The sequence below is a fragment of the Lycorma delicatula genome, chromosome 13, assembly GCF_047948215.1.
Source record: "Lycorma delicatula isolate Av1 chromosome 13, ASM4794821v1, whole genome shotgun sequence".
NCBI lineage: Eukaryota > Metazoa > Arthropoda > Insecta > Hemiptera > Fulgoridae > Lycorma > Lycorma delicatula.
The window spans coordinates 19,370,233-19,475,500 of record NC_134467.1 but is presented as its reverse complement, the minus strand read 5'-3'; the positions used below and the strand labels follow the sequence as shown (position 1 = coordinate 19,475,500).

General features: G+C 31.1%; 2 protein-coding genes across 3 annotated transcripts; both read right to left on the bottom strand.

Moving 5' to 3' along the window:
• Positions 1–4,515: 4,515 nt before the first annotated feature.
• LOC142334105 (uncharacterized) lies at positions 4,516–19,073 on the bottom strand. 2 transcript variants are annotated; one of them, XM_075381804.1, is made up of 3 exons: positions 18,942–19,049; positions 17,571–17,644; positions 4,516–13,490 (listed from the first exon to the last, which is right to left on the bottom strand). In XM_075381804.1, exon 3 carries the CDS (start codon positions 13,427–13,429, stop codon positions 10,352–10,354), a length of 3,078 nt encoding a protein of 1,025 aa, XP_075237919.1. In that variant the 5' UTR covers positions 13,430–13,490; positions 17,571–17,644; positions 18,942–19,049; the 3' UTR covers positions 4,516–10,351. The 2 variants fall into 2 exon arrangements, with proteins under 2 accessions (XP_075237919.1, XP_075237918.1); XM_075381803.1 differs by lacking the exon at positions 17,571–17,644 and having other exon boundaries at positions 18,942–19,073.
• A 12,700-nt stretch (positions 19,074–31,773) lies between these two features.
• LOC142334028 (uncharacterized) lies at positions 31,774–94,320 on the bottom strand. The gene is made up of 4 exons (XM_075381696.1): positions 94,005–94,320; positions 61,372–64,517; positions 55,960–55,977; positions 31,774–38,975 (listed from the first exon to the last, which is right to left on the bottom strand). The coding sequence occupies exons 2-4, from the start codon at positions 64,446–64,448 to the stop codon at positions 35,885–35,887; spliced, it is 6,186 nt and encodes a 2,061-aa protein (XP_075237811.1). The 5' UTR covers positions 64,449–64,517; positions 94,005–94,320; the 3' UTR covers positions 31,774–35,884.
• Positions 94,321–105,268: the final 10,948 nt, after the last annotated feature.

Sequence of the window (105,268 nt, the reverse complement as noted above, 5' to 3'; positions counted from 1 at the left end):
GTGAGGGGGGAATTTGTGATCAATGGAGAAGGGTGTTATTTGTCTAATGGAAGTGAATATGTACAGGAATAGGGCTATTATGTCTCTTATTATAGTAAACATAAAGGATGATACTGATACAAGGGGTGTTCAGTTTAAAAGAGGCCCTATCACAGTTACTTCAGTCTATACATAATAGTTTATTGACAAATATATAATAATTTATAGGTGTTGAAAATAATGTTCATCCACTTCTATGTACTTGTCAACACATTTGACAATGTTCCTGTATAACATTGTTAGCTGTACCCTTACTTTTTCCTGGATGGCATCAGTTATTTTTGTCAATTACTGCAGGGTTTGTGGATTACTTCTATAAAAAATGTCTTTTAAGAATCCCAACAGAAAGAAATCTGGACTAGTCAGATTAGGCGATCTTGGTGGCCACAATCCTTTACAAATTATTCTTCCAGTGAAAAAATCCTGTAGCATCACTGTAGCAGAACAAGCTGTATAGCAAGTGGCGTCGTCCTCTTGCAACTAGCAATTACACTCATCCTCTGGCAGTAAGGCAATGAACAGTAGGTTAATTTCTTGGTAGATGGTAGCATCCAGTTTTTTAAAAAAACTAGGTTATCTTAAAACTGTACACATAGATCTATTTATTGTGGTATAGGGGAAATTCAAAGAAAATGTGCACATTTTAATTACCTTAGGTCTCGTAATTCTGACTATTAATATACCTATTTCTTTTTCCTGTTTAACCTCTGGTAATTACCTTTCAGATAATATTCAGAGGATGATATGCACGAGTGTAAATGAAGTGTAGTCTTGTAATCTCAGTTCGACTATTTCTGAGATGTGTGGTTAATTGAAACCCAACCACCAAAGAACACCGGTATCCACAACCTAGTATTCAAATCCGTATAAAAATAACTGACTTTACTATGACTTGAATGCTGGAACTCTCGACTTCCAAATCAGCTGATTTGGGAAGATGCATTCACCACTAGACCAACCTGGTGGGTTGACTATTAACATACCCACCCAGATGAAACCATACTTCATTTGTGAAAAACACTTGCTCTAAAATGCGTGATCAAATGATGATGATTTTGCATGTTTGAATATACCCTGAACAAATTTTTGGTTATTTAGACTTTTAGTGGTACCATATCATTCTCTCAAATTTTATATTAGCTCATAGACATTTTATCCCGTATCTGAAGAAATTCTATCAGGTTGAACTGTTATTCTTAAGAGAAATACAAAATATTACAAGCCTCCTTGTATAACTAATAATAACTTTAATTTTTTATATTCATTTTGAAATACGGGGTTATTTTTTTTTCAAGGTCCGATCGGTCACGAAATAAAAATCCGTGCAAAAATCGGATGAATCTTTACACTTATGTATTGCACAGCTTTTCTAGTATAGCCTTCAATCACGCCGCATCACTTCGTTTAGTTCTGAACACACAGCTAGCACCTAAACATGTCTACAACAATAGCATCTCCCGCCAAGTGTGAAGTGCGTGCGGTAATTCGATTCCTTCAGGCTAAGGGGTGTAATGTGGCTAAAATTCATAGACGAATAAGTAATGTGTACGGTGAAACTTTAATGAGTGACAGCAAAGTGCGACAATGGTGCAAGAACTTTAAAGCAGTACTTACAGATGTTCATGATGCAGGCGGTCAGGGAAGGAAATGAGTGTCAACCAATGATATCGTTGAGCGAGTGGATGAAGGGATTCAAGAAAATCGTCGGTTCACAATTTCTGTATTGATTGAGTGATTTGTTTCTTAAAATTTCAAGATCAGCTCTCTACACCATTGTGAGTGAAAGACTTCGCAAACTGTGTGCGAGATGGGTTCCCAAGATGCTGTCCGACCATCACAAAACAATAAGAATGGACGCTTATTGTTTTGACCCTAACATTTCTCCAGCACTACCGCAATGAAGGAGACGATTTTTTGAATAAAATTGTCACAGGGGACTAGACATGGGTCCATTTCAAAACTGAAGAAACAAAAGAATACTCCAAACAGTGGATGCATTCTCATTCTCCCAATAAACCAAAGATGTTCAAGCAAACGTTCTCCACCTTTCTGTTGGAGAATGCTACTGTGTTTTGGGACCGGAATAGAGTTCTCTTGGTGGAATTCACGGAACGTGTGACGACCATCACTGCAGCCTCATACTGCGTGACTCTTCAACGTCTACGGAAGGGCAATTCAGAATAAGCGGAGAGGAATGTTGTCATCAGTACAACCTGGATTGAAGATTGAAGATTGAACATCATCCAACAGAGAATAATAGATCAACATCCTCACTATTCTGTATTACCCCACCACAGTCATTCATTATACACAAATACCAAAAGATAAGTAGAATGAAATACTAAACATCAACTGACTATCCTTTTTAAACAGATTTGCTGTACCTTACAATAATAATAGTTTACATGATTTTCACAACAGATACAGAAAATTGAGGTTGTAAAATATATTTTCATGATAAAACAGAAAATACTATCATGAATGCTATTTTAATTTTGGTTTATAAATTATCGAGTATACAGATACATAAATTATATATCTGAAGAATAGGAGAAGCGATCTACTATCTTTTAGATTAAGTTACAAACATGACTGATAATCTTATAGTAATTTACATAAAAGAAATTGATATAAATTTAAGTAATAAACAAAGTTTTTGATGGTTACAGGGAATATAGAATTTCAATACTAATCTTGTCTTCTGACCAGGTGATTAATAAAAATCTGAAGTTGAATAAAGAAAGTTACTTGGATGTTATAATATTAAATTTTATAAAAAAATTTAATATGACAATTAAAATTTAGTAATATTACAAATAACTGTTATTAAATAATCTTTACCAGTCAATAATTAGCCTATTTATCATTAGTAATTTTTAGGTAATTAATTTTTAAAGTCCTTATATACATGGTTAATTTTGATTTTCATTACAAGAATAAACAAGAAAATTAATAGTGTATGTTGGTAAAATACAGCTTAACACACGTGCACAGACTAAGAGAATAAAATCTTTTTATAGAATATATTTCACTTTCCACAGTTTAATAACAAATATTTCTTTGACAACATTGAGATACTGAACAATAATAATAAAACTCTGATCATTATAAAATCTATTGAGATATAAACTTTCTTTCTTTTCCTGTTTAGCCTCCGGTAACTACCGTTTAGATAATTCTTCAGAGGATGATATGTATGAGTGTAGTCTTGTACATTCTCAGTTCGACCGTTCCTGAGATGTGTGGTTAATTGAAACCCAACCACCAAAGAACACCGGTATCAAAATCCGTGTAAAAATCAGTGGTAAAAATCAAAAATCAGTGTAAATCAGTGTAAAAATCAAAATCCGTGGTATCAAAAATCAGTATTAAAATCCGTGTAAAAATAACTGCCTTTACTAGGACTTGAACGCTGTAACTCTAGACTTCCAAATCAGCTGATTTGAGAAGACACGTTAACCACTAGACCAACCCGGTGGGTTATTGAGATATAAACTGATAAAATATACACCATCCCCTGCTCACCTTGAAGCCTTCCTCATTTTCTGTGGATGTACCTTCTTGCAGATGAAGTTCTCAGTTACAGTTTCACTTGCCAGTTGTTTGTTGTGTATCCACACAAGAAGCAACTTTACTACATCTTCCAGAATTCATGACTATGTGTTAACTCTAACAAATTTTGTGCTTGAATAAGCCCAAAATAATGTGGAATAAAATTTATAAGATTAAAAAATGATTGCTTCAAATTCAGTCAATGCATTTCAAAAAAGATTCTAAACAAACATGAATATACAAAATGCATAAGCAGTGAATTTAACAGAACCTTCCTTTACACTATCAATTATTATTCTGTTCATATCACATGAAGGTTGCAAATTAAATGTTTGATAATTACGATTACATCAAATTTACTCCAATTCTGGAATGGAAAACACAAAATACCATATACTTTTCAAGATTCTTCAAATGGGCACATATTTAGTGTCCCAATACATATATTAGATAGTACAACCAAACAGCTGCAAACGGAGAGAATTTACAGATCATTCATGTAAATGGGATAGCCATTGCAATGAACAAGAAAACTCATGCCGAACATATTAAGAGCGGTGAGGAGTAAAGCAGCTTCCTGTTATCTTCTTAACAGAATGGAAGGGAGTAGTTGTAAAAGAACCTGCTATGAAAAAGTAATCATTCTGATGAAAATGTTTTTAAAATAAGGTATAACCCAAAATTTAGGTATAAATAAAGATGATAAGAGGTAACATTGAGAATGTAATTTTTTACTATACAGTTCATAAAATATTGGTGCATGAACTAATTGTCACTGTGATCTTAAAACATAACTGAACACCAATAAAATCATCATTCTACAAGGAATATGTACACAGAAAATATTGTATGTTTGTTCTATCAAAAATTATTATCGATATGAAAATTATAATTGATATAGGTAATAAATAAAATATGTTATTCAAAATGAAAATAATCTTTATTAATTAATGAGTTTTAAAAACTTACAGCTGTTATAAAAATACATTCTTTTATAGGCAAGTATATAAATACATTTTACAGTTTTCATATAATACATTTTCTTAAGAAATATAAGCACAGCCAAGTCACTTACACCAACTTTACCAACCACACTTTATTTCTAATAGAAAAAGTACTACAATACTTTTTGCAGTATTTGATCTCTTGATGTGGGAAAAACTATTTGATCAGTTTAATCAACAATTATACATGCAACCTTGTAAACTTGTGATGCTTAGACAAACTAGCTTTTTCTCTGGTAAAGGATAGTAATTTTTATTCTAGCCAATAAATTATATATTTCATAATTATTTTAAAAATTAATAAAATACATTAAGTATACCGTTATGAAAAAAGTCCATAATCTATTATAACTCATGAAAATTCTCACATCAGAACATGTACACTGATAATTTATAAAAAATCATGGTACTTACGTATTAACGCCACCGCAGCTACAGCTTTATTTAAAAACAAAGTAGTCAATTGAATTTCAGGGGAAAATGGGCCGATATAGAGTTTAACATAGATTCAAAAAAACAGTCTCTTTATTAATTTTAATAAACGGTTATTTATATTTTATTTTATAAATATAATTTAACCAAACTTAACCTATGCTCGCTAACCTTGACTAATTAACAGGAGTGTTTTGATTATTTAAATAATAAATAATAGCAATAATTACTGAATTTATTAAATAAATACTAAAAAAATTATAGTGTTAATTAGTCAAGGTTAGTGAGCGAAGAGAGCATAGGTTAAGTTTGGTTAAATTATATTTATAAAATAAATAAATATAAATAACCATTTATTAAAATTAATAAAGAGACTGTTCATTTTCCACCGAAATCCGATTGACTACTTTGTTTTTAAATAAAGCTGTAGCTGCGGTGGCGTTAATACATAAGTACCAAAGTCATTTAATATTGTTAATGCAGCACCTATGATATGATTTTATACATTTTTTATAAAAAATAAATAACGAAAAGAAAAATTATCATTAGTAAAAATGAAACTCAAAAGATATAATTGTTAAGAAATATTTTCTATTTATTACAGAAGAAAATTCTACTGATAAGCAGAAACAGAATTTTTATTTTTACTATTACAAACAAACACTTCCACTATATAATAATATTTAATTTATTACATTTATCCATTACATAAATACAAACATTTACAATTATTTATAACAAGTGACATTAAAAAATAAGAAACATCAAAAATAATCTGAAAATATTGCACAAAGCTAGATAAAACATTGAATACAATCAGTACCGGTACACAAATATTTAGCTAGGACAGAGTATATAAAATAATGAAGCAAGTATATACTTCTTTCTGGGTTGACCTCTGAGTAGGCTGGTCATATGAAACACTTAACCCTTCCCCATCACAATGATCCGCGCTCCGCGAAAATATGTTGGTATCTGATTGCCTCCCTTCATAGTCTTATGCTATCCTCTTGAGAAAAAAATTTCAAAAACTTACAGTATATTAAAGAGATTTAACAGATTCTGACAAAAAAAAACGCTACGATTGGATATTTTTTATGCCTGTAACAAAATAATTGAAACAATACAAAAATTACGATAATTTAATTGCAGAATTTTTTTTGCGCATTTTTTATTAGTGAAATTTTTTTGCTTTATGTTAATGAAACATAATTTGCTGATTTTAAAAATAATACTTTCAATCAAATCGGTTGAAAATTGGGCAAAATATGATGAAAAACCCGTGTCATAAATCACAGATTAGTAACATAAGTTAGTATAAGTGAAAGTAGATTCAGAAAAATACGTTTTATAAAAATCCCCACCACTGAAATGGCTATTTAGATTGACAAAAAAACCATTTTTACTGTATACTGTTATTCATTATGAATTGATGTGTGTTACATGTTTACCGATATCATTTGTCACAAAAGATATTTATAGGCCTTAAGTAAAAGTGATGTATTTATGACCACAAATTCCTTCTTTTTTTTTTGTGTGCCGTATATCATAATTTATTATGAGTTTCAATACATCGATATGCTCCTAGTAAGATAAGATATTTTTGTAAATAATAAATAAATCTGTAATCCTCATAGCAATTATAATACACAAGTCACACACACACACACACACACATTTCTGAGAAAAAAATGGTCATAGTCTTTCTAAAATAAAACATTTTACATCGTATAAACATCGTTCAAATTGTGTAATAAAAGTGATTCCTTTGTGAATATAAAAAAAAAAATAACCGACTTAGATCCCATATAAAATGATTTTGTAACAGCATTTTAAAAACTGACACCGCTCATAACCAGTTCCAAGGCTACATGATCTGAAAAGGTTAATTTAATAAACCTTTAAGCCCTAGCCAATTTCGTCAACGTGAATTAAACCCGTACCTTATCGAGTCCTACTTGATAAGGGGATCTACTAGATATTAAGGGATGTGAATTAAGTGCGACCATTAAATATACATCACAAAACAAAAATCAATAAATCTGAAAAACAAACATTGGGGTCAGATTTAAATTTACAATAATTAATGATCAGAATGTTTAAGATAAATATCAAGCAATGATCTAAGACACATCATTGATGTTGTTTTATAAATACTTGGCGAGGTTATGCCATGTGTAGGGAGATGATGACTGTGAGATGTAATCAGTTAAGAGGGTTTATAAGACGAACTTCAGTACCTGGATGGCCGCAAACATGTTAATAATATAATAAACCTAAGCTCCTCATCAACGGCATTTAGAATCTTAATCTTAATAAAGGGTTGAGACACAATTAATGAATAAATAAGTTTAGAAAAGATATACTTAAAAATTAAATTAAGTTTCTGCTTTAGGGTTTGAAGCACAAACCCTAAACGGAACTAACAGTATCAAGTATCTTACTTATTTAATTGCTGTTCAGGAATAGCACCTTTCTTTAAAGAAGTATGTAAGTATGTAAGTAAAGAAGTATGCAGATATTTAAAAATTTTCAACACCCAACATATGAACTTGAAGTCCATTTAAATGAAAATCTTGAATTTAGATAAATATATGAGTATTAAATTTAAACCAATTTTATATCAAAACTCAAATGACCTTGGACATGAGAAGGTTCAATACTCAGTAAAACCAGATTGTCGGCAAAATTAATAGCACCAACAGAACCATAAGTTTCACTAGTTTTAAATTTAGAACAGCTTTCAAAAATGGGGTAAATTACAAATAAATAATAACAAAGGAGATAAAGGACAACCCTGCTTGATGTCTCTATGAATTCTGACAGAATATTTGCTATCTGCCAAAAGATGTTGACACGCCAGTGTACATAACTTTAACGAAATGTACAAAAGATGGTGGAAAACCACATGTTAATAAGCAAAAAAAAATATCAACATGAACTATATCAAAGGCTTTAGACAAATCATGCATGGTCATACCCAAACTCTCCTGTTTACTTGATCTGGCTGCACAGATTGCTTCATGTAAAATGAAAGAATTAGAAAATAAATCATTACCAGGGATAAATTCAACCTAACAATGACAGTTTTAGGCTTCCAAGAACTCTGATCCAAAAGATCCTTACCTGGTTTTGGTATAAAAACCGTATGATTCATGTAAAGACAATTTCAGAAAATGTTGGGTAAGGCTCAAAATGTTGGTAAATTAATGAAGTAAATAATTTTAAAAGAAAATACTTGATTCCCACAAGTATACTATAACAAAGAAAACTATCTAGGCCACGAGCCCCTTTAGTTTTCAAACATGAAATCCAAAATTTTATTTCTTTAATATTGAATGAGGGCATAATATATTCGGTCATTTTATCAAAAATTCGGTATTAAAATTTTGACCGACGTGACTCTCCCCATAATTTATTACACAGGGTCATTCACGGTAACCATATGTTTTTGAAGTGGGTTGTACTCGGGCGTTCGTGGTGGGAGGGCATGTGGCTGGTGTCTGACGTTTCCTTTGTTCATGGAATTTACATTTTAGTCGTTGAGATTGAGCCGTGGACGCTAGACCAACGCCTGTACGTGTATGACGGTTTTGTGCGAAATGACGAATCCGTAACTGCTGTTCAGCGAGATTTCCGCCGTCAGTTTAATATCCATTGTAATGCAAGCGTCCCTTCTCGTAACACAATATTGCGATGGGCAAACGACATTTGAACAAGCGGTTCAATATTGAAGAAAAAACCACCAGGTCCCCGACGAACTGCTAGCACTCCGGAGAACATCGAAATAGTAAGGGAAGCCATTGTCAGAAGCCCACGCCGCTCTATTCAGAGGCATTCAGCAGCGCTTCAAATGAGCACAAGTACGGTAATACGAATTCTGCATACAGACCTGCATTTCCATCCTTAGAAGATAGCCGTCGTGCAGCAGTTAAACGAGCAAGATTTCACGCAGCGATTACAATTTTGTCAGCAAATGCTTACCAATTTTGAAGAAAATGAAAATTTGTTACTGTTAATGAGTGACGAAGCCCATTTTCATCTGAATGGCTTCGTCAACAAACAGAATTGCTGGTATTGGGTAGAAAGAAACCCGCATCAGCTTCACGAGAGACCACTTCATAGCCCAAAGGTGACCGTCTGGTGTGCAATAGGAAAGGTCGGTGTTATTGGACCGTATTTTTTTTAAGAAAATGACACTGCCGTAACTGTAACAGCTGATCGTTACATTGCGATGTCGTATACGTTTTTCATCCCTGAGTTACGAAACCGGGGAATCGATTTTAAAAATGTGTTATTACAGCAGGATGGAGCTACAGCGCACACAGCGAGGGCAACGATGGCTGTTCTCCGTAACTTGTTTCCGGGACGGATCGTTTCCAGATTCGGCGACATTCCTTGGCCCCCTCGGTCTCCCCACTTGAGTAGTTGTGATTTTTTTCTGTGGGGATTTCTGAAATCGCGTGTGTACAGCAATAAACCGCGTACATTGGAGGACCTAAAGATCGCAATTCGTCATCACATCACCCAGATTGATGTAGACATGCTGCAAAGAATTGAGGCCAGTTACCGTGAAAGGCTACAACAATGTATTGCCCAAAATGGACATCACTTGCCGGACATAATTTTTCCTTCATGAGTAAGTAACAAATGCTTTAATTTAACAAGTGTTTCATTACCAATAAAACTTTTTAAAGTAAATATTCAATTTTTTATGATTATTTTAAAAACATCCAGTTCCCGTGAATTACTCTGTACATATCATTAAACTTTTCAAAGGGAGGTTTTATCTGATCTTTGGGATCTTTAAGATCAGAAAAGTTGCCTTGTACAACCATATCAGGAAGTTTAGAATACACCTTATAATAGAGCTCTTGTGTTCTTGCATATTTACGCCTTTTCATACTATCAAAAACGTTTTTATACTATTAAATTTATAGGAATGTTTATTTAATTTTGAAAATGTTTTATTTTTATTAAAATTACAATCAAAACATTGGTAAACTTAAATTACCCATTAGTCGTATCTACAACGTTAATACTCTCAATAAATCTGCCCAATATTAAATTAATGTCTTTAATAAACTCACTCAGTTTATCTGAGACTTCCTTAGAATTAAGTAGTTAAGCATTCTTTGCAAAATGCATAAAATATTACACTGGCAAATCCAAATGATGTCACCTGAGAAGGCTGAGTAAACTCATGGTAATATTGAAGAGCGTATCTCATGGTTAATCCTCATAAATCACAGGGTCGGTAGAATACAAAAAAGAATCTATCATTCATATTGTACCCATAACTTATCCAGTGTTTCATATCAAAACTAATATGAAGCAAGAAGTAAATTAACAATATGTCTATCACATAAATATTTAGAAATACAATATATTATGTCATAATTAAGGGAAACACATTCACATAACTGATCTAAATGTTCAACACTACTACAATAATTATTCGAATGAATTTTCTTAGGGTTATATGATTTAATGATTCTGTTTATTATAATTAACTTTTCCAAAGAATTTATTAACTGTCTTTTACTTAAATCAATCTTACATTTTTTTATTTTCATAATAATTATATCAAAATAAATTGGAAATAATCGTTCAATTTGTTCTTCACTGTAAACACAAAAATTATCAGATTCTGAAATTAGATTCATATCATGCTTCGATAATTTACAACAAAATTTAAAAAATGATAAATTATCGACTATATTTACAGATTTCATCTTATTTAATTCAATCCTACAATCTTTAAGAAAATCAGAATAAAAAGTTTTTACTGGGCCAAACATATCCAGCTCTTCAGGAAGAACTAAAAATACATGTTTTGTAAACGGTTTAATACACCTTGGATTAAAACTACCAAGATCACATAGGGTCCTTTTACATGTTATTTCACCGTAATCATTTCTAGCAGAAACATCAGCATTACCATACACAACTAACAAATTGAACGGTTCTGGTAAAACAGTGTAATGTAGCGCCGTATCTAAATAGCAATCTGCCAAATTTGGATTACCACCGTTTTCTAAAATTTCTTTGATCAATTTAACATCACAACATGCATATGAAGCATTAATTAGTAGTGTACGACGATTTTTATCTAACAAATTTATATCTAATCCACAACAAAATAATAATTTTCTAAGATAATTAATTGGAGTGTGTACAAAAACCTTTTCAATAAGTTCTGCATCATTCTTTAAAAAATCAATATGATCACAGATAAACAAAATTGCAAGTTCTACATGATAAGTAAAAAAAAAATTTAAATAGTTTGTACCGCATTTATCAACTTCACTGATATCTTCTACGCATTGTAAAAATTCAATCATAATTTTTACATCTCTAACAAAACAGACGCTATAAATTAAATGAGTTTTACCTTCACCAAGATACGCAATACATTTAGGAACACTGGCTCCACAATCTATTAGCAAATGCAAACACTTATTGATATTTTCACATGAAAGTGCGTAATATAAAGCTGTGTGGCCTTCCACATCACTAACATCTATAAAAGCACCATTTTTTATTAATAAAGTTGCTATTTCTACTTTATTACTTCCAGCACTATATAATATAGCATACATTAATGGCGTTAAACCTGCGTTATCACAAATATTAACATCAGCTCCTTTATGAATTACAAAACTGACAAGTTCTTTATTATTATTATTATTATTATGTTTCAGTATATACAATAAAACTGTATTATTATTTTCATCATGAGTGTTTATATTTACACCATTATCAAGAAGTATTTGTATTATTTCTTTAAATGTACTAGAATGGACAGCATGCTTTAAAGGTGTTAATCCATCATTATCGATTACGTTAACATCGGCTCCATGTTTTATAAGTTTATTAATTACTTCGATATCACACTCATACTTTATAGCGTAAATTAGAGGTGTATATCCTCTATTATCAGTTGCATTAATGTCGGCCCCATTACGTATGATATTAAAAATAATATTTTTGTTCATACTTAATTCTAATGCGTACATTAAAAATGTCTGACCAAATTCATCTTTTATATTTACATCGTTTCTATTAGGAATTAGTTCAGCAAAAAATTTGTCATCGCTTTCCTCCACAACTTCTATGCTAAACCAAAAACGATCATGACAATCATTTATTTCGCTAAAATTGGCTCCTTTTTTAATAAGTAAATTAATTAGATCATAGTCATTAAAATACACAACAGCGTAACACAAACTTGTTCTGCCAAACATGTCCACTGCATTTACATCAGCTTCAGCTTTAATCAACCTACTGATGACCTCAAAATCACCGTTTTTAATTGCATACATTAAAGGTGTAACTCTATCAAAATCACAGTTATTGACATCCGCTTCAAAATTTATCAGTTTATCGATTATTTCTACCTTATAATTGTTATTTATTGCACATAATAACGGTGTCACACCGAGTTCACCAATCGAATTAACATTTGCACCTTTATCAATAAGCACAGATATAATATCCTTACCTCTATTAAGCTGTAATGCCATTAATAATGGTGGAATAGAATAATCATTTTCGTCTTCATTAAGGTATTTCAATTCATTAACACTTGCACCATTATCAATGATTTCTGTAATACAATCAACACTACAATTATTTTTTAGTGCTAAATAAAGAAAACGATTACACACTTTATTCAGTTTATCTGGAATGAATCTTTTAATTATTATATCTATAAACTGTTTAATTCTACTTTTTTTAGATACTACAGTAGTTAAGAAATTGTCATACAACAAATGCATTTCGGTATATTTATCAATATCCGGTATTCTCTTTATAAGTTCTAGCCACAAATCTTCATCTACATTCAAAGGTAATTTTATTAAAGGTTTTTCCCAAGCAGAATTTGCAGCATTGATATCTGCGCCTGAATCTACCAACAACTTAATAATTTCAATATCATCACCGCTACAAAAATTACTTACAGCTAAATGTAATATCGTATTTTTATCCTTATCACAAATCTCATTGACATTTGCACCCATTTTTAAAATCTCTTTTACAAAATTTACATTTCTTTTACTTTTTATACATTGTAATAATGGTGAAACATGTCTTACATCTGTATTATTAATATTTCCACCTCTGTCAACCAATCGTTTAATCATTTCGATATCCATATCATGCATAATAGCAATATTAATAATCGATGTTAAAATTAGGGTAATATCAAATATATTTTTAACATCAAAATAGTCTAATAAAGCTACCACCATTTCTTTACTTTTTGTCTTATAAAATAAATAATATAATTTAAAATTTGTCATTATCCTTTTGATTTCATCCGTATTGTCTTCCAATATTTCAACAACCTTATCGATATCATTTTCAACAATTCCTTCAACGATATTATCATACCACATCTTTACGTTATGTTTTGAAGGATGTAGAAATATATAAACAGTTTTTTTCCAATTCCTTAATCTGAAAAAAAAAAATTTAATATAAATTCACTGGTACTAAAATTGTTATAGTTAATATTAAAAAAAAACTGCTTACCTAAAAACTGAATTTAAAGCATTCAAGTGCTTTCGAAACTAAATTCCATCTTCGGGAATGCTCATATTCATTCTATTTATAATATTAATTAAAACTTCACTTTTTTTTTATTTAATTTTATATGCAAAGTTTTAATTAATATTATAAATAGGATGAATATGAGAGTTCCTGAAGATGAAATTTAATTCTGAAAGCGCTTGAATGCTTCAAATTCAATTGTTGGTAAGCGGGTTTTTGTATAACTATAATTGTATACTTATACAAATAGACCATGCTTAACAAAATTATTATAAAATTATTAACTTTATGATGCCTATTTTATGATATTCATTCGTTTTTCATATGATTAAAATGAATTTTATGCATTTAAAAATTAATATAAATCGTTAAATAAATGTTTCTGCTGTTACTAAAATGTAAATATACACTTTCTATCCACATTAAGAAAATTATGCTGTTTTGTAAAAAAGAGTAATAATGAAATCAATATTAGATGAATATTTATGAGTATTATAAACACTTATTTCTTTTATAATAATTATTTTAACAGATGAGATTCTTTTTTCTGCTATTGAGATTTACAGACATTTCATTTTACCCATTGTACTTGTTTCAAAATAACAAAATACTATACAGACAGAGTCTGAGAGTTCGTAGTTCTTGATATTTGCAGTTTGAGTTCTGTGTGTGTGGTTCTTTTTATTATTTTTTAGCATGATTTTTGAGTTATTTATAAACATTATTTTGTTTAATATCTGCAAATCAATGCTCTAAATAAGTATATGTATATTTCTGATAAATCTACTGTATTATTATAAAATAATTGTTTTTTAATACAATTTTATAATAAATAAATTGAATTGAATATTCTTTCCAATTAAATTTAAAAGTATTATTTTTATTTTCATAATAAACATTTAAATATTACAAAAATTTTTTGAATTCTTTAAAAATTATCAGACCCGTGTCATTGGGTTTTTCCTCCAGCTATGTACATAAGTGGTAATGTGTTTAACTGTTATGTACTTTTGTTCTCTTCTGTAGTTTCCCAGATCCAACCAACATTTGGGCAGTAACAACTCCTTGGTCTGGAAATAACATAGGCAATCTTAAATTGCCTAAACCAAAGGGGGGCACTTTAAAATTAAAAATTACATTATTTTCAAATTTTAATGAGGTGTTCCATTAAAAAAAGGAAATTCTTAAATCAGCAGAAGAAAACTTAGGCAGAACAAAGAGAACTGGTAGAAAACATTGGATTTCAGACAATATATTGCAGCTGATGCATGAATATAGAAAATATAACAATGCTAGTGATGAAGAAAGTAAAAGAAACAATCGACAATTAAGAAATACTACAAACAGGACATGCAAACTAGCAAAAGAAGAGTGGATTAAAGAAGTGTTCAGAAGTGGAAAGAGAAATGATCATTGGTAAAATAGATGGAGCATACAGGAAAGAAAAGGAAAATTTTGTGGTACATAAATTAAAATCTAATAATGTGTTAAACAAAGATGGTACACCGATATACAATACGAAAGACAAAGTCGATAGGTGGATGTAATATATTGAAGAGTTATACATTGGAAATGAATTAGAAAATCGTGTTATAGAGGAAGAACAGGAAGTCGAAGAGGATGAAAGGGGAGAAACAATACTGAGATCTGAATTTAAGAGAGCATTAAAAGATTTGAATGGCAGAAAGACTCCTGGAATAGACAGAATACCTGTAGAATTACTGCGCAGTGCAGGTGAGGAAGCGATTGATAGATTATACAAACTGGCGTGTAATATTTATGAAAAAGGGGAAGTTCCATCAGACTTCAAAAAGAGTGTTATAATCATGATACCAAAGAAAGCAGGAGCAGATAAATGTGAAGAATACATAACAATTAGCTTAACTGATCTTACATCAAAAATCTTAACTAGAATTCTGTACGGAAGAATTGAGAGGAGAGTGCAAGAACTGTTAGGGAAAGACCAATTTGGTTTCAGGAAAAGTATAGGGACAAGGGAAGCAATTTTAGCTCTCAGATTAATAGTAGAAGGAAGAATTAAAGAAAAACAACCCAACATACTTAGCATTTATAGACCTAGAAAAGGCATTCGATAACGTACTGGAATAAAATGTTCAGTATTTTAAAAAAATTAGGGTTCAAATACAGAGACAGAAAAACAGTTGCTAACATTTACAGGAACCAAACAACAACAGTAATAATTGAAGAACATAAGAAAGAAGCCGTAATAAGAAAGGGAGTCCAACAAGGATGTTCCGTATCCCCATTACTTTAATCTTTACATAGAACTAGCAGTTAATGATGTTAAAGAACAATTTAGATCTGGAGTAACAGTACAAGGTGAAAAGATAAAGATGCTATGATTTCCTGATGATATAGTAATTCTAGCTGAGTGTAAAAAGGATTTAAAAGGAACAATGAACAGCATGGATGAAGTCCTACACAAGAACTACAGCATGAAAATAAACAAAAACAAAATTAAAGAAATGAAATGTAGTAGAAATAATGAAGATGGACCACTGAATGTGAAAACAGGAGGAGAAAAGATTATGGAGGTAGAAGAATTTTGTTAGTTGGGAAGTAGAATTACTAAAGACGGACGAAGCAGGAGCGATATAAAATGCCGAATAGCACAAGCTAAACGAGCCTTCAGTAAGAAATATAATTTTTTTACATCAAAAATTAATTTAAACATCAGGAAAAGATTTTTGAAAGTATATGTTTGGAGCGTAGCTTTATATGGAAATGAAACTTGGATGATCCGGAGTACCTGAGAAGAAAAGATTAGAAGTTCTTGAAATGTGGTGCTATAGAAGAATGTTAAAAATCGATAAATGTTGGATAAAGTGACAAACGAAGAGGTGTTACAGCAAATAGATGAAGAAAGAAGCATTTGAAAAATATAATTAAAAGAAAAGACAGACTTATAGGTCAAATATTAAGGCATTCTGGAATAGTTGCTTTAATATTGGAGGGGCAGATAGAAGGAAACAATTATGCAGGCAGGCAACATTTGGAGTATGTAAAACAAATTGTTAGGGATATAGGATGTAGGGGATATACCGAAATGAAATGATTAGCACTAGATAGGAAATCTTGGAGAGCTGCATCAAACCAGTCAAATGACTGAATACAAAAAAAACGTTTTGCTTCCTGTAATTAAAAAAAAAAATAATAATTAATTGTTTCTAGATATAAGTGAAAAATGTGCTCGGCAAGGAAGCAGAAATGCATAATTTCCAAATTTCAAACAATTTTTTTATTTATTTTAAGCTTCCTTACTCTGTAACAATTTAATAAAAATGTTTTTATAATAAAAGTGATCCTTAACAAACAAAAATTGCTTAAAAATATTGTAAACACAAATTTTAACTTTCATAATAGAAATGAAAAAAACTGTTTCTTATTTTGCATCTGGGTACATTGTAGAGATCAAAATTACTTAAATTTTAATTATCCTTAAAATGAGCAAAAATAAAAAAATTAATATTTTGTAATGTCATTCTCTCCATCCTTTATTCCAATGAACACCTATTTCTTACTCATCCCTTCACAATTTAACTTTCTTTTTGTAAATATCATCCATTTCACAGAGTTCACTTGGCTTCCAAAAACTAATCTAACAGTTTAGACACATATCTTGAATAAATAATTTTTCCAACTCGGTTCTGATTGAGACCAAGTTCTCTTTCACAGTGACTAATGGTTACCAGTTCAGAAAAAGTACAATTCATACACAGAGTATAATTAATGATAAAGTAAGCTATCTAATTCTGTTTTCCAGTTAAATATGTAACATTGTAATATTAAACACAAAATATTCATTACTAGTCTGATGTTGGTCCCTAAACAATTGTCTAACAATAGTGTTATACATCTAAGTAGTTTAAAACTTTTAACATAATAACATAAAATAGTTTATTTTAAAGCAATATGTAACTCATACAGAACAAATTCTCATGGTGGGCTGTACAGACAGAAAATTACCTTATTTTTCAACAATCAGATAACTGGTATACAAACAACACGACTCAAACACTCACCATCGTTGTTTCTAGTAACTACCAACAAATTAAGAAAAAAAAAAATTGTTAAAATATTTATAGACATAATACAGTAAAAATGTTCAAAAATTCTTTTGAAAACTTATGGTAAACAACCTATCAATTTGCAATGTACCACCTGATGTTTTACACAAATAAGAAACTTGAATTTTAAAATTTTTGTTAATAGTTACAATTGCAAATAAAGTATACATTTACCAATTATTAGATACTAAAAAAATTTATAAAAGTTTTAATTTCTTTTTTTTAATACTTATACACAAAAAAGGTTAACCAAATGAGCTTAAATTTTTATATGGAATGATTGAACACTTAACCGTTAGAATGATGTAATGTCGTGACATATTATCCAGCTCACATCCGTTTTTAATCATGATAATTAAAAACTTTTAAAATTTCTGTAAGTTTTTAATTCTAAGGACACTAAACATAACATTTTATAAATTTATAAACTACTAATTTATCCTGTTCATGGTAATCTTAAAATAATATCGACGGATGTATCTTAAATAATTACTAAATTCATGCCCCTGACAGATAGTTATTATTTATCTGTTTTCAGCTTTTGTAATTAACATAACACAATACTTGTGATTGTGTCAGTTTCTTAAAATATGTATGTACCGATTGGGAACTTGCAGTTATAATCATTTTTCCATTAACATGTTAAATTATATGTTTGTTTATATACAGTTACTGTTTGACTTAAAATAACATATATCTATCAATAAATTAATGTCAAAACACTGAATTAAAATTTGTAGCACCTTGGTTTTCGAATCGCAGGTCTCAGGTGGTTTCTAGCTGAGATGACATGAATTTATTCACCTACCTTAGGTGAATAAATACATGCAGTACAGTGTTCCAGTTTGTAATTTAAAAAGAAAGTAACATATATTAGAAGTTCAATCAAATTCGGAGGCGTGGCCAATGTTAATAATTCAATGTTTTCCTTATGTGGAAATTCTCAGAACCGTATATTCCGGTTTTGTTAAAAAATGTATGCTACTATTATTCAATTTTAATAATTTATATTTCAATCGAAATCGATGTTAAGATCTAAATTAAGTTACCGATTATTACCTTAACTTTCTTAAAACGTTTCCTAAAATAAAAATAATCTTGATGAAAATATAACTAATCCAATAAATAACTGCAGTTCACTAATTATTAGAATTCATTAAACATTATAATTTAATTCTTGAAATTCCTAATTAAAATCACTTTACATCTAACTATAGTTTATAATAAACTTCGAAAAACAATCGGAAACTATATTGAAAATCATAATTACCTTTCAAAACTGAATAAATAAGGTCTATTTTGCGTTTTAATAGCAAATTATATGATTTTAAGAAATAGCTGTTTCTTTTACCCATATAAAACAACGCATCCTCCACAGTACGAGTGCCACCTTCTACGTTCCGTTATTACACTGTCTTTTGACAGGACGGTGAGGAGCCACGAACTCAACCGAAATGAGCCGATCGCTTGCTAGAGTTCTCCTCACAGTTAAGCCACGCGCGTATTTCAAATTCAACTTCTAATAAAGAAATGACTTGAACGTGAATTAAATTGACGGCTTTTTGTTTATAATTTTAACATTTAAATAATTATTAATTATTCATAATTTTTAGTTATACTTATTTATGAAAAATTGTGTATGAACAAATTATTTACAATTATTTTTGAATAAAAAATAAATATTTGATTAATTATAAATATATTATCTACATGCATATATATATTATATACATTATATATACATATTACATATATACATACATTATATATATTATATACATACTATCTACTTCATGCAAGTGGTGGGGAAACGACAATAAAAAAATAAAATTTGACGATATTTCTTTCCATATACTCAGCAATTAATGTATGTAATCGAAACAATTTTTTTTTTCAAAAATCTTTTGTCAAATGTAATTGGTCTCTCAAAAATCAAATTTAATTTATAAAATAAAACTACTTAATGTTTCTCTCAATGTAGTACCTATTTTTATTTGTACAGATTATAGGTCTGTAAATAGAATCTTTTATCACCCTCAGTTTAATAGAAATGTCACTTTAAAGATCTATAAATCTTAATATAACTAATATTATGGATGTCATGTATTTGCATTAAAACTTCTAGAAGATGCTCTCCTTTTATAGTTACCATACGGTACACCTTGAATTAAAACCCAACAGTAATCAGCTAGCACATTAACAATCGATTTGCCTTTGTTATGGTTTTCCAACATTGGAAAGCTCGATTGGCTGCCAATGCTCGATGTCTGTGCCAAAATGTTGTTCTCCTAGCCAGTGTTTCATCAGCAGGAGCGATATAAAATGCCGAATAGCACAAGCTAAACGAGCCTTCAGTAAGAAATATAATTTTTTACATCAAAAATTAATTTAAATGTCAGGAAAAGATTTTTGAAAGTGTATGTTTGAAGTGTCCCTTTATATGGAAGTGAAACTTGGACAATCGGAGTATCTGAGAAGAAAAGATTAGAAGCTTTTGAAATGCGGTGCTATAGGAGAATGTTAAAAATCAGATGGGTGGATAAAGTGACAAATGAAGAGGTGTTGCGGCAAATAGATGAAGGAAGAAGCATTTGGAAAAATATAGTTAAAAGAAGAGACAGACTTATAGGCCACATACTAAGGCATCCTGGAATAGTCGCTTTAATATTGGAAGGATAGGTAGAAGGGAAAAATTGTGTAGGCAGGCCACGTTTGGAATATGTAAAACAAATTGTTAGGGATGTAGGATGTAGAGGGTATACTGAAATGAAACGACTAGCACTAGATAGGGAATCTTGGAGAGCTGCATCAAACCAGTCAAATGACTGAAGACAAAAAAAAAAATGTTATTTTATAGTGAATTCAACTCACACACATACAACAGAAACTGTCAGAATCATTTACACATTTATGAGGCGTTACAAGATTCACTGTTCACTCAATACAGTTATCACACCGACTGAAGAAATTATATTATTAAAAGTGTAGCTAAAAAAGCCAATAAGCTTTTTGTTATTTTGAATTGTACAAACAGATGATTCTTCTTCATAACATTTCAATAGAGAAGTGTGATGTCATGATGTGTACTTGTGTTCTGACTTAAATTGTTGTTTCATTGTTAATAGTTAATACAGTAAAAAATATTTTCTGAGAACATAAAAATAAAGTAATCACATAAAGTGAAATATATATGTGTAATCATGCATCATGTTTCAAAATTTTAATTTTGAAATTTTTCAAAAATTTAAGATGAAAAAATTCTGACTTCAGATTTGTTTTCAGCATTAAAAAACAGATTGGTTTCATGTATCACATGTTAAGAAATAAAAACTGCATTAATTAGAATAATTTTTTAATTTTTATGGATGGCTAACTTTCATCTCTTCTAGCTATGCCGGCCTCTATGAAAAAACCTAATCTACACAGAAAAACTGGGAAGATCTAGCTAATGGTAAAAAGACGTGCCGCAGAACAGTTGTGGTTTGCTGCACTAACCAATCAGCATATTTAGAACTGTCAAAGAAATTATATAAAATATTCCATAAATACAATCATACTCTAAATAGTATGAAATCGAAGAATACAAGTCTGCACTTGGTCAGAAGATAATATCTAGTAATAAGAGTACATCTTTATCTCACTAAAACTATGTTGAGTTGTTAAAAAAACTATTTTTAATAAAAAATTATCTACACTATATTAATATAAAAATAAATTATAAATTCTACTTAGCAGAAGCATCAAACTGAACATCAGCTAAATTCATTTAGTAGAAACAATATAAGTAAATATCTAAAATTATTCTTTAAAGAACTAAGATTCTCATTAAACACATCTCCACTTACATTAATAAAATTAAGGCTTTCAACATAACTGGCCTGTGGAGATAATGTATCGCTCTGATCATATTTAAATAATGTATGTCTTACTATGAACATAGAAATTCCAGTACCTATTCTACAGATGTAACATCAATTCATTATCTTATATAAAAACATTACATTTTTCATTTTTATCCTTGCTACCGAATTTGCAATGCCCAAAATATTATAATCCACTACGTATGAGTTTTTGATGCACAACGACCCTATTTGTCATAAATTCCTACGGAACTTCTACCCTGCTTCCATCTTCAAATTTGTAACCTCTCTATTGAGTACCAAATAACAGAGCAGTACTCCATTATCGATCTAACCAGTGTTTGGTAGAGGTACTGAATAGTGCTAATCTGCTAAAAGTATATACTCGTCCAAAAAATTAAACCAAGATTCCTTTGTGCTTTGGCTGTTATAATATATATGCATTGCAAATAAAACTTTAGCATCGAAGGTAACTTCTAAATCAAATAATGATTCTATTTTCTATATTTCTTGAGTAACTATCGTAAATTAATACTTCACTTGTAGCATCTTCCTAGTATAAGTCGTAACTACAGTCTTATCTAAACTACAGGCACATCATTATAAATAGACAACTCATGAATTAACACAGATCCCCTTGAGCAGCCAAAAAGTTACTAAGAATGAACTTTTTCACATAATTGACATTATCTACATATTTAATGATCTTAGACTTAATATCATTTCTGATGTCATTTATAAAAATAAATGAGGTCAAATTTGGGACCATTTTAATTTATTAAAATGGTTCTCTCCCAAGTTAATATGAGCCAAAAACATTTAGACACCAAGTTGTCACAACATTTCGTTTTAAAAGTAATATCATCTTTTTAAAATTCAATAAAATTAGCACCTTTTACTCTGTACACATTCATTTTGATATAAACTCATTGATTGGAAATTGCTGTGAGACTGTTGTGTATACAAGAGCATTGTCACATAAAATCTTTCTCATCCTATTAACAATTAGAAAATTAAATCCCTCATCAGTAATACCAAAACATTCCAGGTGGAATAATATTATTCACAAGTCATTGCATGGTAGATGCCTCTGCTTTCATAAAATTCTTTAACATTTATCATGCTTGAAATTAGATGAAGCCATCTTATAGAAACTAACTAACCTTACCAAAAAATTAAATTAAGACTTTCTACCATTAGTTAGCGCATCAGTTCTAAAAGAAAATATAGCTTATTAATGAAACCACAACTTTGCCCTAAAATGAGTATAAAAGGAGAACAAATGACTTCCCTGCTGACTTGCGACAAATCGAAAATTATCCAATCTCATGACGTACCTAACAGAACAGAACCAACAGGAAAGACGATAATATCCAAAATATGCAAAGGAAAAGCTATTCAAATCCAGTACGAATTGGTCATCCTGTGGAAAACTCCACTAAGCTAATCTCACTAGCAAAAACCACAATACAATGTTGCACCCCAGATCAGTGAACAATTCTATTACTTGAAACATCAGTGAAGTATGATACACAGACAGTTAGATGTCAAGTGGCCTAAAAAGCTGAAGATGTTCATAAAGAGAGCTGGAAACTTTGAAACTTAGAATATAGTTGAAAACAATGAACCGAGACCAAGAAGTGATCAATAGTAATAATATTAATAAAGATTGAAAGAAAAGCACTTCGTACCTGTTATATATATATACATCTATAACTGTAGTATAGTAGCATCCTTTTGCTTTTGGGTTATTTTTATACCAATAGTAATAAAAGTGAAAAAATAATTTATCACGAGTAGACTTATTACAAAGAATTTCATTTATACAATTAAGAGGCTGAAAATTATTTATCTTTAATACTGCTGTATAATACACACACATTTCTGATTTATTTACTACATCCATTAACAAGCTATCATCCTTTATCAATCTCAGAAGAGAGGTCGCATTATGCATATCCTGGCATCTTTCTTCCAAGAGGACCACTATGTTAATGCACGTTTCCCACTGAAATCCTCTCTCTTAACACATTTTTGCATATTAAAAGAAAATAACATGTATAAAATAATAAGAGATCCAAACAACAAAAATATAAATTAAATATACAGTTATCTCATTAAGAAAAATAATAATGCTGTTCAAAACAAGATTTTATTACACTACAACCAATTTTAAAGAGCTTTTTATTGGCAATTAAATATGTACAATCCGTTCACTCTGAACAATGAATAAATGTACTGAATGTTTATAACCGATTTGAAGGAGAGAAAGCCCAAGTGTAACTAACTCCTTTATATCCCATTTTATTTTGGCTGGTATCTTGTAACAGCTGCCATTGGTTGATAATGAAATCAATTTTTTGTAGCTTATGAAAAAATGGCATACTTGACTGATACTCTGACCCTAAACCTCCAGATGAAGGCTAGTGTGATACTATAATCTGCCGAGGATTACATATATACAGTAAAACTATTATTAATATTCAAAATAATTTGAAATTAATAATAACAAAGAAAGAGATATTTTGGTGATATAAATTACATATAAACAATTTTAAAGTAAATAAATAGATTTTATAATTGTCGGTAAATTTAATTGAATTTATTAATAACTGATATTTAAATTTATAAACAAAAAATTATTTCAATTTTTTATTTGTGGTTGGAAATGAAATCCAGCTGAAAATAATGTCATCAATTTTAATGACATAAGACTGATCTGTTAGCTGATTACGAATACAATGAATAGATTTGATTTCCTAAGCATTTGGCACCGTAGGTATTAATACAATTGTATAAATTGTATAAGTTTCCACCTACCAACAATTTTCAATATATATGTTCAAGTACTTTCAGAGCCACTACTCCATCAACAGGAATTTCTTATAAGATGATAATTCAAAATTCATATGTCATATGCATAATTATATTTTAAATTAAAATTGTTATGTTCGTAATAGTTGATCGTCAAGAAATAAAAAAAATAATTTATACGTCATTAAAAATATAACATCACGTCCGTAAGATGTTTACAACTATTATCTTTTATGACTAATATGTAATACATATTTATATGTATAAAAGATTTTAATTTAGTAATTATACAAATAGCTGTTATTTGATATTCTTTACCAGTCAATAATCAGCCTATTTATCTTTTTTTAAATTTTAGATAATTAATTAAAAGATTCCTTGTAAACATGATTACTTTCAATTTTCATTATAGCAAGAAAATTAAAAGTGTATATTGGTAAAATACACCCTAACATATGTACAAGAACTGAGAGAATAGAAACTTTCTGTAGAATATATTTCAATTTACACACTTCGATAACAAATTCTTTGACAACGTTGAGAGGTCTGGTATAGATGTGATACTAGAATAATAACAATAAAATTCCAATCATTATAAAATATTTTGAAACATATACCTATAAAAATAGATAAACCAATACTGTATATATATATATATATATATATATATATATATATATATATATATAGTGGATTAAATCAGTATACCCAACTCCATTAATAAAAAAGTGTTAGCAAAGAAAATTATAAAGAGGATTTATAAAATTGAATGCATTCTCTATATAGTTTTAGGTGAATTGGATTTGAAGAAAATACAATAACTTTGTTAACTACCTAGAACTGAAAAAACTCTAGACAGATAACAAACATTGCAGTACACTACTATTGACAGATAACACTACTGAATGACTCGACTGAGATTTTGGGTACTGCCATGTAAACATTTCTGTAAAAGGTTTTAATCTGAAAGGCTTTCAAAAATTGGTCTGATAACTTTTTGACTATACTGTTCACCTATGATTTTGGATTTATTGAATTTTTCCCAGTGGAACAGAAAAAGTTCTTTGATCTATGGATATTTTATGTAAAAATATTGCGCAAACATCTCTTCACATTTTTTCTATAATATCCGGGTTTCGTTGAATAGAAAAACCATAACAATTCTGCAAGCTATATATTTCCTTATCAGTTAACCTCCCAGGACCAGATTAGAACTTTCCATCAAGTTTTTTCCCCTTTGTAATCTTTATGCAACCATCTCAAACGTGACCACATTTGTTTTTGTATGTGCCCAAAGCATTCCAGCTTTTCAGTGAGAATATTATCACCATAAACCTTTCTTCTGAGTACCTCAGTGAGAAGGCTTTATTAACACCATTACCCAGGTACTTTGTAAACCTAAAGTTATTATTCACATATCTATCAAGCCTTCTGTATCAGCAACTTTCATACTGCCGCTAATATAGTTCATCCTGCAAGTACTCTTTCTTTATGTTTTTCCAGTGTTTCTTTACTATTTTTAAAATTTTTACATTCTTGGCAGTATTTGCTAAATATTTCAACATATATAGTCTTACCAATGTCAATGTTGTTAGTTGAAATGACACCATTCAAACTCTTGTAGCTTTGCTTTTGCCATATTTCAACTGTCAAGCTTTATATCTGTTCATTTATCATTTTCTTTTACAGCCTCCTGCAATGATGCCTTCATTGAGTTTTCAGCACACTGATTTATTTATCACAAATAAGATTATTATTACATTTATTAAACATAATGGGAGGTTTTGGAAGATTCATTCCACAGGAAACCTTTCTAGCATCATGACAAAACGTACATTCACTTGATAAACATTTATTGTTTTTACAAATTTTTTCCGTGAAGAACTAATGCTACATCACTTACTGAAGTTGTACTTACATTGTTTGGAGTACCTAGAAATGTTACCCGACCTTATATCCAGATAACACTTGGTTCAATATTAACACTTTTTTTTAACTATTCCTGAACCACCATGCATGCTTTTTAAATACATATTTGGACTGCAGGGACAGTTTTTGTAGTTAACCACAAAAAACAAAATAAAAGTGAAAGAACTATCAACTCAAAACAAACTGACATTAATAATGAAAATCTTTTGGAAGGCAAAGATATCAAATGTGATCCCAAATAAAAGCTATAACTCAGGTTGTTTTTTTTTCTGAAAATGTATACTTCAGATAAGTGGAAAATGTAAAAAATGAAAATAAAAAAAATATTACCAAACTTGGTGTACCACCTTCTCTTAAATGCTTCCTTTCAGAGCAAACACTCACATGCTCCTTTAATTGGTGCATTAATTTCTAAAGAACTTTGGAAAAAAACATTCAGACAATTTATTTAATGTGATTCATTTAACGATTTTAAAATCATACTATTTATGAAAGTAAGAAACAATATTTATGCCTTCACAATTATTATAGCTCAGTAATTTATACAAACAAAAAGCTAATGAATTAGTTTTAGGTGTTGGTAAGGTCTGCTGTAAATCAAAAGCAATTACTTGAACTGAAGCATCCTGTTACCAACTCACAGTACTTAAAAAGTTTTGATTTAATTGAAACTGTATATCAAAGGTGAAATTCTTTGTCTTTTGATGATTTTTTTTCAGTGCCATTTTCTATTTTCATTAGAAAAGAATCATAAATCTTATATGTCAGAAAAAGGAAACTTGGAATTATATTATTATACCCTTTTTTTTAAATTTTTTCTATATTTTAACCTCTGAAAAAATTGGAAGTTTTTCTATATCAAATTTCAAGTACTGTATACCACTTCTTAAACATACTCAGTTGTGTTGTTAGAGCCAACTATAGCGAGACTGATTCTTAGGGAATCTCCACATATGATCGTGAACCCCTGTTAATGGTTTCACTTGTAATGTGCTATATCTGTTTTCATACTTCTCCACTTTATTTAATGATAGTGTACTTGACTTTGATTCAATATTCTTTGTTATATTATTTACAAGTTCTCTGCAGTTTTACAGGTCATGAGTACTCTTTAATGTTTCAAAAAATTGGAAAAATTATTTAATTACTAACAGTAAATAAACAAAATTGTTGTGTTTTAATACAACTAAACGATTTAGTAATTGTTTAGCAGGAAAGATTAAAAAGCAATTCTGTTAATTTACTTTAATAGTTTATTCAACACCTTCCAGCTCATAACACAAATGAGCAGGTTTGCTTTTTTTTTAGTACAGTTGAAACTGTGTGGCAACGGTTTAGTGGATTTCTTGTTTCGTTAATTTTATTTTTAGAAATATGAGCACCTAGATGATCTGATTTATCATATGTTTATTATTTGATAACAATGTAGGGCATGTGAATCCTTGTTGAACAATAATATAAAACATAAAATACATGTTGATTACCGACAAATGATTACCTCCCTTGAACCATGATATAATTAAAGATTGTATTGTGATATTTATCTCTTGTTTCCAAAATCCAGAAATGAAAATGTGCTATTAACATTCTCTTTATAGAAAGATTTGTCGGGTATATAATCATTTGCTACTGTCATTTTCATCCAATTATGCACGATACAACATGCCTTAACAGTTAGCTATCAAAAAATTATAATGAATTGGTTTATTAAACACATGAAGTATACTTGTTAAAATGCCAAAACATTTTCAATTATCTTTTTTATTCTATTAACTTTGCAATAAACATTTTTTATTCTTTTGATTGTTGGAGAAACAATTGTTGTTAGATGTCAATTTTATAATAGCCTAATATTACTAAATAACAATACTTAAATCATTTATAATTTGGAAGAATTATTCATTTAACAAAAACATGATACTTATCGGTGATTGGTGATGATACTGTTACATTACGTTAATGTACAAAACAAACTAAAGTAAGGTTTGTTATGCATTTGAGATGATACTACTTGTTAAAAGGTCAATAGACATTGATAATATTAGTTGATTGATGATTTTTTTATTTTGTATTGTGTATGGATGATATATGCCTATTTGAATGTGAGTATGGGAGTTATTTTGTCTACATTTGGTATATGAGTGATGTATTTATTGGTGTGTGCAAAAAAAAGTATTTGTGGTGTTATGTATTATGCCGAGTCATTTTTACCAGCTAGGGATGTCCATTTTAAATTCTGCTATGATAATTAAGAAACGTTATAATACATTGTTGCACAAGTGTTAGTGATATAAACAATGGCTTCTTATTGAGTCTGAATAACCTAATGGTCATTCACTAAAATATTACGAATTTTGATATATTTTGTTATTGATAAGCACCTGGAAGATTAAACAAGATATTATCTTTCTACCTGAGATATGGCTAAAAAAAAACGTGAATATCTGGATCAATAATTCTACTAACATTAATAACAACAGCATTCATAGGATACGTACTAAGTCGGTTAGTTGATGTTTCTTTATATGGAATAGATGAATGTACATCATTTTGGGCATGTAGTGATTTTTCTAAAGCTACTGGGGTTACTGTGTTTGCTCTGTTGTGGAGGGGTGTCTTACTTGTGTGACAAATAGATTGATTGTAAGTTACTGGATGCAGATGTTATCCTTTTGAAATGTCAGTGATTAGTTTACTTTTCACATTCTTCGTGTTTATAGCAAGAATAAGCAAAATAAGACTTTTATTTTGATAGGCTCTGAAGATCTTCGGCTTCTTCCTATGACTCCAACATGTGATATTTTTTAAAGATATTTTAACTTAATATTAATGAAAGGTGAACAACCTAAATGGTAATTAAATGTATTAACGGTGAACAATATCTAGAAATATTTAGTATGTGGTACAGCTCCTTAGTTAATGTTGATGCTAGAGTTACTGAGAATGATAGGCCACCATATATTAATAAAATTTTTTATAAATCAATTTTATATGAACACAATGTTTCTAGTGCTGTCATTCTGAATTTAATGATCATATGATTGTTACCATAGCTATGTTTAAGGACAAAACTCAAAATAATTTATAAAGTATTTTAAAGAGGTTCTGCATTATGATATAATATTAAGGTCATATTTGTATGAACATGAGTGGAATGAAATTCTTAATAATGATGATTTGATTTTCAGTTAATTAACTTTTTAGATATTTTATTAGAATTTATTAATCAATCAAAATCTGTTGTAATCAATCAAATCTGCAACTTACCAGGGAATAACTCTGGTAAAAGGCATTTCCGACAAATAAAAAACTTTAATGAATAATGTAGTATCTAAATAAGTTTATATTCAAAATTTCATCAAAATTAGAGGCGAGTATGTAACTTAATATAATTACAAAAACAAGCAACTTTAATTTTATTTCAAAATATTTTGGGCAACTTTTCAATGTTTCAATATTTTTAAAATTTTTTTCCTATTTTACAGCAGAGGGTGCCAATAAGATTATGAGAAAATAACAATAAAAGCTAAAAAAATATTTATTTCTATGATTTCTAATATGAAAATTTCTTTAAACAGCACATATTTAGAGTCACTTTACATATAATAATACTCTAACAATATATAAAATAATAAATAATTTTACATATATACTGTTTGCTTAGTGCTTAGCGATATTGGCCAATTTTAATGGTATTGGCCAATTTAAATGTCAATAGTATGTTTTTGTGGACTACTTTAAGTTTACTTTTAGTGCAAAGTGTGAGGAATGCGTGGATGTAATGTTTTGCTTTGATCTGTCTGTTAATTTTTATTTTATTTAAGTTTGAAAACTTGAAATGAATGCCAAATGGAAGGCAGTAACCACGCTCTAAAAGAAAATCTTGCATTTATTTGAGTATAGGAGGATGTAGCAGTCACGGGTAACATTTGATAGTAGTAAAAGTAACTTTCTTCCTTTGGATAGGCGGTCACAGGAGGACTCGAAAAGTCGTTCTGACTTTCCCCCATCTTATGTCGCCGACAACGAGGTGGTGATTTTCATAGCAAGGATAATATAAAACTTTACAACTAAGACTGAATTCTTGGTGCAACAAATTGGTAGTTCGATAACACTACTGATGAAGATTTGTTAATAGCGAGGTATAAATTGTATATTTCATATACAATTTATATATAACTGTTAATGTTGAGGTAACTAAATTGTTAAGGGGGAGATGTTCAACTAGTAATTACAACTAAATCAAAAATTTCCACATCCTATGGCTAATCATTTTTAAGTTATGCGTGATACATACTTACGTATGGACAGATGTCACACCGTAACTAGTCAAAATAAAATCAGGAATGATCAGGTCTGAAAACCGAATTTTTTTGCGATCACAATACTTCCTTTATTTCGTTCAAGGAAGTAAAAAAATTTAGTCTTTAAATTAAAAAAATATTTCTTTAATTTCAAATGAATCTTTTGAAATTTTATTAAAATATTACTTTTTTTTTTTATTCATTAAGTTAATTTTATAATAAAATTCACAGGATTTTTTAGTCTTAACATGATTAAACACAGTAATTTATACAATTATGGACTGTATTAACCTCTGATTTTGATAAATTTGGAAATCCTTTCACCCGAGTTATGTCTTCATAACTTAAACAGTAACTGCACAAAAACGTGTCTATTATACACGGGTAAGTTTTCTGCTAACTAAATAATTTGGTTCCAGTTAAACTTAATTTAGAATAACATCAGTTTGCTTAAGGTTACTTGAGCAAAGTCCTGAATTGTGATGTCATCAGATAAATACCTTTTCTTCATTGAGATAGAAGAATCCTACTATGAACACTCGTAACAAGCATGTAACACTCACAAGAGCTTTTGAAACACAAGGGACTAGGTGTTACATAGAGCAAGTATGGTTGTGCACACCAACTAAACCTCCATCCCGCCATCCTAATACTCTCAATAGCCGTAAGGTATTATTTCAGGAAGTGGTTTAGTCTACTGTTATTGTAACTAAATGCAGTTGATACAGGCCCGTCCCATATTATTATTAGTGACTGCTTAGCGTCAAATCAAGTGTTGCAAATATATCCAGAAGCATCTTTACTCCTAGGATCATTCCTGCTGCAGCCTCATTCGATAACCCATACATTAAATTTGCCAATGTCTTTAATTAAATTTACACAATCTCTGTCTGCGTTAGGCGACACAACAGCTATAGTATGCGATCAATGCTCACCCAAACATATCTGTCAGTCCTGGCTATCCTGCACAATTGAGTACCAGCGCCGGCCCAGATAGTAATGTATATTACACATGCAATGCTGGATTCAGAAATTCTTGGTGTAAATACAATGTAACATATGAGGGATGTAGCTTGAATGAAAGGCTTATCTGAAGAATAATTTGAATTGTAACTAACTGTTTCAATACTTTTTGAAGTTTTTTCCTAATTTACAGCAGAGGGTGTTATTAAGATTATAAGAAAATAACAATAAATGCAAAAAGAAAATATTTATTTCTATGATTTCTGATTTAAATATTGTTGGAATCGGCACTCATTTAGCGCCACTTAACATATAATAATATAAACAATACATAACATAATAGTGATTCCCAAACTGTTCACCACGGCAACCCATGGAGCTGCAGTCTCTCCACAAGGGTGCCACGGAATATTGTAAAAGCTTCATAATTGAATAAAGACATTTATAATTTATTAATTTAATGTTAATAAATTTAAAAAAATAATGAAGGCACTAGAGTTTTATTTATTTTTATATCTAACTGATGAGTAATTATAATTTTAGTTAGGGTATGATGCCATGGAAAAATTTTAATTGAAAAAGGGCACCACGACTTGGAAAAGTTTGGGAACCACTGACATAATACATATACACCAATAATAAACATATAAATGTATATAATAATTACAATATAACTTATAACATAATAAATATACACCCATAACATAGATATATTTATATATATATAAACCAAATAAGTTAGAAAATTATCCAAATTAATAGAAAATTTTCTATTAATTTTCTAACTTATTTAGTTTTTTATATTTGTCTAATCAAAGAATAGAGTTTGGTTATTATGTTATATATATAGATATATATATAATAGTAATAATAACAATATAATATAAATTTACATAACACAACTTAGCTGAGAAACGATACAGTTCACGCATGAAATGGCACACTTATTTGAAAGAATAATAAATCTTATGAAAGACATGTTAAGAAAAGTGAGATGTACAATAGTTGCATGTTACTTTCTTAATGGAGCAAAATAAAAGTAGTTAGTGAAAAAGCAATTCTAAAATGTTATCCTTATACCTGGTGTAATAAATAAAATAAAATAAAAATAGACACGAAAATATTTAGGACAATTCATTAAGAAATACATATAAGATGTAACCGAATCACACTGCCTGTTTTACCCATAAAACATTATTTCTAACATAAAATAATGCTGCAATACTTTTTGCAGCATTTGTTTTTCTTAAGGTAGGACTTAACACTCAGCCAGTTTACCGCTATCAAACCATTTTAGGTGTAACACTGTAAACACTTTTGTCACTTGAATGTGATGTCTTTTTGTCTGGTTAAGGATATTTACTTTTGTACTTGAGCAATAAACTAAATTCTTGATAAATAAAAATCCTTGTTAACACACTTTTTTTTCGATTCCCTTGAGAAAACCAGCTTTACTCAAAAAAATAATCATGGATAACTTGAAAAAATTCTTTGGGAAATTGCACCTCCACAAAATGAAATGAAGTTAAAAAGGTTATGATCATTAATTGTTTTCAAACTTGTGATTTTTCTGCCAAAAAAAAAAAAACATAAATGAAGATGCATAGGAAGAAAATGAGGTGGAAGTTATGAAACCAGCAATTCCCGATATGAATCTAGAATGGAAGGCAGTAACCACGCTGTAAAAGAAAATCTTGCATTTATTTAAGTACAGGAAGATGTAGCAGTCACTTAGCATTAACTGTTGGTTACATTGTAATACATTAAATAATTATGGAAATGATGCTCCAGATATTGAAGACATTTTGGAAGAAAATATAAGTGAAGTTTGAAGACATAAAAGATCCTATACACACTGCGCATTTTCTTAGAAAAGAACATTCTGCTGTTGTTTCTATTGATAACATGATAAGACTCACATGTTGTCAGTAACAAAAAGAAGTAAATTAAAGTCATTTTTACAAGTCAGTAATGCACATTATGGGTTTATTGTTTATAATAAGTCAATACAACACTGTAGAGGTATTCATTTTAAAAGAGGTCCCATTACTTAGTAATTTATACTAAATGCATTTTTTGGAACGGAATGAAACGCAAAAGTGGCAGGAGTATCACAATTCTCCTGCCACTTCTCCTACCACAAGGCAGCAAGGGACAGCGTCCCTTGCTGCTGTATGATTCTGTAATCGGGCGTTTTTCATGGGTTTATTTTTAGAGTCGGTTATAAGTTTTGTTATATTTATGGATGGATTTGTGATTAGCATGCATTTTTTGTTAAATTGCATATATTGGTGTGACAGGTAAAATAATGTGGAAGATGGTAGTATGACTGGAGTTGGAGTGGGAAGGACTGTTTATTGCCTGCTCATTTGAGTATTACCAGCCTGTGTTGAGCATTCACTTTTGAACAAGGTTGCTTAATCGTGTATTTTTGTTTGTTAAAATGCAATTAACTGTTGAAGAATATGTATTCATGATGTAAACTTATTTACAGACAATATCTCATGTTGTGTGTCAGCAAAAATTCAAGGGAAATGTAAAAAGGAAGCATTAGAAAGTGCTATTCAGGAATTAGTTAAAAAAATCTGGTGAAACTGGTTTGGTGTTAGACCAGAAACGTGTTTGATACAGATCGGTTCTAATGACATAGGTTGTACTGGAAATTAAAGTAGCAGTTATAAGATCTCCTTAAAAATCTTTGCAGAGAGCAAGCCGAGAAAATAAAATTTCAATAGCTTCAGCCCACACTGCAGCGTGAATGCTGAAATTTTATCCGAATCAAATGCAACTAACTAATATTGATTATACTAAAAGGGTTCACTGCTATCAATGGTTCAAAAACTTTACTACCGGCAATACTGGCATTTTAAAAGTTAAGTATTTTTTACAGATGAAGTTTGATTTCATCTTGGTGGGTATGTTAATAATCAGAACTACTAGACCTGGGGTACTGAAAACCAGCACATTTTCTTTGAATCTCTCCTAAAGTGACAAAAAATAGGCATATGGTATGCGGTTTCAAGGTCAAAAATAACAGGACCCTTGTTCTTTGAAAAACCTGTAGATGCTGCAGTCTACTAAAATATTATCCAACAGTTCATAGTCTTACTGCAAGAGGATGAGTGTGAATGCTGGACCAACAGCACAGTGCCACTTTCAATACAGCTCGCTCTATTATGGAGATGTTAAAGGATTTTTTCAGGGAAAGAATCATTTCTAAAGGATTGTGGTAACCAAGATCACCTGATCTGACTAGTTCGACTTCTTCTAGCTGGGTTACTTAAAATAAATTATTTATAAGACAACCCGTACACCCCGCAGAAACTGAAGACAAATATTACCAATGCCATCCAGGAAATAAACAGGGCACAGATGACAAGAGTTAAATATGTTGACAAGTGCATAGAAATGGATGGATTAAATGATGGAACTGCTGACCTCCGTGACGCAAATGGTAGCATCCGGTTATGGGTTAAAATCTCAGACAGGCATGGCATTTTCACACACTAAAAAATTGCCATTTCATTCCATCTTAAGAAGCAGTATATGATCCCAGATGCTTAAAAATAAAAAAAAAATGTGATGGAGCCTCCTTTCAAGTTGAATACCTGTATATTACCTACAACATCATTGTACAACATAGTTAGCGTAGATTACCCAGATCTTAAAATTAACTTCTACATCTCAAACTGTACACAAGTCAAAAATTAATTTCTTTTTCTCTTGGGATTTGAGTATTGAAAGTCAAACGAACTTCTTAACATACTTTCCTCAATTAATAAATTTGCTGAATATGATTAGCTGATAATAAAAAATGGTCCAATATCCATTATAAATTCATGAAAAATATAAATGGCACATATTACGATATAGTTTAAAAATCAGTACATTTATATGTGAAATATCAAGTTAGTTTCACATGAGATTAAAATATCTTTAATTACAGCATTTATTGATAATTTTTTTTTACGATTAAAAGGAATTCTACTATTAATGTTATGAAGTAATGTAATAACTCGCAACTACATTTATGAAGGAAAATCAATGTATTTAATTCAATGTATCATGTAAGTTAAAAGATAAATTACTGAAAAAAAGTAATTGTTAAGAAACATATTACTATTTACTCTAAAAGCTGTCTTTTATCTATTAAAAACAGGATGTTACATCAAGTTAGACAAGACAAAATATAAGCATTAATTATAGTGGGTACAATAAAATCTAACTATATTTCTTATCGATCAATCCTCATAAATCACAAGCCCAGAAAAATACAAAAAAAAATATATTATACGAATCATTCATATTGTACTCGTAACATAACAGATTGTTTCATGTCAAAACTATAGTGAAGCAAGTAATAAATTAACAATATGTCTATCACATAAATAATTAGAAATACAATATATTATGTCATAATTAAGAAAAACACATTCACAAAACTGACCTGAATGCTTGAAAATACAACAATTATTCAAATCTGCTTTACATTTCTTACGGTCATACGATTTACTGACTCTATTTTTTATAATTAATTTCTCTAAAGCATTTATTAACTGTCTTTTACTTAAATCTATCTTACATTTCTTTATCTTCATAACAATTATATCAAAATAAATAGGAAATAGTTCTTTAATTTGCTCATCACTGTAAACACAAAAATTATCAGATTCTGAAATTAGATTCATTTCACGCTTAGATAATTTACAACAAAATTTAAAAAATGATAGATTATTAACTATATTTGTGGATAGCATCTTTTTTAATTCAACTTTACAACCCCTAATAAAACCCAAATAATAAGTTTCTACAGAATCATATACAATTATTTCCTCAGGAGAAACTAAAAGTAAATGTTTTAAAAACAGTTTTACTGTTTTTCGAAAGTGATATGCACAACGATCTAATGTCTTGCAACAAGTTATTTCATTATGATTATTTCTAGCAGTAATATCAGCATTACCATACACAATCAATAAATTGATAACTTCTGGAGAAGTACAATAATGAAGTGGTGTATTCAACTCTCGATCTGCCAATTTTACATTACCACCGTTTTCTAAAATTTCTTTTATAAATACCACACTTCTATTTCCACCTACAATGTAGCTCAATGGTGTTCGGAAGTCATTATTTGAAATATTCACATCCAAACCACAACAGAATAATACTCTTTTAATGTAAACATCTGAAGCATTGCTAAAAATAGTTTGAAATAGTAGTGTATCATTCTTTAAGATGTAATTATGATCAGAAATAAGCAAAAGTGACAATTCTTTATGAAAAGCATATACACCGAATAAAAATGAGGAACCAGATTTACAAACCTCATTGATATCTTCTTTGCAATTTAAAAGTTCAATTAAAATTTTTACATCTCTATCATGACGGAGTGCATTATTTAAAGGTGTTTCACCTTCACCAAGATATTCCACACTTTTACGAACACTTGCTCCATAATCTAACAGTAATGTCAAAGTTTTATCGTTACTATAATCTTCACATGAGAATGCATAATATAATGCCGTATGGCCATCTACATCAACAGCATCTATATAGGCCCCACTTTCGATTAACATAGCTACAATTTCTGTTTTAATAGTTGTCACACAATACAATACTGTATACATTAATGGCGTTAAACCTTTATTATCGCAAATATTAACATCGGCTCCTTTCTGAATTACAAAACTGACAAGTTCTTTATTATTATTAAAATGTTTCAATAAATACAATAAAACTGTATTATTATTTTCATCATGAGTGTTTATATTCACACCATTATCAAGAAGTATTTGTATTATTTCTTTAAATGTACTAGAATGGACAGCATGCTTTAAAGGTGTTAATCCATCATTATCGATTACGTTAACATCGGCTCCATGTTTTATAAGTTTATTAATTACTTCGATATCACACTCATACTTTATAGCGTAAATTAGAGGTGTATATCCTCTATTATCAGTTGCGTTAATGTCGGCCCCATTACGTATGATATTAAAAATAATATTTTTGTTCATACTTAATTCTAATGCGTACATTAAAAATGTCTGACCAAATTCATCTTTTATATTTACATCGTTTCTATTAGGTATAAGTTCAGCAAAAAATTTGTCACCGCTTTCCTCCACAACTTCTATGCTAAACCAAAACCGATCATGACAATCATTTATTTTGCTAAAATTGGCTCCTTTTTTAATAAGTAAATTAATTACATTGTGGTCATTAAAATACACAACGGCGTAATATAAACTCGTTCTGCCAAACATGTCCATTGCATTTACATCAGCTTCTGCATTAATCAATCTATTGGTAATCTCTTTATCCTTATTTTTTATCGCACACATTAGAGGTGTAACTCCATCAAAATTGCATTTATTAATATCTGCTCCCAAACTTATCAATTTACTGATTACTTCTACCTTATAGTTGTTACTTATTGCACATAATAACGGTGTAACTCCATGTTCATCAATCGCATTAACATCTGCACGACTATTAAGAAGCGCAAATATAATTTCCTTATCTCTTTTAAGTTGCAAAGCCAATAATAATGGTGTAGTACTATAATCATTATCGTACTTGTTAAGGTACTTCATTTCATTAACATTTGCACCTTTATCAATGATTTCTATAATATAATCTACACTACAATTATTTTTCAGTGCTAAATATAGAAGACGATTACACACTTTATTCAGTGCATCTACACTAAATCTGTTATAAATAAGCAAATCTATAAATTGATCAATTCTTCTTTTTTTAGCTAATACAGTAGTTAAAAAGGTGTCCCGCACCGAATACTTTGCATCATCTTCATCAATAAATAGTCTTTTCTTTATGAGTTCTAGCCACAAATTTTCATCCGCATTCAACGATAATTTCATTAAAGGGTTATGAGAACCTGCAGCATTGATATCTGCTCCTGAATCTATCAACAATTTGATAATTTCAATATCATCACCGTTATAAAAATTACTTATGGCTATATCTAATATTGTATCTCTATATATACCACATTTTTCATTGACATCTGCACCCATTTTTAAAATTTCTTTTACAAAATTTATATTTCTTTTACTTTTTATACACTGTAATAACGGTGAAACATTTCTTACATCTGTATTGTTAATACTTCCACCTCTGTCAATCAATCGTTTAATCATTTTGATATCCATACCATGCATAATAGCAATATTAATAATCGATGTTAAAATGAGGGTGATATCATACATATTTTTAACATCAAAATAATCTAATAAAGCTATTACCATTTCTTTACTTTTTGTCTTATAAAATAAAAAATATAATTTAAAATTTGTCATTATATGCTTGATTTCATTTGTATTCCTTTCCAATAACTCAACAACACTATCAACATCATCATCAATAATTCCTTTAACAATATTATCGTAACACATATTTAAGTTACGTTTTCACAAACACAGATATGTGGCTTCAAGTTTGATTTTACATGATTTGTTGAATCTGAAAAACGAAATTAAAAACAGTTTTACTAAAGATCAATTTTGTGTACGTTTGTAAACGTCAATGATGATATAAACACTATTTTAGTAGGAAATACTTAATTAAAGAAATAATAATAATACAATGTAATTTTAAGAAGTTAAAATAATAAAAACACTTGCATATTTTTACAGACATTTAACTCCTACTAAAAACAAGTCACAGTTAGGTACAATACAAAATGATGATTACTTGTTTACTATTTTTATAACAAAAAAGAATAGCCCATTAGAAAGTCTCATGGAAAATTTGAGTGAAACCTTAACTTATAATTAAAATTTTTTTAATAAATTCAACTAGAAATGAGAAAAATGGAAAAATGCATTGGCATGTGTTGTATCGAAAAATTTTATAAAAACTAGTCGTTTCTATTTAGTTAAAAAAGGTGAAAATGGTTCTCTTATTACAAAAATGCCAATAAAGTTTCTTTAATGCCCGAAAAATTGAAGAAAGTTTTAAATTTTAAAGTTCAATAGTACAAAATGTCAATAGTCTAACAAATAGACTGAACACCAAGTATAAATAGTTAGAAATATCAGCGCACTAACACAACAACTCATGCAACAGAAAGTGACACCCAGCATTTAGCAGATTATTCATAATTGCTTAAATAATTTAGATGACTGATTTAGTATGCTTCACCTGTAGTTTTCATTCAGAATTTTAACAAAATTATATTTTTCTTTCTGGTAATACTGTGAAAAAAAAATTATAGTTAATGGTAATCATTTTCGACCAAAACAGATTAACCAAGATACACAAACCAATTTTTTAATCAAATATATGTCATTCCATTACAATGTAAACTTTTTCACATGAAGTTTTTACAAATCTTTTTTTTTGTAAAAAGAGCATTTCAATGGACTAACTGGTGCAATTGAAATACATATCTTATAAATATTAAAAGTTATAAGAAATTTAAAACAGTAAAACATACACAATAAAATTTTTATTTATGTTACTTGCCGTAACTATAACAAGTCACGATCTGACATGAATCAAGATCACCCTCAAAAATTATACAACAGTCATTAAGAATAACAAACATACAATGCCAGGCTTCCAAATGAAAAAAAAAATGGATTTCCCTCTTTCTTCAGTTGAGAATATATCTGCTTCAGATCTGCAAATATATGTTAAAATATTGGCATGCCAAGCCCGCAAAAAAGCAAGGAATGTTCAGCCCTGCAACACCTCAAATTTAAATTAATCAAAATGAATGACAGTATAGTTAACATCATTATTTTCAAAGAAAACAATTCTCAACTGGTGTCTCTTATACTTGCTTTACATCTGTCACAACCATAATCAAGGTTGTATCAAACAGTGTAAAACAACAAATTAATTACCTGTTTGTAGCTCTCTAATTCCCCTTCTCTCTCTACACACAGACATATATATATATATATACATACAAACACTGCTTCCAATTAAATGCGAAATATTTTTTATTTAAGAATGGTATTTATATTGAAACGTATGGCATTTTAGTACTGCACTTATTCTATCACTCTGGCATTAGATAATGATCAAATTCGAAATTTTTAGTACACAATTTTTTCGCATAAAGAATTATAGGTATAACTACCATTTCCTCAAAATCATTTTTAATTGAAATTCATATCGAGAGATCTAATAAAAATGCACGAACAGATTTCAGAAAAGAAAAAATATATTTCTAAATAAAATATGTCTTTTGAGATAATGAGTATACAAAAAAATGTTTCTATTAGCTCAAAATAAGAAAATAATTTTATACAAACATAAGCCTGAAAATATTCCATTTTATGAATGCGAGTCCTGAAAACATTTTTTTTACGTGTTACAAGAAATGTAAATTATACCTTAATGCATCTCTGCAGACAAAAATAGAAATATGATATTTTATGGTTTTATTTGCAATTATCTGAATATAAAAAAAAAATCCCAAATCTTCAATTACATTTACAGTAACTGCAAAGCAATGGAAAGATTGGAGTGGCAATTATTTCTACTCAACTTAAGTTGCATCATGTTTATGTTGCTAAGAGTTGACTAATCATGGTGTGCCAATGCTTCAATGTAACAATGATGTGCGGGTTGATCATCCAAGCTTGCCGTTACGAGGCAGCTACTGTACAAAATTATCTGATGACTAGTATATAAAACTATATCAAAGAACAATTTTTTTTATGTTCAGAGTTATTAAATTTTTAAAAATGCTTAAACAACCTATATGGAATTTAACTTGAGCAAATTAACAGCAGAATAAAAATATTTATAAATCAATTTTTATTGAAAGTGAAACACAAAAGTGTAAAAAATACTGTAATTCTTCATAATTATGGATATTTATAAAAATCCAAAATTATGAGTAGTTCAAAGCTACCACTTAAAATATTCAGTTTCTAGGTAGATTTCATAAAAAAAGCTATCTATTGTAATGGGTACCATGATTCGACTTCCAGAAAATTTCAACATATCTTCGTATTTCACATTCCCCAGACCCCAAAACAACCATCAGCTCAAAATTTTATATATATATTTCACTTTCTTGTGGACACAATAACTACAGGTGGAAAAAATGCGGTTTCGAAGACAAAAAAAAATCATACCTCCCTTAATAGGCACAGTATCAAATCAGTTTAAAGTGGTGGTTAGTCCTCTAAACATTACGTAAAACTTTTGTCTGAAACAATTTTTTATATGACCAATCCTTATGGCAAGGGATGACCAAAATGTTATTGGATTGTAAGATGAGGCTTGTCGTATGCTAAACATGTGAAACATTTTTCACACGCAACCACTGTCGTATTGAGTAAATTTTAAGTTTTTCTTAACTTTAAGGTAGAAATCATTTTTATCTCCTATTTAGCAATGGTGAAATCCACCTCCACCTTTTGGCATGCCACAGGGATTTTTTTATTTTAACATCCTGCTTGTTCTGATAACATGATATTTTAACATACAACTTTGAAACTGAATGCATCACAACAAATTAAAGATTAAGAAATCTATCAAGATCTAGGATGTACATAGAAATATCTAAAAAAGTAATATTAACAAAAGCATGGACAAACATGAGGCAGAGTGTCTGTGAAACAAAATTAACCACACATCTCAGTAATGGTTGAACTGAGACTGTACAAGACTCACTTGCACTCATACATATCATCCTCATTCATCTGAAGTATTATCTGAACGGTAATTACAAGAAGCTAAACAGAAAAAGAAAGACTGCTTTTGCCAGAATGTTTTTAAATCAAATAGAAACAATCAGACACATAGAAATGGGGCCAATTGTTACATAATAAGATTTTGGAAAAGTCTTTCACTGCTGGTTTAGTGAATATATAATCAATCATTACAGGTAAAAGAAATTAATAACTACTTATACTTTATCATTAAGAGTGCCACACTTTTATTATTTTTAAACTGAAATTGAAAATTATTATTTTTAAGAAAATTATTTATTAATTTCTTGTTTCCATGAATTTGGATGTTTTCTTCATTTTTCTATTTTATTTTATTTTTTTAAAGCAAATAATTTCACACATAGTTTTAATTAGCAGAGATGAGTTTTATTACAAAAAATTATTCCATATTATATGTTTCTATTAAATTTAAATGACAAATAAATTTTTTTTGATTTTAGTACATACATTTTAAATAAAAGCATATTTAGTATTTTTTTTACATTTATCAACTTATCTGTTAAAATGAATTTTATGAAATTTGTTATATTTGTAATATCAAAACTGATAATTAATTTTGTGGATATTTTAAAGAAAATTAATATTTATAAATAAATACATAACTTACATGATATTTGGGTTTTCAAGTTGTTTCAATGGTCTCAATTCTGGCTAAACTGAACAACTTATGTTCTGCTCTTTCATTTAGATATCAATAGTCAAATCCAGATTAAGGATATTTGGGCTTAATGCAAAAAGGACCTTAACTGCAACTCTTTCTCCTCACAACTGTTTAAAAATTATATTGTTTTTAATTACAATTCATAGTAATAAAAATATAAAATACATCTATTCATCGGATTTATTTTAATTTATAAAAATGTTTTAGTGTGACAAATGCATGGTATCTGCTTAAGAATGAAAAAGATTTATACATAATCTCTTTGTATTTATATACTGAAAAGCTTAATTTCTTTATATTAATATAAAATAAAATTTCAACGAATATGTTACATTTTTTAATAAGTGATAACTAAACACTTGTAATTGGAATAACATAATATTATTATATCAATCTGTTAATCTTAGTTACATGCAATATATTACAATAATACGAATAATTATAAAATTTTAAAATTGCAGTAATTGTTTTTTAATTCTAAGAATACTAAAAATATTTTATTATTTAGAAATAAATAATTTATGCTAATCAAAGGAATTGTAAAATACCATGGATATTCAGATAACATTAATACGGTAATTTACTAAGTGCAAGCCATTGACAGGTACCTTTTACCTGCTTTTATTTTTATCATTAATATAATACTTATGTCAATTTCTAACCACAAATAGCGCATGGGTTAAGAACACACAATTAGGATCATTATTACATGCTAAAATATGTTCAGTTTTATATATATGATTACTGTGTTCCAACTTTAAAAAACTTAATTTATTTTTTAATTAATAAATTTTAAAACACTGAATTTAAATTTTGTCCCTGCTGGCATTTGATTCAATACCAGCCACGGATGTGATTATTTTCACCTATTGTTTTATCAATCTCATTTCCACAAAATGTATGAGTACAATCATATTCAAAGTTGAAATTTAACATGTATTTATTAGAATAAAATTCAGAGGCCTAGCTGACCAATGATGACATAAATGTGCAATTTCCCATCAGCTTCCACAACAATTTATTATGCTAATATTGTTAAATTTTAGTTTTAAAAAACGAAAGATATATTAAAATCTAAAGGTATATAAACCAACCTAAAACTAACGATTAGCATGCAACTTTTGAAGAGTTGTATTTATATTTACTATTTATCTTTAACATAACATTTTTAAGATTATAGTCTTGCTTACATTATTCTATTATCAATTTAAAATAATTTATATCTCAAGTTAAATAAGATCATTATAACAACGTAGTTAAGGCTACATGAAATTAATTTTCGTGATTATTAATTACATATATAATATAAAATATATTATTTTAGATTATTAATTTTAGTGTTACTTTTTATTTGTTAAAAACCCTGTAACCTTAAGGCAGTATTATTCTAACAATTTAGATTAATTTTCTACAAATATTTCAAATAAAATGATTTAATCATTCATAAAAATTAACTTCTGGTATTTCATGCAAAATGATGCAATCTTTATTTCTTTTTTTTAAGTTTAAAGTAATTACATAGAACGTATTTGAAGACCCTTCCACCACAGATAAAACAACTACTAGTTGTGGGGTTAAGCATGCCAACAGTTCTTACTTGATAACGAAAAAAATCTTACAATGCGAAATTAATGATACTGTATTATTACCTGATATAAAATTATCACACACTACTCAAATAGATAAATGCAATAGATAAATGTTCTCAAGTAATTGCAATTTTTATTTTCGAATTGCTTAAATCACTGTTCGCATCAAACTATAGGTTATAATAAACTTCTAAACCATACACAACTGGAGCCTAAATAAAAACTAACTTTCTAAACTGGATTAAAAAGTTCCATTAAAAGTTTGAATAGTATTATTTTAAGAAATAATAAATATTTTTTTTATATAGCAAATAAAACATTACTAAATCTTAACAACTCTACTACGCAACACAGTCACAGTTATGAAGCTAACAACAGGTTGTAGTAGCGCAAATTAGTCTTTGACGAACGATACTAGTGCATGAAGTGGTCAGCAAACTAAACTATAATTTTTACATGAGTTTTATTCTTATGAAATAGTTTTTTGTTAATGAATTTTCGAAACTCCGAAGAACATTATGAAACGCCCTGTAAGTCTCAAGGTCTTTGAAATATGCAATTTTAAAGTTGAAAAAAAAATTTTTTTTTCACACAATTAATAGTTGCAAGTAAAGTTAAAGTCAAATATGAAATTTCAACTCGGTTATAAATCACAAAACATTAATTTCAGCACCTTATAGTACACAGGAACAAAAATTAATAACAAAGAATAAACAGAAAAACAAGACTAAAAAGAAAGAGAAGTAACAAAGAAATTAGATACGACACAGCTAAAGTTGACGGTGTTAGATTCCAAACTGTTACGCAGACCTAAGTAGAGTACGAGTACATGGGCACATCTTAACCGTCGGACGTCCCTGCTGTTATCGAGTAGATTACTTGAAAAGAGATTTACTTGATTCTCAAGCCTCTGCAGGAATCTGACAATGCGCTGTTGTGCAATTTCACGAACCGACAGGAGCTCCAGATAATCGTGAATCTCATCATTCCGCGTGAACCATGCCGCTTCGGAAATTACCCTCGCACTTTGTTCTGGAATCGTTGTATAATTTCCACATTACTAATACTAGCCGTTCTCCATAATTCTATACCGTACGTCCAGATTGGGCGCAGGATAGCCGTATAAATTAAGATCTTGTTGGATAACGCGAAGCCTGAGTTCCTCCGTAGCAGCCAATGAAGTTTCCTGTACCTTGCGTTCAGCTGTTTCCTCTTCATCCTCACGTGACACTTCAAGGTCAAACGCCGATCCAGGTACCGCACAGTCCGTTTGCGGGATCAAGAAGCCATCGAAGTAGACACCAGGACAGTCAGTCATCCCTCGGCATGGCAAACGTGACGTACCTCGACTTACCTTGATTCACCTTAATCCTCCACTTTTTCTGCCACACGCAGACACAGTCTAGCGACATTTGTAGGTCCTGCGAGGCTAGACCAGGGTCTTCGTTAACGGCCAGGATAGCAGTGTAATCGGCGAACATGGCGACGATGCAATCATCCAGGGCCGGAATGTCCGCAGCGAATATGGAATACAAAATACATGGAATACAGGGTCCAGCACAGAGTAGCCATCCTATAGCTTGGTTCGTAGTCTTCCATAAGGAAGACTATTCAGGTGAGAAAATTTCCTACGTACTTCTTGAATGTCTCGTCCCTGATAATCCTCAACAACCTCCTCTAGCCACCAGGCCGTTCTATTAAGAAGAGTCCTGTCTTCTGGCTTTCTGAAACGCTGCCAATTCCGCCGAAGACAATTAGTTCATTCACTTACCTCGGATAGGTATTTTCTAAGGCTGAGTCCAAATCTTCTGGTGTAGACTGCCATGCTCCCTCCTGCCTGACCGACGTCAAAAGGTACGTTGTGTAATCAATATCCCCAGGGGTATCGAGTGGAAACGGATCAGTCAGTTTCTCCTCGATCCAGTTCTGGTAAGAAACTCAATCCGTTCGTCTCGTATGAAGAACAGACCTCTCTTTCCACCTCAGCGCCGTCGTGCTCAATGTATGTAGAACGGGCGAGTGGTCCGATGATGAATAATCGTTGTTCTCCACCAGAGTGTATGCAGATTATATACTCGAAGTGAAAAAAAGTCAAGCAAATCAAGGATCTTCGTCAGGTCCGTAGGCCAGTATGTCGGCTGGAATCTCGATACCACGTCCAGGCGCAGATTTTTAACACACCTCCTCAACGATCTACCCCTGCTGGTTGTCAACCGGGAACCCCACAATGGGTGTTTCGTGTTCCAGTCTCCTCTGGCAATAAATGTAGAACCCTGAGTCGCAAAGTAATCGGAAAACAACTCCTCGGTTACAGTATAGCGCGGAGGGCAGTACACCGCGGACAGCCTAATAGGCCCCAACCAGCCTGTAATTTCAACCGTGGTTGCCTGAATCTGGTCGTGCAGAAGCCCGGAAATTGGTGATGCCGCAGAGAACTCAGAATTAGAGTCACGGTTCCTCCATGGGCTCTCCCATCTGGATGATTCGTCACATACACAGAATAACCTTGAAGCCTGAGGTAGTTTCGGTCAGTAAAGTGCGTTTCCGATATCAAAATTACGACCAGGGTACTGGAAACTTCCATAACCCCTAGCTACACACGCCTAGAAAGTTGGCCGTTAATGTTTCATGCAGCGATTCGTAGAAATCTGGACATCAACAGATTTTGGACAGCACCAGGGTAAGCAAGGCTGTCAAACTCCCAATCTGTTGAACCAGTAAGTCTGTATTTGATGAAAGCCTGTCCAACTTATCCCCACTGCCCTCACTAGCACGCCCAGCTACCGCAGCATATGTTTTACGGAGGTTCAGGCTTCGCGTCGTCTGTCCTCGCCATCCCACGACCCAAAGAAGGGAAGTTTTTATCATCAAGCACGGAGCCCGCCACCTTGAGGCTAGAGGGTTCAACTCTTGCAGCAAACTGCGAGTTCAAATTCGCCTACGCTTCCTCTCTAATATCTCTTGATATACTCTGCAGCCTCAGTAGTTTGCCGGATAGTCGGACTGACACAAAACGCAGGTTGCAGGAGTGCTCCTATCCTTCCTGGAACAGTAGTAAGCTGTCCGATGACGCTCTTCACATTTCACGCAGCGAAAAGGCCTCATACGATTGCTCTTAGTGTGCCCATATTGCTGACACCTCATGCACTGCACGAGGACTGTAGGCTTCCGTGGCGTCTCGAATGACACTGCAATCGGCAACGTACTCCAATTCAAAGATGGTCTTATTGTTTACCTGTGGCTCCAGGTTCACGAAGAAAAACGATGTGGGCTCCTTAGTTATCCTGTGCCTTGCATTTATCAAGTCTTTCACCCGAAGCCCGTGGCCTTCGATTTCCACCTTTATCATCCCCAGTGGAATAGAGTGGAGCAGGTTTCTGATTACAACACGAAAGACTCGTTGATCCTTCCTTGTGAAAGTAGACCAATCAGATCGTGGTCCCGAACAACATGAACAATCTTCTTGAACGCCTTGATTTCCTTAGAAATTATTCTCAGATGCTCACCTCCAACCAGTGGCATGCTGTAATCAGTCTTGCACACGGCCGCTTCCAGCATCTCGTACAACTTCAGCATGTCCTTTATTCCGTAAAGAACAATCGGAAAAGGCTTGACTGGCTCAGGCTGGTCCACAACATCCGTATCCTCTAGTGGAAGGCCGTTAAACCTATTCGTCATTGCTAGGACCACGATTCATTGCTTGCCTCCTCGACAATGGTGTCGTCCTCCACTGACTAGTAGTAGGCTGGGATTCCAGGGTTATACTCTCCATCTAATATGCTTCCTGCGCGCAGCCCTCCTCGGGTCCCTATTCATCGACAGCAGCGACCAATTTTCCTGGACGGTACATCAACACCTACAATATTAGATGGCATCTCGTCTACCATTTCTGCCGAAGGCAGCTGATCTATATCTTGCAATAAGTAAAGGCATAAACGAAACTAGAAACCATAAAAAATAAACAAAAAAAGAACACTCCTTAACAACGGAGCGGTGGAATGAAAAGATCCTCCAAGATTACAATTGGAAATAAAGTGTTTCTGTTTTGTGTGTGTGTGGTTTTTTGTGTTGTATGTGTAAGGTGTTGTGGTCCTGTAAAGGACTGTTTGTGAAAAACGGAGAGGTAGCTAGTTAAAATAAATTTTTACATAACCAGTCACTAATCGTCTACATAATGGACATGGATCGTTGTTTTGAACTAAGTACGGGTGTATTCCATACGGAATGTGTGACCACATAGTAGTAGCGCTGCTACTCGTTCGTCTAGACATATTACATAGCACACGAGTCAATTATTATAATATAATATAATGTTCCAACAGTGATCTTAGAAAATCTTTGCAGCACAAGCTTATAAGAAATAACATTGTAGACAATATCACTGATGTTTTCAACGACATAAGTAACAATTCTGGAAGTTGGGAGGATATTATATATTCGCGGAGAAATTCCTTTTCAGGCAAACTATTCCAGTTCTATGCAAACTTATCATATTACATGCTTCCATTATAATGAACTGACTGAAACGATCTTTTTGTGCACCTTTAAAAAATGGAGGAAAGTACCAGACAAACTGACCATACTAAGGTTGCTAGGACGCTAATAATCCTTTATGGACTAACTGACGTATTAAAGCTCTATGATTTGTCTGCGATGAATGTAAACAAATCTGACAACTGTTTGCGAATAATAAACAGTAAACAGCATCAGGTAATTTCCGAAGATATAGATATAAGAAAGTTATTGACCTGGTGCAAGGAAAGAGCCTAATAGGGTACACCTTCACAAGGACCGCTCCTTGTTTGAATAACACTCTGAACACCGGCCATATGACAATTCTGATTGCCACATCACCCCCACCATACCTAGACCTGATATGCTTTCCCAGAGGCCATATTCTGAACCCACAGATTGAATAACATCTCTATGTTAATAGCTTGGCATCCATCATGATATCACCGATATAAAGGTCACAAATGATATTTGCATTGGTGTAAGAACACCAATCATATCAATAAACACAAAACAAAATATTTAAATTTTGGTCTATATCCTGACCAACGAAATAAAACCAAACAAAAACAAAAAAAACTAAAGAGTACCTATCTTGGCGACAAGAAAACGCCCAATAGGTACTTAACCAGCCGGATAACTCGAATTCCCAATCCTACACACCCCTCCACAACTCACTGAAGAATCAAATATTACAAAAAGTTCTCCACAACTGACCATTTCTTCCAGCTTTTACAGTTAATGGTTAAATCTAAAGTACACCCAAAATCATCGAGCTGCCTCACTATCGCTAATCATATTTCATCATACCGATGACAGACATATAAAACATTAAAGGCACTACTTAATATGCCACACCATGAACACAGATCCGAATAAGCCAGGCCAAAACGAGCCAACCTATGCCTAAAAGCACCATGGCCTAAAACAGAGATATATTTGTTAGGAGACACTCAAGAGGTGCCCCGCAGACTCCTCACCTCAGGGGACCATGTGTGTAATGCCATCAGCCATCTCATCCCACTCAGTCTGCCACAACTGAAATCCATCATAATCTTTTTAATTCTAGCGGAAGTTAGTTGACCCAACTTCTTTCCAAAATAGTGTTGATGCTCAAGCGTAAGCAATCACCAGAGCAACTTCATGAGAAATCAATGAATACATGATCCAGAGTATTGTTTATGGCATAGCTATGTGACGAAAGAGCCTCTGTCAACCTTGAATTGCAAGGTAACAACAGGGAGATCTTCGACCTAAAATAAACTGTGAACTCTAGGGTACGCAAAGTCTCCCAGTATAGCGTAATGCACACAATGTCAACAAAATGGGCACACTAAGCATAATTGCATGCGGCCATACAGATGCATAAACAAGTGGATGAATATAGGTGGACATGGAAGCGCCGACTGCGCCAGAAAGGATAATATTACTTCATCAGCAAGATGTGCACTTTACCACTGGTAATTCTGCAAATTATAAGGCATGCAGGGTGTACAATGAATTTTGGAATGGAAGGAGGCAAAGAGCATATTATTCGAAGAAAGGTTCTCCGACAAGAGGATCACAAGTCGGACCATTTGAAAGTAGTAAAAGTAACTCCCTTTATAAGTAAGTTCTTCCTTTGGATAGGCAGTCTCAAGAGGACTCGAAAAGTCGTTCTGATTTTCCCCGATTTTATGCAGCAGTTGTAGACTACAAGGTGGTGGTTTTGGTAGCAAGTATATAATATAAACAACTTTACAACTAAGACTGAATTCTTGGTGCAACAAATTGGTAGTTTGAAATTTATATACAACTTATATATAATTGTTAATGTTGAGGTAACTAAATTGTTAAAGGGGAGGTGTACAACTAGTTATTACAAGCAAATCAAAAATTTCCACATCCTATGGCCAATCATTTTTGAGTTATGAGTATGAACAGATATCACGCCGTAACTTGTCAAAATAAAATCAGGAATGGTAAAAATGGAGATTTCCGTTGAAATTTGAAAACAAAAATTTTTTGCAATCACACTACTTCCTTTATTTCGTACAACGAAGTAAAAAAATTTAGTCTTTAAACTAAAAGAATTTTATATGTTTAATATCTAATGAATCTTTTGAAACTTTATCAAAATATTCTTTTTTTTTATTCGTTAAATTAATTTTACAATAAAATTCACAGGATGTTTTAGTCTTAAACCTTATTAAAAACGGTAATTTATACAATTACGGACCATATTAACCTCTTATTTTGATGAAGTTTGGAAACTCTTTCACCCGAGTTATGTCTTCATACTTAAACAGTAACTGCACAAAAACGTGTCTATTATACACAGGTACATTATCTGCTGGCTAACTAATTTGGTTTCAGTTAAATTTAGTTTAGAATAACATTAGTTTGCTTAAGGTTACTTGAGCAAAAGCCTGAATTGTGATGTCATCAGATAAATACCTTTTCTTCATTGAGATAGAAGAATACTACTACCAACACTCGTAACAAGCATGTAACACAAGGGACTAGGTGTTACATAGAGCAAATATAGTTGTGCACACCGACTAAACCTCCATTCCGCCTAATACTCTCAATAGCCGTAATGTATTATTTCAAGAAGTGGTTTAGTCTTCTGTTATTGTAACTAAATGCAGTTGATACAGGCCCGTCCCACGTTACTATTAGTGACTGCTTAGCATCAAATCAAGTGTTGCAAATATATCCAGGAGCATCCTTACTCCTAGGATCAATCCTGCTGCAGCCTCATTCGATGACCCATCCATTAAATTTTCCAGCGTCTTAAGTTAAATTTACATAGTCTCTGTCTGTGTTAGGCGACACAACAGCTATAGTATGTCATCAATACTCACCCAAACATATCCGTCGGTCCTGGCTATCCTGCACAATTGAGTACCAGCGCCGGCCCAGATAGTAACGTATATTACACATGCAATGCTAAATTCAGAAAGTCTTGGTGTGAATACAATGTAACATATGAGGGATGTAACTCAAAGGAAAGTCTTATCTGGGTAGTAATTTCAACTATTAATGAATAACTTAAGTAAATCCTAATAAGGTATATTCAAATTCCATCAAAATCAAACACGAGTACGTAACTGAATATAATACAAAAAAAAGGAGTTCTCTTCAAAATACTTCGTACAACTTTTAACTGTTTCAATACGTTTTGAAGTTTTTTCCTAATTTACAGCAGAGGATGTTATTAAGATTATAAGAAAATAACAATAAATGCAAAAAGAAAATATTTATTTCTATGATTTCTGATTTAAATATTGTTGGAATCGGCACTCATTTAGCGCCACTTAACATATAATAATATAAACAATACATAACATAATAGTGATTCCCAAACTGTTCACCACGGCAACCCATGGAGCTGCAGTCTCTCCACAAGGGTGCCACGGATTATTGTAAATGCTTCATAACTGAATAAAGACAATTATAATTATTAATTTAATGTTAATAAATTTAAAAAAATAATGAAGGCACTAGAGTTTTATTTATTTTTATCTCTAACTGATGAGTAGTCATACTTTTACTTAGCCGTATATCCTTGCACGGAAGACGTTGGCTCAAGACTCAGCCGTGTAAGTTGTTGGCGTCAAGATACATAAGGTATTTGTGCGGTTGATGGAGATTATAGAATTATATCCGTCTGAGATGTACGGGTTATTTGTTCCAGCATGTATTTTAACACATACCGAAATACCGCCGCGGATACCTTTTTCTAAGAACATGTAGATGTAGTCTGTGATCAGTTCGAGTTGGATGTTCGTTTTGAAAATCGCATCGAACAAGAACCCAGGCAGGGTGAAGTAATGCGCACAGTCTAGACCATACTCCCTAAGGTATAGGGATCTGAAATTTTCGAAAAAGTCAGACAGGAGCAACACGTCGCATTTAAGGTAAAAATCGCTATATAGACCTAGTGTGTTTATTTTGAAATGGTCCCCCACTCTTATCGCATGTTCATAGTCATCTTCGGATATACTCGATCTCGTGAGACTGCTGTAGAATTTTTCTATCGGAGGAAGAGAAGTTCTTCTAGGGTTTCCCACAAGGTGGTGTACTCGTATGGGTAGAATCCTTTTCTGGTTACAAGAGGCATATCCGATTGGTTGAAAAACCTTCTGGTATGGTTGAATTTATCGGTGGGGATGAGTTGTACAAGGTAACCCTAAGCTGGAGGCCATGAATCGGTAGGTATCGATGAAGCGAACGGAAATACGGTCGTTGATCCTCTTCGAAAAGAAGATGTATTTTTCGGTAGAGTTCGGGAGCACAGTGGTTTGTTTTTCGTCATAGCATAGTTCTCTGACGATAAAACGGGAATCAGTTTGAACTGTAATGTATGAAATCGGGGATGAAGTTCTGATTAATCCTTTTCACGTTGCATTTGGAACAGAGCTGCGCGGTAGTTTCCTATGATGTAAGTGGTCCTCACCTGGGGTGAATTTCACATTACACATCTGACAATTTGTGGCTGAATCGAAGGAAAGTCTGTCTTCTTCGATAAATCCCATAACTTTGTACACTCCTAGAACTTCACCGACACGAAAGGCTACGTCATGGAGGAGTTCCATGAACGACCGCGGGGCTTCTTTTCCTCTGTAAAGGAGCGGATCTGTTGGAATCACGTTTCGAACGGTTTCTAGCGTAGGATGAACTACGAAATACGCGCAATAGCTTATGGTAATGTGCTGCTCCGTAGAAACGGTGTATGAACTTTTTGGGTTGGGATAGCATGTTGCGACCAGTTTTAAGATACACTCAAAATCAGCGTAACATACTACAGGAACTGGAAACATATGATGGAAATTATTGAATTGCAGTACGGGTTGAGACCCGTCTTCCTGACTGTGAGAAATTAAAATTTCTAACAGGCGTCTAAGTCGTCTGGATGACATTTATATATAGGCTTACGTATCTTCTCTTTTGAAACGATAGTAGGACGGTGAGCTAGAGAGTGGGGAAGATGGTTGTGACGTTTTGTTCTCATGTTTATTTCCTGGTTATAAGGGAAAAATAATTATTTATCCTGTCGGTTCTTGGAATTATTTTTTAATTTTTTCCCTGCTTATCAGGAAAAAATAGTTAGATTTACTATCAGATTTATATAAAAGTAACTGCCTTTACTAGGATTTGAACCTTAGAACACTAGACTTCAAAATCAGCTGATTTGCGAAGATGCGATCACCACTAGACTAACCCGGTGGGTATAATTTTAGCCTGGATACTGAATAAACAACTCTGTAGTAGGCTATGCCCCAATAAAAAGTTATTGTTAATAAATTAAACTTACTGGTTGTTAATAGTCACCACCCGATTCATAATAATCACAAGAATTCAAAAGATATCATAGACATTGCACCCCACATAAAAATACAAATAAACTTTTTTTTTGGTGGACAAACTGACCATACAAAGGTTGCTAGGCCGCTAATAATCCTATATGGAATAACTGCCGTATTAAAGCTCTATGATTTGTCTGCGATGAATGTAGACAAATCTGACAACTGTTTGCGAATAATAAACAGTAAACAGCATCAGGTAATTTCCGAAGATATAGATATAAGAAAGTTATTGACCTGGTGCAAGGAAAGAGCCTAATAGGGTACACCTTCACAAGGACCGCTCCTTGTTTGAATAACACTCTGAACACCGGCCATGTGACAATTCTGATTGCCACACCACCCCCACCATACCTAGACCTGATATGCTTTCCCAGAGGCCATATTCTGAACCCACAGATTGAATAACATCTCTATGTTAATAGCTTGGCATCCATCATGATACCACCGATATAAAGGTCACAAATGATATTTGCATTGGTGTAAGAACACCAATCATATCAATAAACACAAAACAAAATATTTAAATTTTGGTCTATATCCTGACCAACGAAATAAAACCAAACAAAAACAAAAAAAACTAAAGAGTACCTATCTTGGCGACAAGAAAACACCCAATAGGTACTTAACCAGCCGGATAACTCGAATTCCCAATCCTACACACCCCTCCACAACTCACTGAAGAATCAAATATTACAAAAAGTTCTCCACAACTGACCATTTCTTCCAGCTTTTACAGTTAATGGTTAAAGTACACCCAAAATCATCGAGCTGCCTCACTATCGCTAATCATATTTCATCATACCGATGACAGACATATAAAACATTAAAGGCATTACTTAATATGCCACACCATGAACACAGATCCGAATAAGCCAGGCCAAAACGAGCCAACCTATGCCTAAAAGCACCATGGCCTGAAACAGAGATATATTTGTTAGGAGACACTCAAGAGGTGCCCCGCAGACTCCTCACCTCAGGGGACCATGTGTATAATAAAGAGCCTCTGTCAACCTTGAATTGCAAGGTAACAGGGAGATCTTCGACCTAAAATAAACTGTGAACTGTAGGGCACGCAAAGTCTCCCAGAATAGCGTAATGCACACAATGTCAACAATATGGGCACACTAAGCATAATTGCATGCGGCCATACAGATGCATAAACAAGTGGATGAATACAGGTGGACATGGAAGAGCAGACTGCGCCAGGAAGGATAATATTATTCCAGCAAGATGTGTAATCTACCACTGGTCATTCTGCAAATTATAAGGCATGCAGGGTGTACAACGAATCTTGGAAAGGAAGGAAGCAAAGAGCATACAGGAGGACTCGAACAGTCGTTCTGATTTTTCCCGATCTTATGACGCAGTTGTAGACAACAAGGTGGTGATTTTGGTAGCAAGGATATAATAAAAACAACTTTACAACTAAGACTGAATTCTTGGTGCAACAAATTGGTAGTTTGAATTTTATACAATTAATAGATAATTGTAATTATATATATTTATACTAGTTATTACAAGTAAATCAAAAATTTCCACATCCTATGGCCAATCATTTTTGAGTTAAGCGTGATATATACTTACGTATGGACAGATGTCACACTGTAACAAGTCAAAATAAAATAAGGAATGGTCAAAATGGAGATTTCCGTTGAAATCTGAAAACCAAAGTTTTTTGCGATCACACTAATTCCTTTATTTCGTACAAGGAAATAAAAAAATTTAGTCTTTAAACTAAAAGAATAATACATCTTTAGTTTCTAATGAATCTTTTGAAACTTTATCAAAATATTTTTTTTTAATCATTAAATTAATTTTATAATAAAATTCACTTAATGCTTTAATCTTAAACCTGATTAAAAACAGTAATTTATACGATTACAGACCGTATTAACCTCTGATTTTGATGAAGTTTGGAAACCCTTTCACCCGAGTTATGTCTTCATAACTTAAACAGTAACTGCACAAAAACGTGTCTATTATACACAGGTACATTATCTGCTGACTAAATAATTTGGTTTCAGTTAAATTTAGTTTAGAATAACATTAGTTTGCTTAAGGTTACTTGAGCAAAGTACTGAATTGTGATGTCATCAGAAAAATACCTTTTCTTCATTGAGATAGAAGAATCCTACTACCAACACTCGTAACAAGCATGTAACACTCACAAGAGCTTTTGAAACACAAGGGACTAGTTACATAGAGCAAGTATGGTTGTGCACACCAACTAAACCTCCATCCAGCCATCCTAATACTTTTAATAGCCGTAAGGTATTATTTCAGGAAGAAGAGGTTTAGTCTTCTGTTATTGTAACTAAATGCAATTGATACAGGCCCGTCCCACATTATTATTAGCGACTGCTTAGCGTCAAATCAAGTGTTGCAAATATATCCAGGAGCATTCATATTCCTAGGATCAGTCCTGCTGTAGCCTCATTCAATAACCCATGCATTAAATTTGCCAATGTCTTTAATTAAATTTACACAATCTCTGTCTGCATTAGGTGACACAACAGCTATAGTATGCGATCAATGCTCACCCAAACATATCTGTCGGTCCTGGCTATCCTGCACAATTGAGTACAATGTAACATATGAGGGATGTAGCTTGATGAAAGGCTTATCTGAAGAATAATTTGAATTGTAACTAACTGTTTCAATACTTTTTGAAGTTTTTTTCTAAGTTACAGCAGAGGGTGTTATTAAGATTATAAGAAAATAACAATAAATGCAAAAAGAAAATATTTATTTCTATGATTTCTGATTTAAATATTTTTGGAATCGGTATACATTTAGCGTCACTTAACATATAATAATATAAACAATACATAACATAATAGTGATTCCCAAACTGTTCACCACGGCAACCCATGGAGCTGCAGTCTCTCCACAAGGGTGCCACGGAATATTGTAAATGCTTCATAATTGAATAAAGACATTTATAATTATTAATTTAATGTTAATAAATTTAAAAAAATAATGAAGGCACTAGAGTTTTATTTATTTTTATATCTAACTGATGAGTAATCATAATTTTACTTAGGGTATGATGCCATGGAAAAATTTTAATTGAAAAAGGGCACCACGACTCGGAAAAGTTTGGTAACCACTGACATAATACATATACACCAATAATAAAATAAACATATAAATATATATAATAATTACAATATAACTTATAACATAATAAATATACACCCATAACATATATATATATAAACCAAATAAGTTAGAAAATTATCCAAATTAATAGAGAATTTTCTATTAATTTTCTAACTTATTTAGTTTTTTATATTTGTCTAATCAAAGAATATAGTTTAGTTATTATGTGATATATATATATAGATATATATAATAGTAATAATAACAATATAATATAAATTTACATAACACAACTTAGCTGAGAAACGATACAGTTCACTCATGAAATGGCACACTTATTTGAAAGAATAATAAATCTTATGAAAGACATGTTAAGAAATGTGAGACGTACAATAGGTGCATGTTACTTTCTTAATTGAGCAAAATAAAAGTAGTTAGTGAAAAAGCAATTCTAAAATTTTATCCTTATACCTGGTGTAATAAATAAAATAAAATAAAAATAGACACGAAAATATTTAGGACAATTCATTAAGAAATACATGTAAGATGTAACCGAGTCACACTGCCTGTTTTACCCATAAAACATTATTTCTAACATAAAATAATGCTGCAATACTTTTCGCAGCATTTGTTTTCTTAAGGTAGGACTTAACACTCAGCCAGTTTACCGCTATAAAACCATTTTAGGTGAAACACTGTAAACGCTTTTGTCACTTGAATGTGATGTCTTTTTTCTGGTTAAGGATATTTACTTTTGTACTTGAGCAATAAACTAAATTCTTGATAAATAAAAATCCTTGTTAACACAATTTTTTTTCGATTCCCTTGAGAAAACCAGCTTTACTCAAAAAAATAATCATGGATAACTTGAAAAAATTCTTTGGGAAATTGCACCTCCACAAAATGAAATGAAGTTAAAAAGGATATGATCATTAATTGTTTTCAAACTTGTGATTTTTCTGCCAAAAAAAAAAAACATAAATGAAGATGCATAGGAAGAAAATGAGGTGGAAGTTATGAAACCAGCAATTCCCGATATGAATCTAGAATGGAAGGCAGTAACCACGCAGTAAAAGAAAATCTTGCATTTATTTGAGTACAGGAAGATGTAGCAGTCACTGGTAACATTAACTGTTGGTTACATTGTAATACATTAAATAATTATGGAAATGATGCTCCAGATATTGAAGACATTTTGGAAGAAAATATAAGTGAAGTTTGAAGACAATAAAAGATCCTATAAACACTGCCCATTTTCTTAGAAAAGAACATTCTGCTGTTGTTTCTATTGATAACATGATAAGACTCACATGTTGTCAGTAACAAAATAAGTAAATTACAGTCATTTTTACAAGTCAGTAATGCACATTATGAGTTTATTGTTTATAATAAGTCAATACAACACTGTAGAGGTATTCATTTTAAAAGAGGTCCCATTACTTAGTAATTTATACTAAATGCATTTTTTGGAACGGAACGGAACGCAAAAGTGGCAGGAGTATCACAATTCTCCTGCCACTTCTCCTACCACAAGGCAGCAAGGAACAGTGTCCCTTGCTGCTGTATGATTCTGTAATCGGGCGTTTTTCATGGGTTTATTTTTAGAGTCGGTTATAAGTTTTGTTATATTTATGGATGGATTTGTGATTAGCATGCATTTTTTGTTAAATTGCATATATTGGTGTGACAGGTAAAATAATGTGGAAGATGTTGGTATGACTGGAGTTGGAGTGGGAAGGGCTGTTTATTGCCAGCTTATTTGAGTATTACCAGCCTGTGTTGAGCATTCACTTTTGAACAAGGTTGCTTAATCGTGTATCTTTGTTTGTTAAAATGCAATTAACTGTTGAAGAATATGTATTCATGATGGAAACTTATTTACAAACAAAATCTCATGTTGTGTGTCAGCAAAAGTTCAAGGGAAATTTAAAAAGGAAGCATTAGAATGTGCTATTCAGGAATTAGTTAAAAAAATCTGGTGAAACTGGTTTGGTGTTAGACCAGAAACGTGTTTGATACAGATTGGTTCTAATGACATAGGTTGTACTGGAAATTAAAGTAGCAGTTATAAGATCTCCTTAAAAATCTTTGCAGAGAGCAAGCCGAGAAAATAAAATTTCAATAGCTTCAGCCCACACTGCAGCGTGAATGCTGAAATTTTATCCGAATCAAATGCAACTAACTAATATTGATTATACTAAAAGGGTTCACTGCTTTCAATGGTTCAAAAACTTTACTACCGGCAATACTGGCATTTTAAGTTAAGTATTTTTTACAGATGAAGTTTGATTTCATCTTGGTGGGTATGTTAATAATCAGAACTACTAGACCTGGGGTACTGAAAACCAGCACATTTTCTTTGAATCTCACCTAAAGTGACAAAAAATAGGCATATGGTATGCGGTTTCAAGGTGAAAAATAACAGGACTCTTGTTCTTTGAAAAACCTGTAGATGCTGCTGTCTACTAAAATATTATCCAACAGTTCATAGTCTTACTGCAAGAGGATGAGTGTGAATGCTGGAGCAACAGCACAGCGCCACTTTCAATACAGCTTGCTCTATTATAGAGATGTTACAGGATTTTTTCAGGGGAAGAATCATTTCTAAAGGATTATGGTAACCAAGATCACCTGATCTGACTAGTTTGACTTCTACTAGCTGGATTATTTAAAAGAAATTATTTATAGGAGCAATCCGTACACCCCGCAGGAACTGAAGACAAATATTACCAATGCCATCCAGGAAATAAACAGGGCACAGATGACAAGAGTTAAATATGTTGTATAAGTGCATAGAAATGGATGGATTAAATGATGGAACTGCTGACCTCCGTGGCACAAGTGGTAGCATCAAGACCTTTCATCCAGTTATGAGTTAGAATCTCAGACAGGCATGGCATTTTCACAAGCTAAAAAATTGCCATTTCATTCCATCCTATGAAGCAATATATGATCCTGGATGCTTAAAAATAAAAAAAAAAATGTGATAGAGCCTCCTTTCAAGTTGAATACCTGTATATTAACTATAACATCATTGTACAACATAGTTCTCTTAGATTAACCCAGATCTTAAAATTAACTTCTACATCTCAAACTGTAGTCAACTCAAAAAATAATTTCTTTTTCTCTTGGGATTTGAGTATTGAAAGTCAAATGTACTTAACATACTTTCCTCAATTAATAAATTTGCTGAATATGATTAGATGAAAATAAAAAATGATCCAATAACCATTATAAATTCATGAAAAATATAAATGGCATATATTACGATATAGTTTAAAAATCAGTACATTTAAATGTGAAATATCAAGTTAGTTTCACATGAGATTAAAATAACTTTAATTACAGCATTTATTGATAATTTTTTTTTACGATTAAAAGGAATTCTACTGTTAATGTTATGAAGTAATGTAATAACTCGCAATTGCATTTATGAAGCAAAATCAATGTATTTAATTCAATGTATCATATAAGTTAAAAGATAAATTACTGAAAAAAAGCAATTGTTAAGAAACACATTACTATTTACTCTAAAAGCTGTCTTTTATCTATTAAAAACAGGATGTTGCATCAAGTTAGACGAGACAAAATATAAGCATTAATTATAGTGGGTACAATAAAATCTTAAAAGATAAATTACTGAAAAAAAGCAATTGTTAAGAAACACATTACCATTTACTCTAAAAGCTGTCTTTTATCTATTAAAAACACGATGTTGCATCAAGTTAGACAAGACAAAATATAAGCATTAATTATAGTGGGTACAATAAAATCTAGCTAAATTTCTTATCGATCAATCCTCATAAATCACAAGCCCAGAAAAAAAAAAATATATATATTATACGAATCATTCATATTGTACTCGTAACATAACAGATTGTTTCATGTCAAAACTATAGTGAAGCAAGTAATAAATTAACAATATGTCTATCACATAAATAATTAGAAATACAATATATTATGTCATAATTAAGAAAAACACATTCACAAAACTGATCTGAATGCTTGACAATACAACAATTATTCAAATCTGCTTTACATTTCTTACGGTCATACGATTTACTGACTCTATTTTTTATAATTAATTTCTCTAAAGCATTTATTAACTGTCTTTTACTTAAATCTATCTTACATTTCTTTATCTTCATAACAATTATATCAAAATAAATAGGAAATAGTTTTTTAATTTGCTCATCACTGAAAACACAAAAATTATCAGATTCTGAAATTAGATTCATTTCACGCTTAGATAATTTACAACAAAATTTAAAAAATGATAGATTATTAACTATATTTGTGGATGCCATCTTTTTTAATTCAACAATACAACCCTTAATAAAACCCAAATAATAAGTTTCTACAGAATCATATACAATTATTTCCTCAGGAGAAACTAAAAGTAAATGTTTTATAAACAGTTTAACTGTTTTTTGAAAGTGATATACACAACGATCTAATGTCTTGCAACAGGTTATTTCATTATGATTATTTCTAGCAGTAATATCAGCAATACCATACACAATCAATAAATTGATAACTTCTGCAGAAGTACAATAATGAAGCGGTGTATTCAACTCTCGATCTGCCAATTTTACGTTACCACCGTTTTCTAAAATTTCTTTTATAAGTACCACACTTCTATTTCCACCAACAATGTAGCTCAATGGTGTTCGGAAGTCATTATTTGAAATATTCACATCCAAACCACAACAGAATAATACTTTTTTAATGTAAATATCTGAAGCATTGCTAAAAATTGTTTGAAATAGTAGTGTATCATTCTTTAAGATGTAATTATGATCAGAAATAAGCAAAAGTGACAATTCTTTATGAAAAGCATATACACCGAATAAAAATGAGGAACCAGATTTACAAACCCCATTGATATCTTCTTTGCAATTTAAAAGTTCAATTAAAATTTTTACATCTCTCTCATGATGGAGTGCATTATTTAAAGGTGTTTCACCTTCACCAAGATATTCCACACTTTTACGAACACTTGCTCCATAATCTAACAGTAATGTCAAAGTTTTATCGTTACTATAATCTTCACATGAGAATGCATAATATAATGCCGTATGGCCATCTACATCAACAGCATCTATATAGGCCCCACTTTCGATTAACATAGCTACAATTTCTGTTTTAATAGTTGCCATACAATACAATACTGTATACATTAATGGCGTTAAACCTTTATTATCGCAAATATTAACATCAGCTCCTTTCTGAATTACAAAACTGACAAGTTCTTTATTATTATTAAAATGTTTCAATATATACAATAAAACTGTATTATTATTTTCATCATGAGTGTTTATATTTACACCATTATCAAGAAGTATTTGTATTATTTCTTTAAATGTACTAGAATGGACAGCATGCTTTAAAGGTGTTAATCCATCATTATCGCTTACGTTAACATCAGCTCCATGTTTTATAAGTTTATTAATTACTTCGATATCACACTCATACTTTATAGCATAAATTAGAGGTGTATATCCTCTATTATCAGTTGCGTTAATGTCGACCCCATTACGTATGATATTAAAAATAATATTTTTGTTCATACTTAATTCTAATGCGTACATTAAAAATGTCTGACCAAATTCATCTTTTATATTTACATCGTTTCTATTCGGTATAAGTTCAGCAAAAAATTTGTCATCGCTTTCCTCCACAACTTCTATGCTAAACCAAAACCGATCATGACAATCATTTATTTCGCTAAAATTAGCTCCTTTTTTAATAAGTGAACTAATTACATTGTGGTCATTAAAATATACAACGGCGTAACATAAACTCATTCTGCCAAACATGTCCATTGCATTTACATCAGCTTCTGCATTAATCAATCTATTGGTAATTTCTTTATCCTTATTTTTTATCGCACACATTAGAGGTGTAACTCCATCAAAATTGCATTTATTAATATCTGCTCCCAAACTTATCAATTTATTGATTACTTCTACCTTATAGTTGTTACTTATTGCACATAATAATGGTGTAACTCCATGTTCATCAATCGCATTAACATCTGCACGACTATTAAGAAGCGCAAATATAATTTCCTTATCTCTTTTAAGTTGCAAACCCAATAATAATGGTGTAGTACTATAATCATTATCGTACTTGTTAAGGTACTTCATTTCATTAACATTTGCACCTTTATCAATGATTTCTATAATATAATCCACACTACAATTATTTTTCAGTGCTAAATATAGAAGACGATTACACACTTTATTCAGTGCATCTACACTAAATCTGTTATAAATAAGCAAATCTATAAATTGATCTATTCTTCTTTTTTTAGCTAATACAGTAGTTAAAAAGGTGTCCCGCACCGAATACTTTGCATTATCTTCATCAATATATAGTCTTTTCTTTATGAGTTCTAGCCACAAATTTTCATCCGCATTCAACGATAATTTCATTAAAGGGTTATGAGAACCTGCAGCATTGATATCCGCTCCTGAATCTATCAACAATTTGATAATTTCGATATCATCACCGTTATAAAAATTACTTATAGCTATATCTAATATTGTATCTCTATATCTACCACATTTTTCATTGACATCTGCACCCATTTTTAAAATTTCTTTTACAAAATTTATATTTCTTTTACTTTTTATACACTGTAATAACGGTGAAACATTTCTTACATCTGTATTGTTAATACTGCCACCTCTGTCAATCAATCGTTTAATCATTTTGATATCCATACCATGCATAATAGCAATATTAATAATCGATGTTAAAATGAGGGTGATATCATACATATTTTTAACATCAAAATAATCTAATAAAGCTATCACCATTTCTTTACTTTTTGTCTTATAAAATAAAAAATATAATTTAAAATTTGTCATTATATGCTTGATTTCATTCGTATTCCTTTCCAATAATTCAACAACCCTATCGACATCATCATCAATAATTCCTTTAACAATATTATCATAACACATATTTAAGTTATGTTTTCACAAAGACAGACATATGTGGCTTCAAGTTTGATTTTACATGATTTGTTGAATCTGAAAAACGAAATTAAAAACAGTTTTACTAAAGGTCAATTTTGTGTACGTTTGTAAACGTTAATGATGACATAAACAGTATTTTAGTAGGAAATACTTAATTAAAGAAATAATAATAATACAATGTAATTTTAAGAAGTTAAAATAATAAAAACACTTGCATATTTTTACAGACATTTAACTCCTACTAAAAACAAGTCAATGCACATCCTGAATAAATATTCAAGAAGTTTTGATCACTAGATAAATTTACTTTAATCTTGTATATGAGAAATATACTTTTTTTTCTCTTTTCTCATCAAAAATAGGACATTAGGTACAATACAAAATGATGATTACTTGTTTACTATTTTTATAACAAAAAAGAATAGCCCATTAGAAAGTCTCATGGAAAATTTGAGTGAAACCTTAACTTATAATTAAAATTGTTTTAATAAATTTAACTAGAAATGAGAAAAATGGAAAAATGCATTGGCATGTGTTGTATCGAAAAATTTTATAAAAACTAGTCGTTTCTATTTAGTTAAAAAAGGTGAAAATGGTTCTCTTATTACAAAAATGCCAATAAAGTTTCTTTAATGCCCGAAAAATTGAAGAAAGTTTTAAATTTTAAAGTTCAATAGTACAAAATTTCAATAGTCTAACAAATAGACTGAACACCAAGTATAAATAGTTAGAAATATCAGCCCACTAACACAACAACTCATGCAACAGAAAGTGACACCCAGCATTTAGCAGATTATTCATAATTGCTTAAATAATTTAGATGACTGATTTAGTATGCTTCACCTGTAGTTTTCATTCAGAATTTTAACAAAATTATATTTTTCTTTCTGGTAATACTGTGAAAAAAAAATTATAGTTAATGGTAATCATTTTCGACCAAAACAGATTAACCAAGATACACAAACCAATTTTTTAATCAAATATATGTCATTCCATTACAATGTAAACTTTTTCACATGAAGTTTTTACAAATCTTTTTTTTTGTAAAAAGAACATTTCAATGGACTGACTGGTGCAATTGAAATACATATCTTATAAATATTAAAAGTTATAAGAAATTTAAAACAGTAAAACATACACAATAAAATTTTTATTTATGTTACTTGCCGTAACTATAACAAGTCACGATCTGACATGAATCAAGATCACCCTCAAAAATTATACAACAGTCATTAAGAATAACAAACATACAATGCCAGGCTTCCTAATGAAAAAAAAAAATGGATTTCCCTCTTTCTTCAGTTGAGAATATATCTGCTTCAGATCTGCAAATATATGTTAAAATATTGGCATGCCAAGCCCGCAAAAAAGCAAGGAATGTTCAGTCCTGCAACAGCTCAAATTTAAATTAATCAAAATGAATGACAGTATAGTTAACATCATTATTTTCAAAGAAAACAATTCTCAACTGGTGTCTCTTATGCTTGCTTTACATCTGTCACAACCATAATCAAGGTTGTATCAAACAGTGTAAAACAACAAATTAATTACTCCTGTTTGTAGCTCTCTAATTCCCCTTCTCTCTCTACACACAGACATATATATATATATATATATATATATATATACATACAAACACTGCTTCCAATTAAATGCGAAATATTTTTTATTTAAAAATAGTGTTTATATTGAAACGTATGGCATTTTGGTACTGCACTTATTCTATCACACTGGCATTAGAAAATGATCAAATTTGAAATTTTTAGTACATAATTTTTTCACATAAAGAATTATAGGTATAACTAACATTTCCTCAAAATCATTTTTAATTGAAATTCATATCGAGAGATCTAATAAAAATGCACGATAAGATTTTAGAAAAGAAAAAATATATTTCTAAATAAAACATGTCTTTTGAGATAATGAGTATACAAAAAAATGTTTCTATTAGCTCAAAATAAGAAAATAATTTTATACAAACATAAGCCTGAAAATATTCCATTTTATGAATGCGAGTCCTGAAAACATTTTTTTTACATGTTACAAGAAATGTAAATTATACCTTAATGCATCTCTGCAGACAAAAATAGAAATATGATATTTTATGGTTTTATTTGCAATTATCTGAATATAAAAAAAATCCCAAATCTTCAATTACATTTACAGTAACTGCAAAGCAATGGAAAGATTGGAGTGGCAATTATTTCTACTCAACTTAAGTTGCATCATGTTTATGTTGCTAGGAGTTGACTAATCATGGTGTGCCAATGCTTCAATGTAACAATGATGTGCGGGTTGATCATCCAAGCTTGCCGTTACGAGGCAGCTACTGTACAAAATTATCTGATGACTAGTATATAAAACTATATCAAAGAACAATTTTTTTTTATGTTCAGAGTTATTAAATTTTTAAAAAATGCTTAAACAACCTATATGGAATTTAACTTGAGCAAATTAACAGCAGAATAAAAATATTTATAAATCAATTTTTAATGAAAGTGAAACACAAAAGTGTAAAAAATACTGTAATTCTTCATAATTATGGATATTTATAAAAATCCAAAATTATGAGTAGTTCAAAGCTACCACTTAAAATATTCAGTTTCTAGGTAGATTTCATAAAAAAAGCTATCTATTGTAATGGGTACCATGATTCGACTTCCAGAAAATTTCAACATATCTTCGTATTTCACATTCCCCAGACCCCAAAACAACCATCAGCTCAAAATTTTATATATATATTTCACTTTCTTGTGGACACAATAACTACAGGTGGAAAAAATGCGGTTTCGAAGACAAAAAAAAATCATACCTCCCTTAATAGGCACAGCATCGAATCAGTTTAAAGTGGTGGTTAGTCCTCTAAACATTACGTAAAACTTTTGTCTGAAACAATTTTTTATATGACCAATCCTTATGGCAAGGGATGACCAAAATGTTATTGAATTGTAAGATGAGGCTTGTCGTATGCTAAACATGTGAAACATTTTTCACACGCAACCACTGTCGTATTGAGTAAATTTTAAGTTTTTCTTAACTTTAAGGTAGAAATCATTTTTATCTCCTATTTAGCAATGGTGAAATCCACCTCCACCTTTTGGCATGCCACAGGGATTTTTTTATTTTAACATCCTGCTTGTTCTGATAACATGATATTGTAACATACAACTTTGAAACTGAATGCATCACAACAAATTAAAGATTAAGAAATCTATCAAGATCTAGGATGTACATAGAAATATCTAAAAAAAGTAATATTAAGAAAAGCATGGACAAACATGAGGCAGAGTGTCTGTGAAACAAAATTCAACAGTCATATCAGTCTTTATAAAATTTAAAATGACATCATATTGAATTCCAAAAATTTAATTATTATGTATAAAGACTTTTTAGTCACTGTTCACTCACTTTCTATCCAACCGTTTACATAAAGCCAATTTAGCTTACATTGAAAGCTTATAAAATAAATTTAAAAAAAAACCAAGCAACATATTTATCGGATTTTTTACGTATTTAAAAGTTTTTTTTACTGCAACTATAAAGAAAACATTTCAATGGACTGGTGCGATAGAAATTAAAATCTGATAAATATTAACAGTTACAAGAAACTTAAATCAGTAAAAGATAAACAGCACATTTTATAAATAAGTACATTATGTGCCATAACCATAACATAAGTGACGACCAGACATGAATCAAAGATCACTCTCAAAAATTATAACGAATCTTAAGAATAACAACCGCCATCAGGCTTCCTAATGAAAAATAGGAAGATGTAAACAGATTTCTGTCCGTCTTCAGTTGAGAAGAAGCATATACATATACATATATGTATATGCTTCAGATATGTAAACATTTTTGTTACATATAAAATTGCAAAGCTTGCCAAAATGCATGAATGTTCAGCCTACAAGTAATGCCTCCAAAAAACCTCCAGCGGTGGTTTGAATTCACTTTAAAAAATTTAAATCAAAAGTGAAAGTAAATTAATGGTCTTCCTACCGTTTTGGGAAACATTCAAGTAGCCGAGTTAATCTCTCATTATATTTACTTCAATGTATTAAAAATGTATAAAATTTTGCCATCAATTTTTAACATACTTCTCGATAATCTAGACATTTCAAAACTGGCATGTACATTGATCGTGGTGAAAATGCAATGTGGTGTACAACCTTTTCGTGAATAAATTATTTTCAACAGAAAACTGGCAGTTTCAAACATAAACAATTTAAAAAGTATATGCTCAAAGTTTTAATATTAATTATAATTCTTAAAATCACCGATTACGGTACTAAACTAATATTTAACCCAAATTAATTTTCATCCATAATAATGTTTCTTTGATTCCTTTCATTAAAAAAACACTCACTCAAACTTAGTTTTGTCAATCCACCGGGTTGGTCTAGTGGTAAACACGGGTTCCCAAATCAGCTGATTTGGAGGTTAGAATTCCCGTGTTCAAGTCTTAGTAAGGTCAGTTATTTTTACACCAATTTGAATACAAGATCGTGGATTCCGGTGTTCTTTGGTGGTTGGGTTTCAATACCAGATGGCCTCTCGTCTACCATATCTGCCAAGGAAGCTGATTTATATCGTGCAAGAAGTAAAAGCATAAATGAAACTAGATACCATAAAAAGTAAACAAAAAAAGAACACTCCTTAACAACGGAGCGGTGGAATGAAAAGATCCTCCAAGATTACAATTGGAAATAAAGTGTTTCTGTTTTGTGTGTGTGTATGGTTTTTTGTGTTGTATGTGTAAGGTGTTGTGGTCCTGTAAAGTACTATTTGTGAAAAACGGAGAGGTAGCTAGTTAAAATAAATTGTTACATAACCAGTCACTAATCGTCTACATAACGGACATGGATCATTGTTTTGAATTAAGTACGGGTATATTTCATACGGAATGTGTGACCACATAGTAGTAGCGCTGCTACTCGTTCGTCTAGACATATTACATAGCACACGAGTCAATTATTTCATCCCGTATAAAACCTCGTTCTATTGCGCGCTTTAGATTCCATAATGCCTCGCTCACTGAATTTCAATAGGTTGCGACCACTACCCTCAAACCGGTAATAGAGCACACTAAGTTCCTAATACCGTTACTCACTTTTAATTTAGCAAGTTCGAATGATGTTCTCTCGCTCGTGTCCGTTATAAAACATTAGTGTTGTGAAATGAATCTCGTAGCGAGTAGTGTGACAAATATATATTTTATCAAAGCGGTTGATATCGGCTCTGTAACGGATGTAATTCCCGTTATGATTACACTACGAGTTACTTATTTTCAATATTAAATCTGATATTTCTTGAGCGTAACTCTGCACAAGTTAAACCATCACATCCTACAATGTGGTCGCTTCGGTCCTATCGTTAAATACTCTAATCAATTTCTGCGGTATGTCGACTTGTTCGCACGGAAGAGTATATCTATAGAAGTACGTTTATCGTCAAAATTGTAGCGAGTAATTGCGACAAATACATATATTTTATATATTTTATAAATGCAGTTGATATCGGATCTGCAACGGAAGATGTAATTCTCGTTATGATTTCACTTCGAGATATTTATTTACAAAATTAAAGCTAATAATTATTAAAATATTATGTTTTTTTTTAACACATTATTTCCCACTTGTTTTTACACAATTAAAGAAAAACAATGGTTGCGTTTCCACACCACCCTGGAGGTAACAACCGAGTTGCGTTGAGTTTTTTTACATGAGTGAAATCTCTCCCCAAGGCCTACTATAAAACACTCGAAATTTTTTTTATATCTTTTTCTTTTTTGTATTTTATGTTTTAATATTTTTTTCCTTTTTTATTTATATATTTTCAAATATCTTTTTTTTTATATACTTTCTTAAATCTGCAACCAGACACCCAGTAGCCCGTACTCCTGGGCGTGTGGGGTTTCCCACGGACGCAGGAACCCATTAAAAACCTTCCACCCTCCCTCTCTCGCGAAACGGGGACGGAAGAACCTTATCGTCTCCGCGCATGCCAGCGGACTCTTCATGTGCTCCCCTTCCGTGAGGGATTCCAGCGCCCCGTGGGGGCATCCAGCGACGGCGATCCTGTTGGACCCCCGCCACCAATCCCCGGGAGCTGGCCCCTTCAATCTCCACTTCCGAAAAATGTTTCATCACATCTCCGATGTGGTCAACTCGGTTTTACCGTTAAATACTTGATTCAATTCCAGTGGGATACCGACATGACCCCATGGCAGAGTATTTAATTTGTCTATAGCGACACGTTTATCGTTAAAATTACTGAGAGCCAGTTCGTTACGATTGTGTCTTTTAGATCTAAATATCTTCATGGTCCTGTAGATAACGGTATTACTGTCGAACACACTTTTTATAATCTTCAAATTCAATTTCGTTTTTAACTATTCTTTTTGATTCCTTTAGCTTTTTTGATAATTTTTCCACAACCAGTTCTGAACTATACAGTTTCGCTCTCAAGCCCATGAACTCTCGGATCGGTATTCCGCTGCACTCATCCTTGACTTTCCTTATCACGTTTTTATTCTTCAGAGAGTGACAGGGATGAGCTACCAGGTAGTCGGACGTGCCGAAGTAATTCGCGAACGTACTTTCTTGTAGGTCTTGGTAAAAGTCGTGCGTTTTCACTTCGTAGAAAAAACTGTCCGTATCCATGTACAGTAGGGAGATTTTCGATCCGTACTTTTTTTTCATGACATCGTAGTGAAAGTCGTACATAAGAGTCTTGCTCAACTCGAGCACGGACAGGGCCACGTATATAGGTTTGTCGAAATATATCTTTTCCTTGGCGCGCTGAACGTATATGATCCTATCCTGAAAGGTAGATTTACTGATAAGCTTCATCAGCCTTTTTTCAGACGAAACCAATTCAATATTGACCCTCTTTCTGACATTCTCCATAAATTTTCCGAAAATTATATTGTTTATCAGTTTAAAGAGGTCTTTTTCGAATTCGTTTCGAGCTGCTCAGCGATTAAGCGTATTGAGTTCGATGTAACTCTTCAACCACGCGGACTGTAACATTTTGTGGACTTTGGTAACCCGAAATCCGTTTCTAATCGCCTGTTTTAGGGTGGAGAAGTGACAGATAATTTTGTCTTGTTCCGTAACGATGGTATGAGTTTGGGGTAATTAGAGATCGGAGGGGTTTCGATCGCAGGCAAAAAGGGAAAGTCACCGTGCGCATCGTGGAGGTGTGAGGGATACTAGACATCTACTTCGAGTATATATCCGACTGGAACGTCGTCCGGTATGGCCATGAAATTTGACAACAGAATCTTGTTCTTCAGGCTTCACCCACCGTATATCCTTGCACGGAAGACGTTGGCTCTAGACTCAGCCGTGTAAGTTGTTGGCGTCAAGATACATAAGGTATTTGTGCGGTTGATGGAGATTATAGAATTATATCCGTCTGAGATGTACGGGTTATTTGTTCCAGCATGTATTTTAACACATACCGAAATACCGCCGCGGATACCTTTTTCTAAGAACATGTAGATGTAGTCTGTGATCAGTTCGAGTTGGATGTTCGTTTTGAAAATCGCATCGAACAAGAACCCAGGCAGGGTGAAGTAATGCGCACAGTCTAGACCATACTCCCTAAGGTATAGGGATCTGAAATTTTCGAAAATTCAGACAGGAGCAACACGTCGCATTTAAGGTAAAAATCGCTATATAGACCTAGTGTGTTTATTTTGAAATGGTCCCCCACTCTTATCGCATGTTCATAGTCATCTTCGGATATACTCGATCTCGTGAGACTGCTGTAGAATTTTTCTATCGGAGGAAGAGAAGTTCTTCTAGGGTTTCCCACAAGGTGGTGTACTCGTATGGGTAGAATCCTTTTCTGGTTACAAGAGGCATATCCGATTGGTTGAAAAACCTTCTGGTATGGTTGAATTTATCGGTGGGGATGAGTTGTACAAGGTAACCTAAGCTGGAAGCCATGAATCGGTAGGTATCGATGAAGCGAACGGAAATACGGTCGTTGATTCTCTTCGAAAAGAAGATGTATTTTTCGGTAGAGTTCGGGAGTACAGTGGTTTGTTTTTCGTCATAGCATAGTTCTCTGACGATAAAACGGGAATCAGTTTGAACTGTAATGTATGAAATCGGGGATGAAGTTCTGATTAATCCTTTTCACGTTGCATTTGGAACAGAGCTGCGCTACCGCGCAGCTCTGTTCATCATAGGAATCAATCATAGGAAACTACCGTTTCCTATGATGTAAGTGGTCCTCACCTGGGGTGAATTTCACATTACACATCTGACAATTTGTGGCTGAATCGAAGGAAAGTCTGTCTTCTTCGATAAATCCCATAACTTTGTACACTCCTAGAACTTCACCGACACGAAAGGCTACGTCATGGAGGAGTTCCATGAACGACCGCGGGGCTTCTTTTCCTCTGTAAAGGAGCGGATCTGTTGGAATCACGTTTCGAACGGTTTCTGGCGTAGGATGAACTACGAAATACGCGCAATAGCTTATGGTAATGTGCTGCTCCGTAGAAACGTTGTATGAACTTTTTGGGTTGGGATAGCATGTTGCGACCAGTTTTAAGATACACTCAAAATCAGCGTAACATACTACAGGAACTGGAAACATATGATGGAAATTATTGAATTGCAGTACGGGTTGAGACCCGTCTTCCTGACTGTGAGAAATTAAAATTTCTCACAGGCGTCTAAGTCGTCTGGATGACATTTATATATAGGCTTACGTATCTTCTCTTTTGAAACGATAGTAGGACGGTGGGCTAGAGAGTGGGGAAGATGGTTGTGACGTTTTGTTCTCATGTTTATTTCCTGGTTATAAGGGAAAAATAATTATTTATCCTGTCGGTTCTTGGAATTATTTTTTAATTTTTTCCCTGCTTATCAGGAAAAAATAGTTAGATTTACTATCAGATTTATATAAAAGTAACTGCCTTTACTAGGATTTGAACCTTAGAACACTAGACTTCAAAATCAGCTGATTTGCGAAGATGCGATCACCACTAGACTAACCCGGTGGGTATAATTTTAGCCTGGATACTGAATAAACAACTCTGTAGTAGGCTATGCCCCAATAAAAAGTTATTGTTAATAAATTAAACTTACTGGTTGTTAATAGTCACCACCCGATTCATAATAATCACAAGAATTCAAAAGATATCATAGACATTGCACCCCACATAAAAATACAAATAATTTTTTTTTTTTGGTGGACAAACTGACCATACAAAGGTTGCTAGGCCGCTAATAATCCTATATGGAATAACTGCCGTATTAAAGCTCTATGATTTGTCTGCGATGAATGTAGACAAATCTGACAACTGTTTGCGAATAATAAACAGTAAACAGCATCAGGTAATTTCCGAAGATATAGATATAAGAAAGTTATTGACCTGGTGCAAGGAAAGAGCCTAATAGGGTACACCTTCACAAGGACCGCTCCTTGTTTGAATAACACTCTGAACACCGGCCATGTGACAATTCTGATTGCCACACCACCCCCACCATACCTAGACCTGATATGCTTTCCCAGAGGCCATATTCTGAACCCACAGATTGAATAACATCTCTATGTTAATAGCTTGGCATCCATCATGATACCACCGATATAAAGGTCACAAATGATATTTGCATTGGTGTAAGAACACCAATCATATCAATAAACACAAAACAAAATATTTAAATTTTGGTCTATATCCTGACCAACGAAATAAAACCAAACAAAAACAAAAAAAACTAAAGAGTACCTATCTTGGCGACAAGAAAACACCCAATAGGTACTTAACCAGCCGGATAACTCGAATTCCCAATCCTACACACCCCTCCACAACTCACTGAAGAATCAAATATTACAAAAAGTTCTCCACAACTGACCATTTCTTCCAGCTTTTACAGTTAATGGTTAAAGTACACCCAAAATCATCGAGCTGCCTCACTATCGCTAATCATATTTCATCATACCGATGACAGACATATAAAACATTAAAGGCATTACTTAATATGCCACACCATGAACACAGATCCGAATAAGCCAGGCCAAAACGAGCCAACCTATGCCTAAAAGCACCATGGCCTGAAACAGAGATATATTTGTTAGGAGACACTCAAGAGGTGCCCCGCAGACTCCTCACCTCAGGGGACCATGTGTATAATGCCATAAGCCATCTCATCCCACTCAGTCTGCCACAACTGAAATCCATCATTCTCAATCTTTCTAATTCTAGCGGAAGTTAGTTGACCCAACTTCTTTCCAAAATAGCGTTGATGCTCAAGCGTAAGCAATCACTAAGGCAACGTCATGAGAAATCAATGGATACATGATCCAGAGTATTGTTTATGCCATAGCTACGTGACGAAAGAGCCTCTGTCAACCTTGAATTGCAAGGTAACACGGAGATCTTCGACCTAAAATAAACTGTGAACTGTAGGGCACGCAAAGTCTCCCAGAATAGCGTAATGCACACAATGTCAACAATATGGGCACACTAAGCATAATTGCATGCGGCCATACAGATGCATAAACAAGTGGATGAATACAGGTGGACATGGAAGAGCAGACTGCGTCAGGAAGGATAATATTATTCCAGCAAGATGTGTAATCTACCACTGGTCATTCTGCAAATTATAAGGCATGCAGGGTGTACAACGAATCTTGGAAAGGAAGGAAGCAAAGAGCATACAGGAGGACTCGAACAGTCGTTCTGATTTTTCCCGATCTTATGACGCAGTTGTAGACAACAAGGTGGTGATTTTGGTAGCAAGGATATAATAAAAACAACTTTACAACTAAGACTGAATTCTTGGTGCAACAAATTGGTAGTTTGAATTTTATACAATTAATATATAATTGTAATTATATATATTTATACTAGTTATTACAAGTAAATCAAAAATTTCCACATCCTATGGCCAATCATTTTTGAGTTAAGCGTGATATATACTTACGTATGGACAGATGTCACACTGTAACAAGTCAAAATAAAATAAGGAATGGTCAAAATGGAGATTTCCGTTGAAATCTGAAAACCAAAGTTTTTTGCGATCACACTAATTCCTTTATTTCGTACAAGGAAATAAAAAAATTTAGTCTTTAAACTAAAAGAATAATACCTCTTTAGTTTCTAATGAATCTTTTGAAACTTTATCAAAATATTTTTTTTTAATCATTAAATTAATTTTATAATAAAATTCACGGAATGCTTTAATCTTAAACCTGATTAAAAACAGTAATTTATACGATTACAGACCGTATTAACCTCTGATTTTGATGAAGTTTGGAAACCCTTTCACCCGAGTTATGTCTTCATAACTTAAACAGTAACTGCACAAAAACGTGTCTATTATACACAGGTACATTATCTGCTGACTAAATAATTTGGTTTCAGTTAAATTTAGTTTAGAATAACATTAGTTTGCTTAAGGTTACTTGAGCAAAGTACTGAATTGTGATGTCATCAGAAAAATACCTTTTCTTCATTGAGATAGAAGAATCCTACTACCAACACTCGTAACAAGCATGTAACACTCACAAGAGCTTTTGAAACACAAGGGACTAGTTACATAGAGCAAGTATGGTTGTGCACACCAACTAAACCTCCATCCAGCCATTCTAATACTTTTAATAGCCGTAAGGTATTATTTCAGGAAGAAGAGGTTTAGTCTTCTGTTATTGTAACTAAATGCAATTGATACAGGCCCGTCCCACATTATTATTAGCGACTGCTTAGCGTCAAATCAAGTGTTGCAAATATATCCAGGAGCATTCATATTCCTAGGATCAGTCCTGCTGTAGCCTCATTCAATAACCCATGCATTAAATTTGCCAATGTCTTTAATTAAATTTACACAATCTCTGTCTGCATTAGGTGACACAACAGCTATAGTATGCGATCAATGCTCACCCAAACATATCTGTCGGTCCTGGCTATCCTGCACAATTGAGTACAATGTAACATATGAGGGATGTAGCTTGATGAAAGGCAAATCTGAAGAATAATTTGAATTGTAACTAACTGTTTCAATACTTTTTGAAGTTTTTTCCTAAGTTACAGCAGAGGGTGTTATTAAGATTATAAGAAAATAACAATAAATGCAAAAAGAAAATATTTATTTCTATGATTTCTGATTTAAATATTTTTGGAATCGGTATACATTTAGCGTCACTTAACATATAATAATATAAACAATACATAACATAATAGTGATTCCCAAACTGTTCACCACGGCAACCCATGGAGCTGCAGTCTCTCCACAAGGGTGCCACGGATTATTGTAAATGCTTCATAACTGAATAAAGACAATTATAATTATTAATTTAATGTTAATAAATTTAAAAAAATAATGAAGGCACTAGAGTTTTATTTATTTTTATCTCTAACTGATGAGTAGTCATACTTTTACTTAGGGTATGGTGCCATGGTAAAATTTTAATTGAAAAAGGGCACCACGACTCGGAAATGTTTGCTAACCACTGACATAATACATATACACCAATAATAAACATATAAATATATATAATAATTACAATATAACTTATAACATAATAAATATACACCCATAACATAGATATATATAAAAACCAAATAAGTTAGAAAATTAGCCAAATTAATAGAACATTTTCTAACTTATTTAGTTTTTTATATTTGTTTAATCAAAGAATAGAGTTTAGTTATGTTACATATATATATATATATATATATATATATATATATATGTATATAATAGTAATAATAACAATATAATATAAATTTACATAACACAACTTAGCTGAGAAACGATACAGTTCACTCATGAAATGGCACACTTATTTGAAAGAATAATAAATCTTATGAAAGACATGTTAAGAAAAGGGAGATGTATAATAGTTGCATGTTACTTTCTTAATGGAGCGAAATAAAAGTAGTTAGTGAAAAAGCAATTCTAAAATGTTATCCTTATACCTGGTGTAAAATAAAAATAAAATAAAAATAGACACGAAAATATTTAGGACAATTCATTAAGAAATACATGTAAGATGTAACAGAGTCACACTGCCTGTTTTACCCATAAAACATTATTTCTAACATAAAATAATGCTGCAATACTTTTCGCAGCATTTGTTTTCTTAAGGTAGGACTTAACACTCTGCCAGTTTACCGCTATCAAACCATTTTAGGTGAAACTTTGTAAACACTTTTGTCACTTGAATGTGATGTCTTTTTGTCTGGTTAAGGATATTTACTTTTGTACTTGAGCAATAAACTAAATTCTTGATAACTCAAAATCCTTGTTAACACAATTTTTTTTCGATTCCCTTGAGAAAACCAGCTTTACTCAAAAAAATAATGATTCTGTAATCGGGTGTTTTTCAAGGATTTATTTTTAGAGTCGGTTATAAGTTTTGTTATATTTATGGATGGATTTGTGATTAGCATGCATTTTTTGTTAAATTGCATATATTGGTGTAACAGGTAAAATAATGTGGAAGATGTTGGTATGACTGGATTGAAGTGGGAAGGGCTGTTTATTGCCTGCTCATTTGAGTATTACCAGCCTGTGTTGAGCATTCACTTTTGAATCGTGTATTTTTGTTTGTTAAAATGCAATTAACTGTTGAAGAATATGTATTCATGATGGAAACTTATTTACAGACAAAATCTCATGTTGTGTGTCAGCATAAGTTCAAGGGAAATTTAAAAAGGAAGCATTAGAAAGTGTTATTCAGGAATTAGTTAAAAAAATCTGGTGAAACTGGTTTGGTGTTGATTATACTAATATTGATTATACTAAAAGGGTTCACTGCTATCAATGGTTCAAAAACTTCACTAGAGGCAATACTGGCATTTTAAGTTAAGTATTTTTTACAGATGAAGTTTGTTTTCATCTTGGTGAGTATGTTAATAATTAGATCTACTGGACCTGGAGTACTGAAAACCTGCACATTTTCTTTGAATCTCTCCTAAAGTAACAAAAAATAGGCATATGGTATGCGGTTTCAAGGTGAAAAATAACAAGACTCTTGTTCTTTGAAAAACCTGTAGATGCTGCTGTCTACTAAAAAATTATCCAACAGTTCATAGTCTTACTGCAAGAGGATGAGTGTGAATGCTGAAGCAACAGGACAGCGCCACTTTCAATACAGCTTGCTCTATTATAGAGATGTTAATGGATTTTTTCAGGGGAAGAATCATTTCTAAAGGATTGTGGTAACCAAGATCACCAGATCTGACTAGTTCGACTTCTTCTAGCTGGATTACCTAAATTAAGTGCATAGAAATGGATAGATTAAATGATGGAACTGCTGACCTCCGTGACGCAAATGGTAGCATCCGGTTATGGGTTAAAATCTCAGACAGGCATGGCATTTTCACACACTAAAAAATTGCCATTTCATTCCATCTTAAGAAGCAATATATGAACCCAGATGCTTAAAAATAAAAAAAAAAATGTGATGGAGCCTCCTTTCAAGTTGAATACCTGTATATTAACTATAACATCATTGTACAACATAGTTCTCTTAGATTAACCCAGATCTTAAAATTAACTGCTACATCTCAAACTGTACACAACTCAAAAAATAATTTCTTTTTCTCTTGGGATTTGAATATTGAAAGTCAAATGTACTTCTTAACATACTTTCCTCAATTAATAAATTTGCTGAATATGATTAGATGAAAATAAAAAATGATCCAATTTCCATTATAAATTCATGAAAAATATAAATGGCATATATTACGATATAGTTTAAAAATCAGTACATTTTAATGTGAAATATCAGTTAGTTTAACATGAGATTAAAATAACTTTAATTACAGCATTTATTGATAATTTTTTTTTACAATTAAAAGAAATTCTACTATTAATGTTATGAAGTAATGTAATAACTCGCAACTACATTTATGAAGGAAAATCAATGTATTTAATTCAATGTATCACGTAAGTTAAAAGATAAATTACTGAAAAAAAGTAATTGTTAAGAAACACATTACTATTTACTCTAAAAGCTGTCTTTTATCTATTAAAAACAGGATGTTGCATCAAGTTACACGAGACAAAATATAAGCATTAATTATAGTGGGTACAATAAAATCTAGCTATATTTCTTATCGATCAATCCTCATAAATCACAAGCCCAGAAAAATACAAAAAAAATCTATTATACGAATCATTCATATTGTACTCGTAACATAACAGATTGTTTCATGTCAAAACTATAGTGAAGCAAGTAATAAATTAACAATATGTCTATCACATAAATAATTAGAAATACAATATATTATGTCATAATTAAGAAAAACACATTCACAAAACTGACCTGAATGCTTGAAAATACAACAATTATTCAAATCTGCTTTACATTTCTTACGGTCATACGATTTACTGACTCTATTTTTTATAATTAATTTCTCTAAAGCATTTATTAACTGTCTTTTACTTAAATCTATCTTACATTTCTTTATCTTCATAACAATTATATCAAAATAAATAGGAAATAGTTCTTTAATTTGCTCATCACTGTAAACACAAAAATTATCAGATTCTGAAATTAGATTCATTTCACGCGTAGATAATTTACAACAAAATTTAAAAAATGATAGATTATTAACTATATTTGTGGATAGCATCTTTTTTAATTCAACTTTACAACCCCTAATAAAATCCAAATAATAAGTTCCTATCGAATCATATTGATTTATTTCCTCAGGAGAAACTAAAACTAAATGTTTTATAAATGGTTGATATCTTTTTCTAAAATAAATTTCATTATCACGTAATATCCTGTAACACGTTATTTCATTATAATTATTTCTAGCAGTAATATCAGCATTACCATACACAATCAATAAATTGATAACTTCTGGAGAAGTACAATAATGAAGTGGTGTATTCAACTCTCGATCTGCCAATTTTACATTACCACCGTTTTCTAAAATTTCTTTTATAAATACCACACTTCTATTTCCCCCTACAATGTAGCTCAATGGTGTTCGGAAATCGTTATCTGAAATATTCACATCCAAACCACAACAGAATAATACTCTTTTAATGTAAATATCTGAAGCATTGCTAAAAATAGTTTGAAATAGTAGTGTATCATTCTTTAAGATGTAATTATGATCAGAAATAAGCAAAAGTGCCAATTCTTTATGAAAATTATATACACCGAATAAAAATGAGTAACCGTATCTACTAACCTCATTGATATCTTCTTTGCAATTTAAAAGTTCAATTAAAATTTTTACATCTCTCTCATGATGGAGTGCATTATTTAAAGGTGTTTCAGCTTCACCAAGATATTCCACACTTTTACGAACACTTGCTCCATAATCTAACAGTAATGTCAAAGTTTTATCGTTACTATAATCTTCACATGAGAATGCATAATATAATGCCGTATGGCCATCTACATCAACAGCATCTATATAGGCCCCACTTTCGATTAACATAGCTACAATTTCTGTTTTAATAGTTGCCATACAATACAATACTGTATACATTAATGGCGTTAAACCTTTATTATCGCAAATATTAACATCGACTCCTTTCTGAATTACAAAACTGACAAGTTCTTTATTATTATTAAAATGTTTCAATAAATACAATAAAACTGTATTATTATTTTCAACATGAGTGTTTATATTTACACCATTATCAAGAAGTATTTGTATTATTTCTTTAAATGTACTAGAATGGACAGCATGCTTTAAAGGTGTTAATCCATCATTATCGATTACGTTAACATCAGCTCCATGTTTTATAAGTTTATTAATTACTTCGATATCACACTCATACTTTATAGCGTAAATTAGAGGTGTATATCCTCTATTATCAGTTGCGTTAATGTCGGCCCCATTACGTATGATATTAAAAATAATATTTTTGTTCATACTTAATTCTAATGCGTACATTAAAAATGTCTGACCAAATTCATCTTTTATATTTACATCGTTTCTATTAGGTATAAGTTCAGCAAAAAATTTGCCATCGCTTTCCTCCACAACTTCTATGCTAAACCAAAACCGATCATGACAATCATTTATTTCGCTAAAATTAGCTCCTTTTTTAATAAGTGAATTAATTACATTGTGGTTATTAAAATATACAACGGCGTAACATAAACTAATTCTGCCAAACTTGTCCATTGCATTTACATCAGCTTCTGCATTGATCAATCTATTGGTAATTTCTTTATCCTTATTTTTTATCGCACACATTAGAGGTGTAACTCCATCAAAATTGCATTTATTAATATCTGCTCCCAAACTTATCAATTTATTGATTACTTCTACCTTATAGTTGTTACTTATTGCACATAATAATGGTGTAACTCCATGTTCATCAATCGCATTAACATCTGCACGACTATTAAGAAGCGCAAATATAATTTCCTTATCTCTTTTAAGTTGCAAAGCCAATAATAATGGTGTAGTACTATAATCATTATCGTACTTGTTAAGGTACTTCATTTCATTAACATTTGCACCTTTATCAATGATTTCTATAATATAATCCACACTACAATTATTTTTCAGTGCTAAATATAGAAGACGATTACACACTTTATTCAGTGCATCTACACTAAATCTGTTATAAATAAGCAAATCTATAAATTGATGTATTCTTCTTTTTTTAGCTAATACAGTAGTTAAAAAGGTGTCCCGCACCGAATACTTTGCATTATCTTCATCAATATATAGTCTTTTCTTTACGAGTTCTAGCCACAAATTTTCATCCGCATTCAACGATAATTTCATTAAAGGGTTATGAGAACCTGCAACATTGATACCTGCACCTGAATCTATCAACAATTTGATAATTTCGATATCATCACCGTTATAAAAATTACTTATGGCTATATCTAATATTGTATCTCTATATCTATCACATTTTTCTTTGACATTTGCACCCATTTTTAAAATTTCTTTTACAAAATTTATATTTCTTTTACTTTTTATACACTGTAGTAATGGTGAAACATTTCTTACATCTGTATCGTTAATACTTCCACCTCTGTCAATCAATCTTTTAATCATTTTGATATCCATACCATTCATAATAGCAATATTAATAATCGATGTTAAAATGAGGGTGATATCATGCATATTTTTAACATCAAAATAATCTAATAAAGCTATCACCATTTCTTTACTTTTTGTCTTATAAAATAAAAAATATAATTTAAAATTTGTCATTATATGCTTGATTTCATTCGTATTCCTTTCCAATAACTCAACAACACTATCAACATCATCATCAATAATTCCTTTAACAATATTATCGTAACACATATTTACGTTACGCTTTTACAAACATAGATATGTGACTTTTCTTCAAGGTTGATTTTACAAGATTTTTTAAATCTGAAAAATGAAATTAAAAACATTTTTACTAAAGATCAATTTTGTGAATGTTTGTAAACATTAATGATGACATAAATACTATTTTAGTAGGAAATATTTAATTAAAGAAATAATGATAATAATAATAGAACAATGTAATTTTAAGAAGTTATAATAATAAAAACACTTTCATATTTTTACAGGCATTTAACTTCTACTAAAAACAAGTCAATACACATCCTGAATAAAAATTCAAGAAGTTTTGATCACTAGATAAATCTACTTAATTTAATTTTGTATTTGATAAATATACATTTTTTTCTCTTTTCTCCTTTAATTATTAATCAAAAATGATTCCGGAGCTCAAAAAGAAGATAGTATGTACAATAAAAAATTATCATAATTTGTTTACTATTTTTTATATAAAAAAAGAATAGCCTCTTAGAAAGTCTCATGGAAACTTGGGTGAAACCTTATCAACTTATAAGTTAATTTTTTTAATAAATTTAACTAGAAATGAGATTGTGTTCATGGAAAAATATCATGGAATGCGTTGTACCCAAAAATGTTATAAAAGCTAGGAGTTTCAATTTAGTTAAAAAATGAAGTTGGCCCTCACATTACAAAAATGCAATGTCAATAAAATTTCTTTAATACCTGAAAAATTGAAGAAAGTTCCCCATTTTAAAGTTCTATGTACAAAATTTCAATAATGGGAAAAATAAAATGATAGTTAGTATGAATAGTTAGAAATATTAACCCACTAATACAACTCGTGCAACAGAAAATGCAACCCAGCATTGAATAGATTTTTCAGAATCATTTCAATAAATTGGACAACCCGAATTAGCATGCCACACCTGTAGTTTTCATTCAAGAATTTAAAAGAAATTATATTGTTCCATCTGGTAATAGTGTGCAAAAATAAATCGGCTAATGGTAGTCATTTTCGACCAAAACAAATTAAATTTTTTAAACATGGCACTGTTTGTATATAATATTATTTATATATAAATAAAACAGATTAACCAAAATATGGAAATCAATTTCCAATTGGATGCGATTGAAATGTACATCTGATAAATATTAAAAATTACAAAAAATTAAATCTGTAAAACGTACACAGTAAAAGTTTTATTTGCATGTTAATTGCCATAACCATAACAAGTGACAATCTGACATGAGTCATAGATCGCTCTCAAAAATTATATAATGGACCTTAAGAATAACAAACATACAATGCCAGGCTTCCTAATTATAAATAGTAATAAATGTTAACGTATCAGCATGCCAAGCCTGCAGAAATGCAAGAAATGATCAACCCTGCAACTAACACCTCAAATTTAAATTAACGACAAGGAATGACAGTAGAGGCAAGTCATATAGACCGACTCCCAGTGGGAATTCCCTCATTAGATGCAAGACACCTAATAGACAGAGTCCCGGCCATCTGCCATTAACTTTGTTCCCGATGAGGTAGTTAGAGGCTATGGCACCCCTGGAGCCGAGTTTATGTTGAGTTGCGGATCCAGCTCCGGTGGACAGGGGGAAAAAGGAATGACAGTATAGTCAACATCATTATTTTCAGAGAAAACAATTCTCAACTGGTGTCTCTTATACCTGCTCTACATGTGTCACAACCATAATTAAGGTTGTAAAAATCCAATTTTTGTAAAAATACAAATTAATTACCCCTTTTTGTCGCTCTCTCACTCCCTCTCCTCCAAACACACACTCTCTCTTCTTCTAATCAAAATTGGAATTTATATAAAAATGATGTTTATTTTTAAGCATATGACATTTTAGTACTGCACTTATTCTATCACTCTAGCATTACAAAATGATAAAATTTGAAATTTTTAGAACAGTTATATTTTTAGTACAATGTATATTTTTTCACATAGAAAATAATAATTATAATTAACAATCTTCAAAATAATTTTTAAATGAAATCGTATCGAGAAATTTAATAAGAATGCATGAACAGATTTCAGAAAAGAATAAAAATGTATTTGTAAATAAAACATGTCTTGTGAGACAATGAGCATACAAAAAAATTTTTATTATCTCAAAATAAGGAAATAATTTCATACAAGCATAACTTTGAAAAAATTCCATTTTATGATTGTGTCCTGAAAGTTTTTTTTTAACACCTTACAATAAATGTAGATTATACCTTATTGCATTTTTGTGAACACAAATGGCAATATGAAATTTTATAGTTTTATTTGCAATTGATCTGAACATATAAAAAAAACTTTATCCCAAATTTTTAACTACATCTACAGTCACTGCCAAGTAACAGAAAGACTGGAGTAGTGATGATTACTACTCATCTTATGTTGCATTATGTTTATGTTACTAAGAGATGACTAATCATGGTGTGCCAATGTTTCAATGTAGCAGTGATGTGTGGGCTGATCATCCAAGCTTGCTGTTACATGGCAGCCACGTACAAAATTATCTGATAACCAGTATGTAAAATCTATAAAACTATATCAAAGAACAATCTTTTTTACGATCACAGTTAGTGAACTTAAAAAAACTTAATCTGTGGGGAATATAATTTGAGGAAATTTCATCTAAACAGAATAAAAAAATGTATAAATCAATTTTTAATGGAAGTGAAATACAAGAGTGTAAAAATTACTTTAATTCTACATAATACAAAGTCTGTAAATAAGTAATGAGACTAGTTTTTTTTTTGGCAGGCAAAGTGGCAACACTGTAAAGTTACTAGTAAAAATATAGTTACATGAACAGCTGATTTATATTAGGTATTAACATTTTTAGTTTATTGTTGCCATTTAAACAAAACAAAAAAAGATTTTTCATGAAATGAGTTTTTGTTGTACATTACAAAAATGAGCGATACTAATAATAAGCAACGTTGTGCAATCAAGTTTTGTGTTAAAACTGTGTAAGAATGGTACTGAAACTTTTTCAAAATTGAAAAGGGCATATGGAGATGATGCTCTGTCACGAGCCCGATTTTTTAGGTGGTTTAAAGCATTTTTAAATGGCTGGGAATCAGTTGCAGCGATCCACATTCTGGAAGATCGTTAAATGTCAAAATGTGACGACAATGTTGTGCAAATTAGTGACTTGTACTACAGTAGTAGTGTCGTACTACAGTACGACTGGCGATTAACTGTCAGAATGATTGCAGAAAAAATGAATTTGAACTGTACCACAGTCCATCAAATTTTGATAAACAAATCGGGCATGAGAAATTTTTGTGCAAAATTGGTCCCAAAAAACCTCATTGTTGAACAGAAAAAACAACAGGGTGGAAGTGTGCCACAATGTTCCAGGGCAAAATGAAACTAATCCTGATTTCCTAAAAAAATGTTATTACTGGTGATGAATCTTGGATATTTGAATACGAGCCAGAAACAAAATGCTGGAGCAAGAAGTGGCATACTTCAAACTCTCCACATCCCCAAAAAAGCAAAAATGAGCAAATAAAAAATCAAAACCACACTAATTTGTTTTTTTGATAGTAATGGCATTATCCACAAGGAGTTTTTGCCTACAGGAAAGACTGCAAATCAATATGTTTATTGAGAAATTCTTGAAAGATTGTTGAAAACAGTTGCCCGTGTGAGACCAGCCATCAAAGAAAATTGGATGTTGCATCATGACAATGCATCTTGTCACATTGCACTCAATTAATGAGTTTTTGGCAAAGAAAAACATTCCTGTAGTTCCTCAACCAGCTTATTCACCTGACTTGAGTCCCTACAACTTTTTCCTGTTCCCGACTTTAAAAAAACACCTCAAAGGACACCATTTTCGAACAGCAGAAAACATAAAAAAATGTATCCGACCATCTGAAAGATATTTCTGTTTCTGAGTTCCAACACTGTTATGAAGAGTGGAAAAACCATTTGTAGCATTGCGTGGTTTCCCTGAAGGGAACTATTTTGGAGTCCATGTAATGGCATTGTAAAAAGATCTTCTGAACCAGTCTCATTACTTTATTTGCAGACCTTGTAACATCATAATTAAGGATATTTATCAAAATTCAAAATTATATAATTTAGAGTACCTAAATCTACCACTTTAAAATGTTCTTAATTTTAAATCAATTAAATGTGGTTTCAGTTTGGTGGAAATTATGACTCTATCTTTGATGTAGAAAATGGTGAACAACATTCTGATTGTTCTTAAAACATGGTATTTTAACGTACAACTTTGATACTGAATGCATCACAACAAATTAAAGATGAAGAAATCTATCAAGATCTATGAAGTACACAGAAATATCTTAAAATGTAATATTAACATAAGCACGCACAAACATGAGGCAGAGTGACTGCAAAACAAAATTGAACAGTCATATCAGTCTTTATAAAATTTAAAACGACAATCATAATGGATTCAAAAAATTTAGTTATTATGTATAAAGACTTTTTAATCACACTGTTCACTCACTTTCTACCCAACCATTTACATGAAGCCAATCTAACTTACATTTAAAGCTTATAAAATAAAATAAAAAAAAAAAAAAAGCAAAACATTTATCAGATTTTTAATGTATTTTAAAATTTTTTTTTTTTTTTTTTTTACTACAAATATACAGAAAACATTTCAATGGACTGGTGCGATAGAAATCAAAATTTGAAAATTATTAACAGTTACAAGAAACTTAAATCAGTAAAAAATAAACAGTTTTTATTTATAAGTATGTTATATGCCATAACCATAACGTAAGTTATAACCCGACATGAATCAAAGATCACTCTCAAAAATTACATAATGATTCTTAAGAATAACAACCACCATCCGGCTTCCTAATGAAAAATAGGTTCAAGTAAACTGAGTTTTGTCCTTCTTCAGTTGAGAACATATCTGTTGCATATAAAAATGCTAAGCCCGCCAAAATGCATGGCATGTTCAGCCTTCTACTAGCTAAGTAACAGCTAGTTTCTCTCATTATTATTATTATTAATGTACAGAAATCGTAATGTTAAGCTTAATAAACAATGGTTCACGGTATTCTCTTTGATTGGTTACAATGTTTTTGCTATTTTAAATGGGTCGACTGTATATGAATTGCCCACATATGAACAGAATACAAATTGAGGTAATAATGAGAGACAAAAGCCAGGCCTAAATTGGTTTAGCATTAGATGTATGTTTTTCTTAAACTACCTTAACATAAAAGGACTGGGAAGATGTTAAAACATAAATTTTGTGAATTTACAAGCCACATAGGCTTGGTTTACAATAAACCTTAACGCCCAAATATCTTCTTCGTCATTCTTTATTTCTATCGACCAAAAGCAATTTACCAGAGTTTTACTTACATTAATTAGTAAGCATTCATAGAAATGTAAACGCAGCCCTTTCTAAAGCTCTCCAACAAACAAATGAGATCAAATTTGTATTACAGGAAATACAAGATTAGGAAAGTTGTCACACTCGAATAAGCAAGTCATTTCACAAGCAAATTAAACAGGACTAGAGTAGATCCTCGGGGAATATCATGGATAACCTTATTTCAATTCTTAGGTGATTCAATTCATAGATTACAAACATTACAATACGTATGACCTATATAGTACAAAGCATTATTGACAGTGCCATCATAATACAGACTTATTTAATACTTTGTCACGAGTCAATGCCTAATGTTTTTTTTCAAACCCTGTAACTTTATTTTTAGAAACAAATTACCACAAAATTTAATATTACCACCAAACATATTCCAAAATTAAGACTGTCATACAGATTAATGAATGGAAATATTTAATTCTGAAAAAACATAATAATCATAAAGATAGACAGGAGAAATTTTTTAAAGTAACAGGATATAAGAAAGGAAAAAATAACGATGTGAATTTTTTTTAATGTAATATTAAACTGTTGATCCAGTCAAATTGATTCATTTAAAATAGTTAAAAAAATAACTTAAATATTTAAAACTACAGTGATTTTTTCGTCCTCTTACCCAATTTTAAATGTAATTTAAGAAAGGGAAATTTAGGTGGAATAAGAAAATGTATTTGTTACAAGAGATTTAATAAAAAGCTATTACTTATATAATTGTTAAAGAATATGCTCAAAATGCCAACCCCTTGCGGTTATACACACACAGACTCTTTTCAGCATATTAGCAGAAACCTTTTTAAGAGTTACATTGGAAATCTTGGTGATTAAATCTGTAATATTGACTTTAAGTTCATCAATAGTGTGAGGATTGTTTTTGAAGGTCTGAGACTTAATAAAACCCCACAAAACGTAGTCAGCAGATGTGAGGTCTGGGAACCTTGGAGGCCATAAGCCCTTGCTTATTATTCGATCATCAAAAGAACTCTTGCACAAAATCCACGGTTTCTCGAGATGTGTGGCATGTAGCACCATCTTGCTGAAACCAGCAATACCGTTCTTGAGGTTCCAGGAGGGACACAAATTGGCACACAATATTCCTGTATACTTTACCATTTACTGTCTGTTCGAAGAATATGGGTTCGACTATACGATGATGAGATATCGCACACCACACACCAATTTTTTCAGGATGCAAAGATTTGTCTTGTAAAGCGTTAGGATTTTCAACCGCCCAAATTCGACAGTTTTGACTGTTCACATAACCATCTAGATGGATCCAAGCTTCATCGCTAAAGAACACTGTGTTTAAAAATTCTATTCCGTTATCGTTTACGAGAGACCTAAACTGACGGCAATATTGCAATCGCTTGTTTAAATCTGGAGGCTGAAGCTCTTGGACTAATCGTACACGATACAGATACAATTTCAATTTTTTAGCGGTTTTCTGAACACTTGAATATGACAAACTGACTTGCGTGGAAAGTTTTCGTAAACTTTTCCGTGGAGAATTGAGCGATCTTGTTTTCACATTCTCTAAAATGTCACAATAAACAATACACTCACAATACATTCACTTTCAATTAACTGACACAATGTTTTAAAATGATACATGTGAATATAATGTACTCCTTACATGCAACATGTTTAGTTAACCTTTACCTAAAAAATTTATTCTTTAATTTCAGACACGTATTAACTATACTAAATTTAAATACATAATAAATGTAATACTATCATTACTTCTACAATGTATTCAACTGTATTATTTTTTTAATATTTATATTTACTGTTTATATATGATTCCATAACGTAATTCTTATGACAATTTATCAAATAAAAATAAAACTGACAATTTATGGATATGTTCATTTTCACCGTAATGCTTTTATTGTATACAATTTTTTACTTAAGTATGAAAATGATACAATTTAAATGTTATATAGAATGTAAAATAAAATTCCTAGTTTTTTAGAAATTACCCCGTAGAATTTCTCATTTATTTTGTGAAACTATTGATGAAATATTACAAAAAGATTTAGAATTTTATCTTTAATTTGGTATGTTAAATGGTATTATAAGATGAAGATTGAATTTTTTGTGATTTTTTTTTTTTAAAGAATATTCAAACAACCCTAAAAAAAATGGCCAATTCTATGTAATACCATTAATACAAATAGCAATAACAATATCAGTTTTTAGAGTTCGGCACATAAAGTTTTAAAAATTTAGTTTAATAGCAATCTTAAGACATCAATACAACAAATACCTGCATTACCTTTGTTTCAACTTTTTAATAAAAACACAACAGCAAACATTTTATGATGCCGCGTAAAAAAAAAAATGCAAGGATGAATCCATAAAGTTATGATTGAACAACCAACTCTAATCAATAATTAGAATAAAATATGGGTTATGGTAAAAATTACAAAAGCTATCTTGCCAGCATAGTGACAGTGAGTGCAGTATGTTTTTGTTTTACACCCCTCTCTTTTTCACATAAAAATTACTTAATATAGCATCATATTTTATAATAATTGATAAATAAAACTTTAGAGAAAATATACTAACATGTTGCTTTATACTGGTAATTTTAAACATTAGTGAGCGGAGCAAGCATACGTCAAGTGAAGCAATAACAGATTGGAAAATGTACCTCAGAGGTGTGTGTGCTGATCATTTATTAAAAACCCAAAAAAGGTAGGTGGTCCAGGAATAATGGTAAAAATAGACATCTCCTCATTATCAAAAAGAAAGTACATTAGAGGCAGAATTCTCCAAATCAGTGAGTATTTGCAGAGAAATTATAAATATAATCTAACCAAACTTAATTGTAATAATTACTGGATTTATTATTTAAACAATCAAAACGTTACTGTTAATTAATTAAGGTTGGTGAGCAAAGTGAGCGTAGGTTAAGTTTTGTTTCAGGGTGTGAGAGGGTCGCGAGTGGCAATGCATATCCAGAGCCAGGCAGGTTAGGGACGGGGAGGGTAGCCCTCCAGCTGAGGAGCGCGTCGCGGCTATAAGAGGAGGTTGGCATACTCTGATAAGGCTCTAGGGACCCGGAGACCCCGATGAAGGGGCAGATAGGGTGAGCAGAGATTGTGCCACAACACTCTGAGGTGATTATGCTTGTGTCTTAGCAGATGGAGGCTAGTTACCTTGAGGGTATTTAAGAATGATAGTAAAAAAAAAGGTTAAGTATGGTTAAATTATATATATATATATATATATATATATATACACATTTATATAATTATATTTATATTTATTTAATAATTGCAATAATGCTTATATTTTTAATATGTTAATATGGAGAATGTTTAAGATGATAGGTATAAAACAACACAGCACGTTGGTGTGTTTTCTCTAATGTATCACTGGGTTATTTTTATTGAATTAGGGTTACTATGGTATTTATTTTATTATTATAAAAGAAAACATTATATCTAATGTTTTATTCTTTTATTATTATAAAACATACCATATTAAGTAATCTTTATGTGAAAAACATGGGGGGGCGTAAAATGAAAAAGTACTGAGAGTGCTACTAGAAAAATAGCTCACTGAAATTATTTAAATAAAATAATCCAGGATAGGCATAAACAAAGCAATAAAAATAAATCATTTTGATCTTATATTATATTATATATATATATATATATATATATATATATATATATATATAAAAAAATATAATATAATTATTTTCTACAAATTAATTTATTTTATATTAACTTTTATTCAATTCTATCTAACTTAATCTTCATGTCTGTCACTTCAGTTGGCAGTGGTTCAGGAAAAAAATTTTGCTATCAATTTTTAACACACTTCTCATCAATAATTTAGTGTTCAAAATTGGCATACACATTCATTGTGGTGAAAATGCAATGTGGTGAAAAACCTTTTCACAAAAATTAGTTGTTTCAGAGATACATAATTTCAAAAGATATACTCAAAAGTTTTAATATTAATTAATAAATAAGTATTAAATTAATTGATTACAGTATTAAAATAATATTTAGCGCTTCTTGATTTTCATCCATAATAATGTCTCATTAAAAATACACTCACCCAGACTTACTTTTATCAGAATGTTTTTAAATCAATCATATAATAGAAACAATTGGACACATAGGAATGGTCAATTGTTACATAATAAGATTTTGGAAAAGTTTTTCACTGCTGGTTTAGTGAATATGAAATCAATCATTACAGGTAAAAGAAATTAATAACTACTTGTACTTTATCATTAAAGAGTGCCACACACTTTTATTATTTTTAAATTGAAATTAAAGTTTAATATTTTGAAGAAAATTATTTATTAATTTCTTGTTTCCATGAACCTGGATGTTTTCTTCTTTATTTTTTTGTAAAGCAAGTAATTTCACACATAGTTTTAATTAGCAGAGATGAATTCTACTACAAAAAATATTCCATTTTTTGTTTCTATTAAATTTAATTGACAAATTAGTTTTTTGTTTTTAGTACATACATTTTAAATAAAAGCAAATTAATTTTTTTTTTTAATTTATCAACTTCTGTTAAAATGAATTTTATAAAATTTGTTAAAATTTTAACTCATAATTACTATTTTGTGGATTAAGAAACTCTTAACATTTATAAATAATAGAAATACAAGTTACACGATATTTGGACTTGTGAGTTGTTTCAATGGCCTCAGAATTCTGGCTAAACTAAATAACTTACGTTCTGCTCTTTCATTTAGATATCAATAGTCAAATCTAGCTTAAGGATATTTGTGCTCAATGCAAAAAGGACCTTAACTGCAACTCTTTCTTCCTCACCACTGTTTAACAATTATATTGTTTTTAATTACAATTCATAGTAATAAAAATATAAAATACATCTATTCATCGGATTTATTTTAATTTATAAAAATGTTTTATTGTGATAAATGCATGGTATCTGCTTAAGAATGAAAAAGATTTATAAATAATCTTTTTGTATTTATATACTGAAAAGCCTAATTTCTTTATATTAATATAAAATAAAATTTCAATGAATATGTAAAATTTTTTAATAAGTGACTAAACACTTGTAATTGGAATAATATAATATTACGTTAAACTGTTAATCTTAGTTACATGCTATATATTACAATAATACGGGTAATTATAAAATTTTAAAATTGCACTAATTTTTTTAACTATAAGGATACTATAAATAACATTTTATTATTTAGAAATAACTAATTTATGCCAATCACAGGAACTGCAAAATACCATGCATATTCAGATAACATTAATAAGGTCATTTACTAAGTACATGCCATGGACAGGTTACGTTTTACCTGCTTTTATTTTTATCATTAATATAATACTTATGTCAATATTTCTAACCACGGGTTAAGAACATACAATTAGGATTTTTATTACACGCATTCAATCACTCTGTTCATAATAAATGACATATTTATTTATTTTAATTAATAAATAACCTAAAATGAACGACTAGCATACAACTTCCGAAGAGTTGTATTTATATTTACATTTTTTATTTACATCTTTGAAATAATACTTTTATGATTACAGTCTTGCTTCCACTATTCTATTATGAATTTAAAATAATTTATATCTCAAGTTACATGAAGATCGTTATAACAATTTAATTAAGGCTACATGCAATTAATTTTAGTGATTATTAATTATATCATTCGTAAAAATTAATTTATGGTATTTTATGCAAAATGATGCAATTATTTCTTTTTTTTAAGCAAAATAATTAGGCAGAACGTATTTGAACACCCTTCCTCAACATTAGTAACTACTACTAGTTTTGGGGTTAAGCACTAAAAACTTTTTCTTGATTACAAAAATATCTCACAATACGATGTAAAATTAAAGATACTATATAATTACCTGATATAAAATTATCATACACTATTCAACTAGATAACAACTGCAGTTCACTAGTAATTACAATTCATAAAATTGTATTTATTTTCGAATTGCTTAAAATCACTCTTCGCATCAAACTATAGGTTATAAATTATAAGTTTGAATAGTCTTATTTTAAGAAATAATTTTTAGATAGAAAACAAAACAATACTAAATATTCACAACTGTACTAAGCATCACAATCAAAGATGTAACGGAAAGAACAGGTTGTAAAAGTACAAATTATTCTTTGACGAACGATACTAGTACATGAAGTGGTCGACAAACTAAACTATAACTTCTAAGTTTCAAGTTCTTTGAAATATGTATTAACTTTCATCTCATTACATATCTATTACCTGTAAAACAATTATTATTGTTGGTAAAATAAAACATAAATATTAAAAATAAATCCAATATATAATAATATAATTCATATTCAACGTGACTCACAACTTTTCCTGAGACTAACTTTTAAAAATGCTATTTAATGAAGTTTAATAATTAACTCTAGGCTCAATAGATGATAAGTAGCAAGTTTTCTTTTATGTGATTTGAATTTTTCCACATTTTAGAAATGAATATTAGCTAATACTTACAAAAATATAAAAAGTGGGTGAATGATTAATATCTTAGCAGCATTAAGCAACACCGAAAGGAATTATTTCGGACGATGAATGAGATTGATATGTATAAATGTAAATGAAGTGAGTGGTCTTGCAGTCTCAGGTCGACCATTCCTGAGATGTGTTGTTAATTGAAACCCAACCACCAAAGAAAACCGGCATTCACGATCTAGTATTTCCTGTTACATCTGCAGATCTAACTGAAACAATAGCTATGATCGGTTGATCTTCGTAGTTTCAACGTGTAGTTGAAACTACGGAGTAGTACATACCGTGACTTTCTGACGGAAGTTTATATGTACTATTAATAATAAAAGCATTCTATTCTGTTATCGGCAGTTCATCACACCATCGTCGAAGTTAGCAATATAGTTTCAACAACTATTTTTTTTTCGTAACTCATAAACGGCAATTTTCAAAAGGTTAACAAATTTCAGTCATTTGAAATGAAATAAATAAATTAAACTATCTGAAATATTGTCAAATAATTTATGCAAGTCTAGAGCTTAGATTAACAGTGAAGTAACGTTTAACTTATTGCGAACTTATCTGATTCTTTTTCCATTTAGATTTAATTAATTAATTTTCGAAAAAAACCTTCCGAGTGGCTGTATTAATACAGGATATTAATTTTTTTTTCACTTTTCGCCTATTTATATTTCAATTTCACACAAACATTATATACACCTTTATACATTTACAGAATAAACTTAAATATTTACTGTCCACCAAATTTTTATTTTAATCCCTGAACACTCACTATCTGTATTACCACTGTCATGACTTCCAGACTCTTCGTTGTTCAGGTGAACTATTACCGGTTCTATATTGTCTTGAAGGTTCTGTGCTTGTCACATTATATTTTCTACTTTTTTCACGTGATCACAGTAATTTTTCCATTGAAATACTGTAGCAAATGCCCCGATTATTAGTGCTTGTACATCACCCATTTTAAATGTGTTATATTTAACCACAAATATTTTAATCTAACACCATATGAGCTCAATAGGATTAAGTTCACAGTGATATGGTGGTAAACAAAGAATGATCTTTTTTTTCTTCTTGGCTGTTTCTTCAATGAAATTTATGTTTCACTTTGTTTACTTCAATAAGAAGTTCTTTTTTGTGGAGCGATAGGGTTTCAATTAACCACTCATCTCAGGCGTGGTTGACCTTGAGTCTCATGAGTGCAAGGCTACACTTCATTTACATTCATACATGTCTTCCTCATTAATCCTCTGAAGTACCTTACAGTACTGTAAGGTATTAAACAGAAAAAAAGAGAACCACCAAAGAACACTGGTATCCATGATCAATTATCATATTTGTATAAAAGTAACTGCCTTTATTAGGATTTGAACCTTAGAACTCTCAACTTCAAAATCAGCTGATCTGCGATGACGACTTCACTACTAGACCTGGTGGATTTTCTTACTCAGTTTATCAAAATAAATGGCCCAGCTTTTTTTTATTTTTAAAAATAACCATTTGTGACAAAAGTATAATTACAATATAAAAAAAGTAGTCAAAAACTAAAAAACTGTTTTCAAAAATGCCCAAATTATATGAAAACAATGTGTTGGGAATGGAACTACTTTGCTTAGCTTTTTTTCTGAAGGCAAATTATAGTAATTAAATTGCAGATTAACAAAACAGTGATGTGAATGATAAAACAAAACTACTCTTGATTTTACTTTTATTATGAAACAAATTAAAAATATACAGTTGATTTAAAAACATTTATTAATTTTATTACTTTATTTTTTCATTGACTTTGGGATAATAGTAATTAAAATATTCATTTTGATTCCATTGATGTACATATTTTTCTTATTAGATAAAAGCAAGTGAAAGATAAAATATAATCTTAAATAGTAAAGATATTTTTTTTTATTTTGCTTTTTCTTTTAAACAACTCAAAGATTATTTCTAATTATTAATGTCACATTACAAGCAATTTTCATCTAAAACATCTGTCTGAGTTTCATCCAAATCCAAGCTAAATAATAAATAAATAAATCATATTATTAATTATCACACACGTGCAGCAACATAAATTACTATTGTATATTTATAAGATATTAATTAATTTCTTATCCATGGAGGATAAGATACATAAGATGAGATTGATAAGGATAGAAAATAAGATATACTTCTTATCCATGGAGGTATTTTGATAAAATAGATGGAACAAGGAAATGTATCAATTACCATGGAATAAGTAGGTTAATTGAAATAGATTACATTAATTTACAGAAGTGTCAGTATCAGCAGCAGGAACTTCCCAGTTTAATGATGTCAAAGAATTATTTTTAATTTTAAGAAAAGTAGGATTGAAATGTATAGAAAGAACTTTTATACAAAATTAGTGCAATAATAAAGTAGCTTGAATGAGTACAAATGGCAAGAAAAATATATCCTGTTTTCTTTATTTTTAAATTTATATATGAAAGAAGCAATAAAAGAAATAAAAAACATTTAAGAGCAAAGTATTATTCAAAGATGGTAAAATTCATGAACAATATTTTTAATTCAACTGAAACTAAAATGAAAAATAATAAATGAGATATGAATTCACAGCTGTTTTTTCATAAACAAAAATTTCAGACCATACATCTTTTCTGAGGAAATGGTGCAGAAGAAATTGACTTTTTCTCATGCCTCATTGCATGTAGCTGCTCTGATCCCTACATATTTAAACTGTGGCAGTCCACCTTCCACTTAAATGAAACATGACCAAATCACTTACTTAGCATATGGCACCAAGACAAAACACCAATTACAGTCAAAAATTACAAACAAACATCTAAAAAATTAATATAAGCTATTGATTCTGGAGTTGCCATCAGGAAGTCTTCAGGAGTCCCTTCATAAGCTGTCCTAGGGCAAACTTACAAACTTACAGTTTGATCTTCACCACACTTGCAAAGGGGTGTCGGTATTTTACCCATTTATACAGGAAATAGGCACACCTACCATGCTGAGTTCATATTTTGTTTAACGTTGACCATGTCTTACATGGCAAGTCAAAACCCGCCGGCTTTTGAGTAATACATGGAATTTAGTTGCTCTGCTTTGTGGTCCATTCTTGATGCCAGGCGTCATGTATGGTTGAATCCTTCCTCTGTGGCAGTAATTGTTGTTTTGATAGATGGCTTTCTAGATCAAAGGCAACCATGACTGGCATCCTCAATTACTGGTAGGTTTCAATTGTCCATAATCTTCTTGTACACTCTTATAACAGCGTTCATATGGTGCAGATTTGGGGGTGGTATGTGGCTCAATACTGGGAGCCATTCCACAGGAGTAGACCTGATAACCCCGGAAATCAATGTTATAGTGTTATTAAGTTGAGTATCAATTCTATAAATATAAGGAAGGACTGTTAAGCACACTAGCGCACAATATTCTGCAGCCGAGAAGACAAGGTTCAGAGCCGATGTGCGCAAAGTGGAAGCCGATGCTCTCCACATTGTTCCACAGAGCTTATGTATAATGTTGTTTCTCGCTTTCAATTTCTCTGCAGTTTTCATTAGGTGCTCCTTAAATAAAAGCGTTCTATCAAGTGTCACGCCTAGGTATTTTGGTGTCTTATAGTGAAAGAGTCATGTATTCTTGAATAGAATTTTAAGCTCCCTATTAGCAAACTTGTTAGACAGACATCTCAATTATCCTTGCACAACACCTCAGTTTTACTAGCATTTGGTTGGAGGTGCCATCTTCGAAAGTATCTTCCCAGTTTCTCCAGGTCGGCCATCAGGACCTCCTCTGACTCTTCAAATGATCTATATTTTGTTGTTAGCACCCACTCATCGGCATAGCAATGTTTTTTAGATCTTGTCCCTTGCATGTCTGCAACATAGAGGCTGAAAAAGAGAGGTGAAAGTGCCGACCCTTGTGGCATGCCATTCTTGAGTTTCCTTGGTGAGCTTATATCGGATACCATGATAACTTGGAACATTCTGTCGTTCAACATGTTATTAAGGAGGCGAGCTGTTAATTTTCATGGGATTACACAGAGGACCTTACAAATCATGCCTTCTCTCCAGACAGTGTTGTAAGCAGCTGATAAATCAATGAATGCAGCAAAGTTTTTAAGATTTCTTTGGAACCCCGCTTCAATGTACGTTGTTAGCGTTGTGTGGTACAACTTCATTTTGGCCTAAAGCCTGCTTGTTAAATCGATATAACATCAAATATTCTCTGACAGATTCTGTTGTATATAAGCCTTTCTAGTAATTCATATGTCACTGATAGCAATGCTATAGGCCTGTAGCTCTTAGGTAAGTTAGTTGATTTCCCTGGTTTTAAGATAGAAACTACCTTTGATTGTTTGAACTCTCTGAATATACTACCGGTCTGCATTATGTCAGTGAAGAACCTGGCCAGCCAAAGTTTTGCGTATTTTCTGCAGTTTTGTAAGAATTCTGGATTGATGCCATCGAATCCTGATGCGTTTCCTGGAGCGATGACTCAATCTCTTCAAGTGTAAAAGGATGAGCATACTCAGTCACCCCCACCTCTCTCCTCAAGTTTCTTAGTTCATGTTTTATCTCAATTGTGTGCAGCCTGTCTCTTGGTGCTCTGGACATTGCCACTATGTGGGGCACAACAGTGTTTGGGGAGACATTTGCTTTTTCTCTGAATAGGAGCTGTGCTTCCTAATTTTCTTAGCAGAGTCCAAGCATGACGATTCGAAGTCTGAAAGTTCAGGCTTCCCACTGTTTCTGACCATTTCTGTGATCTTGCAGCAATGAGATTATGGAGAAGCTTGTCTGCCACCTCTTTATCACCCATCTCAAGGAAACTTTGGTAGAGAACTTTGCCGTTTTGGGACTACCCTGGGATATACTCTCTACGAAACCCTCTAGGGATGCACTTCTTAGCGGTACTTGTTACTGCTCCAATAAATCTGCTATAGTTTTTGCTGATTGGTGGTATCCAGCCTGGGCATTTATCCAGATCCCTAGAAAATGTTTCCAATTAGCCTTTTTGAAGTTCCATCTAGGGTGGGGTACAGAAGTCACGAGTGAAATTTGGCTACCTTCCTCTACAATAACTGGACGGTGCTAGCTGTGGGGAAAGTCATAGAGAACTTTTCGGGTAACTAGCAGTGGCTGACCTTTGCTGTCAGTTGAGGTGAAACATAGATCTAGGTTAAACACCCGCCTCCAAGCCACTTATATAAAAGTAAATCGGTCTTTAGCATCAAAGACAAGACTAAGATTCTCATCCTCAGCCCATCTCACCAGAGCCTCATCATTCGCATCACAATCCTTATACTTCCACTACCCGTGGAGGCTATTAAAATCACCCAAGTATACTGCAGGGTGAGGTTGTATTTGGATTACTGAGGTTGGCCACAAGACAGCTGGTGGTTTATAGATATTGGACACTGTTATACTTCCAATTTTAACTACAACAATTGGCACAATGTGTGGACTTTGGCTTAAAACAAAGCTCTGTTGAATGTGCTCAGAATCTTTATTTGTTATCTTTATTTGATTTACTTTTGTCCCTTTACACAAACATCCTGTTTCTTGAAACTGTTGATGCCAATGTTGGTATATTGAATGATGCTGAGTGATAGGAGGTCGAGTGCCGGAATACTGTTGATGAAAATTATGCTGCTTAGTTGTCATACGTTCACAGTTGTTGAAGTGAAGAATGCATTACGTTTTCTGATGTGGGGTCACCCTTGATGCAGACTGAAAAGAGCATTCACAATACAAGCATCACTGACAACCAAGTGAAACTCTAAAATCCGCTCTTTTATATGTTATATGGTTTGTTCAGTAGCAGTAAATGGTTGTACATTTAAAGTCTTTTGAATTAAGTGAAATTTTTTTATACACTCTGTATAAAGATATTAAGGGAAAGAGACTTCAATACATCAAAATGTTTGGCAATTTTTCATAATTCTTTTTAGATTATTTAGTGTATTTATAAATTTTTTTGCGTTAGAATGCATTGAACGAAATTGATATGCTATGAAAAAAATTATTTATAAACATGCCTGCAGTGAATAAATATGAAATTCTGTAATCTTAAATATTGTATGTAGAAAACTATTAATATATATTACATTGCAATAACAAAAATTGTATAACTTAACACTAAAATTTGTATCTTTTTAATTACCCAGTCAATAAAAATATTTAAAAACTAAAAATGCGATTTACATTTGAGGTTTTACCTTTTTGTCAGTTCTTATATTAAGTTCATCTTTTTAAGATTTATCTATAATTTCACAATAGTATATGTCTAGAATTAATCTTTTATTATTGAAAGATGAAATTGGATTTATTGATAGAATATAAAAAAAAAATCAAAAGAAGGTTGCTAAATTTGTAATGAGATATGGCAGAGAAAATAGTAAAGTAATAAGTGAGTTGTGAATTGCAGTAATGAAATAATACAGCAGGGAATGAGAAAGTCATTAAGAAACTGAAGTTAAGGTAATACCTGATTTTAATCTATGATCAAATTCTGATTGTGGAAATGATTAAAATTGTTAGTTAAACAGAGGGATATTGGTTCTGAAGGTTGCATGGAGGTAAGAATTTTTGTCAATGAAATTGAAGAGGATGAACTAAAAAAATTTCTATTTAAAAAAACCTGTAAAAATGATGCAGGTATGATGTTAATTATTGAAGAAAAAAATATACGTTAGAAATAATTTTTCAATGCAAAATTAAAAAAGTGATGAAAGAACAAGATTCACAATAGTCTGACTTAATTTTCTGTTACATGAATCATGATAAAAAAAGGTAATATAAGGAATTCATTAAGAATTTGATGGTGTTTCTGGTTATAGAGGTGACATGCAAAGAATATAAATATAGAGGACATTAGAAAAATGTTATAAGAAAAGAATTAATAGGAATAAACAAAGCTATTACTAAAATTTTCAGAGATATGAAAATGAAAAAGGTAATCTTATTGCAATTTTATGTTAAAACTAGCTTATTTTGGGAGTGCGCTGATGCTAATTTTGTTTTTAACAGTGACAGATGAAATACATAGAATTAACAGTAAAACTGAAGCAAGAGTATGGAAGATGGAAGAATAGAACAGCTGTTCGGTGATATTATTACACTGGTTAAAGTAAATATGGAGTTCAGAGAACACTTAATGTTTGGAATGAAAGGATTTCAGCTCTATTAAGTAATAATTTTAAGACCAACCCACCGGGTTGGTCTAGTGGTGAACACATCTTCCCAAATCAGCTGATTTGGAAGTCGAGAGTTCCAGCGTTCAAGTCCTAGTAAAGTCAGTTATTTTTACACGGATTTGAATACTAGATCGTAGATACCGGTGTTGGAGTGGTCGAACTGAGAATATAGAAGACTACACTTCATTTACACTCATACATATCATCCTTATTCATCCTCTGAAGTATTATCTAAATGGTAGTTACCGGAGGCTAAACAGGAAAAAAAAAGAAAGTTATTTTAAGACCAAGATGTTAACCAAAAAAATATAAATTTAAGGACATTTTTCATAGGAATCTGGAAATAGGTTACAGAGAAGTTGTAATGAAGACAACGGATTGTGATCCTTTACCCACCTTGGGATACCAGATTGGTAAAGGAAAAACAAATTTTGCCATTATATTTTACTATATCTAAGTGATTTGTTTTCTTTTTCGATAAAAATTAAGTCCATTTCATTTTTCTTCAAAAACTTCTTTTAAATTACTATTTTATGTAAAATAGTGAATTTTGGATTACAAATTATTACATTATCTACATTGCATATTACTAGATAAAATTTTTATTTTTATTTGATTTTAGACAAAGTAGGAAAACTAATTTTATTATACCAGGTGATTCAAAAAAGACTTCACAACTTTATAAGCATATAAAAATTAATTGAGATAATTTACGCATTCTTTGAGGTTTCATTTCACAGAAAAACACATAAAGTTTGTCACCCAACACTCACTTTGGTTTGATATGGCTTCCATTTGTAATTTGACATACATCCCATCTGAAGTCGATTTCATTCCATATTGTAACCAGCAAGTTGGACGTTACCTCTGCAGCTACGATGTTAATTCAAAGTCAGCTCAACAAGATCAAAAGTCAAAGGCAGTACATAAACCCGATCTTTAATGAAATCCCAAAAGAAAAAATCTAGCAGTCAAATCTGCATATCTAGGGAGCGAGGTGGCCATGCAAATGGACCTTGATGGCCAGTCCACTGACTTGGGAATCAAGTATCAAGAAAATCTCAGATTTCTAGGCCGTAGTGAGGTGGTGCTCTATCTTGTTGATAGTAATGGCGTCCATCTTGGTCATCATCGTCTAACTGATAAATTAGAAAATTTTGAAGCATGTCCAGACAAACAATATTATTTATGGTTACCTCCTGGAAGTACGAGCAGTCATGTCTCGAAGAACAACCTGTCTCAATGAAGGTTTGGTGCCAAGAGTAAATTGTTTGCCTACTAGGAAGTTCCCTACCTTAATCTTTATGAAAATTACATTGAACTGCAGTTGGTGACTGCAAATCGTGAAACAAAAACACACAGCAAGCATGTTCTGCTCCAGTAAATGTATCCATTGTTAACAACACTGGTAAACACTGATCAGTACTGGTGGCCGAATTCGGTACTAATGAACTACCTAAGTCAAAACTTGATATATTTTGCTATGATCTGTTTTTGCTATCAATCAAAACTGTAAGTTATCTCAATAAATTTTTATATGCCTTTAAAATTTTGAAGTCCTTTTTTAATGACTTAGTTTATGCATCTCACCCGCTAGTTTGGGTTCTGGTGTTATCCCGAAAAGAAAGAGAGTCCACAGGTAGGGTCTTTATTTCTCAGTCTTGTAAATCAATAAAACTTAACGTAACTTCATAGATGGAGTCTGGTGGTTACTAACACAACATCCATTGTACCTATGAATGATGGGAAGGGAAATCCTCTGATCATGATATTTTTACCATTTTTTTTATGACCTCTAACAATTATGCTAGTATTGTCTGTGAAGAAACTCATATAACCTATAACGTATTTTATTGCAATCAATTTTAAATTTCTCAGTTTTCTACACAGTAAAAGAAAAGATTATACAGTTTATATGTTTAAAATGTTAAAAATGACTTCCATCATGAAATGTAATGTATCTGAACAAAATTCATTTAACTATTTGATCTTAAAAGCTGATTGGATCTTACTTTAGGATTTTTTTGTTTTTTACAGTTCTATTTATAAACTTTTGATGTCATATCAACTGGTTTTTTAATTTATTATTATCAAATTATATTTCAATGGTTTAAAATTAATAAGTAAATAACACCATATACATGGAACATCAAATGAAAAAAGTGTGCTAAAGATTTGAAACATGTGGCATTATACTGTGAATTGATAGCAGAAAGATAACAATAATTTCCCACAAATTTATTAAAAATACAACTTCAAGATTTCATTTACATTAACAATATAACTTTGGTGAAGATTTTTTAAATAACACTAAATAAAAAATTGCAATAATAAGAAGTACGGGAATCCATATTAGGCATTGTTTCACTCTATGCCAAAGATTTATGGCCAGAGAAGCTTTCAGTAGCTGGTTGAGGGTTGGTGACAAACTATATTCAGAGACGGAAGGATTTATGACTGCAGTTCACAACCAAGTGATTCCAACAAGGAGTTATATTAAACACACGGAAGGTGATCTCACTCATAGATATTGCTATCTGTAACGGAAATTTTATTTCTACAATCGAAAAAAGAATGAGAAATTTGTACTGGCTCTTGTAGAATATATCTTCTACATTGTACAGTCATTAAATGTTGTCTAATACGTTTAATGTTGAATGATTGTTATTCCTGAGTATGGTTTTGTTATTTTTTAATGTAATTTTTGTAATGTAAGGCTGTGTACAACCATAAAATATATGGCTTTTAACAAATATATGCACTTTCTCATTCATCTCTTAGAAACTAAATATCATATGTTTTTAATTTTTTTAAATATTTTACATTTGTCACTGAAATAGTAACTGTAATAAACAACAAATGACTGATAACTGGAAAGTTGTCAGTAAAAAAAAATGTAAAAAAAAAATTTATCAAATTAAGTAAGGACAATGTGATAGAAATGGATAATTTTCTTTAATATTCCTCTTTCTTTTATAAAGACAAATTTCAGTAATTAAATTAAATTATGGTATGAGAATAATGGTTCGAGAATTCAATGAAATGCGGATTAATTTTATTTCAGAGAGTTATTAAGTGTTAAACTCATTAGGAAAGATACAGCAAACAAATTTATCAATTGTCTATAAGTGTTTAAGTTAATTCAAAATTTTCATAAAAAAGGCATTGGATTTGTTAAACAATTACGTAATATTTTCATTATGCAGCTTTCTTTTTGACATTGATTTCTGTTAAAATTGTATAAAAATATTTTATTTCATTCATATACTAAATATATATATTTTTGAAATATTAACCAACCATTGTATCAAAAAATATAATTTAATTTATTATAATAACTCACTTTCACACAGTTGTATATAAAGGAGCTTTTAATTTTAAATTAAAAAGCATGATAAGCTAATGCAATAGATGTGTAATTTATAACTTTAAACAGCTAATGAAGT

What these genes read in the sequence shown, in the direction of transcription:
- LOC142334105 (XM_075381803.1), bottom strand. Translation starts at nt 13,429, where the DNA reads ATGTGGTATGATAATATCGTTGAAGGAATTGTTGAAAATGATATCGAT.
- LOC142334028 (XM_075381696.1), bottom strand. Translation starts at nt 64,448, where the DNA reads ATGTGTTATGATAATATTGTTAAAGGAATTATTGATGATGATGTCGAT.